This window comes from Lethenteron reissneri, chromosome 33 (genome assembly GCF_015708825.2).
Source record: "Lethenteron reissneri isolate LAM-NWPU_2019-01 chromosome 33, ASM1570882v1, whole genome shotgun sequence".
Lineage (NCBI taxonomy): Eukaryota > Metazoa > Chordata > Hyperoartia > Petromyzontiformes > Petromyzontidae > Lethenteron > Lethenteron reissneri.
In genome coordinates this window covers 3,689,155-3,801,312 of record NC_083811.1, presented here as the reverse complement: position 1 = coordinate 3,801,312, position 112,158 = coordinate 3,689,155, and the positions used below count along the sequence as shown (strand labels likewise).

At 46.0% G+C, this 112,158-nt stretch overlaps 5 protein-coding genes across 7 annotated transcripts; 1 reads left to right on the top strand and 4 right to left on the bottom strand.

The window, feature by feature from the left end:
• Positions 1-3,102: 3,102 nt before the first annotated feature.
• LOC133350218 (T-complex protein 11-like protein 1) lies at positions 3,103-15,232 on the bottom strand. Of its 2 annotated transcripts, XM_061564324.1 has the most exons (11): positions 15,090-15,232; positions 14,430-14,510; positions 11,896-12,084; positions 10,155-10,290; positions 9,337-9,457; positions 8,256-8,476; positions 7,609-7,745; positions 6,916-7,175; positions 6,379-6,560; positions 5,643-5,815; positions 3,103-5,374 (listed from the first exon to the last, which is right to left on the bottom strand). In XM_061564324.1, exons 3-11 carry the CDS (start codon positions 12,062-12,064, stop codon positions 5,133-5,135), a joined length of 1,641 nt encoding a protein of 546 aa, XP_061420308.1. In that variant the 5' UTR covers positions 12,065-12,084; positions 14,430-14,510; positions 15,090-15,232; the 3' UTR covers positions 3,103-5,132. The 2 variants fall into 2 exon arrangements, with proteins under 2 accessions (XP_061420308.1, XP_061420307.1); XM_061564323.1 differs by lacking the exon at positions 14,430-14,510 and having other exon boundaries at positions 3,105-5,374.
• A 3,136-nt stretch (positions 15,233-18,368) lies between these two features.
• Positions 18,369-27,433, top strand: ACTR6 (actin related protein 6). The gene is made up of 11 exons (XM_061564320.1): positions 18,369-18,613; positions 19,753-19,870; positions 20,767-20,835; positions 20,956-21,079; positions 21,699-21,834; positions 22,620-22,676; positions 22,858-22,956; positions 23,055-23,133; positions 23,377-23,548; positions 24,595-24,733; positions 25,792-27,433. The coding sequence occupies exons 1-11, from the start codon at positions 18,546-18,548 to the stop codon at positions 25,922-25,924; spliced, it is 1,194 nt and encodes a 397-aa protein (XP_061420304.1). The 5' UTR covers positions 18,369-18,545; the 3' UTR covers positions 25,925-27,433.
• Positions 27,434-29,623: 2,190 nt separating this feature from the next.
• On the bottom strand, positions 29,624-40,468 carry LOC133350403 (DEP domain-containing protein 7-like). The gene is made up of 9 exons (XM_061564739.1): positions 40,336-40,468; positions 36,262-36,659; positions 35,505-35,695; positions 34,846-35,000; positions 33,969-34,194; positions 31,888-32,156; positions 31,112-31,254; positions 30,426-30,551; positions 29,624-29,902 (listed from the first exon to the last, which is right to left on the bottom strand). Exons 1-9 carry the CDS (start codon positions 40,466-40,468, stop codon positions 29,624-29,626), a joined length of 1,920 nt encoding a protein of 639 aa, XP_061420723.1.
• Positions 40,469-42,742: 2,274 nt separating this feature from the next.
• EFCAB6 (EF-hand calcium binding domain 6) lies at positions 42,743-77,474 on the bottom strand. The gene is made up of 31 exons (XM_061564319.1): positions 77,232-77,474; positions 71,987-72,216; positions 70,553-70,779; positions 69,932-70,023; positions 69,366-69,432; positions 68,278-68,414; positions 67,546-67,664; positions 66,416-66,573; positions 64,329-64,477; positions 62,686-62,796; positions 62,435-62,555; positions 61,435-61,605; positions 60,675-60,749; positions 59,616-59,776; positions 58,969-59,136; positions 58,085-58,256; positions 56,895-57,009; positions 56,358-56,491; positions 55,036-55,274; positions 54,600-54,693; positions 53,632-53,750; positions 52,878-53,111; positions 51,403-51,558; positions 49,967-50,162; positions 48,434-48,625; positions 47,583-47,825; positions 46,822-47,103; positions 46,007-46,217; positions 45,384-45,568; positions 44,473-44,622; positions 42,743-43,457 (listed from the first exon to the last, which is right to left on the bottom strand). The coding sequence occupies exons 2-31, from the start codon at positions 72,210-72,212 to the stop codon at positions 43,335-43,337; spliced, it is 4,827 nt and encodes a 1,608-aa protein (XP_061420303.1). The 5' UTR covers positions 72,213-72,216; positions 77,232-77,474; the 3' UTR covers positions 42,743-43,334.
• Positions 77,475-78,150: 676 nt separating this feature from the next.
• NUP205 (nucleoporin 205) lies at positions 78,151-111,370 on the bottom strand. 2 transcript variants are annotated; one of them, XM_061564317.1, is made up of 43 exons: positions 111,265-111,370; positions 110,537-110,679; positions 110,067-110,238; positions 109,057-109,201; positions 108,746-108,905; positions 107,983-108,211; positions 106,954-107,115; positions 106,289-106,464; positions 105,248-105,361; positions 104,560-104,697; positions 103,485-103,635; positions 102,397-102,623; positions 101,540-101,722; positions 100,219-100,269; positions 97,985-98,194; positions 97,549-97,648; positions 96,779-96,916; positions 95,757-95,946; positions 95,323-95,443; positions 94,813-94,894; positions 93,801-93,962; positions 93,035-93,150; positions 92,739-92,853; positions 92,290-92,442; positions 92,091-92,165; positions 91,808-91,965; positions 91,510-91,590; positions 90,885-91,076; positions 89,991-90,258; positions 89,493-89,591; positions 88,923-89,071; positions 88,609-88,800; positions 85,461-85,582; positions 85,169-85,307; positions 84,902-85,028; positions 84,233-84,309; positions 83,971-84,099; positions 83,719-83,848; positions 82,941-83,107; positions 80,790-80,913; positions 80,090-80,221; positions 79,753-79,832; positions 78,151-79,412 (listed from the first exon to the last, which is right to left on the bottom strand). In XM_061564317.1, the coding sequence occupies exons 1-43, from the start codon at positions 111,290-111,292 to the stop codon at positions 79,260-79,262; spliced, it is 6,060 nt and encodes a 2,019-aa protein (XP_061420301.1). In that variant the 5' UTR covers positions 111,293-111,370; the 3' UTR covers positions 78,151-79,259. The 2 variants fall into 2 exon arrangements, with proteins under 2 accessions (XP_061420301.1, XP_061420302.1); XM_061564318.1 differs by having other exon boundaries at positions 102,397-102,620.
• Positions 111,371-112,158: the final 788 nt, after the last annotated feature.

Below are 112,158 nucleotides of genomic sequence, written 5' to 3'. Positions count from 1 at the left end.
TGTACAGGACTCGTATTTGTGCGCTTATAAAAGAATACAGTACAATACTCGTCGTTACCACATTGATAAGAGCAGTGTTGTATAGTCAGGGATTGAGCAATATTATTGTTTCCGTGTTATTTATTATATTTATTATTATAATAACGACATTGATATATCGGAATGGGAAATGTATTGCTCCTTAAGTGTTTATACACGAGTCATAATGCATGTGGGAAAACAAAAATGTCTTCACAACAATCATCTTTCCATGATATATTGACATTTTGACTTAACTTTCATGACTGCAGGAATTCATATTCTTGGTTCTTTCGGTAAAGTCACGTAGGTAGAAAAATAAAATTAAAAATAATATAAGCAAAAAAATCACGACGTTTCGATCGCAACACAAGCGGTCTTCATAAGGCGGAGAGAAGAGATGAAGATCGCTTGTGTTGCGATCGAAACGTCGTGGGTTTATTGCTTATATTATTTTAAATTTTATTTACATTTTCTATCTATGTGGCTTACCGAAAGAACCAAGAATATATATTGACAGTCGCGTGCAACAGGCATCCTACGACACTACAAAAGTTACGTAAAAATACTTAGCAAATTCTTGTTGCTAATTTTGTTGCTAATTTCACATCTAGAAAAATGCCTATTTAACTTTTCCTTAAAAATTGACATACTTTAAATTTACTTTTATACATACTATTTTTCGTTTAATGGCGGTGTTTTCAGCAGTAGTCGACACATTTCGTTCAAGAGTTGAGAAAAGTTCAGAGGGCTGCTTCAGGAAACCACGCGCTTGGCATAATTACGCAGCCCTAGTTCTGCACTGTGCTGCTTTTCTTCATGAAATGTGAGGTCATGTTAAACAGTTATTATGGATTTGTAATATTTTTTGTGCAGTTTATCCAAATTTGTACACTCATTTACAGAAGGGCTAAAATGTGTGTCCAAATTATAAAAGTTTGCAGAATATCTGCAAATAATAATACTGCATATTCTGGACAATTTATAATGACAATTTTCCACGCAGGTTTATATTACACCAATACATCTGTGATAACATTAACGTTGGATACCAAAGGGTGGAATGTAATTTTGTCTGCAGATTTAATGCATATTAGGAAATTACCTACAGCGTTTTCATGAAAAAAAACCTGATTCTCGAACTCCAAATGGTTCCCAATGACGAGAGCAATTAATGACTTATTTTTGGAAAGAGCTGCAGGTCTGCAATATTAGTACGGGTAGGGGGGGGCCTCTTCAGTCTTTCACGGTTTTCTGCTTGGCTGTCTATTTGCCGTTTCCCTCCGCGGTTGTCTCTTGCCCATAGTGCGATTCATGCAATGTTCACGTGCTTTTTATGTGTGGGCTCTTGTGTATCTCACACACGGCAGGCCTTGGTCAAGTGTACAGGGAATAATGATGATGACTGCTATACCCCAGCAGACCTGAAGGGTTTATTGAAAATACTATTCCAGTGGATCCCAACATCCATTGAGGTTTTTTTTACCATACCAAGAATTATCATCATTCCCAGACTGAGGAATGGATGCTTACATTAGGGTGGTGAAATATATTGAGAATACTTTGTAACGTGTACCGACAATGTATTATTTTCTATGAACCCAAATGGCACTTATTCTGTTGTATGACGAACATGCTATATTGGCAGTTTTAAGTAAGCCATATAGTTTTCTTGTTGACACTTAAACAAGTTTGTGTTCTCGTTTGTGTATTTTGCTTTGGGTAAAAAAAAAAAAACTGAATTGCAGCTTGTACTGAACTGTAAAGGTGAGATTCCTCCTAAGTATACATTTTATTTTTGTCCGTGTACATCGGTTACAGAATGGATAATGTATACATTTGCTCACACTGCATTCTAATTACAATCTGCTGTATCTGGCGTGACAACGTGACACGAAGTGGACAGACCTTGGGATTTGCATTGGCAGTTAATGGCTGCAGCATGTGCACTACGACATGCTGGTCGTTTCTTGTGATGTAAGCACTTTACTTGGGCTTTGTACTTAAAACGCTGTACTGGGGGTAGGGGGGGTCAGGAACGAGTGTTCGACTGCTCCATCAGTCCCCCTGTATTGTTGAATCGGGCGAAAACTGGGGGACTTATAACATATTTTCTACCATTTTCCATACTCTTGATTCAAATAAAAAAAACGCTACGTAATGCATAGCTTACATTTTTTTCTGGATAAAATAGTTGTATAGTTGTACAGATTTTGTGAAAAACTTTTGAGAAACCAAGGAATGTAAACCTAGTTTTCTATATCGCATACATATTGTAGTACAAAGTTTGTTTAATTTTGCTATTACATATTTTTAATTAAAACTTGTTTAAACGTAATTATATTAGAGCTGACAGAGCACGATCCAAGTGATGACCTTGTGTAAATGCGGGATGTATCGTTCCTGGCCACTGGAGCTTTTTATTCGTATGCGTTTGACACCATACGTGATGTAACCCTGTAATTAGCCTCTCTCTACATATGCTCAACAGGGGTCTCTGCTCGTGGCTTGGATATTCGTTCAACGTTCGGTAAATAAACATTGCAGTCATGGTTATTTTGTACCACTTTGTCAGTTATTGATGTGAAACTGGGTTTTTTTTAAACGTTTTTTTAACACACTTGGCAATGCTACAGCAGCATTACAAATGTGAGTATTTGCTTTGCAGACCTGTGGGCGATTATAATTACAAATGCAGCAGCTGAAATTAAAGTTACATTATGAGTTTATGAATTTCACTTCGACAAACTTAATTCATTCCAGGTGCGGTGCAATCAATTGAACATGACAAGCTGATAAACTGTTCAGGCTCAAATGGGGTTATTCCGATTGCCGTTCATTTGCAATTTAGATTCATGAAACATCTAAATGTGACCTGATGAAAATGTGCTACATGAACAGTGAACAATTGTCAGTGGTCCTGTTATTAGCAGATACAATTGTTGAACCTGGCCTTGGGACAAGGTCAGAACGTCAACAGCATGAATGCTGGGGGGGGGGGGATATTCACACCAATGTTGCAGCAGAGTGACCTCTGGGGGCTTTGATAGAAAGCCTTGGTTGCTGGGAGCAGCTCGAGTGTGGAGGAAAGTATAGCGAGATTATAGGGGAGAGTTATGCAGGGTCAAGTCCTTAAGAGGCCCTTGAAGATGGTGAGCGCGATTTTGAAATTGATCTTGGATTGTGAGCCGCTGGGAGGTTAGTGGAGTATCATGGCAATGTGGTCTCATTTACAGGTACGGGTGAGAAGTCTTAAGTGGCATTTCGATCATCTGGAGTTGAGACGAGAGGGATAAGGGGAGCCTGGAGGGAATTATAACAGTCGAGCAGGGAAGTGATGAAGGCATGGATGAGAGCCTTCGCAGCAGTTGATGGTAAGGAAATGGATGCGCAGTAAATGGAGTGCAGATGAAGGTGCAAGGCCTTGCTGAGTCGAGATGTTGGAAGAGAATGAGAGTTTGCTATCAATGAACACTTACTTTGAGGTATCCGATACACTGCAATCTATGCTGTGGACTTTTTGCGGATGAGTACTTATATTTTGACAACATTCATGCAGGCAGAGGGGCATTATTTGAAATGGTGCACGTTTATTGACAACTACTTAGCATAGATGTTTGAGCACTTGTATTGTTTCAGTGTTATCGTTGGGTCAGGTTTGGCCTCATTTGACAGCAAATGAAATACAATACTGCATTGCAAAAATGCCTGGAAATGTCTGTTGAACCTTTATGGCATTTGTAACATTGATACATTCATACTCTTTGGTTCTTTCGGTAAAGTCACGTACTTAGAAATAAACTAACTACGTGACTTTACCGAAAGAACCAAAGAGTATGGATTCCTGCAGTCGCAAAAGCTTCAAATCAAGATTGATAAATTCATTATTGCAAGCATCGGAAACGATTGAAGAAGGTTGTGGACATCTTTACTACAACCATGGTCAACAAGATAATCAGATATAGGTTTTGGCTCCGAAAGCAATTCACACTGGTTGCCATACATGGGCAATTCTGCCAATACACATGGTGTTGCGATGTTCCAGATTGTACCTTGACTGGTTCTGTTTTAATACATCATTCCACGAACTCTTATGGTTTACGGTGCGTGTGTATATATATTATTATTTCATCAGTAAATATTGTCTAATAAGCAAAGGGCTGGTGCTACCCTGATGTCACACCCAGCCGGTTGCATGCAGGCTTTGTCATGCGTTGTTTTTCTGTTATATGGAATTAGGATACAGTAAAACCTTGGATTGCGAGCAAAATTCGTTCCGGAAACGTGTTTGTAATCCAAAGCACTCGTATACCAGTTGTGATCACGTGACGCTCGGCAGACAAAGCGTACACACGTACTACTCGTTTTGCAAGACCTCGCTCGTTTATCAAATTAATAATTATTTTAAAATTTTGCTCGTCTTGCAAAACACTCGCAGACCAAGGTTTTACTGTAGATTGATTAGTCTCATGAGTTAAACTTCACTCTTTTCATTAGCAATCCCTTATAAATCGTGTAAATATACTCTATGTCCCTTCCATAGAGTTCCAAAATCTAGTTTGTGTTAATCTTCATATTGTTTCAAACAAATTTAAATTAATAACATTATCTACATTCATAATGCTTGCCATTGTTTCAATCTGTATCCCTTTTGTTAAAATATAAAAAAAAACATGTTTTTAAATTAATAAACATAACTCTTAAATTTAGATATATTATATGGAAACAATCACTCCTGCAAATCCCTTACAATCCCACCCTCTTGGACAAACGTGAGAGATGCCTCCAATGAACAAAGGCCAAAAACAATTAAATAACAGTTGTACAAGACAATCCTACACCAACTTAACAAACGCCAGTATAAGTTAATCATCGCTTCAACTATATGCCGAATGCGGGGTGTAACGATATTAAAGACAAAACACAAAAGCAGCAGGGTGCCTCACTGCAAACTCGCTGTCCTTCAGTATGAGATTAGCAGTAGCGCCGTCGGTCTGTCCTCAGACCCGCCTCGGGATCTCCGCGTTGCAGGCAGTAATGGGGGTGGCTGCGGGGGATGCGGCGGCGGCGGCGGCGGCGAAGATGATGGCAGCAGCGGTGGCCCCAGATCCTGATCACTCCTTCGAGGAAGAAGGACCTGTGCCCGTGCTGCCTTCGCCGTGATGAACCCTGCGCAGCACGTCCGAGTAGACGGGGGCGAAGACGGCACGGTTGAAGGCCATGAGGCGCGCGAACGTGGCCTGCAGCGGCTCCAGCTCGGCCCGGATCGGGGACAGACCCCCTGGGAGGGGCTGGGGCCCCCGCTGAGGGCTGTTCACCACCAGGGCCCCGAGCATGACTGCTCGCACCCGCGACTCTAATCACAGAAACAGACAGAACAGCTTTTGTTTCACTGTGTTTTTTTTCGGACTTAGTTATCAAATCACGTCCGCATGGTAAGAACACAACTTTTTTTAGCTGCAGGATCAACAACAAGAGTAAGGCTTGCCAGACAGGGTTTGTGTGAAGCCGTCTAGCAATGGCCAGTTTGGAGTTTGAGCTCTTAATTATTTTAAATCGCTGGCTCACTGTGTGGTCGAGTGTCCGTAATTCTGTGTGTGTGTGCGCACACTGCGTGTGCATACCAATGAGCTTGATGACGGCATTTTCCTCGGAGTTCAAGCTGCAAATCTGCCCGATGAGGAAGCTCTCTGCTTCGGAGGACAGGGGCGGAAAGCCGTGTTCACTCAAGCAGCTCTGCAGCTCCCGCGCCATTTGCTCGCTCACCGATACCAGGGTGTCGCCGATGCCTGGTGACCTGCCCGGCGCCCGTGACGATAGGTTACGGTGAGAACAAAAACATAGCCAATTTAGTCGTCGCGTGAATTCACAATCCCTTCTGATTAAAAAGGCGTCTCGATTCCAACATCATCAATCTGCTATTTTGTTTTTTAAAGGTGGGATTTTCACTCAGGAAAGAGGGACATCAGAAAAGCAGTCAGGAAAAATTCATTATTTCGTAGGTTTTGTTAAAGCCCTCTAGCAATTCTGTACAAAGCAAGCAGCATGATATGGTGAATTGTGGTCGGCCCGACATCACAGAGTCGAAACAAAAAAAACCCTGTGCATGTTGTCTGAGCAATGGAGGATGGCATGGCAACAAAAAGGAGTGGAACTTCCACATTCAAATCGCTACCTCCCATTTTCCTCCAAAAACACGTTTCCAGCCGAGTGGCTTTCCCCTGCCCTTCCGCATACCTTCTTGTCTTCCGCACCTCCGATTAGCGCGATTGGCAACGTACGGTGCGAAAGAAGTTCAACATATGTAAATACACCGGCACCACGACCCCAGCACCCTTGGGGGGCTGCCCCTCGCCTCACCTGATGTGCTTTCCCTCGAGCAAGGCCACAGCAGTGGACTTGAGCCGCCCGGCAAAGGCCGAGAGGCCCGAGACGGCGGTGCCGCCGGCGCCCACGGTGACGAGCAGCACGGCGGCCAGCAGCTCCAGTCCCCAGAGGCGCAGCTGCATGTCCTCCAGCCGCGCCTGGTCCATGAGCACCGTCTGTACGCGGAGAATGCACCCGCACCGCTGGTCGCTATCACTCCGTGCGTTCGTTAGGGTGGAAGGTGGCTGCATTGGGCTTCAGGCTACGGGAGGTGACGGAGGGATCGCTGCGATTTCCAGTCTTGAGTTGGGCTCCTAGGCCGAGGCAATTTGGCCGAATCTTGAAAAAAACACCACACTGCCTCCATAGGACATTGTGGAACAGACTTGAGCCCCATAGTGTGCGAGTTAACATCTCGCCAGGTTTGTTGTCGAACAGCTCAAACATCATCTCAAAAGCCTCCATCACCTACCCCTGGCACGACACCCCCTCCAGACCACGAGAGATCGATCTGCGTCCTCTAAAGCTCACCTCGGGGAAGGACCTGCTGCTGTGGTCCCAACGAAGAAGCGTTGCGTACGCGTGGTTCAGCACGGCGATCGCACTGGGAGGGGCCGGGGTCGTGATCGCCTCCTGGCCTGGCACAGCCGACGTTGCCCCCCTTTCGCCTGTGGTGGCGGCGGTGGCGGCGGTGGCGGCGGTGGTGGCGGCTGCCACTGTTTTCTCGCTGCCCACACCCCTGAGTTCTTGTGCGGCCTCCGTTAGCCACCGAGTGGTAAATTCCAGCGCGTCTGCTTGCAGTCGCGCAGGAATATAACACGCACACAGTTCAAGTGTACTGCCGCGCGCGTGTGCACGCTTGTTGCTGTGTGTGTGCGTGCGTGCGACCGCGTGGTGGGGCAGTGCGCAGAGTGGTGGCGCAGTGGATTGCACGCCAGGCTATGAAACCGGCGGTCTTCGTTATATTCCCGCTCACGACTAACATTGGTGGTTGATATCTAAACCCCCTCATCACCAACCCGCATTGACCAGGGTGGCGAAGTACGATCAAATAAAGCCCACAACAATCCACATGCCGTGGTGAGGCCCTCGTCCAGTATTGGATCGACAAAGCGCTAAAGGTTTCCTTTTGAGTGATGCGTTTTACCCCCTGCGGTCTATAAGACTAAACGGGAATATTTATTGCTGTCACCTGTCATTAAAGGACTGTGCATGTGATCGTACTGGGCTGCTTGTTGAGGAACTCCTGGAACTTCTTGCGCTCGTACTCGATGGCCTGCTCCTGCAAGTGAGGCCGCATGCTCTGGATGGTGAAGTTGGCCATGTCCATCTTCATCAGCTCCAGCACCTGGAATATCTCCCTGGAAGCCCGACCCGTTGTGCAGAATGGTGTGAGCTTGCCATGCAGTTGCAACATAAGTGCTATTTCACAAAAAGTGTTTGATTATGTAACGTTTCCTGCATCTAACCTAGACTGTTTATACCGAGCTGCCGAGTATACCTTGTGAGGTTGTTAAATAAGAGCAACGGCTTTAAGAAGTAACAGCAAGTTGAGCGGTTGTAGTTTGTCTCTTAGAAGTCAATGTGATCTCACCGTGATGTCGCTTCCAAGCATTTTATTTCAACATCAATCCGAGCGCTAGGGCAGCACCCTTGACTGTAACTTTTCAGTTCAATTTACCTCACGAGCAAAGCATTAAACTGACCTCTCAAAGCCCAAGACACAGCCTAAGCAACAAATCTCTTTTTATGGATAAAGTCTTCCTTTTTAGTAAGGCAGCTTTACGAACAACCATTCTTTGGTAAAAACTCGCTTCCATTCGCCCCGCACGCTTTTCACCGTACATCTGACCACCCTCCCGCCCCCCGACCTGAACAGCGGCACGACCCCGGAGGCGGTGCGGAGGCGTGCGATGTCGTCGTCGCGCGCGGGTGCACACAGCGATCCCATCGTGTCGAGGATGAAGGTGGCGAGGCGCGCGAAGTCGAGCGCCCCGTTCTGCGCCTCCTGTGCGATCAGCTGCAGGTCCAGTGCCTCCTCGATCACGGACCGCAACCGCGTGTGCCCCGGCAGCAGGAGCAGCAGCAGCGACTGCGATCGCAGCAGGGAAAGGTTGGCCGTAGAGCCGAGCGATCCGGTTATTATGAGTTATCTCAATTGATTTATCAGTTTGATTACGCGACCGATTGGTGACATCATCGGCATCATCAGCCACATCATGCTGGGATTGGCTTATAGATGGCTTTGAAAGTGGTTGTGAGTTCTAAAGAGCCCAGTAATCAACCAAAAGTAGTTGGATACTATTCTTATTCGATTGAGCGACTTAAATGACGAATCGTCTCAGCTCTATTTGCGTACTTGTCACTCTCTGCACGTTTACCAGGAGGTGTTATGAAATGTGTTTTTCACAGCCAACTATCAATTCATCGTTGGATCAGCCACCCCCCTCCCCCCCCCACGCTTTACCGAACCATGGCAGCTGTTGGACCACACTTCACCACATTGATCAATGCGGGTTGGTGAACGGGGGCTCTCCCAAGACTTGTTCAGATATCACTCGCCACTGATGTTAGCCTTGGCCGAGAATGGAACTCGGGATGCCGGGTTCGACAGGTTTTTTTTGTCTGCTGAATTTAATATTGCTTGCCATTATTAACTATTACCCATTATTTATATTTTATAGGAGAGTGTTATTTTTCGAATCTCTCTTGCAATAGAGATCTTGTTACTTTCCTTCACACTATCACCACCAAGCCTTCGTTTTTTCATAACTATGCTGAAGTATTGGGAACCTTTAGAGTAATTTACGTTTGCATTCATTTCCCAAATTACTTGAATTTAAGCCGAACAGGAAAGTATTTATTAGCATACCTGAAGGTCATACAGAGAAAGAAAGATAATTGATGACATCATCGTCATCATCTCTCCCTTGCAACCGCCGTAGTGGCTACCTCCTTGATCTCTCCGAGGAGCACGATGGCATGGTTGTAAGTCGGGGGATCCTCATCCAGCTGGGTCTGCAGGCAATCCCAGAAAGCTTTGCGTACGATGTCGGACACATGTTTCTCGAGGCTGTGGAAACCGCAGGAGGGTGGGTCACAAAGGCATCCTTGGGGGGGGAAGGGGGGCGGCCGGAAAACGTTGTCAACTCACAGACTTGCGTCAACGCAACCCCAAGAACAAACTGGTATTTCTCTTCGAGATTACCAAAGTAACGTTGGTCCATGGTGGTGGTCTTGTCCTTCTTGTTCATTGTGTGCATTAAAATTGCTGTACCAACGGTAATCCCTATTGAAGTATGGTGCCCTGTATAGGCATGCATTTAAACAATGTATTATTTGACGATTCGCTTCCACGCAGCACTAAGTCGGTAGCTATCCGAACAGGTCAAATTGTATTTATTTATTTAAATTTCGATACATTCTCTAATTAGACTTGGCCAGTAGCAGCTAGTTTTGCACAGAACTTCAACATTATCAAAATCAATTGAGTGTCCGTGTTCTGCTACTGCTGACACTATACGTTGCGCCTGGCACGGCTGTCTGGCTTTACCACCTGAATGTGAAATTGTCGTTGTTGCTCTACATCTACATCAGCAGCCATACGAAAGAAGTAGTGGGCAGAGGAATCCACACAATAACTCAAGTCTTTGTTTGCGTTGCGTCTATCTTTACACGGCGCGTGTATGTACGCGTGTATGTTGAGCTTCTCTCGCACCGTACGTAGCCAACCGTGCTAATCGGAGGCGGGGTGGCCCGCCGTGCCGTACCTGTGCTCGGGCGGAGGCTTCTTCTGCAGCTGGAAGTCGCCGTTGAGCACGATCTCGTGAGCCAGCGCCATGTTGGTCATGCTGTGGGCCGTCTCCATCAGCTCGTCCACCGACACCAGCCGGGGCGGGCTCGACGCTGTGGCCGTGCACACACATGCACGCGCGTGTGCGCAAGCGAAGATGCGTCATTGCGTGCGTCAGCAATTGCGGTGCCAAGCGCGAGCAGTGAAGGACACCAGCATTGCTTTTGGCGTGCCAGGCTGATGACTAGTTTGGCTCCACGATATAGTCATGGTTTTTCAGGTAATGTACAATCAATGTGCTTGTATAAGTAGTAATCACTCTCAGGAAGACTTAAAGGTTTTTTTTTGGCGATGTAGAACACTGCGTCTGTGAACATGGAAAGAATGAGATTTTAAACTATGGCCCTTTAGTCAATCCACTGTTGGATGAGGGCACTCCCGACACCACGCCGGTTGTTATTTCACCAAACTTTACCATGCGGGTTAGGGGGGGGATAGACAGGGGAGCACAGAAAGTAGATTTGAAAAATGTATTGTGCTGGACTGCCATCCGCTGTTCACCACACAGCCTCGCAGCTGCCTATTACAACCGTGCGTGGTGGTCACCCATCCAAGCACAATCCAGACTCAATCCTGCTTAGCTACTGAGCGCTAATGAGATCAGGCATTTTCCAGATGATTATTTGACCGAGTGGATGTAATGCCCAGGATTAAATCGGTCAACGGGTTCAAATGAAGCACCATGTGAGATTGGCAGCTTCATTAATTATTAAAATAAACTAGTACTCTATTTTAACAAGCTAATGTTTAAATGTGGGTCGATTAACTCTGCTGCAAGACACCAGGGTTATATTTAACAAAGGCCTGTTTGTTTTCTATAATGGTTTACACTTCAACGACAACACTTACTGTCAATGGTGCCACCGTTCCGCAATGGCTCGCTTTGCGACACCGTTGTCATTCAGTTTGCACAGCACCGTCGAGCTCGCACGTGGCCATTCACCCACAAGTGCAACATTATCGATCTCGTGCATTATCCGTATCGATTACGTGTACTCTCAGCGGAAGCCGATATTAATTTCACCATTTCCATGAATTCCCTTCATTTGCAAAACTTTTAGACTAACGATCACTCCTTCAGCCAATTCAATTTTTTCCTACGGCTTCATCTCCACCGAGCTGACCCCACCGAATGTGATTCAAGTTCAACTTGCCACTGCCACGATGGCAGTGACTCTGGGCTAATGCTTTAGTTTCCAGCTGGAATGAAAACCCAAAATAAATTCCGCACCGCACAGCTGTTCAGTGGCAGCCATGATAAGCCATGAAAATGAATTAAAAATATTAAGTGCTTTGAAACGAAGCTCTCTTCTCCCCGGTGATGACCACGAGGCTTGCCACAATTCACCATGCCACGGTGTGAAGAAGTGTCTTAGAATGCAACACAAGCAATCACCATGAGGTAATCATTTTATTGTTTTATTTATATTATATTATTTCCCTTCTACGTGACTTTACCGAAAGAACCAAGAATACGAATCCCCGCAGTCACGAAAGCTTTAAATCGAAGTGTCTTAGCTCGGGATTACAATGCTAATCAATGAATTACACGTTGTATATTTTTTGTTGGTCTTCTTCATTCTGCCTGTCAAATAGTCTTCCCCCTGGGGCATACAAATATTTGGGGAAAACAAGATTCGTTCACGCCAGCCCCCCACCTATGGAGGAGAGCGAGTTCTGGGGGCTGGGTGTGTTCTGCCGGACGCGCTTCCTCACGCTGCCCTCCACCTCCACGGCGGATCCCGAGCTGTCCGCCCTTTCGCGCAGGTTCTCCTCCTTGTCTTCTTCCTCAGCAGGGCCGCGTCTTTCGCCGCCGTCCCGAGACATAATGGCCCCGTCGCTCCACCCTGCCAAGCGGTGGGCATGCCGTTCAAAAATTGGCCACGTGACGTTAAACGCAAAAGTGTGAAAAAAATCCCGTAATGGGTGTAATCGTTTCATCCCCGATCACAGATATGTTAAGCTGGCCATGTGACACAATGCCTCATTATGTTCAGTATCATAATAACTTTTGCCAAACGGTAATGATGCATGATTCACAGGCAATTTTACTGACCAAAAAGCGGAACGCTCAATATCCACTAGCAGGAATAATCACACTTGTGATTACACAGTTAAATAGCACGCTGACAGCAGAACACATTACTACAGGGAAAAAAGGCAGCAAATGCTAATGCCCAACACTGAGATGCAATGTCCACCACGCAAACAGTGGGAGCAACCTTCATTCATTTCTGTCGTGCTGCCAAGACTTTTTTGATTTACTGCCAGGGGCCGGCAGAAACACTGCAATGTCCTACTGCTAGCACGCAGTTACCACGAGCTACAGCTCATTGTATGCATGTGCTTTGAGAATGCTTTTCACGAGGCACCAATTCCTAATGAAATGGTACAATGGAAAAGAAAAAGAAAATTCAGGGTCGTTATTGAAATATATATCAGCAGAAAGTGAATGCATCAGGGGCAAAAAAACGTTTGAACAATGTTTTAGCAACAGAGCACCACAATGAATATTCTGGAGAGAATCTCATCAGTGCGGTTTTGTGACTGGTATAGTGTGACAGTATATAACAATGGTGTCCTTGACTGTATGAAGGTTTTTTTTAATTCATGTCTGTAGTTGTTTGGCTCCAAAGAAACGAACGCAAGTAAATTCTTACCATCTTTCTGTACGTTTGAGAGCTGAATTATATGAACACCACCCATTGATGCACTAAACCCGAACCATCACCAAAACATTCGAACGTCACTGGTAGGAAATTATTTTCTCTGTGGTGAATTCCCAACCCCTTTAATAATGTAATGCATATCCCTTTATCAGTCCACCGTTAACTGAAGGCCTCTCCGTACCTTTCAGTCATAAGGTTTTCCTTGACTATACTTCATCACACTGGTCACTGCAGAGTGGCTAAGGAGGATGAGATGTTAGTCATGGCCAGAACTCGAACTCGGCTCATCGGGTTCATAGCGCAATGCGCTAACCATTCCACCACGATGCACAACTGTTCTCCTACGTGCCTCAAAAATAATACCATTATCTAGCAAATGTTCACAAAACATGAAGACTATTCAATAGATAATTCACGATACCTCCTTCAGGTGGCAACATTTTGATGGTACCAGCGCCTCTAAGCTAAATTTCCTTAACCTTTTCCAGTGAGTGGGTTATGAGAAAGTTGCCTTTCATTGAATCCATACATTTTCCATTCATACACCAGGACAGCGTCACCCGAGTGTAGGTCCCTGTGTTGGGAGTGTTCTGCTTATACATTAAGGGCCATTCCCCAAAACGTCACTTATTACATGGTGCACAAGTGAAACTAAGAAATAAAACTCTACACATTCGTCAATAATACTGCCTTTTACTAAAAAAAACTGACAAAATGTGACGTTTCAGGCAATAGCCCCGATTGGATTGTGCCGGTAGGGCCTAACGGCTGGCGTCACCCATCCGGTGTGTGGGTTCGTGGTGGGCAAGCCTTGGTCCGCTCCTGATGAATGGTTGGTTATTTCACTTTTTTAATCATTTTCAAATGAACATTTCAAAATAAGATATGGCCAAACATCTCAATATAGGCCCCACAGAGCTTGGGTAAATTGTTGTAAGGCAGGGGTGGGGAACGTCCGGCCCGCGGGCCGTACAAGGCCCGCAAAATCATTTGGTGTGGCCCTGCCAAGGCAACCGCAGGTGGGACTCGAAATTAAATAAATCTAGGAGCAAACCTTGAAAAGCAGTTGCGAGTAGCAACATCATCAATAGCCAGCTAACATCACACGCCTCACCAAAGAGAAGCAGTTTCAGCCATAACATTAGGGGCGAGTTAATTAAATTACCAAATAGAACAGGCTAATTTTTAAGTTGATAATTTTGTATGGCCCGCGAATGATGTTATAAATATCCAAATGGCCCTTGGCAGAAAAAAGGTTCCCCACCCCTTAATTTAAGGGGTACGATCACGAATTCTACAAATGACAATGACCAAACTCACGACGGATGAGACTCGAACTCAATTATGAGTTGAGATTATTGAGATTATTTTGATGCTATAAATGTCCAAATGATGGGCCACTTTGTTGAGCTATCATTTGTGGCCAGGTTGCTTCTGAAAAATAAGTTAATACCCAAGTAGGCGTTTCCTCGTAGGATGGGGGCATGGTTCAGTTTGTATTTGTCAAAGGTTGATTTCATTACCTTTCTTGCACTTTGTACTGCTATCGAGTTTTTGTACCGTTTGTTGTTGGAACGTTCTTACCCAGTGTCCCTCCTGGACATCTGCGAAGTAGATAATCAGATTCCTCCAGTATAAATACATATTCTGATAAATATTCTGATTTTGATAAATATTCAGATTCTGACTCTTAGGTTTTTCGGTAAAGTCACGTAGGTAACAAATAAATAATAAAAATAATATAAATAATATTTTTTTTTACCTACGTATTTATTTGTTACCTACGTGACCTTACCGAAAAACCTAAGAGTACGAATCCTTGCAGTCACGAAAGCTTCAAATCTAGAATTCAGATTCTGAATTAACGAAGGCCACCACGTGATCCTCCCACCCATTGGAAACCACAACACCGCGCGGGGCATTGTGGGTCACGCGAAGAAGCACCGCAACAGCAGCAGCCGCAACCCAAACGGCGCCTTTCAAATAAAAAAAATCTCTTTTAGAAAACGAAGTCGATTTACGACCAAAAAAAAACATTGACGCGTTACGACACGAATTCCAATTAATGGGAGGGGTAATATAAAAACACAAAAAACCTCGGGCCTAACAAAAACAAACTCCACCACGACCACGAACTGCTCCGTCACTGCCCGATGCAATAACTCACACGAGACGGGACTCACCGCGAGGAAAAGCGCCGTCTCCCCCCGCGAAACGTCGCCGCTGTTCGATTCGCCCTTTGGGCAGACGACGAGACGCGGCTGCCTGCCGACTGACCGCCTCCCCCTGCGCGCGTGTCGGACACTCACGCTCACCACCACCACCCACCCACCCACGCTCACAACTTTTACAATCGACACTTGCCCCCAGGGCAGACCGTCAAGGCTGTCCCCGCCTCCATCGACTCCGCCTATAGCGCCGAAGTGCCCGCGAGGCGTTTGCTTAATTCGAAACGTGGAAGTCAACGGTCGCCGTGGGGTTTCTATGCCCCCAATGTACCGAGTTTAAGCGAATTTTGCTTCTTGGTACTTGGAGTCATGAGCATTGAAATTACTCCTTCGTTACGGACACAATCGTACGCTTTAATGTAATTAAGGGAAGCCTATTTCCACGAAACACGAGATTCACCTTTATTAAACGAACTTAACCTGCCAATCAACTCAAATTATTCAACTGGCTGATGTCCATGGCACTTGCTGATGAAGGACCCAAATCAGGGGCCTCTTTCACGCAAGAGCTGCGCTTCTAATTCTGTTCTTTCCCTTAGGCAACACCTTCAGGAGCTAAATGTCAACGTCGAGGTTCTATCGGCCACTAGAGGGCTTCAGGAACGAGAGAGTCCGTGTAGTGTTTAAGGCTCCTACAGGACACACTGCTTTACTATAGGGCCAGGTTAAAGTAAATAAATGAAAAAACTAAATTAAATCACGACGTCTTGGCTGTAACGGTTCCACCTGAAGACGGAAGCTTGTGTTGCTTCCGAAACGTGATTTAATTTAGTTGTTTTTTTCATTTATTTACTTTTACCTACGTGACTTTACCGAAAAAAAAAACAAAGTATGAATCCTTGCAGTCACGAAAACTTCAAATCTAGAATATAGGGTCATGGGATGGATTTCATGGCCACAGAACTGCCACTTTGTCTTTTAATTTTCCATTCACGAAGTACGCATCGATCTGTTCATGTTCTGATGCGGGGTTTTTTCCCACCGCCACATTTTAAATCAACATGCGTTTAGAGTGTTGGGATTCATATTCATGAATCATTGCAGTCACGAAAGCTTAAAATCTAGAATTAATGCGTTTAGAGTGTTTGTTTGGCTGCTATAAACTTCCACATGATGATGACGATAAGCCCACTTTGTTGAGCTATCATTTTGTGTGGCCAGGTCGCTTCTGAAAAAGAGCGATATCGATCAGTGTGGGCCTTACCTGATAAAAAAAGTGGTTTTTAGTTATTTAGCTGTACTACCCTCTCGATGTTCCAGCTTATTATTGTATCAATGTTATTCTTATATCTAGGTGTAATTTACAATTATAATGTTAAAATGGAAAATCAACCTTAAATAAAAGAGCTATATGGCTCAGTGGCCCTTACCTATTAAAATAAAAACTACTTTTGGCTGTGTCGGGTGGTGGTGGGTAAACGACACGTTTATAATTATGGGATATAACCCCCAAAACTCCCCCTTAATTATGAATAATATCGGTCGCGAAAGCCTACGCGTTAAACTAACAGTGCACATTTCGATTTAAAGCTTTCGTGACTGCAGGGATTCATATTCTTGGTTCTTTCGGTAAAGTCACGTAGAAGGGAAGTAATAAAATAATGAAAATAAAACAATAACATCGAAACGTCCTGAGACTTTTATTGAAAATAAAACAATAAAATTGAAACGTCGTGAGACTTTTATTGAAAATAAAACAATAAAATTGAAACGTCGTGAGACTTTTATTGAAAATAAAACAATAAAATCAAAACGTCGTGAGAATTGTATTGTTTTATTATTTTATTATTTCCCTTCTACGTGACTTTACCGAAAGAACCAAGAATATAAGTGCACAATTGTGCGGTGCGTCTTACTTTCAGGAGCGTCTTCTACTCTGGTGAATACGGTAAAAAAAAAGTCTACGGTGTGATTGGTCGACAGAAATGCACAACTCAGCCAATCGCTGCGCTCGCTCGTGTTAATCAACGGCGGGTGTGAACCAATGGGAGCACGCTCGCTAAGGGCAACGCAACGGTCGGCGTCTAAGCCAATCGGCGCGCTCGCCAATGTTAAGCAACGGGAGGCGTCTGAGCCAATCAGCGCGCTCGCCAATGTTAAGCAATGGGGGGCGTCTAAGCCAATCGGCGCGCTCGCCAATGTTAAGCAACGGTCGGCGTCTGAGCCAATCGGCGCGCTCGCCAATGTTAAGCAACGGGAGGCGTCTGAGCCAATCAGGCGCGCTCGCCAATGTTAAGCAACGGGGGGGCGTCTAAGCCAATCGGCGCGCTCGCCAATGTTAAGCAACGGGGGGGCGTCTGAGCCAATCAGCGCGCTCGCCAATGTTAAGCAACGGGGGGGCGTCTGAGCCAATCAGCGCGCTCGCCAATGTTAAGCAACGGGGGGGCGTCTGAGCCAATCAGCGCGCTCGCCAATGTTAAGCAACGGGGGGGCGTCTGAGCCAATCGGCGCGCTCGCCAATGTTAAGCAACGGGGGGCGTCTGAGCCAATCAGCGCGCTCGCCAATGTTAAGCAACGGGGGGGCGTCTGAGCCAATCAGCGCGCTCGCCAATGTTAAGCAACGGGGGGGCGTCTGAGCCAATCAGCGCGCTCGCCAATGTTAAGCAACGGGGGGGGCGTCTAAGCCAATCGGCGCGCTCGCCAATGTTAAGCAACGGGAGGGCGTCTGAGCCAATCGACGCGCTCGCCAATGTTAAGCAACAGGGGGGCGTCTGAGCCAATCGGCGCGCTCGCCAATGTTAAGCAACGGGGGGGCGTCTGAGCCAATCAGCGCTCGCCAATGTTAAGCAACGGAAAACGTCTGAGCCAATCGGCGCGCTCGCCAATGTTAAGCAACGGGAGGGCGTCTAAGCCAATCGGTGCGCTCGCCAATGTTAAGCAACGGGGGGGCGTCTGAGCCAATCAGCGCTCGCCAATGTTAAGCAACGGAAAACGTCTGAGCCAATCGGCGCGCTCGCCAATGTTAAGCAACGGGGGGGCGTCTGAGCCAATCGGCGCGCTCGCCAATGTTAAGCAACGGGAGGGCGTCTAAGCCAATCGGTGCGCTCGCCAATGTTAAGCAACGGGAGGGCGTCTAAGCCAATCGGCGCGCTCGCCAATGTTAAGCAACGGGAGGGCGTCTAAGCCAATCGGCGCGCTCGCCAATGTTAAGCAACGGGAGGGCGTCTGAGCCAATCGGCGCGCTCGCCAATGTTAAGCAACGGGAGGGCGTCTAAGCCAATCGGCGCGCTCGCCAATGTTAAGCAACGGGAGGGCGTCTAAGCCAATCGGTGCGCTCGCCAATGTTAAGCAACGGGGGGCGTCTGAGCCAATCGGAGTCGTGGACGCGGCTTGTCCGCCGATGGTGGAGGAGTAACTTGGAGCTTCGCTCTCAGCGAGACGGCGAAGCGAAGGAGTCGTCAACTGCTCGCCATGGTGGTGCTTGTGCTGGACAACGGCGCCTACACGGCCAAGATCGGATACGCGGGGGACTCGGTCAGGTGAGCGGCTGCGTTCTTCCACGACTCCATCCTCACCACCCACCACCCCCCCCACGACTTCCCGCTCCACCGCTCTTGCCTAGCGGGGCGGCCGCGAGCCTAGAGGAGGCCGCAGGCTGGGTCCGCGTTCTGGCTCGGGGTGAGGTGGTGGTGGTGGACGGCTGACCAAGGGGACTGGTGCTTCGGGTCTTTGGTTGAAGTTGTTAAAAGTTGTCGGGTTTTTAAACCTCAAGTGTGCGTGGCCAGCAGATGGCAGTACAGCAAATAGCTTGTGTTATTCGCGAAGTGAGAGATGTAATGTTTGGAATTTCATTTAGAGACACACAGATTCGATAACTCGTCTTAAAATGAAAGTAAATAGGCCTGGGTAGCACACGTCATGAAGAGAATGGTGAATGCAGCGATGGACGAGACTGGTGACTCGCAGCTAAAGGAGGGAACGCGTCAAATACTGCCTCATGCCGCTCTGGCAGCTGCCCGATGATGCCGATTGTAACTACCAGTGAAGGGTCGTACCCAATTTAATGTTGCGAGATTACTGCACACGGGTGCGTGCAGTTATTCATGCATTGGTACGTTTGTTCAACACGTGACAACTTTGTTAGTCGGCTTTGTCGGGTGGAGGAGGGTTTACGACACGCATTTTATTTACGCGAATCTGACCCAAAAGCATCGATGATTAATCAAACCACCCACATAGATGGAGCATTGAGATCAGCTGGTGTAGAGGAATGCGATTGGAACGTGAGGGATGGCGCCGGTAGGTCTTCATCCAGCAGTAGATAGACATTGGCTGATAGTGAAGTTGTATGCCGAACATTTTTGTACCATTTGTAGCCAAACTTGCTAATCGGAGGTGCGTTAAAAGTTCGAGGAAATGCCATTGGAGATGTTTTGTGCAAGCGGTTGCACAGTCGTGACACACAGATGGTCTGTTGAGTAAGAGCAGCATGACCAAAACTCACTCTGTAGTTGATTTACATAAACTCAATCTCTTCTCCTGTGTAGTTCTACATTGTTGCGTACACCGTGCATATTGTAGTAGCTGTCGGTTTTCAGCTTTTGCGAAGGGGATCGAATGTATATTTTTGTGATTTGTTTTTAACAAACTTTTTTCCCCCCCACTTTTTCCTTAACAGCATTATACCGAACTGTCAGTTCCGCTCGAAGACGGCTCGACTGAAGACGTTCACGGCTAGCCAGCTCGATGAGATTAAAGATCCATCAGGGCTCTACTTCATTTTACCTTTTCAGAAGGTAACTGTGCAAAGTGGACACCTGCTTCGCATGCAGCTTTTTAGATATATGTAATGAGCGACTTCCATGGCACATCTTGTTGAGGGTACTTTTATTTCTCACACTGAGCACAACACAGGCCAACCTTATTCTTAATAATAATAGGGTTTTTTTTACTTTTTTTCTGGCAACAAAACTGAAACCGTTTTACGAGGATTCATATCTGCATTAACCACGATACTTGAAGTCAAAATGCAAACAAAAAACACACTATGATAATATATGCATTGTCCTTGAAACTGATTGGTCCACACCAAGGGACGGCTTTCTTTTTTCGATGGTTATCCAAAAGCTGCTGCTGTAAAGATTAGAAAAAAACACATCACCATCATTGTTTGCCATATTACAGAAACATATATAAATGAGGATAAGTTTCAGGCACTGACCTTTCTGTTTTGAAGAGAGGCCATTGCTGTTGTGATGAAGGGCCATTTAGCAAAACGTAATTTCTATATTTTGCAATTAAAAAGAGGTTTAGTGCCGCCTGAATGTGAACGGTCCGCTACCCATTTCACAACCTCGCACAGACTAGAGTGGTGATCACATTGTTTGGCACCCAGTAGTTGTTGGAGCCTGGACTGTGGTCCTCATTCACCTGGAAGACGGTCTTGTTGCATCGAGGGACAGTAAGAGATGTTGACGGCTTGGGGGGGAAGCCTTCATCCATCAGCAGTAGATAGATCATGGTCAATGATGTTTAAGGTACTATTAATGATTAATGTGTTTACATATTTTTTATAGAGATGTTTGTTGTGCACAACTGCAAATTTATTCACTTCAAATTTTGACAAATAGCACTACATTGTGTTACAGTTCCTTGACAGGTGCTTGCTGTTCTGTATTTTTTTCTTCTGCAGGGGTATTTGGTCAACTGGGATGTACAGAGGCAAGTCTGGGACCATTTATTCGGAAAGGAAATGTACAAGGTAAAGTATGGTTTAATAATATTTCGCTGTCTTCGTGTGCACAGTCAAAACACTTGCCATTTGTATTTGCTCCATACAGTGTCCCTGATTGCAACGTGTGCCTGGTGTTTTGATGGACAGGTGGACTTCCCTGAAACAGATATCATCATGACCGAGCCCTATTTCAACTTCCACTCCATTCAGGAGTCCATGAATGAGATCCTCTTTGAAGAATATCAGTTCCGCTCCATACTGCGCACGAACGGTACACCATGCTGCTGCCACCCTAGCTGGAACAGTAGATCATATTGTCATCTGGTTGTAATGAATAAGCGCTGAATTCGCCATTAAATCCAACTGACATCCATACAATGCCTAGCCCAACTTTATAAGACAGTGGTTGACCACTGTTGACAATAGAAGGTCGCTAGGAATATCATGGCAGATTAGGGTAAGCGACTTGGAGGTTCACCGCTGGATAAAGGCCTCCCTTTCATGGGTGTTTTGATCGGTGGTGGTCGGTCAAGGGTTCGGAGCCCACAACCATTTCAGATATCACCACTGATTTTAGTTGTAGCCAGCGATCAAACTCTAGTTGCTGAGTTCACAGGGCAGTGCGCTATTACATCACTGCTCCACTTCAGACCCTGCTACAGGCAGACCTGGAGTTAATTATAATTACAAAAGTAGTGTTCACTGTCATTGCATTTGCAATGATAATTTAAGTTGACCCTAGGTCTTCTGGCTATCTGAACTTTAGACTTTCCACCAGGGCTGCCATGGAGAAAAGTGCCCACTAACCCTTGACCATTTTTAATGCCCCATTGCTCGCAATGCCATAACATGGATCGTCCGGTCCATTCTTTTCTCTGTGTCATTTGTAGCGGCGACCCTAAGCGCCTACAGCTACCAGCAGCAGAAACCCTCGGAGCTGTGCTGCCTGATCATCGAGTCCGGCTTCTCCTTCACACACATTGTCCCCTTCTACAGGGGCAAGAAGATCAAGGAAGGAATCCGCAGGTAGCCTCACCGCGTGCAGATAAAACAACAACAGAGGCTTAAAAGGGCGCCATTGATGTAATGCACGGGGTGATCACAAAGACTGGCTTGATAAGAGGAAGCGATGGTGGACTGCTAGGACTGTAGTAACACATCATCGATTGAAATCTGTTCTTTAACTCACAATACACACCTCCTGATTAGCATGTTCGGCTATGGTACTAAATAAGTTGAATATACGTACATACGAGAAGGGATCATATGTTGCACTTCTAATGTCGCTGTCAATGACTGACGAAAGCGTGTCTTGTCAGACTTCTTTAATATGTACTTGGTTACTTTGTCCATGCAATCTCACTTGCTGTTATAATTTTGAAATTGGTTAATTAGTTGACTTAACCCCCATGCAACTTTGTAAGGCGCCACAATTCACCATGATGTGAAGAAAAAAAAAGACCAGATTTCTTGCATCGTGACCCCGAATCATTGAATCGCGAGGGTTCAAATCGATAGTTACTAATGATTGTGCCTCCTGTCATGCCATGGATTTATTGATCACCCCCTTGTAGTTTTTTCCTTGAATTTTCTATCGTGCATTAATTACTTGAATTTAACCTCAGGTTGCATTGGTAAATTGTGAGTTGCAGTTCCTGCGAAAGATATCCATACAGACTGAATGTAATACAAATGTTCTCCGGTTTGAACTTTGCGAACACCCAATAGTGTTTTTAAAAATACATCCCTAATGAAAATAAAAACCAAGTTGTTACCCATTTCACTAAACACATTTGCCTCTTTTTTTCTAGGATCAATGTTGGGGGCAAGCTGCTGACAAACCATTTAAAAGAGATCATATCGTACAGGTGAGCATTGTCCAAGACCACACGCCTCGCCAACAACATAATTTGACTCAATTCAAGTCCAGTTTATTAAACCAACTGAAGGGATAAGGATAAAAACCTGAAATAATAATAATTGACATTTATAAGGTAAACGTGTAACCTGAAACTACTGACAGTGGCGGCACTGACACTACTTGTGCAGGCAGCTACATGTGATGGACGAGACCTACGTCATCAACCAGGTGAAGGAGGACGTCTGTTACGTGTCGCAGCAGTTCTACAAGGACATGGCCATAGCGCAGTGAGTGGAGTTAAATCGCTGCAGCACATGCCCAGCGTCTGTGTGTCTACGTTGCTCTCACTGTGTCCGATGTGTGTCGTTCTCTGAAACCCGGATAGATTGAAAGGTGAGGATAACACCATCCTCAGAGATTACGTACTGCCCGACTTCAGCAGCATCAGAAAGGGCTACTGTAAGGTAAGGCACCCGATGAATCCCCAAGCGGCGATTCCATTAATTTTCATGATTCCGTGAAACGTCGCAATTTTTGAGTTCGCAATTGGTCACATATCCCCTACCACCCGTGCGGCATTTGAGGGAGGCACTAATCGAGCAGTAAATTGACAAAAGGGGCTGTACGCGTGAAATCCTTTGCAAGCTTTAGGCACGGTGACACCCGGCCCACTTGATGATGCAGTTGCGTGTGTTTCCACTGGCCAGCCACCCTCGGACGCGGCGCAAAGTGGGAAGTACACGGGCGGGGAGCAGATCCTGCGCCTGACCAACGAGCGCTTCGCCGTCCCCGAGATCCTCTTCCACCCGTCCGACATCGGCGTGCAGGAGATGGGCATCCCCGAGGCGGTTACGCACGCCGTGCAGAGCCTGCCCCAAGGTGAGGGAGTCAGCCACGTTAGGCGTGCGTCGATTAATGGATTCCATCGATTTTTTTCCTTTTTATTTCATGTTTTAGCTCGCAATGCGCGTGTACAATTCGGACATGGGCAGGCGGCAGCGGAGGAGAAATACTTCTTCTGACAGAAAGCCCTGATCGCTAGAATGGAGTGCATGGTAAGCGGTGTAGAGAGATGAGAATTGGGAGGCAGTGGAGGGATTGGAGTGTCCGGGTGATGTGGTCTTGTTCACAAGTGCGGGTGGGCAGTCTGGTGGAGGCATTTCTTATCAGGGTCATAGGGAGATTTTTAGGGATTTGGGGATGCTGTGTAGAGTAGTGTCGCAATGGTTGAGTTGGGATGAGCTGATGAGGGTGCAAGACATGTAGTGTGGATGGGCATGAGGTCCTCCAAAGTTTTGAGATTTTCTGGGAGAAGAGCCGTTGCTCTGGATTCAATAAGAATCTGAATGAATGGCACTTGCATACCGTCCGTAATTAAGTTTTATCATTAACAGTAAATACAATATTTTTTAAGCATATGCGAATTATATTTTACACAAATTACGACATCAGCAAGCATGCCAAGTTACAACGTTTTTTCTTAGGCACAAGTCCAAATGATGGCCTGGCCCTATGTGTAGTCCAGTCAAATCCTGAAACAAAGATTAAAATAAAATCAGACAACTATCAAGCTTCTATGCTATAACCAAGATGTGGCGTTGAGAGGACAGGCCGAGGGAATTGACAACTCCTAATTGTATTCTTGGTTCTTTCGGTAAAGTCACATAGAAGGGAAATAATAAAATAATATTAATATAAAACAGTCGACGTTTTGACTGGATTGGATTTCACACCTAATGATTGCTTGTGTTGCAGTCGAAACGTCGTGAGAATTTTTATTGTTTTATATTAATATTACTTTATTATTTCCTTTCTACGTGACTTTACCGAAAGAACCAAGAATATGAATCCCTGCAGTCACGAAAGCTTTAAATCAAGACTTAACTCCTAATTGTTCTGTATACATTTGTGATGGTCGCCAACAGAGATGCACCCGCACATGTACAACAACATCCTGCTGACGGGAGGAGGCTCCCTGCTTCCTGGATACCGGGACCGGGTCCTCGCGGATGTGCGCAGCCTTACACCGGACGAGTATGAGGTGGCCGTCGTGCAACCGGATAAGTACGCAACGTGTTTTTCTTTGTTTTATTACATTTCAATTTGTTTAATAGCGAGAGAGTTCAAGAGAGCGATCCTTAGTTCCCCATGGAAAAGGCACTTGTGTCTTAAATGGGGTCTTACCTGGTCATAAAGGTGATGCAGTTAAATTTCAATTCAAAGCTTTCGTGACTGCAGGGATTCATCGTCTTGGTTCTTTCGGTAAACTTTACCGAAAGCTTTAACTTTAAACTTTACCGAAAGCTTTAAATCGAAATTTAACCTCCGCTACGGGGTGGGTTTCCACAAAACTTTATACGTGACTTTACCGAAAGAACCAAGACGGTGATGCAGTTATGTAGTCAATCCTGGTGGGGGGGGGGGGGGTCCTTGGAAGATGATGAGCAACCCCCCCCCTCATCTTCTACATGTATCCATGTTGCAGGGTGCAGAGCAACATTTACAAAGTTCATATTCTTGGTTCTTTCGGTAAAGTCACGTAGAAGGGAAATAATTAAAATAAAACAAAATTCTCACGTTTCGGCCACAACGCAAGACAGCGTCTTTCCGACAGCTCTGTTCTTCACCTGAGGACGGCTGCTTGCGTTGCGGCCGAAACGTCGTGAGAATTGTATTGTTTTATTTTTATTATTTTATTATTGCCCTTCTACGTGACTTTACCGAAAGAACCAAGAATATGAATCCCTGCAGTCCCGAAAGCTTTAAATCGAAATTTACAAAGTTGCAGTTGATATGGTTACTCTTTTGATTTCATTGCTGAACATTTGCAGATTTAACGTTGGCCAAAGTCAGCTCAACACTGACGATTTTGGTTGTCGCAAACCGTAAAAAAAATTACCATTAATAATAGTTCAATGGTTATGTGAGGAGGGGCATTACTCTCACATCCAGGGTGGGTGGAAACGTGCTCAGAGGGATCTCTGTAAAGGGTTGTGCTGCACTAGGAGATCCGAATGGATACTCAGTCTCGTGCCGTGAGACGCCATCAGCACAATTGGGGGATAAAATTTAAGGAGAATAAAAATTGCCGTCCTTGTCGTGATGTGCGCATCTCCCCGTAGCCCGATAACGCACGCGTGGGAAGGAGGCGTGACGCTGTCCGGCACCGCCGAATTCTCCAACTCGCTCGTGGTGACACGGCAGGAGTACGAGGAGCGGGGCCACGAGGCGTGCGACGAGAAGTTCGACGTTTGATGGCGTGACTGGTCACGTGCGACTCTTGGGGATGGTGAGAGAGAGGAGAGGGGGTCCTGAGCAGTCGCCATCACAAGCGGGGCAGTGATGTTCGCCGGCTCACAGGAAACCCAAGCGGTTTTTTTTTTTATGTCGAGCATTTGAGCTGTGTTGTGCCGGCAAGCGAACATTTCCTCCACTGGAAACAAATGAGTACCCCAGGCCGTTTCGCTCAAAAAGAAAATAACGTGGCGAGATACTGTGAACTGGGACACGTGGTTTAAATGGACCCTGAAGCTTGTGGCGTTGAAGAGTGTCGTTTGGTTGAACGGCTTTCTGCACAAAAACTTTGTTATCGAATTTAGTTTTGTACACATCGTGGGCGGTACAGCAAAGTCCTTTGTTTTACTGTATTCCTATGTGCCCAAGTCCATGCTCCTACAATGCCCTGACTAGCATGGTGAAGTATTTCCTGCTCGTACTCGATTTCAGATATTCTCGCATTCCATATTTCGTCTTCGAGTCATTACTTGAATGCAACATATCCCATCACACATTTACAGTGCGTATTAAATATTAACAATGCCTATCCTTCTTCTGGGCAAAGGTATCTGCTAATGTTTTCCACTCTTCTTTTGCCAATTCCATCCAATGCACTCCAAATCCCTTAATCTCATACTTTCATCTCATTTTCAGGCTATACCCCCTCTATTTCCTTCCATCAATCGGCTTCCAATTTGTTAATTTTTCCATGTCATCAGCTGGTCATGATCATCTAGCTAGATGTGTTCATGTCAATACAAAACTGGAAGTTTCTTCATGGTCTTTGTTTTAAAAAAAGTAACATTCACAACTTAAAACGTAATATTTCTCATATTCCTTTAGAAATGCAAGGTTAATGAATGTGGCGGTGTGTGCCAAAACTACCACTCCCAATGCCATTCATTATCAAAATTGTCCAATATATTGGTGAAAGAAAAGCACTAGCCTGTGGAGAGGTGCAAGCAACTGGGCAGGTGAACAGCTCTTTTGATGCATGTCTTGGAGGCTTGTTGATGCTTGCGGTGGCCAAAGATTTTGCATCTCCTGTGTTGTTTCTGGCGGTGGTGGTCGGTACACCAAGCAATGTCTATTTTGGTGAATGTCAAATGGCTCTGCGATGCGCCTAAGAGCTGTGACCAACAATTGCCCACATTTAACTCTGTAATGCCCAAGCATTTTTTTAGTGAGGAATGCTACTTTATGCAAGTAGATTTCGTTTCTTGTACAAAAAACTTTTTCTCCTGCCCTGCCACAATGTACTGCATAGGTAATGAATGTGCAATTAAAGCATTTGAATTGAAATAAAAACTTGCCATCGTTTTTGACAAGTTGTACATTTTACTAAATTGTTTAAACTCCTTAACAATCTTCTTTAGAAATAAACTCGTTCAAGTAAACAAGTGTTTTCCTGCACTCATTGAAGATCGATTTTTATCATGGCAATGGATGTATTCACTTTTTATTGAAAAATAAAGCTATGAAAATGTGGCAATTTTTTTGCGAAAGATGACAGGTTAGTATGTCGATTTTTCCATGTGAAAAAAATCGTGAAAACTTGCCCTTTTTACATCATGTACAGCATAATAAGTTTCAAGCCAATCCAGGAATTCACCTTTCATTGAAAATTTTAGCTATAAAAAATTGGCCATTTTTTGCAAAAAAATGAGAGATGTCGATTTTTTTACGTGAAAATGCCCACCGTTTATGGCACAGAGCATAATACGCCTAAGGGCAATGCAGGAAATCACTTTTCATAAAAAAATAAAGCTATGAAAAATTGGCCATTTTTGGCAAAAAATGACATAGGTTAGTATGTCGATTTTTCCATTTGAATTTTTTTTTTTAATTTGCACTTTTTCCATTATGTACAGTATAATAAGCCTAAAGTCAATCCAGAAATTCACTTTTCCTTAGAAAATAAAGCTATGAAAATTTGGCCATTTTTCATAAAATAGGTTAGTTCGTCGATTTTTCCATGAGAAAGACAATAGAAAAAAAAAATCACACATTCATGTTATATGGAACATAAGCCTAAAGGCAATGCAGGAATTCAATATAAATTATAAAAAAAGAAAGTTCTAAAAAAAAATTGCCATTTGTAAAAATGTTGCAATCCACCCTCACCTCCAAGGTGCTGGATTACACGTATGCAATTACAAATCATAACAAAAACTTTATTAGAATTCAGAAAAAAGTACATTATGCAATGGTTAATCTTTTTAATCCAGGACAGGACACATTCAACAGCTTTTAAAGCGCTACGCACAAACTGACATCTGACAAATCCCAGACGTGCGCGTCGTCTTTTCAGTGCAAATTGAGTTTAAGCCTCAGTCCTTTTGATATTTAATTCCAAACCCAATTAAAACAATCAGTGCAGAACATTCACCAGCTACTAATTACAAACGTGTGCCAAATGCACACACCCACAGCTCATACCAATGAAATAAAGAGAACATTCACTTTCAGGACATTTTCATCACAAACAACATTCAACAACACTTTGGCGCTACAGAGAGGGGAGTTGCAACCAAGAACGGATAAAAAGCAATCATTACCGCAGAAGGCATCACAGCAATTCCAATCCTCGAGTCAAAATGCGTGGGCTTTTGCACATGGCTGAATAAGCGCCTTCCGGGAACATGCACAGATGCCACTTAAGCACCAGTCAAAAAGTGTCACAGCTGAGCAGCGGCATGAAAACCACCAGGTGGACAAAACTACGGCTTCATCGTGAATACCAGTGGGACCGCTTGTGGCAGTTTTTTCCAATCTCCTACGATGCAGGTCGATTACAGTAATTATTGATGGTCGGGACGAGGTGAAGATGCCAAAAATTCGGATTTTTCAGTGCTCCAGATCCCACCAGATCGGCGATTCTCCAGCGAAGGTGCAAGGGCTACGCGTATCCCATCCGGTTGAAATAAATCTCCGATGATGCCGAAGCCACCGCCATCGCATTCCAGTTTCTCAATACACCTGCTGCACGCATCACCTGACACGAAAACAGCATTGTAGTCTCCTCGACACGTGAGACAGGCACCGGTCACTGTTAAAGACCCTAAAGACCCTGAGTGAGATGGCTGCAGTAATGCAAATCACTCTTGTACCAACAACGATTTGTCATGCAGTTTAGATTAAAAGCGATTTGTCTCATCTATAACTTTTCCTGGATACGGCTTCTTTGTTCATCGTTTCGGTTTTGTTTACAACCTTAGCAGATCATTTATTTACAGTTTATGAAACTCCTACACTGGTCAATTCCCAAAAGCGCATTAAACTCAGGAGCAATGTCTTGCTCAAATGAACATTGAGGTAATGCTAATCTTACAGCCCTGAGCCACTGGGTATGAAAATCCACTTTCGTACGTTGGGGGGACAATTCCCTCCACAAGGCAATTAGTGTCGACGTCCCCACAAAAGTAACGAGCGACTCACTTTTTGATCGACCCCCGACGGGACGATGCTCCCCGCTAACAACGCCCAACCAAGATTGAAACTTTGCGATGATCCGGCCGAGAACTTTCTCCGCTCTACCACCATGATACGATCGAACCACATTCTTGTCGGTCACGATTCACTTGCGCCCAAGCACATCGAGTGGAACAGGTTGGGGATGGAATGAGGTGGGGGCTGGTGGGGGTGTGAAGGGGTCGGGGGGAGTTACGACCTCCAACCTCACAGCATGGTGGAAAAGTGTTGCGAGAAGGCCTGCGGGTGATGCCTCTGCAGCTCCTTGAGCAGCCGCCGCTTGTGCTTGGCGGAGTGCGCCGTGTCCTCGCTCACGCTGGCGACGAGCTGGCGCAGCGCCTCCTCCGTGGCGCTTGCGCCCTCCGCGGCGTACTCGGCGCGCGACTGCCGCACGCAGTACGTGAAGCCCGGCGGCCGGTTGGGGTCGCCGCCCTCTTGCAGGCTCGACAGCCGCTCGCTCACCATGACGTGCAGCGACACCGGCACCTGGCGGCGGTGGAACAGGGTGCCCCCCATGAGGGCAATGACAATTGTGGGGGGGTGGGGGGGGTGGTTGAGAAACGGGGTGGGTATAAGTGGTGAGATGTTAATTAGCTCGCCTGGTAATGAGAAGGTCGTGGGTTCGATATATTGCACAATTCACTTCCTAACACGACGAGCCCCGTATCGTCTTAAGAAAGTCTTGGGGCAAGTAACTCTTAGCAAACACCCATGAAGGATGGGACGGCGCAATGAGGGGAGGTGGCTGGCCAGCACTGCTCGAAGCCTCCGTCTCCCGAGTGGTGATGTTTACTCATCCCCGTGTTGGGAAACCATTCTGCCTCCCCTCCACAATGTTCAGCTGGGTGCTACCGCTCTATGAATGCACAGCAGGTATGTTCAACTTCCTTTCGCACCGCACAGCCAACCGTGCAAATTCAGACCCGCGACATCCTGGGCAACCCATCAGATGGCTCGCAAACAAAGCGGGGCGTTCACTTCTGGCATCGTGACAGACGTGTCCGGCCACCTTGAAGATCTCCGCGTGGTTGTCCATCAGGAAGGAGATGAGCAGCTCGGCATGGCTCTTGGAGAGGGCCTTGTTCTGCACGATCGCCTTGCCGAACGTCCGTCGCACCACGGCGAGATTGTCGGCCTGTGTGGAGAGAACGACCGTGCGGGAGGGGGGGGGGGGGCACGGTTAGGCAAGGGGGGTGGGGGGCGCGAACGAAGCTCTGCACTTCGCCGCGCTCGTGTCCAAGGTCGTGAGAAAGTCCAGGCCCCCCGTGGGAGTTGAAATCGGCCACGATTGACAAAAACCGCAGACCATCGACAGGTAGCACGCAATGCAAAACCTGAAACGTGAGCGACAGGAAGCACGGGGAGGCGCACGCTTGGTATTCCGCCGAGGGACGGGAGAATGAACAGATTAGAGAACACGCACATAAGTAAAAGAGATTCATACCAATTTAAGAAAAGGTGGGGGGGGGGGGAAGGGTAGGACATCTCCCTAGAAGGGATGGATGGGGGCCGTGTGCTGTTGATGTGGCAGCCAAAGAAGAGGGAAGCAAACCGGAGCGGACGTGGAGATGGCACATAAAAAAATCAACCCATGGAGCTTGCGAAAAACGGTGGCTCAAGGCAGACTTTCGTGCGGTAGCGGGTGGTCGGGCGGGGGGCGAGATCACGACCGCCGACGAATGGTTGCGCTCGTGCCTGCTTGTGCAGCCGGTAGGAGCTCGCGAGCGCCGCCACGTGCATGAGCCGGAGCAGCGCCCGCAGCTCCTCGCGGACGCTCGCCTCCAGCAGCCGCAGGCAGAGCTGCGTGGCCTCCAGGGCCACCGCCGTGCTGTCCTTCACTGCGCGCGGCGGCACAGAAGAAGAGAGAGAGGGCGTCAAAGCAGACCGGCGGCGTGAGAGGGCGGACGATGGGCTGGTATCGTCCCGACCGAGGGGGCTAATCCGTGACCCCCCCCCTCCCCCCCCCCCCCCGAACCAAATGAAATGAAAGTTTTTATATTATTTTCTGTGCACTCATTTTAGTGACCGGGCTAAGACCATCAACAACTCTGTCTTGCGACCCTTCCCTCCTCCCCGCCCCCACCCCTGCCCCCCTCTCTCCTCAATATGAGAAAAACAAAAAAGTAATCAACGTTCAGTCACATCTCTAACCATGCCACACAAGGAGTCTACTTTAGCCAGGTCCGTCAGCGATCAGCAAATAAATTATGCCCCCCCCAACCAGCACACCACATCCAGTATACCCGTCGCTATGATTACTATGAGTAGTCACTCACCAACTACTCCAGTCAACTACAAGTGACAACCCGTAATATATTCGGAAGGAAATTTAAGCCCTACGTCTGCACAAATCTCACACGTATTGACCCACCTCCTTACCCCCATCTGCCCCCCTCCCCCATCTGCCCCCCTCCCCCATCTGCCCCCCTCCCCCATCTGCCCCCCTCCCCCATCTGCCCCCCCCCACTGACGTATGAGTTCCAGGATTGCCGTGTGGACGTCGAAGAGGCGGTTCTCGAGCAGCGGCCGCTTCGCCTGCCCGTAGTGGCGGCCGACGACCTCAAAGAGGACGCGCTTGGCGGCGTCGCCGCCGTCACCGCCGTCGGGGTGGTCTGCGGCGCCGGCGGGGCCGCCGTGCGCCCCGCCCCAGCCCCGCGGCAGCCTCTGCGTCACCTCCACCACGAGCGCGTCGGGGAGGTGGTCCAGGCAGTCCAGCGCGGCCGCCAGCCACTCGTCCAAGCTGGTGGCGCGGAGACACGCGGGCGGGCAGGCGATTAGCGCGGTTAGAGTACGTATGGGTTTCTAAAGAAATTCAACGTGCGGAAGAGGTCGGGGTGGGTGCGTGGAAGTTAACTCATTTACTTTTGTAAAACATGTGTAAAGACAAAGATCTATCCCCTCCCCATATAGCCTCAACACACTGTTAGGGCAAGTGCTGTTCGCGAGTAGCACCTACGAAGGCCGGAACGGCACACGAAGGAGTGGGTGGCCGACACAGCACACGGCACCAGGTACTCATTTGAGGCCGAGTCAACCTCGGGGAGGGGCCCTTCACTGGTTCAGATAATTATGGTCACTGGTGTTGGCCGCGAGTGGGAATCGAACTCGGGTCGTTGGGTTTGTAGTGCAGCGCGCTAACCGCTCCCCACTATATACACACACGCACACACACGGGTAGAGGAGCAGTAGTTCTGCAATGGAAAAAACAAGAGACAGCTGCCCTGTTCACACTCTGCTCACGATCCTCCTGTACTGCTCAGCTTTTTTCACGGAACAATAAAATGTCATGACAATATGTATCGCGAGGTTTTTGTTTTAGAGTCTCTAAGATTTAAATTATATTCTGGTAAAATTAATTGCATTAATTGGAGCGCGAATTGAAAAGTTAGATACTCTATCTTTGGTTCTTTCGGTAAAGTCACGTAGGTATAAAATAAATTAAATCACGACGTTTCGGGCGCAACACAAGCGTCCGTCATCAGGTGGGACAACCACAGCACGCGCGCGAAGACGACTCCATTGGGAACTCTCCACTCACAGGATCCACCCACGACTCACTCAGCCCCCCCCCCCGCCCTTTGTACACAGCATCCGAGTCAAGCAAGAAGCCAGAACACGGATTAAACTGGCGACAAAATCGATTATAAATGAACCGTGATCAGTATTCGGCATTTGTTGCTCCCACCTCTTCAGCGTCACTATTCATGAGAACTTGACACCTTTTTAATTCGCTAGTTTTGGTGGCAACGGCCCCACAGGCCGACACCACCAATGGAGCAATTGTTGGGGTAGAGAGGAGCTCAGCTAGCAGCCAGCCAGAAATCTGTAAAATAATCTACACCATGTTATTTTCCCTCAATTTCCCACCTCGATTAGACGCTCAGCGTCGCGAGGCGAAGAAGACTCCATTGGGAACTCTGCACTCACAGGGCCCACCCACGACTCACACAGCATCCGAGTTGAGCACGAAGCCAGAACACGGATTAAACTGGGGACAAAATCTACATTTTATACAGTTTGGGTTCAGAACACACGATTGGGAAGTGTCCCGGACAAAACTAGGACGACGTTTGGTAGCTTTAATAATAATTCAAATGTATTAACGCGCATTCCATCCGAGGATCCCAATGCGCGATGCATGAAAAGCAGAAAACAAAAACAGAACCAGGGGGCAACCGACCAAACTAAAGAGGGAAGGCCACTTTAAAGAGATGGGGTTTCAAAGCATCAGTAGTAGGCCATGCTTTACCACCTGATGACGGACGCCTGTGTTGCGCCCGAAACGTCGTGATTTAATTTATTTGTTTTCATTTATTAAATTTTTTACCTTCGTGACTTTACCGAAAAAACCAAAGAGTATGACTCCGATTGCTTGATTTCAAGTGGCAAGGCGTCATTCCATCGTTTGGGTGCCACGCTAACAAAAGCCCGCAACCTCGACCCGGTCGTGCCGAGCAGTTGCAGATCAGAAGACCTTCAGGCCTCGAGAAATAAAACACGTTCCTACACGGCCGTGTCCCGACTTCGACCGAATGCGCACGCACGCACGCACACAGGCAGGCCGAGGCCGGCGTCCGTCAGCTCCAGGTAGGGGTTGTGGACGATGAGGTCGTCGTCATCGTCGGTGGCGGTGGGCGGCGCGGGCGACGGCGCCGGCGGCCGCTTCTTGCCGCGCTTGGGCGAGGAGGGCGGCGACTCCAGCACCGAGTCGAGCACGGTGAGGTCTATGAGCTGGAGCAGTCGCAGCAGTGTCTGGTGCCTCCACACCTCCGCCACGGCTGCTCGCGCATGCACGCACATGCAGAAATCCGGCCGGTGAAAGCATTTACAGTCGCTCCGTCACGATCGCACGCGCGCGTTCAATCTAGAGCTGCCCACCCCACCGTCATATTGATCAATTAAGTAGATTTCGAGACGACTTTTTTCAATCGATTTACTCGAAGGTGGGAAACCCCCTTCGAGCATCGCCCAGTGCGACGCGGATGACGAAGCCGATGACGTCACCAAGCACCAACCGTTGCCTTCTGTCCAGCGACACACGTGTGGGACTTGTTTCCCCCAACTGTAATTTCGTGTCATCAGCTTTGTTGAGTTACACAAAGCAATAAAAACCGGGCAATTCATCGATTACAAAGGCCAACTCGAGATCAATTATTCAACATTTAAAGTTTTTTTTTACATTCAAATGACATTTAGTATCAATTGCTATACAATTTTTTTAATTGCGCTTTCTGCGTTGTTAACGCATTTGCCGCACTAAAAAAAAAGTTTATTTTGGAAGTCTCACGGTCAAAAGAGCCCTCTCCATGAGAACATGGAATTTCCACCACTGCCTAAGCACCCCCAGCGGACACGAGTGGCGTGCCGCCCACCACCCACCACCTCATCGCTCACAGAAAGACGCGTCGACCTTTGAACCGTGCGGGTACCCTTTTTGGAGAGCAGGCAGCCCCGCTCCGGGGCGTTGTCGGCAGTGGCCGGGAGCGAGGGCCCCAGGAGGTTCACGCTGCTGAACATCTTCTCCAGGGCCTGGTCGCTCGACTCGACCGCAGTGCGGTTGGACATCAGGCCGGAGTCTTCTGCCCTAGGAGCGAGAGAGCGAGCGGCAGACTTTTATGTTTTTTTTAACCACAAAAAACGTGGCCGATTCCCAAAACTCACTCCCAAATGTGCTCTGAGCACCTCGGAGCCATCCATGGCAACGAGACAAAATTAAGAGATGAATCAAAATGTATTATTAATTCATTTATATTTCATGCTCGTTTACCCAACAGAGCCTCACTCCGAGTCCTCCTCCTCCTCAGGGAGGGTCCTGCCAAGATTTTGTTGGGGATCGGGGGGGGGTGAGCGGTGATGCCGTATGCAATCCTAATCTGGTACCTTGCAGGCATTTATTCAGGTTTACATTTTTTTCATTGCCACATTGAATCGTGACAGTTCATCGTAATCACTGTGGATGAGTGGGGGGTTGGGGAGGTGGCGGGGTGTGCGGGCGAATCGTAACAACCCCGGACATCCAGATTTGCCAACATCAAGCGAGGAAGTCGGACGAGGTGTGCGACAGACACGGTTACCGCCGCGCACTGACCTGTCCCCCGCCTCCTTCGAACCGATGGCCGACCGCGCCATTCCGCCGCCCTCGAGCGGGAAGCGGTAGAAGCTGGAGCTGCCGTCCTCGAACGTGGGAGCGCGCTTCTCCCCGAAGAAGCCGAAGCGTCGCGCGCTGCCCACCGGCTCCAGCTCCCCGCAGTCCACAAACGACTGGCACAGCCGCGTCACCTGCAGCCGCGGTGAAATGGTCGTGGGAAAAAACGCGACTGCCATTTGCTAGAAAGATGAATTAAAACAGACTTGAAGATTTAAATATATACATACATAACCTTGATTTGAAGCTTTCGTGACTGCAGGAATCCATACCCTCTGGTTCTGTCGGTAAAGTCAAGTAGGTATAAAATATGATTAAAATAAATCACGTTTCGAAACGTCGCGATTTATTTTAATTTTACTTTATACCTACGTGACTTTACCAAAAGAACCAGAGAGTATATATAACCTTATATCGTGCCCAGTGAGACCACATTGTTTTTCGCTACAACCACGGACGGGTGAAAAGCAGTGGGACCTAGCGATTGTGTGTGCAGGTGGTGCAACTGCCCAGGCGCCGGGCTACAAAGAGGGCGGGGGAAATTGGGCAGTGGGAGGCGACCTTTCATCAATCCTGTCCTTGCACTAGCGCCCATTGGTGACCGACCACACTACGCCATTGAGACTGCAAGTGGGGAGGGGTGTGGCAGAGGGAAGAGGGACGGCCGAGGGGAACGTCCCGCACGACGACCGTACTTCACCTGGATCCTGGACAGCTCGCAGGAGGCGTTGAAGCGCGGCGTCCTCGCGAGGTGCGTGATCAGCACGTCCACCACGTCGGCGCCCGTGAAGCAGTCGTCGTGGTAGCGGAGCTGCACCCTCCTCCTCCTCGCGTCCACGTGGCCCCGCAGCGTCGCCAGCAGCTCGCTCCACACCTGCGTGGCGCGAAACGCGTGGTGGCCCGGCGGCGCTGCCGGGTCGTCCTCGGCACCAGCCACGGACGACGACGACGACGACGACGCTGACAATGACGCCGACGAGGATGACGTTGCCTTCGAAGGTGGTGCCGGTGGTGGTGGTGTCGGTGGTGGCAACGGCACCATGCCCGGGCAGGGAATGCGCGTCAACGTTGGGACATTCATGCAGTGGTGCGGAAGACCTGTTGGCGGTGGATACAGCAGGTGGACAGGGAAGCCAGGAATTTCATTTAAATACAATTTCAGAAGCCAAGTATGGTTTGAGCCTCTATAGTACTTGACAGATGTCAGCTCGTTTAACGGCAGGCTGCGCTGGAAATGCATCGTGTGCAGCGGAGGGATATGCGGCAATATCCATTGTTGTACTGAACTTTTGCGCTCCGTCTTGGCTCCCCACATTCAACGACCGGCGTGGCGTCACGCGGTCAAACAATCCTCACGACCTATGCAGTGATAATTGTTTTTTTACCCTTTTATCTAGCAACAAAACTGACACCTTTCTTACAAGGAGTCATGTTTGCATAGACCACAATACCTGCAGTCATAATGCAAACAAAAAACAACTCTGATAATGTATGCACTGTCCTTGAAGTTGATTGGTCCACACCCGAGACAGCTTTCCTTAGAGCCTAGTCTCACATGGTGTTGGACCAGATGACACCAAAAGCCGCACAACTCAAAAAAGGTGTCAGTTTTGTTGCCAGATAAAATGGTAAAAAAACTATTATCATATTTTTTACTGGCAAATGAGGTTCCAATGGTGTAAATGATTACCCCGAGCTCTCATACTCTGATGGTGCATTGTTATTGAGTTGTGCGCCTTTATGACTGCAGGTATTGTGGTCTATGCAAACATGACTCCTTTTAAAAAAAGGTGTCAGTTTTGTTGTCAGGTAAAAGGGTAAAAAAACAATTATCATATTTTTTAGTGGCAAATGAGGTTCCAATGGTGACCTACGTAGTGTTGGCGAGGCCCGCATCCAGTAATAAGAGCCAGACGTGTACATACGTCATGTCTAGCTAGCTCTCGTCAGTCCATTGCTGGACGTTGTTGAGCCATCAATGGACCATCACATCAGTGTGCATTATGTTTTCTGCTTAACAGTGCCCTATATATTGGTAGAAAACATTTCTGGGAGGCTCAACCAGGCCACATGATGAGCCTGCAAGCAGCCCCTCTCACTCTGGCATAGCTCCGCCCACTACGCAGGTAGCCCCGCCCACCACGCAGGTAGCCCCGCCCACAACGCAGGTAGCCCCGCCCACAATGCAGGTAGCCCCGCCCACCACGCATGTAGCCCCGCCCACCACGCAGGTAGCCCCGCCCACCACGCATGTAGCCCCGCCCACCACGCATGTAGCCCCGCCCACCACGCATGTAGCCCCGCCCACCACGCATGTAGCCACGCCCACCACGCATGTAGCCCCGCCCACCACGCATGTAGCCCCGCCCACCACGCATGTAGCCCCAGCCCACCACGCAGGTAGCCCCACCCACCACGCAGGTAGCCCCACCCACCACGCAGGTAGCCCCACCCACCACGCAGGTAGCCCCGCCCACACACGCAGGTAGCCCCGCCCACCACGCAGGTAGCCCCGCCCACCACGCAGGTAGCCCGGCCCACCACGCAGGTAGCCCCACCCACACACGCAGGTAGCCCCACCCACACACGCAGGTAGCCCCGCCCACACACGCAGGTAGCCCCGCCCACCACGCAGGTAGCCCCGCCCACCACGCAGGTAGCTCCACCCACCACGCATCATGAGTAGAGCAACGAGCCAGAATACTTTTTAAACGGTTGGGGGGGGGGGTCCCAATTATCCTAAAGTTTCTGGACTGCGGGACAAGCTTCCTTCAACCACAGGGGACTGTCCCCACCAAACCAGGACGTTTGGGACCTTTACTGTAGTTTCCATTGTACAAACACGTGGTCGTGCTGTGATCACGCACTGTAAACACGTGGTCGTGCTGTGATCACGCACTGTAAACACGTGGTCGTGCTGTGATCACGCACTGTAAACACGTGGTCGTGTTGTTGTCACGCACTGTAAACACGTGGCGATTAGAACACGTGGTCGTGTTGTTGTCACGTGTTCACACTTATGCACGTGGCCGCAACCACGGTCGACGCTGCATTCGCCGATACTCGACGCGGCTCTTCGTGGTTTGTCTCCAGACAGCACGGGAGGCGGCTCACACGCACGCGATCGTTTTAAAGACGAGGGTTGGTAGATCACGATGAGATCTGTTAAATCTCTCAGACCGTGGTGAAGACATGACTGACGGCACAGCGAAATGAACGAGTCAACCCCATCTGAGCGGATTGTTAAAGCCGACTCGGAATTGTAAACGTGGGTTCACTCTCCCAACACGCAACCGGTGTGCCGAGCGAGTAACGAATTGGCATGTTTTGTTTAAGTGACAACCTTACTAATTGGCCGTGTCGGTTGGTGGCGGGTTTAACGACACATTTACGTGATCTAACAAAAAAACCCTGAATATTGGTAGCGAAAGGCCTACGTGTTAAACTGTTGAGCGTTATTTCCGCTTATGCAGAGTGTCGTTATCTTCGGTCATCTGATATCCTTACACAAGTAATATAATTGGCAATACCATGCAGTAACCAGCATGAAAACAAGAGTTGAGTGAGCCTACTCTGGGCGGATTCGAGAATTGCCATCCCTGTATAATGAACTCGCTCTCTCGGAGGCCCTCTTTGTTGCAAGCAGTCTGCGAGATTGGCATTTAAAGTCTACACGTGTTCGTACATACGCAAAACCAGAACAATCTTCCCCCCAGTGAAATGAACGGGATAGAATTCGGAACCAAACTAATGTCCATACGCAGTGATTGGTCCCTGTGATAATTGATGGGGGGGTATATGCGCCCCAAAGACAAAGATCCCCCGTATAGCCTTCGCATCCCGTTGGGGCAAGTGCTGTTAGCGAGCACCTATGAAGGCCGACACGGTACACGAGGGGTGTGGGGGTGGCCAACACCACGCCCGGCCGTCTTCGTCTCCCCAGCTACTCATTGCGAGGCCGAGTCGACCTAGGGGAGGCCCAGGACCGGCGAGTGGGAATCGAACTCGGGTGGTCGGGTTCGTAGCCGCAACGCGAGAAATCGCGACACGAACCTGCCCGCCCCTTTTCTTTATTATTTTATTATTTGTTTACACGCTTTCTATTAACTCACTCTATTGTTCATACTCTTAGGTTTTTTGGTAAAGTCATGTAAAAAATATATTATTTTTGTAAATAATAAAAACATTCTTTTTTTAATAAAAAATAGTATTATTCTTTATTATTATTTTTTATCTACGTGACTTTACCGAAAAAACCTAAGAGTATGAATCCTTGCAGTCACGAAAGCTTCAAATCTAGAATTCACTCTATTGTTGTTGTATCCTCAAATCTTGTAACTCAATTTTAACCCACTTCCCAATGTGATATCGACTGCAAACTTGGTATACTTATGTCATACTGATGACAATACTATATTCTATCATAAAAACATTAAAACTTATTCTTAAATATTATTTTGTATATGTTACGTTTCGGCTTGGGTCTAATTGTCCACGCTCAACAAACGTTGGCTGTAATTGCCCACGTTCCCTTCCGTGGCAAGCTTCGGGGCCACTTCCTGGAGTCGTGAAGTTCTTCCATTACTAGTACGGTACATTGAATGAAAGCGTGTTTAAAAAAAAGATTTAAAAATATTACTTATCTAACCACTGCACACTCGCTGCACTCCCCACTTCTGTCGCAAAGTTTTCGTGAACCGGACGTATGAGTGGCAGTAACACCGTGGCCCATGAGACACCGCCACGCTCATCTCTCTCGTTCTCTCTCTCTCACCGGTCGAGTTGGGATCGCTTTCATCCTCGGCTCCTGCCGCCGACGCCGTCGACGCCACGAGGCCAGGGCCAGGCGCGGCTCGGAGCACATCACTGAATCTCGCCGCCATCTCTCGCACGGAGCAGCCCTGCATCTCTGCCGTGCAAGAACCAATTCGCTCTTCCCAACTCCTTTGGCTATTGCTCTCCGTGTTGGGGTGGGGGGGTGACAAAACAGATGGATTGTTGGCGATTTAGAAGCGTTTGCTCGGATGTTTTTAAAATGAAAATAAACCCCACACACGAGTTTGTCGTGACAATGGAAGGTGGCACGGATGGATGGCGAGAGAGATACAACGACCTATAAGTTCAGCAAAACTTGTAATTCAACGAACGTATTTGGGGTGGGGGAGGAAACGAATCTCGGTTCTTTTAAGCGGTGTGATCGGGGGGGGGGCAATAAACCATCTGCACATCGTCTTTGGCCACCGCTGTGGAGTCACGTGTGCACGCCCACCCCAAGCCCCCCCTATTTATAGCCATGGACACGCGCACCTTGGAGGCATGGCGTTGATTGCAATTATCGCAGCCAATGGCGCTGCTGCTGTTCATTCTCTCGCCTTGCCCGGGAAACTCCGTGTGCACCGCGTGCCATCTCGATCGAGTTCTGGTTTCCCGTTTCGCGGCCAAACACCAGTGATGAACATCTGAACAATCACCAATAGGGGAGACAAAGGCGGCCGGGCGTAGTGCCCCCCCCCCCCCGCTGCTCCCGCCATCCTGCGTCGTGACGGATTTTATTATTTTAAGGCTACACGTGGGGGGGGGGGGGGTCTGTGTTGCATCGCAGGGCACTGCGTGAGAGATGGCAAAGAGACACGTTCAAAGTTTGTGTTTATAACGTACCTCTCACGCATCACGTGTGCCTGCTTACACGGAGTTGCCTGTACATCTATGGGTCTACTTCCACGGGTCTACTTAGGTGTATATAGTTCGATGAAAGTCGATGCACGTTTGTTTGTGGGTGTCCCCGTGTGTCCACGCAACTTCTTTGTCCAGGACAGACAAATCCTCCCCAATGTGTGCAGATGCTGCTGACTATTGTATGTAGGATGTGTAGGCATATATAATAACTAGCCTTTTGCCCATCCTAGGACGGAAGCTGTAATATTTTCGAAAAAATTGAGCAGAGTATAATTGTATCTTGTGTGAATTTAATGACAGTGAATCTTGCACAAAAGTTATAAAACACCTCACTTCATGTCACTGTAGCACTGTATATAACTGACCTTGAATTTGTTCAAATTCACTGCTCTGATATTTTATTCTCTTCTGCTTTCGATCGCTGGGGTTGAAATAAATTGGAAATCGATACAATATCTGGAAAATCACCAATAAATGTCTATTTTACCATAATGTAGAAGCATACATTAGACTTACCTTTTGTCTCAAGTGCTGAAGAAATCATTAAATAAACCAAATCCATTTTGTTGCTGCGTGTAATTATTTATTAGATTCACGTTCAATAAAGAAACGTCAAACTTAAAGCGAATTTGCGAAGGAGACGCCTCGGTCCCCCATGTGGAGTGACGTCAGCCGATAATTATTATGAGTCGGGGGGGGGGGTCCATTTAGGGGATATCACCTTATAATGATTATTAATGAGGGGGGCTGTTCGATGTGGAGTGACGTCACCTGCTCATGATTATTAGTGAGGGGGGAGGGTGCTCCATGTGGAGTGACGTCACCTGCTCATGAGTGACGTCATCTGTTATTAATAAAGGGGGTGCATGTGGAGTACTTAATCTGTTCATGATTATTGAGGGGGGCTGGTCGACGTGGAGTGACGTCACGAGCATTGCACACAGACATTCTTGGCTCAGTAGGTAATAATGGGGGGTGGGGGGTGTCCATTTGGAGGACGTCACCTACTCATGAATTCCTGGGTGATCATATTTCTCTTCTTGGTTCTTTCGGTAAAGTCACGTAGAAGGGAAGTTTATTATTATTATTTTATTACTTCCCTTCTACGTGACTTTACCGAAATAACCAAGAAGATGAATCCCTGCAGTCACGAAAGCTTTAAATCGAAAAAAAAGATCATATTTCTAATATGCCTCCACACCATACTTTCTTTTTGGGGGGGAGAGGGGTCGACAATTTTTGGAAACTTGTTGCATCAACTTTTTACCTCCACATCTGGGGGGTCCACTTTCTATAACTTATTGATTCAGGCCTTCTGAAAGGCTCTTATCATTTAGAACGCCGGGCTTTTACAATATATAAAAACAAGGCAATTATTTAGGTTTTTCACATTTTTGGGGAGTGTGGTTAATTTACCTATTTGCAAGTGTGTGTACATAGATGAATAATGTTCGTATGTGCATACCTTTTACGGTTAAAATATCAATTAATGAACTCTCAATATGTAAATTAAAATCTGTTTATTAAATAAAAACAATCTGTAATTCCATATATTATTTTAAAGACATATCAAACAATTTTGCATTTTCAAATAAATGTATTAACATCTTTCAAACAAAGCAGACATTTTCAAGACTGAATTAAGTCACTTTCACACATAAACATAAATGATTTCCAAACTGCTGACTAGATTACCATATCACCCTTAGCATTTCACAGCATACGGTATCTAGAAACGTTACTTTCCAATGTAATCATAAATTACATTGTTACAAAAAACATTGTAGCACTCTTATTCTGAATTCGAGAAATTATAGGCTTTTTTTTCTTCGCTTTTCCCCTCTCTAAGTGAACGGCAAAAAATCAGGGCATATTTTTATTGCAACAAAATTAACGGATGAACCTGCGGATGGAAATTAAACGCATCAAGCACGACTGGACAATAGCTCCTCGTGTCCAGTGGCCTTATGGATGTAAGCTCGAATCGACCTCTCACGTGCGACTGGGCCACTTCAGCTTCTCACTCGCACGATCGTCTGCCCACCAAGTCCGCCACCGTGGTGGGGGGCGAGCGATGGGTCCCCGTGGGGGGCCCAGCTAGACGAGGAAGGTCCGCAGGAAGGCGTTGTACGGCACGCGGTTGTGCAACTGCCCATCGTAATAGTTGAGAATCTGAAAGAACTCCTCCTCCGTGAGGTTGATGGCGAATTGTTTCAGCACCTGCCACAACAACGGCGCACAACATTCACACGTATAACGGATGCGTGACACACACATTCACGTATATTGTCATCAACTAAACAGTATGGACAAATTATAATTTAAAAATATTGTTGATACAACCCTGTCTTATTTCACAGCATAAATACCTCGGCACGCCATGTCCGTCATGGGAAATTGTTTGACCAAACCTCACCACACTGGTTAGTGCGGGTTGGTGTGGTGGAAGTCCGAGACCAATTCAGAAATAGTTGGCCACTGACGTTACCAATGGCTGGGATACGAACTCGAGCACTCACCACTGCTGCACTGCTGCACCCCATTATATCCAGCCAGTAGAGGCGCTATCTTCAAAACCCATTACAATAATAATATTTTTAAAAACTTTTTAAAAAAGACAATGAAATGTACTAATAATGGCAGAACTCCACGACTCTCGGAAGTGGCCTCGAAGCTTGCCATAACGTAAGGGACCGTGGCCAATTACAGCCAACGTCAGTTGACTGTGGACAATTAGACCCAAGCTGAAACATAACATATAAAAAATAATGTTAAAAATAAATATATTTTTTATGATAGAATATAGTGTTGTCATCAGTATGACATGAGTATACCAAGTTTGCAGTCGATACCACATTGGGAAGTCGGTTAAAATTGAGTTACAAAATTTGAGGATACGACAACGACGACAACAACAACAGAGTGAGTTAAAAGCGTGTAAAAATGACAAAATTCAAGTTCTTCCAAACAGAATATTGGTCTAATAAACTTTACTTTCTTATTTTCAAAAGAAATTACAAAACGAAAATATTAACGTAATTAAAATGAAAAAATTTTTTTTTACAAAAACATTACATTCCTAAAACTAAGAAGGGCTGTGTTCGCTGATCCTTATCGGGAAAATGAAACACAATTTTGCACTATTGTCAATGCGATAATTTTATTCTCTATCTGCCATCGTGCGACTGGCCCTCCCTCTGAGCACCAGTCGCTCAGGTGAGCAGTTCGACCATACCTGGCGGAAGTCGGGGGCGCAGAGGAAGCCGCTGGCGCTAGGATCTCCAGCACGGAAGGCGCGTCGCATCGGCCTCCAGTTGGGCAGCACCTGGTCGCGGAGGTGCAGCATGGCCTCCAGGAACGCATCGTTGGGCGCCGTGCCACCGGGCTGGGCGCACACATTCGTAACGTGCACAGTTAGTATGTACGTGTGTATGTATGCTCAACTTCTTTCGCACCATATGCAGAGGCTTTTGGCTAGCCATCGAACAAAGTTGGTCACCGCATCACGCGCTTGCAGATGTGCTTCGGCGGCCATTTAGAATGCTCTTCCTTCCAATATTAGGAAGTCACAAGAGCTATACACCTTTACATCATTTAGATTGAAAATAAATTTCTTCAGAACTGCTCTTTGTGTTTAGTTTGTTGTTCTTCCCCGCACCTCCGACTAGCACGGGTGGCTACGTACGGTGTGAAATAAGTTCAACATACATACACACGTACAACCGTTCTATTCGTTGGGTGCAGAGGTGTGGGAAAATGCACCTTCCTGTACTCGCTCAGATCGATAGCTTTCTAGTAACTGCAATTAAAATTGCAAAAAAAATTATCTCGCCGTTCAGTTGGTGGCTCACGGTGTTTTAAGTTAAATAATAATAGCAGCCTGGTTGGGCACTGGAACAACAGTGTCCCGGATAGTAAGAAGACAATTGATGAGATTTGAAGTTTAACATTTTTTTCATTTTAATTCTTTATAATAACTCCCTCGCCTGGTATGCAGGCATCTCGCTACCAGGACATAAAAAAAATTATCTCGCCACAGCGGCGCTCCTTTGCAGGAGGAGACGCGTTGTCATCGTTGCTGTTGGCCCTGGGTCTGTGTGCGGTGGAGGCGCCGCGGCCGTGCCAAGCGCACGGCCAGAGCCCCACCGTGAACGACGGCTGCTGCAGACGCTGGCGCTGCAGGAGGCCATGCTGGCGCGGACGCAGCGTCAGCACCAGGTGGCGAAGGAATGTGCGGTACGCTACGTGGCCCGTGCTGTGTGCCGCAAACTTGGAGGCGAGTTCCGCAAGCTCGTCCTCGCTCACCGACACGTCGAAGGTGCGCAGCACGCCTGCACGTCACCGAGCGCAGCATTACAAATAAAGGCACAACGCAAATAACAAATATCTCCTGCCCCTAGCACGGCTTGGACCTGGGCCAGATTCAAATGTTTTATGAGGCCAGCATAGCACAGTTCGGTTTTGGCAAAGCTCAATAAACTGCCAGTGGAAAACCACCTGTGCTGTGTTGGCCCCATGCTGGCACAGCTCAGATGTCCAAAAGAGGTATAACATTCTCCGTGTTTGTTCGTTGTGTAATAGTACACAACTCCAGAACAATGCATTTACATGCAATTCTCCTGTCTTACCATATCGCAAGATATCCTTCTTCCCATGATGTTCTTTGTGCCCTCAACGTGACAACGCGAGCACACGAGCCAGCCACACCCGCGCAACGTGGGAGTCGCCCCTGTGACCAACACGATCTGCCGGGCAAGGCGGAAACCTACCCTGGAGGTCGTTGGTGCCGATTTCCCCGCTCGCCGTGGGATCCTTGAGACGGCACTCACGCAGGATCTCCTGCCAGCGGCGGCTTACTCGCTCGCGCAGCCTGCTCTCGAGGGCCTCGCAATCCACGAGCGGAGTCGAACGGACCGCGCGCGCCATGCCACCGCGCACGCTCCCCGCCACGGTGGCCGGCCGGTGGCCCGTGTTCAGCGACTGCGGTGGGAAACGTCGCGAGCGCGTGCATGCGCCCGATGACAGGCGAGTCAACAGTCGCTCTTAGGCTCGGGTGTGTGCTTTGCGCGTGTCCGTGCGTGTGTTCAGGAAGAAGGCAAAGAGGGGTTGACCCATATCAGACGACCTGAATGGAAGTCACCTCGGGCGGCCGGGAGATGTCGTGAAGCAGAGAAAAGAACCACATCGGAGGAAAGGCGATGAACGCGGAAGCGTCAGGGTGGAGACGGAGAGGCAGGCATAGAAAGAGGTGGATCAAAGTGGTTTACCGGGATGCGAGGGATTGGATGTGGAGATGATGGCCCAGGACAGGAATGAGTTGAGTGAGAGAACCAGGAAGGCAGACCCCCATGTGAGTGGGAAAAATGCCAGAAGAAATTTTTTTCCATTTTATAGTATCAATTGTAATTAACTTGTGAATGCCTAAAGCTTTTCATATGAAAGCTGTTCATGAGTCGACAAGGGGATGTTGGACCCTGTTTTTGTTCAGATAATCGTCACTTTTATTGGTCGTGAGTGGGAATCGCAGCGCACTGCGCTAACTGCTACACTACCGCTCCCCATCGAATGCACGGCACACACGCACCTGGGATCGTGTCAGAAGGCAGGACGCAGTCGTTTTAGGTCTGCTCTTCGTTGCGGTTGCGCCGTTGTGGGCTACTCCTGCTGCTGCTGCTGGAGCTGCTGCTGGGGCAGTACACCCATTCTGGCCTATGGCCCCGACACTCTGCCTCAGCATTCCAGTGGGAGCTGATGAGGTGAACGCGGCCGCCGGCAAAGCGGTACCGTCGCAGAACCTCTTCAGAAACTCGCGGTAGTCCAGCTTGTCGCACTCATCCACCGGCAGCTGCGCCCACAGCTCTTCGAACTGTAACAAGGAGCAATGGTACCTTTCGTTGTTGGACGAGGCATTTGAGCGTGAATTAACAGAACAAGCAGACTGGTCTAACATCACCCAATAAGTTAATCTACAGAGACTGCAGTTGATGGATGTCCAAAAGGAGGTTGGAGAAATGTACACAACTGAATAATATTTATTTTAATACATTTAGTTCTAAGTCCATTTACTTGCAAAAAATGATGTGTAAATGCATCGATATCCTTTCCTTTAGTTGGACATATATAGTGGGTATTATATAGACGTGATTTAACAATGCAACAGAATTTATTGATGGGCGATGCACGTATTGTTTTGGCCAAGGATCAATTTTCATCGCTGCTTCAATCATCGTTCCGGACCTAGCTAGCGACACCTTCATGGGTTCTCAAAGTCCACGGTTTCAGTTCTGCAGCGGGGCACACTGACTCTTTCACGAGACGCACAACTCCGGGCACTTTTGTGAGCACCTGCTTGTCGGAGAGGCGCAGGAAGTGGCGATGCACGACCTGACGGAACTGCTCCCGTGTGAGCTTGCCAATCCCTGGGAGGTCGGCGCACACCAGCGCGCGCGCCACTGCGTAGAAGCGCGCCGACACCACGTCCCGCAGCCGTCGGAGCACCCCACCCGCGGACAGCGCACAATCACCGGCGCCGCGGTGCCCGGCTAGGGCCGCCCGCGCGACCTCGCATTGCCAGTCCGCGCTCTCCGTCTGTCGGGGGAAGGGGGCAGGGAACGGTGCGAACAGCGGCCGCGTTAGGCGATGAATGCGAACGTGACGCCGGAGTGGTTTAGCGTCGTGCCACCTCCCCCCGCCTCCCCCCACCACATCCGAATTGAGAGAGACCAATTCTATTCCAAATGTGCTATCAGCATCATGAGATTAACTGATTGCCATTTAGAATTATCACAGCAAGCAGTGCACCAATCTGTTAGATATTGGCCCCAGAAGTTAATGTCACAAGATACAGTAACTTCAGGAATTAAGTTCAAATATATTTATCCACAGCAGGGGGCACACATTTAATATACCCTGAAAAACGTTTAAATTAATGTCAATTTAACTTAAATAATTCATTATCAGAACTGGAATTTTAGCAAAATTAAGTAACAATTAAAATTGTCGTTGGTGACGAGGCTGAGACCATCCACTCACTATACTCACGACTTTCATTTAATCATCATTTGAACCCAGAGCCTCAGTGGGCCTGGGCTCAATACTCTTATCACCAGGGCTCCTCTATCTGCCCTTATATGAATCACGTCAATGTTTTTCCTCAATTGGGCAAATCGCAGAGAGATGGTGTTATGACCGCTCGCCTTGTCGGACAGGAGACTGAAAGCCTCCAGAAAATCCTGCCAGTCGACGGTGCCATCGCCGCCACGCTTGAGCCTCTTGAGCAGGTGCTGGAACTGCGGCTCGTCGAGCTTCAGGCAGAAGTTGTCCAGGACTCGGCGGAACTCCTCCTCCTTCACCAGGCCTCTCTGGGATTTGTCGAAGGCGCCGAAGGCCTGCGTTGGTGCACGGTGACATCCGCGTATCGCGTCCGTCCTCAAATTACTCAACCTCCGGTCGCTCGCGGTCTTTTTTTTGTTTCAGTTTATGAAATAGCATTAGAATAGGTTCCAATTGTGTGTACAGTACTTTAATGTTCATTTACATGATGTAGCCAACCATGCTAATTGGACGTGCGGGGGAAGGACAACAAACTGAACACAAAAAGCAGTTCTAAAGAAATTCGTTTTCAATTTAGAAGTGAGTTTTCAATTCAGTTGTGAATGTTAAGTGAGCTACTATTGTACGTGCTAAGGCCATAATTTTTTTAAAGAAAACTGAACTAAACGATTTTAATTTTACCAGGTATGGCCCACTGAGCTATATAGCTATTTTTCAACCTGACCACAAATGATAGCTCAATGAAGTGGCTTATCACGTGGACATTTATAGCAGCAAAATACTCTAAACGCACGTTTCTAAATGTGGAGGGAAAAACCGACGGACCCGGAGAAAAATCCACGTGACCACGGGGAGAACATGCAAACTCCAAATATACAGCAGGGGTCAGGGTCGGGATAGAACCCACGAACTGCTGTGTACCAGGCGAGGTAGTTAATATCTTGCCACTGTGTCGCCCCAAGTCAATGTCCCACTGAAGCAAGCATTTGTGGGAGAATGCCGAGGTGCCTAACTCCTGTTTACGGCTCTGGGCCAGTGTGGGAAATTCCTGATTCATATACCGTATGTGGGGAGTCTATCCGGAGGGCAACCACTTTAAAATTTCGTCATACTCATAATCAGAATCTTTATTTATCCTGGAGAAATCCGATGAGCTATGAAGCTCTTTTGCACAGGTGTCCAGTAGGGGTGGGTCAGAATGTTACAACGAAAATACAACCCACACTGACCAGCGTGGTAAAGTATGGTCAAATAACCCCCATCGCCTGCATGCCGTGGGGAGTCCCTCATCCAGAAGTGGATTGACAAATAGCATCGCATGTACACGTATATATCAAAGACCCCCTTATAGCCTTAACAGACTGTTGGAGCAAGTGCTGTTAGCGAGCACCTATGAAGGCCGACACAGCACATGAGGGGGTGAGTGGCCAGCACCACGCCCGGCCACCTTTGTATCCCTAGTGCCAATGTTTCCACATCGCACCAGGCATTCATTTGAGGTTGAGTCGATATAGGGGAGGCACAGGACCGGTTCAGATAATCGTCACTGGTGTTGGCCGTGAGCGGGAATCGAACTTGGGTTTCCGGGTTCGTGGCGCAGCGCGCTAACCGCTACTCTAACGCACCACCACAAGCAAATCCCCAAATAAACACTGCCTTGCATTTGTAAGCCACACCTTCTGCAGGACCGCAAGCAGCGACGGGACCTTCTCCCGCAGGAAGGCCAGAGCACCCTCGGGGCTCAGCCTCTGGGTCGCATTCACACCGCACGGCTGGGAGGGCCGCGCTCCGTACCGAGAAGCCCTCCCGTCGTCCACGGCTCGCACGAAGTCGGCATAAGAGAGGCGACTCCCCTCCGTTGGTATCCCCAGCCTTGGGAGAGTGAAACAGGCAGCGGTTTAGCCGTGGCAGCTCGGGGGTTATGTTGTACTAGGCCCCATCAATGAAGATCCCTCCACGGGGTTTAGTGGCATGGGGATTTGTCCGGGGACTAATTCTGACTGGATATTTTGTGGGTCGCTAGAAGAGTGGATTAGGCATGTGACTCGTAGCCACAGCCATAGCGAGAGTCAAGCTTGAATGTGGTGTGCCGGGTGCAGACAATTCTGGCTGAAGTTAAGCTCTGGTTTTATTGATCAATTTGTTTCCGACAAGTTACATCCGACGCTTGTTGGATGGGCCGGGGAAGTTGGCATTGGCACGCAGCACGTTTTGATTGCTGTGATGTTTGTCTTGTTGCCAAGGAACACACGGTGTGATCGCACCAACCTTGCTTTCGTCCTCTCAAAATGCCCCAGTTGGCCTCGCACCCACCCGCTAAGTGGCTATCGGCGGTCAGTCACAATCTACCGTAAACTGGCCCCGCATCGAGTGTTTCCGCGGGAGGGAATTTTGGGAATGCTGCCAACTTGCACCAATCAATTGTACTCCCTCCAACCCCTTCGCAAATTACCTGCGTGTAATTCACTTGTTTTAGCGGTGGCAGCAGGAAAGTTGCACATTTAGGGGAGGTGTAGGATGCCACTCGGAGGCTGTAGCCTATAGGCCAATAGCTGGCTACTGAAATAACAAGAGATTGATAATATAATACACTGCAAATTAAGGGGAATAGTTGACGGCCATGGCCCTTAAAATCAAGTTGGGGATCATGCTTGGTTATTAACGTACATTCCTCTACGACTGCTTGTCAGGGTTAAGAAGTACAGGACGAGATGTGGCTCTGCGGCTCAGGGGTCAGGGTACTGAACCGGAACAGCGGAATACTGGCTTGATGAATGAACATGAATGAACCATTACATAAGGTTTAGTTTTTTTAGTTTTACTTAAATTAGCTACATATATGCAGCAGTGAGAATTTCATGAATATAAATGTTACTGTCATGTGATGAACATTATATATATAATTCATATCCCATGTGAAAAAGTGTGCCTGCCAATGTGTGGATATGAAAAGATCTATCTTCATTATAAATTTATCACCGCTCTGCGAGGGTTCTGAATGGATACCCTTTCTCATGACATCGTGCCGAGAGCACAATCACAATCAAATTGGGGGGGGGGGCACGGGGGGAATTTTTAAAAATAAAAATGTACCAATAGCTGGTGAACGTACTTTCCTAGGAGCTGCTCAAACTGCTCGTGGTCCAGAGAGTAGTTGTGTTCACACAGCATGTGCCGCAAATCGTCTGCCGTCACGAAGCCATCCTTGTTCCGGTCGGCCCGGGCAAACGCCGCCCCGAAGTCTGAGTATTTGTCGCGAAACTTGTCTCTGTGGAAAGAAGACGAGAGAGAGAGAAAGACATTTTCTCTATGCGCCCCATGATTAGAGGGCACTGTTTTTTGTGCAGCTTTACAATAAATGTAATCCCACCGTGAGAAATATTTTCCGGATGGTTATTCACTATTTTTAAAAAATGCAATACTTTAATTTGAATGTCTGAGCCACCACAGGTATTTCTCTGCTAAATATATATATTTTAAATGCCTTAAATTTGTGCCTTTTTGTATGCGACACATCGATGAGTGTCAAAAGCAAAGAGTGCATGCCCGCTGGCCCGATGGCGTCTGAGAGTTTTTTTTTTTAAGCGTGGGATGAGGGTGGATGCAACAAGCGATGGCAGGGCCAAAAGGGATCCAGTGCAATTAGAGTCTTAACTTGGGAACAATTTAATTATGGCTGCCGCCATAATAGCCAATTCAGTTTTCACTCGTGTGGTCGGCGTTCCGCACGTGTGCACTGGATTTCGTTTATCTCAGCCCTCAAGTTCGACAAAAGCGTCTGCGCGTCAGTTACTTCTGACCACCGCGCACATACGTGGGTGTGCGTGACAGTGCCTAAGTGTGGGAGCGCGCATCTATAGGCGTGATTGTGGGTATATGCGTTGAACTTATTTTGCGCCGTACGTAGCCAACCGTGCTAATCGGTCAGTGCAGCTTGGTGAAGGTGAAGAGCACAGACAATGGGAGCTTACAAGTAGAGTGCTACAATGGATTTTGCAGCACTGCCATTTGCTGTACTGCAGCAGCCTATAACACCTGTTTTACTAAACATGCTCAAATCTGCTTAGCCTCTGAAATATGTGATCAGGTACATTCTTGGTGGTTTGGTCATAGGCGCAGCTTTCATTACATTGCAGTAGGTTACATTACATTGTAATAAATATGCGGAGGACTGCTGCTTAAAGGCGAACTACTCCAGTCGTGGGAAGGCCCGAACTGGCCGTACGGCAGTCTGGGCAAATGCCCAGTGGGCCGGTCCATTCCGAGGGCCAGTAAGCTGGTCTGTGTGGGCAAATTGCAAATGTGTTGGAAACAATTGCTTATTTACATTCTCAGTTGGCATTAAGTCCCATATTTGGCAGCCGCAAAGACTTCTCCTCACCGGGCCATTCATTTTTTGGAGCAGCCCAAATGGGCCAATGAGATCGCACGGCAATTTGGGCCGCTGTTTTTACAAATGCCTGTATCGATTTTCAGTCCCAGTCCATTACTGGTCGTTTGTGCCGTCGGCCCCGTGCCAACGCATCGCTGGTAGACCGCCGCAATGACGGTGGTGGCGAGGATCGTCTGCGTCGTTGCTCATCTCACTTGATCTCCTGCGCGAGTTGCTCCAGGTTGTAGAAGGCGCCCCGGCGTGCCTGCTGGCCCACCAGCTCGCACCGCCGCTCGCGCTGACCCTCGGCCAGCGTCGCCAGCGTCGCTTGGTTCTGCTCGGCGATGCGCGCGCTCGGGCCCTTGTCCACGCCGGTGGGCGGTCTCACCACATCCAGGAGCCGTGCCAGCTCCTGCTCCGAGATGACCCCGTGTCCGTCTGGGTCGTACCTTCTCCGAAGACACACGATTGCCTCCGTTATAGTCTTCAACTGACTGTTGGGGCAAGTGCTGCTAGGGAGTAGCAACTATTGAGGCTGGGCACGGCGCACAGGGTGTCTTTGTGTCCCCAGTGCTGATGCATACATAACCCACCATGTACTCATTTAAGGCTCAGTCGACATAGGGTAGGCCCAGGACCTGTTCAGGTAGTCTCGACTGACGTTAGCCATGGATGAAAATTAAACTCTGATTGCTGGGCTCGCAGGGCAGTGCACTTACAACCACTACAAGCACAAACACCATTCCAAACATCATAATCATCAGCAGCATGAGTATCAGCAAAATCGTAATCATATCTGTCATCAGCACTTCTGTTATAATTCAGCAGTGGATTGACAAAGGGCAATTCAACCTATGCTGTGTGCACAATAACTGTTTTAGTTCCCATTCATCAATTAATTAATTCTTCTTATTATTGTAGTTATCAGACGAGGAGTATTTTCCCAAGCCTCACTGAGTGCCATCGCACCTGGCCCAAAGGCTGTCGAAGTCGTGGCTGGTGAGCGGCAGCATGTAGCGGAACAGCAGGGTCCGGAGCTCGCTCTTCTGCACCACGCGGTCACCGTTCTCATCGTAGTCACGAAACGCCTGCATCCGTTCACACCGGCCACAATGTGGACACGTTCATTCGTCAATGTGTGAGTGGCACGTTTAACTGGCCTTTTCCTGGTTCATTTTTTAATTTATATTTTTTATTGTGATTTGATTACCTTTTCTATAATCTGCACTCCTATCATGTTTTTGTAATTTGTGTTGTTATAACTTTGACTCACCCCCACTGGACATCTGTGAAAAAAAGCTTTATAGCTCCTCGGATTCCACCAGTATAAATAAAGATTCTGATTCTGAGCTAGGCGTGCACTGATTCAACCGCTACGCCTATAGATTCGATGAGTTGTTACAAGTTGAGGTCATGAATCGATTAAATTATACATTATTATGTTTGTCCCGTATTCACCGTCTCGTTTGTATTTTACTCATTTGTTTCGTCTCACTTTTACAGGTTTGCAAATGCACACCTGTAAACCCATACGGTTTACCCGTATTCTTGTCAGGGAAATTGAGTTTTCATGTCCATACGGCGTACAGCCGTTTGAATACGGACAAAAAAAGTGTCTATTTGTTTGTGTTTGTGTAATATGTACATATAATTTGTACACATTATAAATCATAAATTCTCACACGCATGCTTCATTGCATGTATTTTGAGCAAAACAGTTGACTTCTAATTGAGGAATGGACACATCGTTTCGTGGCCTGCTTTTGATGAATGCAACCAAAGCACAAATACATTATCTTGCTAAGCATATGGCACTTTCCGTAAATGTATGACCAGCATGGATCACTTTGATTAGTTTCCATATGTCTGAATGTGGAAGATGATGACGTGTTGATTATCTCCGAGTGGCTGCATTGATGAATGGGTGAGCCACTTGCCTGTGAGACATCCTTCCAGCTCTTGCGAGCACGGCTGACAAGATACTGATGAGCCTGTTCACAAGCCATCTCCGAAGGGTCTTTAATCTCCATGCTGTTGATGAAAAGAGACGGGTGGAAACGAGGGTTTCGTGGATGCTTTGTTCAATTAAAAACTTAGCGGGAGTAATACGAGCAGTCATAGTCCTAATGAAACAAATTTACGTAAAGTAATGATGATGTCTTCATTTTCTCTCAACGTATAATTATGCCTCTGTATCTCAAGCAGTTTTTAGAAAACATCTTTCAACGTCACTCTGAATAGCTTTGGGGAAAGCGCATCATGTAACCTCAATGTGACACTTTCATAGTTGTCATCTGCTTTTGTTCGATGACGATGATAACAATGCCCTGTTGTTTCTACCCACAATGCCGCAAACGGAAACGCAACACGTACATTCTTGCGCCCGCGTCGAGCCAGCGTGTTCCGCCGTCTTGTGTGGGCGGGTCGAACTTCTGCAGGAAGTCGCCGTAGCTGAGCCGCGAGCGCTCGTTCAACCCCAGCATACCGAGCAGCCGGCCAAACTCTCCGTCCGTGAGGGAGAAGTGCAGAGTCTCCAGGAGGCGGCGGAGGTCGCCGGCCGTCACCGCCCCGTCCCTGTCGCTGTCCGCCTTGTTGAACGCCGAGCGCAGGTCCTGCGAAGTGAAAGCCACTCGTGTGCCCGTGCCGCTAGAGGCAGCAGGGCCGCGCAAGCGTGCAGCCAGGTGTGGTGGTCCAGGCAAAGGGTCGTGGAAAACGTCGTTTTGAATTATGCGTTTTTTGCGAGGTCTAATATATAAATATAACTATTTTGCTGTTGTCTCGTACAGTGTTGTCCGATGCAGCTTTGCATGAATACTATATCAAATTTTATTTTTATTATAAACCCACAAACCCGCTGGGCTGTGATAGTTCAATTTTCACGTGCAGTTTTATGGAGGGACTGTGTGTTGTCTTGGTGTGGTCTGGGACTGTTTTTGCTGTTGTTTTGCTGCCTTATCCAACATTGGGACTTTGTGTGCTTATGCAATTTGAACTTATATACTTGATCTATTTTACGTATTTATTTTAAGTGATTTCCTTACCTTTCCTATACTTTGCACCCCTTTCGTTTTGTTGTATTGTCTGTTACTGTAACCTTCTGACCTGCCCCTACCAGACATTTGTAAAAAGAGCTTCATAGCTCATTGGATTTCTCCTGTCACACAATTCCGCAATCGCTCCACCTCTGTGCGATCAACCACCATGGCCAGCACAGTGAAGTCCATTGGCCAGCAGTGACACCCACTGGACAGCTTGAGAACAATGAATGCGAGCCCTTGACTGACTGCACTTGTCCCATCACAGTCAACCTTCACAACATGACAATGTTACAGCCCTTTGTCAATGTGCTGCCGGATGAGGGCCTCCGCATGCCGTGTCGTGTCACGATGCTTTGTTCGACCATAATTCACCACGCCGGACCAGTGTGGGTTCAGACTTATATAGTTAATTAATTTACTTATATTTAGTGACTTGCTGACCATTTTCTTTATTTTGCATTCCTATTGTGTTTTTGTATTGTTTGCAGTTGTAACTTGCCGACCTGCCCATACTGGACATTTGTGAAAAAAAGTTTCACAGCTCATCGGATTCCACCGGTCTAAATACAGATTCTGATTCTGGATTTCAGTTTGTTTGACTGCGCTGCCAAACAAACTGAAATCTGCCGGGACACCAGAAGGAAGGAATGGCCGTACCGTGTAGACCTGCCGTAGCTTGTCAGGCAGTGCCGCGTGGCAATCCTCGGCACGACAGTGCTGTCTGGAGACCTCGGCAACGCGGTGATTGGGCGAGAGCAGCAGCTGCTCGCCCGGCCCGTAGATGCGACGGTCTGCAATGAACAGATGATGATTTTTTTTTTATAAACAATAATGCTCAGCTCCAACTGCTACCATGACACTTACGAATATGTGAATACCTAGGAGAGAACATGGACGTACGCAGCTGTACTAAGTGTGGAATTATGTAATGGCAAATAAATAATACTTTCCAAAGATATAGATTTGAAGATTGATATGTTTAAGACCAGTTTTGTTAAATCAACTGATGAGTAGCTTCCAAGGCAGTACAAACCTTCATCCCTCCAGAGTCAATTCAATTAGTACCACCTTAAAGTAAGTGAACAGTGGCAGCCCTATATACAGACTTGACCCTGCCATAAGAATGTTGAATTGTCACCACTGGTCATGCTTGTTTAAGTGTGTGCATTTTATGACAAAGACAAGACGACTCACCTTCAAAGCATGCAAGAAAGTCCGAGTAGGTTATGCTGCCGTTGGTAAATCCCAGTCTCTGCAGTAGTGCATTAAATTGGTCATCTTCCATTATCATGCCACATTCCTGCAGGATCTGCACACCACTCAGAATGAAGCAAACGATAAACCCACAATGATTCCTTGCTATTTAACGTACTAACATTACCGAAAAGGTGAGTCTCCTAAACTAAATCTAATTTTCAACCACTTTTTGAATACACAAATATTATTCGCGATTATAGTAAAGTTTGTTTGTTCGTTCCTCAATCTGCTTGTCCTGGCGAGGGTCGCGGCGGCAGCGTGTTGAGTAGGACTGTCCAGACCTCCCTTTCCCTGGCGACAGACTCTAGCTCTTCCTGGGGAATTCCCGGGCGTTCCCAGGCCAGCCGAGTGACATAATTCTGCCAGCGTGTCCTGGACCGGCCCCGGGGTCTTTGCCGAGTGTTATTTATATATATAGGACAGCCTCAGAGTCCTGCATTTGTCCGTTAGAACAATTCAATTATCGAGAATGTTTTGCATATGGGAGTAAGCCAGAGCACCTGAACATAAATCATTTATATGAAGTGGTTAACAAACAATGGTTTAAAAGATGCATTGAATCTTGAACCCAATTTGCTGTACTGCTATCAACTGGGCACCTTGCAGCCCAGCAGTATGAGCATTTCACAAATGTCTGTGACACACCAACCCCTGTCGCCAAAGTGCATTATGACAAGCATTCACAGCATTCACAAATCAAAAGGCTGGTTTAATTAACATTACTGTTTGTAAACACGTGAAATTTACCAATACAGAAATGTCTCCTGAACATTTGCATATAACATATAATTTACACTGAATAAAATGTGCATGTATGCGGTGCGTCTAGATTCAACCAGACGTCAAGACTCTGGTGTTAATATATTTACGTTGTAAACAAAGATCCAGTCAGTCATAGACAGAGGAAGAATGACAGGTGTTAAGTCTGGACTTGAACGAGGGGCAGGGAATCGTGAGAAAAGAAAGCTTAACATTTTCCTCTACCGCGCTGTTGGTGGACAAATTTAGTGGGCCTCAAGACGGGCCGGCGAGAGGGAATCGTGAGAAAAGAAAGCTTAACATTTTCCTCTACCGCGCTGTTGGTGGACAAATTTAGTGGGCCTCATGACGGGCCGGCGAGATGGCACCTGGCGGAAGTCGAAATTGGACACGCGGCCTTCTCCCCGCCGGTCGTGGCGTGCGAAGCTCTGGTGCAGCGTGGTGTCGCGCTGCGCCACGTGGTCCCTGAGCCGGACGAGCACCTCCCGCAGGGGTAGCGCGCCCGTCAGCTTCCTCGCCTCGCCCTCGATCAGCTCCAGTCTGAGCAACGCGCGCAGCCAGTACGTCCATGGGATGCGCAATTCCATAATGTACGTAGCCAACCGTGCCAATCGGAGGTGCCAAAATAAGACCTCCATAAGCCACAGAAATGCTTACAAAGTGCTGCCCAGCTTAGTTTGACAACGTAAAATGATGGCCAAGCCCCTTTTCATCAAAACAAGTGCTTTGCCCCAATTTTATCCCGCTTGTGCTATTGGCATCATGTCATGAGATGACGCATCTATTCGTATCTCTAACAGAGCATTGCAACACTCCATATTAGGGAGCGGGCCACAGAAAGAAGATATCACAGAGCCACCTCTCAGGTCCCATGAAGTGACTTCTGGTCCGTGCTTTCCCACTCGCTCTGCATATGAGAGTAACGTTTGTTATCTGACAGCCAATGCTCAGAGCTGAAATGGTGTCAAAGTACAAAACCAATGTTTCAATGCGGTGGATTTTTTTTGTGCAGTCATTGGTAACCAGGCTGAGGCCAGCAGATTTGAGAACCTGGATTAATCACAGGCAGTAGCATGGATTCAAACACAGAATCTCAGCGGTGCCAGCTCAGCACTCTGACCTCTGAACCACCATACCACCATCGCTATCTTATTGCGTCTCCACTGTCCAGCCTAGCATAAAAAAAAAACCACGATGAAATAACACAGTGACGAATTATTCCTAGCAAGTCCGTGCAATTGTAACTTCCAACCTCGCAGACAGGTCGGCCTGCCTCTTGACCTCGCGCGCGTTGCTTTCGCTGTGTAGACGCGAGCTGACCCCGGCAAAGTCGCCGGGCCGGGGGTCCACGCCCAGACGCATCAGGAACTCGGAGAACCGGATCCGGAAACCTGGGCCCTGCTCGCAGCCTTTGCACAGCCTGCCCGCAACGTGGCACGTGCGGATACAGACACATAGACGCAAATGGGGTCAATGTACATTAGGAGCAGCACCATTGGCATAACAATTGTTTTGTTTATAATGGTAATATCATATATTTATGAAGGGAAAGCCCAACTTGAGTTTCATGATATTTTAATAGAGTGTTCTGCACTGGTATGTGTAGCCAATTCCTTTGTCAGTAGTTTTTTTTTCTGTGTGAGGATATTGCATAAAACCCATACATATGAAGGAATAACACTCAAGGGTTCTGCATATAGCTCCTGGCTCTGTCATAGCCCAGCAGGTATTGGAGTTGCACAGATCTCTCTCTACATAATCGAGCAACGCTGGCATCCAAAGTGCTGAGACTACAGGCAAACGCCACCCTGCTGGGTTAATCAAAGCGCTTGCTGGTGCTAAAAAGAACCTACTTCACAATCATCAATTTTTTCAGGAGATAACACAAATTCATCGTACTTGTTAAAGTGTTCGTCGGACAGCGAAGGTCCGAATCTGCGGAGGATGGCACGCAGGTTATCCTGGGTGATGAAGCCATCGGCATCCTGGTCACAGGAGTCAAAAGCCTCGCACACGTCCTTCCAGCGCTCCGTCAGCTTGTCACGGAGAATTTCCTCCGCCTGCCAGCAGGAGCCAGACACATGCTCTTTTCAGAATTTGAGACAAATTCATTAACAATGTACAGGGTGCTTAAAAAATGTTTTTACATTTATATGGGACTATCGTTTTTAATGGAAAAAGAACAGATAAAACACTGTAACATGATAAGAAATGTATGTTAAGAGCTTAAAAAAGTCAGGGTCTCCACTTGTTCGCCATCATTGTCAACACGTTGCCTGGAATAGTCTCCAGGTGGTCTCCAGTGCCCAGAGGCACATTTCTTGTGGTATTGTTGCAAATTCTTAGAAGTGTTAACATTTGTTTTTATCCTACTCAATTATATTCCGACTGTGTCATCGGTGGCACGTTTCCATCCGGAACACACAATTTAGAATAAAAGTTTTGCACAGCGAGCAGTGTGAGATCTTGAGTCAGAGAATGGTCCCGGAATTGGACATCACAGACGACTTTTGAAGTCTCTTCACAATACACCTTTTAATATTACTCGAGGCAAAACATTTCACACCCAGAAAAGAGTGTTAATTGCATGTCAACCAAATTTAATTTTCTAATTCTAAGAGCTGGAATTAGCCTAATTACAAATTAATTAACAAGCCAAATTTAACATGATGGGCTTTTTTAATATTCAACGGTGACTGGGCAGACACCATCAAACTCACTCAACTTGAGACTACAGTCTAATCATGGACGATCGAATCTTTAATTCGGACCGAGAATCAATAGCAGTGTGAGCTCAGTGCTATGATATGGTGTTAATCCCCGAAACCGTCTGGCCAGTTCTACATTTGGGACACTTAACAGGACATAGTGAGGTTAAACAAAAGGAAGGCATGGGTTTTTTCGGACGTCGCAAAACTGACAGGCACCAAGTGCTCTCCACAACATCTCAGAACTCACCGCCTTCCAGGTCAGAATGTCAGTTGTCTTATGTCCATTAACTCGGTGAGTGCTATTTAACCACTTGTGAGCATCCTGCACAACACACAACACACAACAAAAGCAACTTCAATCGAAAGCCCAAAATATTGACGAAGATCGTGTTGCTTATGGAGATGGGTTCACCTATCCTATCGGTGAGCTCAGACGCGTGTGTGGTGTGGGGAGCGGTGGTGTAGCGGTTAGCACACTGCATTATGAACGTGGCAACCCAGGTTCAATTACCACTCACGGCCAACACCAGTGATGATTATCTGAACTGGTTCTAGGCCTCCCCTAGGGAGGCCTTCAGCTTTCGGACACCTGGTGTAATAGACGCATGCATCAGGCAGTTGGAGAGAGGACCTTTATACTCAGGGGGTTGCTTTGATGCTCTGTTAATCTGTGTATGCCAGTTGCTCTGTGTGTGGTTCGTATAGCGAGTAGTAGTGTAGTGGTTATCGCGTTGCGCTACAAAACCAGCGACCCGGGTTCGATTTCCACTCACGGCCACCACCAGTAACGATTATTGAACTGGTCGACTTAGCCTCAAATGAATACCTGGTGCTGTGTGTAAACATCGCCACTGGGGAGACAAAGGTGGTCGGGCGTGGTGCTGGCCACCCACCCCATCGTGTGCCGATCCGGCCTTCATAGGTGCTTGCTAACAGCACTTGCCCCGATAGTCAGTTAAGGCTACACGGGGGATCTTTGTCTTTGGTGTGTGGATACACAGACCCACCAGGGTCTCTCGAGGCTCGAACAGACACAAGAAGTCCGTGTAGTCCACGAACCCCGAGTGGCCTGGGTCCAGCAGCAGCATGAGCTCCCGGAAGTGACTGTCGCCCATGCGGAACCCAAACCCCTCAACCAGTCGGCGCAACTCCTGACGTGTCACCCGTCCTTGCCGGTTCTGTTTACACAAGTTTACATTCGTGTGTATAATGAATTAGTGCTGGAATTCGTGTTAAATTATAATCGCATTTTTTACATTAGCAGAAGCAGTGAGACAGTTGTGGAGTTTTTGAATACATTGGCAATTCAGTACTGTCTTAAAGGACACCAGACTGACAGATGTAAAGCAAGTTTAAATCTCAGCTCCTCATTAACAAAAATACGTTGACTGCTGCTGCCTTAGCATTGTTATTTCGCCATTTATAATTTTCAATGACTCATAATGAATGACCCTGAAAGTGGCTCAGGTCCCTATCAGTTTTATAATACATTTTATAAAAAAGAAGCAAATTGCAATGGAAGTCACATAAGTGGATAAGTGCTTTTATGTAATTGCCCTATGTAATTTTACAGTCGTGCACATTGGTGAATGCTTTAATAGAACTGTACGCATCGCAGCTATTACTTGCTATTGTTAGAACATTGTGTTCTGTACTACTCAACTATTTATTAAACCATTTTTTTTTACCAGGTAAGGCCCACTGAGCTATATATAGATTTTTTTCAGAAGCAACCTAGCCACGCATGATAGCTCAACAAAGTGGCTTATCGCGTGGAAATTATAGTAGCCAAATACTCTAAACGCATGTTGATTCTAAATATGGAGGGAAACATCAAAGGACCCGGAGAAAAACCCACGAGAGCACAGGAAGAACATGCAAACTCCAAATTTACTGTACAGGCGTCAGGGTTGGGATCGAACCCATGTAGTTAACATCTCGCCACCGCGGCACCAATGCAGGTGGCAGTGAAGGAAAGGTTCAGATCGGGCAGGCACAAGGACATACAATGTCCAGGGCAAGGAAGGCCTCCTTGAGAGATGGGTAGCACTCCAGAATATGCTTCCGCAGTCTCGCCAGGACCTCACTGGCAGAGGTAGACTCGTCGGCGCCACGAAAAGGGTTCACCCTGCCAACACACAGACGCTTGTTAAAACTCCAGTGCCGTGCAGTTGAATGCATTACTAACGACATGAAGCTATATTTTTAATATATATAAAAGCAAGCGATAAACGAAATGCCAAACAATGTGGCCTCACCTGTGGCTGGACCTCATGGGCAGTGTCTGGCCATTGCCGATCGATTGAGGATTCGGAAATTTGGCCAAAAACAGCTCCCAGGGTACCTTTCCAGTGGCCTTGATGCCAAGCCTGAGAGAGGGGGTAAATTAATATGCAGTCGGTGTGCACAAAACACACGTAGAATCTCAGCCGATGATCAAAAATCACCCAGAACGCACATGGTTTCATTCGATTTCAGAAGTTAAGCAGGGTTGAGCTTAGTGATTGAATAGGCGGCCACCGTGCATTACACAGGTGTTATAGGCTGCTGTGGGTCTACGTGGTCGGCATTAAAGGGCAGTGACGCAAATATAATTTCTGAAGAGTACTTCCATACTCCCAAATCTATGCTCCCCACCTTCACCATCCACCACTACCCAGCACAATAAAGTATGGCCAAATCACCTCTATCACTTGTATGTCATTGCAAGTTCCTCGTCCAGCAGTGGAGTGACAATAGGGTTATTTTACATGGACATAGCATCTAAATGCAACTGCAGCTGCATCCGAAGATAAGTAACTTTTTCAGAGTCTGAAAAGTTGTCATTTTACAATGAACATTAAATAAAGCCAAGCAAATGTATTGAAAGACATGTCAAGCTAAGCACAGTGAAGATCTTGACTGATGACTCAGGTATAAAGTTGCCCTTTCAAGCAATAACACAAAGACTCTGCCATGCAGCTATGTACAAGCTCACAGTATCTCAACATTAGCAACTGCTTGACTACAATGACATTGCTGAGTGGGTGGTAGAAGGGAACACTTCATTGATGAGTGCCAAGTCTGGGCAGGCAGCGAGTTCACTTTAGTTGTCTCTATTTTAAGCAACTGAGAACCCTTTGAGACTGCAAATCCCTTTCACAAGGGTGACCTAGGTCAACATGTCACAACAGAACAAACTTTACATCGCACAGGGGGCCAGAGCTAACATCGAAGAGCTAAAAGAAGAGGTGAATAGGGAATAGGCCGATGACCAATTCAACCTAGGCAATGCATCCACTCACGAAACCACTCGGAATATACGCAGATTATTATAGACCACTGCGGGGTTACTTGGTGAGCAGCAGAGGACAGTGCAGACAAATCCATTGATGTACTGAAGAATACTTTCTCTGCTGTATGTTGAACTTCTTCCACACTGTACATAGCCAACCATGCGAATCGGAGGTGCAGGGGAAGGACAACAAACTAAACACAAAAAGCAGTTCTAAAGAAATGAGTTTTCAATCTAGATGTAAAAGTGCAAGCTTCAGGAGCTTCCTAATATACGAAGAGTATTTCAAACGGCTGCAGAAGCGCATCTGCTCCCACATCTATGCTCCCCGCCTTCACAAACACCACACCAACCAACATGGTGGGGTATTGTGAAATAACCTGTCCACCACGTAGCCCTGCAGTGGCCTCGCATGGGTCGGCCCTTACCCAGCCGTGGATTGACAATGGGCCGTACGTTGTCATTGTCATACTGTGATGAGAATGGGGTGGAGGGAGGCCTTCCACCCGCACCCAACTCTGACCATACTCACATTGCTGATTAAGTGTCAGCGCCGTGCAGCCATTAATTTCCGGCAGGTTCAAAGTTCAGAGTTTTGAATTACCACCAGCGGCGGTGGTCACTTACTGGTCGAGGACACACAGCATGGCCTCCGGTGCCAGCGGGAGCGTAAAGCTGCGCAGCACCGACACAAAGTCCTCCACCGCCAGGGTGCCGGCACCCGAGCTGTCGAATGCACGGAACGCCCGCTGGAGGTTGCTGTAGTTTTCGCACACCTGCACCACGAAACGTACATAGCCAATGTTCAGCGAGGCTCACTTTGGGCCTAAGGTCGCTCGTCCACATGAGTGCGAGATGAGTGGTGCATTCCTTCCTATGTAGATGAGCACTTTAGAAGAATGCCATCTCACGGATGGGGGGGCTAGAAGGGAAGGTCCAAGTGAAGAACCTCCACAGGGGCTACAGCCAACATCGGCCGTAGCCCCTGTGGAGGTTTTTCACATGGACCTTCCCTTCTAGCCCCCCCCCACCCTCCCAGTCCCTGACTGCCACATTTAGATAAGCTCCTCCCCCCTCCCCTTAACCAGTATTTAAGATATTTTCTCTTGGATTTCTCTTCACTCGATACAGTAAATTTAGCTGTGACGGTCCCACCTGAAGATGGAGACTTGTGTTGCCTCCGAAACGTCGTGATTTAATTGAGTTATTTTCATTTATTATTATTATTATTTTTACCTACGTGACTTTACCGAAAAAACCTAAGAGTATAGCACATGTAGTGATATTACTGATTGCAGTGCTTGAAAAAAATGACACACTATCCTTTGGACAGCAGACTCAGTAGATACTATATTTAGACTAGAATCTATCTAATGCACTTGTAAAACAGTGCTGTTTTGGTTTTAAAATGCATTTACTCATGTGATGTATGCTGACTTTGTGTTGCTTCTTAATAAATATCTACGATTGGAGACCCAAACGAGTGCCATCTTTTACATTAATTATACAATCCAAATCACAACATTATAAAGTACGATCTCCCACATACAACAGATTGCTTGTCTTCTTCTTCTGCTCAGAACTTTCGCTTGATATCTATCATATGGACAGAGGTTGAGACTTACAATAGGAAAGACCACCAAAGGAGGGAACTCGCCCATGATTAAGCAATGAAATCAGCCGATGTACAGGTGCTTGATGGGTTTTCTGCATTGCGAGACCGTGAGAGATGACAAAAACCTGGGGAGGCTTTCATCCAGTAGTAGATTGATCACGGAAAAGATTTGTAGCCTACACAAATGAACATTATATATATATATGTATTTTATAGATTAAACTCTCCTTAGCGAACCTATTTATAGTTCTCCTATTTATAGTAGTAAGCCTGTAACGGACATCAGAAAGGCTTTCATCCTGATTAGTCTCTTATCCTGGCCTATTTATCAAGTACAGTATTACACAACGGCAGTGGTGCAGTGATCAGCAGCATCATCATAGGCTATCCCTTGCAATCGAAGATAGACAAGTTGTTTTATCTGTGGGTCCGAAGATACTGATCTTGGATGACAGATTTGGCCGCAGCTCGGACACATGTGTCCAGAAAGAGTGGTGGTGTGGAACTGGATTAGGAAGTTGGGCTGCAGCGTGCTGTTTCTGCCGTTTCCGATTTTCCTGTTTCCACCCTTGAATTTCAAAATGTTTGGATCCTTGAAATATACTCTGTCTCCATCTGAAGTGATGCTGGGCAAGGATCTCCCATGAGTTGGTGTCAATGGTGCACTTCTTCACGTTGGCCTTGAGGACATCCTTGAAGTGCCTTCTCTGCCCTCCTCAGCAGCAACACTGCACTACGAAAGCAGTGACCTGGGTTTGACTGTCGGCAATCGCTAGCAGCAATACCGAGCAATTTTGTAACCAGTCCTGAGCAACCCCCTTCAACAAACCAGCATTATGAAGCATGGTCAAACATCCCGCATAACCAAAATGGCATAGGCAGATGTTCATCCACCAGTGGGTTGACCAAGGACTGCATTATTATTATTATTACTACGCAATGGCTCAGCAGGCTCCCGCCCAGTGGTGCAGGATTCTCTCAAAGAGCAAAATCGACGCCCATTCTGACGTGAACCTCTGTGACTCTTGAGCACACAGGTTAAGTGAAGGGAGGGGGGGAAACTAAATAGAACGAAAATAAAAAACCCATTTACACCCACCTTCTTCCGGAAAGCTGCCTGCAGCTCCTCCGGGCTGGCTTCTGGCTCAGTCTCCTTGGCATCGCCCGCCTGCCCCATGTATCCCCGTTCATCGCACCGGCTCTCCAGCTGCTTCCTCTCCTCCGCAGCGTCCCTCCGCACCGCTTCCCAGTTGAGTACTGCCGACAGCAGGGGTCAAACGTGTTCAAGTCACGCTGCCTGGGCCTCGTCTCTATGCACATTAACATGCGCCAGCAGTTTAGCTGTTGACTGGCAACAATAGTTTTACTTCATTGGTATCACCTACATATAAACGGTAGTATTACATGCACAAAATATAGACATGTACAGCCCTTGTGTCAATACACTTCTAGATGAGGGCCTCTCCATGCTAAGTGGTTGATGGGGGTTATTTGACCATACTTCACCATGCTGGTCAGTGTAGGTTGGTGAATGCAGGGAGCAGAGCCGTTGGATCCATGCCATGGTAGAATGGATGTTGCGGTACTGCCCTCTTCTGACAATGTAGCTCTGCAGTAGCCTTTGACACTTGTTTCGTATATTTCATCTGTTCATCAGAACTGCTTTTTGTGTTTAGTTTTTTGTCCTTTCTCCGCATCTCCAATTAGCACGGCTGGCTATGTACGGTGCAAAAGAAGTTAAACATATATACATACAGAAGATACAACTTTTGAATGCACATAAACATATGTAACATTTGAACTCAACCATGCTGCTGACAAGCCCCTAGCAATGTATCTCCAGGTCGACGCTCACGTGAGCAATTCACAACGCGTCGTCTACAACACGTTTTTCCAGCTCACTTGAATGCAAGTTGGTGAATATACACATGTATGTACGTTGAACTTCTTTCGCATCGTACATAGCCAACCATGCTAATGGGAAGTGCGGGGAAGGACAACAAGCTCAACACAAAAAGCAGTTCTAAAGAAATTAGTATTCAATCTAGATTTAAAAGTGCATAGCTCCAGTGGCTTCCTAATATTGGAAGGAAGGGCATTCAAGACGGCCACGCGCGATGTAGTAACCGTCTTTGTTCGATGGCTAGCCAAAAGCCGCTGCGAGGATGACCGGAGTTTGCGTGCCAAACGGCTGCGTGTGTTCCCATCGGTGCCGTGCATGAAACATACACAACTGGACGGTGTCCGGCTCCGGGTGCCACTGACTCTCCTGCGAAAGCCCCAGGGACTCCAGGAACTCCTGGTACGCCACCGTGCCACCCTTGTGCACATCGTGGCGAGCCCACAGCCTGAACACAAAGAAAATCACCTCGTCCCATTGAACGTGTACATATAACATGCAAAGCCACATTTTTTTAAATAATTTGTACATTCCATTAATTTATATTTTGGTATAACTGACATCTATAAATTATACAAATTGTGTAGTTAATTCTAGATTTGAAGTTTTCGTGACTGCAAGGGTCCATACTCTTTGGTTTTTTCGGTAAAGTCACGTAGGTAAAAAAGAAAATAAATAAATTAAATCACGATATTTCGGGGGCAACGCAAGCTTCCGTCTTCAGGTGGAACCGTCACAGCAAAATTACTGTATCAAGTGATTGACACACGAGGGTTTTTGAGAATTGTGTCAAGAGGTTGCACTCACTACTGTATCAAGTGATTGATACAGTAATTTTGTCACTTGATACAGTAATTTTGCTGTGACGGTTCCACCTGAAGATGGAAGCTTGTGTTGCCTCCGAAACGTCGTGATTGAATTTATTTATTTTTTACCTTGTGTCGTTAAGTCAGTGGAATAAAAAAACTGTCGGCAGTGAATTAAAAGGAGCCACCCCCTCATATCACGTATATGAGAGGGTGAAGTGACCAGCACGTGATGCACCCCCAGTGCCTCCCTACTTGCTGAACTGGCTTTCTGAGAGACGAGCTCCGTGGCTCTCGAGGACGGCCCGGAGCTCGTGGCGCTGCACGCGCCCATCGCCGTTGTAGTCGAAGAGGCGGAAGGTACGCACCACGCCCTTCAGGTCCCTGCCCAGCTGAGTGATGACGACGACCAGCAGCAGCAGAAGCAGCCACACGAGGGTTTTTGAGAATTGTGTCAAGAGGTTGCACTCACGACGAGAAAAAAAGGTCTCCGTGCAGACAAGTTTTCACTTCAAAAACATGTTTTAAAAATGTTTTATTTGTATTAAAACGATGGCATATTGCGAGAATTCTGACGGGACATTTATAAAATAAACTAGACTGATGAACTACAGACAAGCTGAACCTCGTTGTTGTCATGCCCACTTCAAAGTCTCCCCTCTGAGCTTGTGCAGAAGGGCTTTTGAGATGTTTATTTTGCAAAGGCAAATAAAGATAACAGCAGTCAAGTTTTATATTCATACAATGCTTAACCTTTCGTGGACTAGGCACATGAACATCATCTATACTTTCCAAGGCTCCCACTTATACCACACCCACAATCAGGCTGTTGCTATTAGAAGCCTGCAAACACTACTTTTGTAAATGCTTCATCCACAACCAATACGTTTCTAATGTTTGCTTCGGAGAGTTAATCCGCCTCTCGTGAGCCTATAGCAACTAGGGTCAGTTGCCAAAACAAATCTCAAAGCAGCTGCAGTAAATGTAGAATGGCGACGAATCGAATGTTGTTGGTAAGAACGTACACCAGCCTCATCAGCTCTTTTCAGTTGCCAAGCGCTGTGAATTTACTTGCTGTAACATTGATTAGCAATGCTTACTGGTAGCAATGTTTTGCACAATAGTTTCTTTTAAAGTTGTGCTTTTTTACTTTCAAAAGGTCAGTGTTCCAGCGCAAAGGCTTTTATTCCAGGCAAAATCACTGAGGCAGCGAGATCATTTTTATTTAGGGCCGTGTCCAGGAGTGAGCATTGTTTTGTCTTGTCTGTGTAATTTATTTTGACAGTAATGGTGCACGCCATTTGTGTCCATGGTAGCGTGAAATCGGATAGCTGTGACCTTACCTTTTTCCGCAGCAACAGGTCAGTTTCCTCATTTATCCCACGGCCTGCCGGTGGCGTTGATTTTTGCCTAATAAAAAAACAAAATCACTTGAAGATATATTTTTAAAAAATCAATTGCACGCACACATGCAGTCAAACGTCAAGCAGTGCACTTCAATTGTGAACATCATCTTCTTTAAGTTCATGAAACAAACTGAGCGGAAAAGTTGTTTACCCAGAAATGACAGTCAAATGCAAAAAAGTAACATTTTATTACTGAATACCATTTTACGAATCAGCTTTGGATGTGACACCGGCTCACAACAGCCGACCAGTACAATCGTCAAATGAATTGTTTGTTAAAAACCAGACGTAATAGTGGGCCAAATGTGCCCTCCCAGCGCAACAGACTTGTTGACAGTGTAGCATGCCTCATCGTAATAGGGCTGAGATGGATTCTCAAAATTGTATACTTTGATCTAAAATGTAATGAGATGTCAAAGGAACTGGAATCATCTTTCATTTACTTTATGGTTTTTATGTATTAAGAGTTACTCTGTGATCACAGGGAGCCGGTAGAGACTCACCGAGATGATGCTGTGCTGGGCCTTGTAGGCTGACCGAGAAAGTGTTCTAAAAACTGCAGGTATGGTATATTCCCATTCCTCCCTGCTGGTACCTGAGTAACACACAAACACAAATCTCACCACTTCATCAAAGACTAAAACCTCTATGCCAACAAGAGATGCATTTCAAATAAAGGTCCGTGAACCTGCTTATATTTTAATGCTTTTTATCAGGTCTTTTTTATCATCAGAAAGGAAAGTTTATCACTTAATAAGGCAAAAATTCCAACTAGAAATATTAGATTACTGTTCTGAATTGTTTTTGTCTCTAGCAGGGCATGTGTAAAATTTACCCCTATTGTGTGTGAATAAAATAGGCAACTGGAAGGTATCCGAGAAGTTCTGTGAAATCTTCTTCCATGCGCCACTCCCTAACACACAGGTTTGCATTGGTCTATCAGAGTGCCAATTCTGATACTTCATCTGATGACACCATGCCATAGAAAATATAGGAAAAAAAACACAAGCAAGGCAAGGCTGCTTCGGAAGCTACATCAAAATCAGAATCTTTTTTTATCTTGGAAAAATCCGACGAGGTATGAAGCTATTTTCATCAATGTCCAGTAAGGAAGAGATGCATACCATCACAAGCAGCGCGCCAAACTGAGGGTCGGTCAGTGGCAGGACAAAGAGATCCAGCACGCGACGGAGCTCTCCGTGGCTCACTGTGCCAGCCCGGCCCGGGTCCAGCGCCCGAAACGCACGCACCAGCTGCTCTGTCCTCTCCGCCACGCCGCGCCGCACAAAGTCCGCCACCTCGCTCGCCGAAAGCGCGGGCTTTGGTGACAAGGCCACGGATGGCGTCAGGGCTGTGAAAGTGCCGAAAGCTGGGTTTATAAAATGCTTCCAAGATTATGCAGTGAAATAAGAGCGCTGCTAAGTACGATTAGCACGGTTGGCTACGTACGGTGCGAAAGTAGTTCAACATATATACATGTAAAGCACTTTTGTAAATCCACTGCTGGATTTAGAGCCTCACCACACTGTGGCGAGGCCATCATACTTTACCACACTGGTCAATATAGGTTGGTAAAGACAGGAAGCATGCACAGTCGCGCAATGGATTTTACTGTGCTGCTCCCATCTTACCCAAAACGTAACCCCGTAAGCCCAATGAGAACGGGTTTGTGCATGGTGGTCACCCATCTTAACAGTATCCAGGCTCAAATCTACTGAGCTTCCAAGATTTGACAAGTTGAAGAACATTCTGGGTGATTTGGTCATGGGACAAGTGTGCATAACTTTTGCAAATTAATATACCGCACGTAAAAACAAAATGAAGACGTGCATTTTTATCTGCCGCCACAAACATAGTAAATGACAGTGATCTCTTATCATGAAATTATTATTTCATGCTTGTCATGCACTGATTCAGAAACGTTGACATCTGAATTCCCTCATCATCTGTGGCTATATTTTAAAATAAATTTTCAATGTGATAATTATTAGACATCACTTCTGGTAGGCGGTGGGGAGATAAGAAAAATTACCCTTACAAAACAACAAATAAAAATTTGATTCGCTGTATACATATGCCATACACAACATATACACTCTCGTAAGGTCTTACAGTATACTACATTGAAGAGAATATAGGTCAGATGAGAAAAAGGAGATCAATTACTTGCTTCAATAAAGCCAGTTGTTATTTTTAAAAGACATTTTCCTTGACGAAGGTTAGATAATTGTAGTTTTATATATCCATACTATTTCAGATTAAAGATGTTTGAAAATTTTTCAGGAATATTTCAAGTATGCTGCCCATATTCAAATAATCGTTACGTTACGTTGGTGTCGAACCTGGCCACGGCTAACATCAGCGGCAAGCGAGGTTTCAACTAATCCTGGATGCCCCCATCACCAACCTGTACTGGACCAGCATGGTGAAGTACGATCAAACAACCCCTACGACCTACAGCCACGTGGGGAGGCCTTAATCCAGCAGCAGATTGGCAAAGGGCTGTGCATTGTTATTGTCACACTATGAAGGTGACCTGCCGACGGTCAAGGGCTCACATTCTTTGGAGGCTACGGGCGATGTGACTCGGGCATCCAGGCCATTGATGCGACACGGTGCCCCCTCGTTGGCCGGGTACAGCTGCTCCATGTGCACTGTGGACGAGCTGCTCCGTCCCGGCCGGGCATCCCTGCGCGACCCGGGGCGCGCGGAGAAGACGACGCCCCGGGACACGGGCCGGAGCGTCGCCAGGCTGCTGTCTTGTCGGGGCATGGATGTCGGCATCGTTCTGTGGGTTCACACACACACGTGGGTTGTTCATCAGTATGATTCAAATACATTTGGAATATGTTCTTTCTAACATGATGCTCTACGTGTACATGTGCAGCCCTCTTGTCAACCTACCGCTGGATGAGGCCTTCCCCAATGCCTTGTGGGTCAGGGGGGTAATTTGACCATACATCGTCCTGCCGGTCATTGATGGATTTATTACAGCACAATGGATTTTGTTGCACTGCCCTCTGCTGCCACCATGCAGCTCCGCAACGTTACAATATCAGGTAAGCCACAGCTATTGCAGATTAGATGCTGGCCACTTCACTTTGTTTAAAATATACACACTTATGGAGAACCCATTGCTTTGCAATAGAAAATAAAATACATTATTTTCATATTCTTCTCTCAATCTTGTACTCGGAGCATGAAACTTAATCTACTTTTAAAATGTAATAAAATGCCAAGACATGTATTTTAATGTTTGTATCGATGAATAACCATTGACGGTCCTTCTGTCTAAGTTTCCGGGTCGTGCTGTTGGGGTTTGCAGTGTGTGTGTGTGCGTTGGGAGGTGGGGGAGCACAGCGTGGCGTCGCGGTTACAAACCCGGCGACCCAAGTTCGATTCCCTCTCGTGGCCAAAACAAGTAACGATTATCTAAACCGGTCCTGGGCCTCCTCTAGGTCGACTCGGCCTGAAATGAGTACCCGGTGCGGTGTGTAGTAAACATCGCTACTGGGGAGACAAAGGCGGTCGGGCGTGGTGCTGGCCACCCACCCCCTCGTGTACAGCAGCACTTTCCCCAACAGGTCTGTTAAGGCTATACGGGGGATCTTTGTCTTCACAGGGTAACGCCCGCCCCCCCAGGCGTTCTTTGAATTGGGGTCATTATCCCCCTCCTGCTGTATGAAGAACGTTGTTTGCCCACCCAGGGGACTGCCAAGGCAACAACTCTGTTGGTAACTTGACGCCACGCACTCCGCGGAGTGCCAAGCAGGTAACGGAAGCATTGGTCGTGTTTCCATTGGCATTCTGTGCTGGTAAACAAAAACAGCGCCACAAGGCGCAATGGAACCAGCAGCATTCATTCGCGTGAATGTTTATGTGGGATAATCTGACGTGGTGTATAAGAAGATACCCTGATATGGGGGATAATACGAATTTTAGAAAAAAAATTACGTACTTAAGTTTATGTTGGTTCTATTTTCAATTCTAGACCTACTGGACATACGTGGAAAAATAGCTGTATACTGTAGTTCATCGGATTCATCCAGTATACATAAACATTCCCATTCTGATAAATTGGTGTATCTATTATTTATAGCCTTTGTTGTCAATCCACTGCTCGATGAGAGCCTCCCCCTCACATTGTGTCGGTCAGGCGGGTTGGTGGAGCAGAGGGTGACACCACTCGCCACTGATGTTTAGTCGTGGCCGGGAATTGAACTCGAGACTGGAGGTTAACAACTGCGCCACCGCTCCACCCACACACGTTAGTCATTATCCGCATACATATTTAATGGTAACAGGTTTGATGAGGCATATAAAATCACCCATCCGTTGCATAGTCGTTGTCAATAACGTTTGTTGAATTGTCTGCGTGCTCATATAACAGCTGCAGTATTTCAATGCGACATTTCATTATAACATAGCCATTGATAACGGGAAATTAGAAATGTGTCAGTGGCAGAAAACGAAGCGTGCTGAGAATTGAGTACTGCCCATAACAGAATCACTCATCACATTTCATTTCGTCCATTTCTTTCATCATTTACAACAAAAAGTCAAGCCGAAATGTGCCCCTGTTCAGATGAGCTCCGGGGAGCGGTGCTCAACTCACATTCGTGGGCAGATCGGAGCCAGTGGTGGAAATTCCACATTTCTAAGACGGGCGCCAGTATATCCATTATATTCATTCTTATGACTACACTATTACAAACTGTTGTGTTTAAAATAATGGGTTGAAGGTAAGTTGTATTTTTAAACGATTAAAACGTAACAGGAAATCAAATGCCCTGAACATTTTCTCTCTTTATAAAGTCATTTGTGGGGCGTCCTTGTGATAACAAACACATTCCATTTCAGCGTCTGACAATATGAAACGCTACATTAAAATAAGTACCATAAACCAACATTTAAAAATATCAACACGAGTTAAAAAGTGATGGAAACTCGATTCGAGATAAGACACTCAAATTTATTTTAACAAGTATTTCCTACTCAAAGGCAATAACTGGATAGAACAAAATTGATTTGAAGCTTTCGTGACTGCAGGAATCCATACTCTTTGGTCGTTTCGGTAAAGTCACGTAGGTAGAAGAATAATAATAATTTTTAATTGTATTTAGTTTTATTTTTATTATTTCATTATTTCCCTTCTACGTGACTTTACCGAAAGAACCAAGAAGATGAATCCCTGCAGTCACGAAAGCTTTAAATCTAAAATTATTATTTTATTTGTATTATATATTTTTCTACCTACGTGACTTTACCGAAAGAACCAAAGAGTATGAATAGAACACCTCGATTCCCACAACCTTTTGTATGGGAGCTGGAGCGGTGGAGTTAGTGGTTAGCGCACTATGCTCTTATAACCCTTCGACATAAGTTCGATTCCCTTGCCACGGCTCACATCAGTGGCGAGCGATATCACAACACAATCCCTGGACTGGACAATCATTCTCTCCTTCCCCTTGCCCAAAAACCTTTCACCGCACCCGCACTGACCAGCGTGGTGAAGTATGGTCAGACAACCCACAATGACCAGCGTGGTGAAGTATGGTCAGACAGCCCACACTGACCGGCGTGAAGTATGGTCAGACAACCCGCACTGACCAGCGTGGTGAAGTAAGGTCAGACAGCCACACTGACCAGCGTGGTGAAGTATGGTCAGACAACCCCACACTGATCAGCGTGGTGAAGTATGGTCAGACAACCCACACTGACCGGCGTGGTGAAGTACGGTCAGACAACCCACACTGACCAGCGTGGTGAAGTATGGTCAGACAACCCACACTGACCAGCGTGGTGAAGTACGGTCAGACAACCCACACTGACCAGCGTGGTGAAGTATGGTCAGACAACCCACACTGACCAGCGTGGTGAAGTATGGTCAGACAACCCACACAGTGACCAGCGTGGTGAAGTATGGTCAGACAACCCACACTGACCGGCGTGGTGAAGTATGGTCAGACAACCCACACACTGACCAGCGTGGTGAAGTACGGTCAGACAACCCACACTGACCAGCGTGGTGAAGTATGGTCAGACAACCCACACTGACCAGCGTGGTGAAGTATGGTCAGACAACCCACACTGACCAGCGTGGTGAAGTATGGTCAGACAACACACACTGACCAGCGTGGTGAAGTATGGTCAGACAACCCCACACTGACCAGCGTGGTGAAGTATGGTCAGACAACCCACACTGACCAGAGTGGTGAAGTATGGTCAAACAACCCCACACTGACCAGCGTGGTGAAGTATGGTCAGACAACCCACACTGACCAGAGTGGTGAAGTATGGTCAGACAACCCACACTGACCGGCGTGGTGAAGTATGGTCAGACAACCCACACTGACCAGAGTGGTGAAGTATGGTCAGACAACCCACACTGACCAGCGTGGTGAAGTACTGGTCAGACAACCCACACTGACCAGCGTGGTGAAGTATGGTCAGACAACCCACACTGACCAGGCGTGGTGAAGTATGGTCAGACAACCCACACTGACCAGCGTGGTGAAGTACGGTCAGACAACCCACACTGACCAGCGTGGTGAAGTACTGGTCAGACAACCCACACTGACCAGCGTGGTGAGTATGGTCAGACAACCTGGTGAAGTATGGTCAACAACCCACACGTGACCAGCGTGGTGAAGTATGGTCAAACAACCCACACTGACCGGCGTGGTGAAGTATGGTCAGACAACCCACACACTGACCAGGCGTGGTGAAGTACTGGTCAGACAACCCCACACTGACCAGCGTGGTGAAGTATGGTAGACAACCCACACTGACCAGCGTGGTGAAGTATGGTCAGACAACCCACACTGACCAGCGTGGTGAAGTATGGTCAGAACAACCCACACAGTGACCAGCGTGGTGAAGTATGGTCAAACAACCCACACTGACCAGCGTGGTGAAGTATGGTCAGACAACCCACACTGACCAGCGTGGTGAAGTATGGTCAGACAACCCACACTGACCAGCGTGGTGAAGTATGGTTAGACAACCCACACTGACCGGCGTGGTGAAGTATGGTCAGACAACCCACACTGACCAGCGTGGTGAAGTATGGTCAGACAACCCACACGAGATCTTTTTAAAAGCAAGAATTTAATTTAGTTGTACTGTACTGTTGAACTTAGTTTGCTTTCGATAACTTTTGTTCGATCCACTGCTGGATGAAGGCCTCCACATTTGCTAATTTAATGTTAATTTTATTAACCGTTTTTTTTAAACGAAGCAGTTGGGACGTTGCCAATAAAATATTATTTTATGAAAGATTTACTTTAATCATAACATCTGTCGTTATACATTCATAATATGTACGGTATGTTGAACTTCTTTCGCACCGTACGTACAATATTAAAACAAAAGCTACTAACCCTGTGGTGTCTACAGAGCAACACAAACCCCGCTCTTTAACTTAAAATACTTCACAACTAGTTTAACACGTAAGGAGGCTTTCGCAACCAATATTATCCATAACAAATGTGTTTTTTGTGTCGTTAAACCCGCCACCACCCGACACAGCCAACTGGTAATGTTTGTCACGTCAACAAAACGTGACAATTCGTTACGAACACAGCACACCGGATTATGTTGGGAGAGTAAAAACCACAACGTTAGACAATCGGGAGTACGACGTTTCGCCAGCAATTGCAACCAGCTTCCTCAGGCGACAGCCAGTCTTGTGGAAAAAAAACTTTCTATTACGTTCCTTAAACAGACAGGGGGGTGGGGGTGTGTGACAAATGTAATATCGTGTCACTTGATGAGTCTCCTCAGGTATTAAGCGCTACTAACCTTTTACAAGTAGTAGCGATAAGATCAGCTGCTGCTGCTACTTTCTGCAGCACAACACACGAGAAGACCGGCAGACGCTCTCACCCCGGCGTGAGAGACGATGGATATGAGAGAAATGTATATACACAGAACTCAGTTTGTCATTTACAACGCGGTTAATTGAAAGTTAAAGTTTAGTCAACTATCGCTGGGGGTCGTATCGGCGTCTCCTCCACTCCCGCGCAGACTGCGAACTGAGCAGGGGGGGGGAAGGGGGGCGGGGCGTTACCAGGGGCAACGGGGGACGCAGCCCCCCCCCCCCTCAGCCCCCGCCCGCCTCGCTATTGGTCGGCGAGCAAGAAGGGCGCGCGCCCAGTGACGTGACGCGTCATTGGATACAGGGGGGGTGGAGGCTGTAACTGGACACGTGTTTTGGTTATAACGACACGTGTTTCTCACGAACAAGCCCTCCTGCACCTTCCTTGTAAATCCACGGCTGGATGAATGACAGTCGCCACTACCCACACGATGTGCAGGTCGGAAGGTTAAATCGGACTTAGGAAAGCGGGGAGCTTAGAAGAAAATTAAAATAATGGTCTACACAGTGTTGTAAAAAAACTCATTCGTAAAAAAACGCCCCTTTAAAAATGAATATCTTTTAATATATTCGGCATATTGAGTTTTGTTACTGCTTGTGCTTCACGGCCGAAGAATGATTAAATTATTTCTCAGTCTTGTTTGACTTCACTTAGGTCTACATGCATTACACCTTTTGTCAATGCATTGAAATGTATTGATTTAAACATATGAATGGTTGCAATACACGCACAACTTGAGATTGTGGCTTGAATATGTCCCCGAGATCGTTTTCAATGCCCAATTCACGAATGAGTGAAATGTGTCGCATATGCTTATGAAAATAATCAAAAGACAGTCGTCACATGTTTAACGAAACAACTTTATTACATTACGAAAACGTTCCCTTAATATCAGACAAACATGCTGCATGTTCAAATAAAAGGACTGTTAGCTTTGCTTACAATAAACAGCCCGACGGTAAATATCAAAAGGCCACACTTTTGCAATCAAAAGATGCAATTGAAACTTTTTATATATACATACACAATGCCAGAATGTGGCCAACAGGTTTTTAATTGTTGAATTATATAAAATATATATTAAAAACCTCATTAACACACATTTGTATTCAATACCAACATATATGCAAAAAAACGTAATGGATTGTACTGAAGTGTGTTGCAAATGACACTTTTACAAGAATCAATTGTCTATGTTGCCATGTCACCACGATTCCATACAGGATATCAAAGTAAAGCGGAGAACACACGTACCCTTGAAAAAGACACCACTTCAAACTCAACTTGTCAAGAGGGTGGAGACAAGATGGTTGGGTGTAGCATTATCCATACAAATACATTTTCCACTTGAGTGGCCTTTTAAAGCATCGTTCAGTGGCTGGCTAAACACTTGACCTGCACTTTGCAATTTGACCAGAAGTGCAGAAAAAAATGTTGGTACATACTAATTAATTAGGAAAGTTTTGCAATAGCTTCAGATCACCCTTTTAGAAAAAAGTATTAGAAACGGTGTTAGGAAAAATAATAACATTTACAATTTACGACTCAGTCTGCCATCTATAACAAACTACTACAGCAATGCATTGTTCAAGAGATTTTGCACTCCACAAATCATTGTTTCCCATCTGTGTTCACAAGTGAATGTAAAGTTACAACGATGCGCGAGACATTTGTAGGACTCATTCGATTCAAAACAACTTGTCACGCATTTAGCAGTTAGGATACACGTTTAAAATACAGCCTTACATTTAGCCGTGGGCAAACATATCAGCAAACGGTGTCCATCCCTTCAGTACAGTAATACACGAGCAGACTTGACGCAACACAAAAGAGACAGAAGCTGTGTTAAACTTAGATGTAATGTTTTAAACTTTCTCCTGTGTCTAGCCACATCATGCCATGCAAGGTCATGGTTGTGTATTGCAATCAGCGGAGCTGCGCAGTGTCGTCCTCAGGCCCTCTTGAGGCTGAGCAGGCCGCGGATACGGCGGGCCAGCACTTGCACGAAGGCATATCGCGAGCGCATCTTTCCGTACGTGCTCTCAATGTCCTGCAGCTTCTTGTGCAAAGCATCCCCGAAACAGATGGACGCGTCGCTCAGCAGCTTCGAGGCCACGAGACGGGAGGAAGTAAAATGTTGTGAAAATTAGACAACATTATTTGTGCGCCACAGGCTTATGGACCTAATTGTAATTTTATTCATTTTTGCTGGTGACAGACCTTGCCCTGATTACATTTTTTATAGTTTGATAAAAATAAAACTTTATATCACGCACTATTAAGTGCAATAAAACTGGACAAATTCTAAATTATTGCATTTTTAAACCAGTAATTTGTTTTAGGAAATGTAAGAAGTACTATCATTCATTATTGAACTGAGACTCTGCAAGTACAGCACGAAACAAAAATGTAAAGAAACATTGATATGCTCAAAAACAACATACCTGGTCTACATCCTGTCGAGTGATTCTTGATAAAGGCACAGAGGATGGCTGGTCATTCTTCGCTACATGGCCAAATGGGTCTGAAAGGCAATTGTGTACACGTTATGCAATCCGCAAATAAAACAAGATTAGTTACATACATAATATAATTCCAAACCCTTTAAGTTAAAGTTTGAATTGTCCATTAACAAATGAAAACACCAGCGCCAAAAATTAAGTGGGGAAAAAGTAAATTACATAATGATCGCACGATCATTAACCATTGAAACTTGTGTTCACAGACTCCTCATTTTCAGGAGGGTTCTTTGCACAACAGCAAGTTATTAAGAATTCTCACCCTGTAGGTGTCGTGGGCGCAATTGGACGGTAGAGGCGCCCAGGTAAGAGTCACAGGGGTCGACTGGAACGCAGTGCTGGCAGTAGAACTCCAGGTGGCGCCACAGCACAAACAGGCTGTTCTCCAGTGTGTCTGCAGAGCTGTCAAGGCAGTTCTAAAGAGCCATTGCTTGAAGCATTAGCTCATATACATTTCAGTGAATGTTTTATTATATCATTTGTATCGCTCAGTGGTTATTTTCTGTCTTGATTGTACAGTGTCCTCTCATTTAGTCTAAATGTAACAGCACACAGCAGGTACATGTGTGGATCTACAGCTATTTGTTTATCCACTGCCGAATGAGGGTGGGCTATGGGAGAAATTTGCCAATACTTTGGCCACACTGGTCAGTGCAGGTTGCTTACAGACAGAGAGCATAGATGTGGGAGCATAGATGTATAAGTAAAACAAAGTCATTTGCTTCACTTCTCTCTGCTGCCACCACGTAATCTCACGACATTAGCACGTCACTTTGCATAATATTTGCATCCACTGTAAATAATACATTCTTACACACGCGATTCGACACGTGTAATGTGATGGGTGAGAACCATTTCACTCGACGGATGAATGCATCATTACGCAAGCAGAGTCGTATATGCCTGTGCAAATCACTATGTTCCAAACAGACTCCAGCGTGTGCTCTGTGCAGATAGGATACAGTTGTGAAGGGCGAGCAGCTCTGCATGGTGGTTGATGATGCGAGTGAGGCGGCGCTTTGCCAGCTCCTGCCTTTGGCTGGTTGATAGCTTCTCCACGCCCGCCGGTAGCATTGGCTGGGACAGCTGTTGCAGCAGGGCACAAAAGCAGATGCAATCACGATATCCAACAATTGCATGAATCATGGAGGAGCAAAACACCAACGGCTGTGATGAATGTCCAATGCCAGGCAGGCAGACAAAAAAAAGTGACTTAACGTTTTTTTTTGTGACTACACAAAAGAAATCATGAAAATAAATCTGTACCCGCATCTAAATGTTATTCTGAACAATAACACGTGTTATTTATTCCATTGTTATAAAAATGGTGAAATTGAAATCTCATAAAAGCAATACATGTCAAAGATTTTTCTTAAACTTTAACCAGTGCTCGAAATCGGCCAAAACGATCCATTCCCCTGGGAATTTGATGCATCAGAATGACAATGCGTGGCGATTCCAATTATTAAACTCAAATGTATGTTCTTGCATTAGACAAACTATTTGAATGTTTTAATGCATTAAATAAATGATGCTATTAATCATGGCGATGAATACCAAATAAACTCATTCTCCTTGAACGTGTTAACAGGAATTGTTTTTGTGAAGCTCTCGCTTACAATTCGTTCAAAAGTATTCCCCCTTCAATCCAATTGTCTCCTTCCCATGAGCCCGTTTGGACTGAGGTGAGTACAGCCTAAATGTGTGCCAAACCTTCGTCTCATTAGCTCCTTCTTGTTCTGTAATTCGTCTCATCTGTTGCATTCTCTGTAATTTTACACCATCTTGTGCACTGCCAAGATTATGTTATAGCCTCCTCTTTGGTAAGTATGATATAGATTTGAAGCTTTCGTGGCTGCAAAGATTCATACTCTTAGTTTTTTCGGTAAAGTCACGTAGGTAAAAAAATTATATTAAAATTTATTTTATTTTTATTAATTTTTATTTCATTTTTTTACCTACGTGACTTTACCGAAAAAACTAAGAGTATAAGTATGATATATATATCATTGATGCTTCATTATGGCCCTATTATTTCACTATTTTTTTTTACTATTTCTACTTTACCAGGAAAGGCCCGCTGAGCTATGTAGCTCTTTTTCAGAAGCAACCTGGCCACAAATGATATCTCAAGCAAGTGGCTTATCATGTGGAAATTTATAGCAGCCAAATACTCTTAACGCATGTTCCTAAATGTGGAGGGAAAAAACAGAGGACCCGGTTTATACCAAGGACCGCATTTGGAGAAACAGCAGCATCCTTCAGACTGCTACAGCAAATCGTTACCTCAACAGTATTAGCCATTTACACTAACCCTTGGGCACAGTATATGTATGAAGCCTAATAGATAACCTTTTGCAAGAACATAAAGATCAAGAGCAAAAATCATTAAGTAGCTTTGCGCATTAATTTCCACCAGTGTTCCTCAAAACCTCTCATCCGAATCCAGTTTTGATTGTTCTATTTACCAAATGTATGCCTAAAGGAAACACCCTGTGGAATCAAAATTAAGTGGAATGGCTTGAGATACTTCGAGTTATGCATTCGGAATGTAACGATTCACCCCACCACCGAAATTTGAAGAATTATCACAATTGGCTATCATGATTCAATTCAAGAATCGATTATGTTCTGTAAAATCGAGTCTCAATCTCATTTCATCCCTCTACCCTAAATGTTACATTTGCATGCCCATATGCACGTAAGAATTTATTTTAATTGATGAAAACATACATGTATATTGACTACACAAGGGTTGTTCAACTGGTGGCTCGAGTGACATTTGGCCCGTGAAGCCTTCTGGAGAAACCTACTGAGAGATTATGGTCTGCTTAAAGATAAGGCTAGCAGAGACTTAAATAGATACGAATCAGTGAGATCAAAGAAACAAACCAAAGATATGAGGGCGATGCAGACAAATAAAGACATATAATTAATATTAGTCAGATGAAAGCAAGCTAACAAAAGAGAAAAATCTGGAGACGATTGTCTGGATTAGTAGTCACATAAGCAGGTCATGACGCCACCATGCCACATGATGTAATTTTACTAAGAGACTTGCTGAAAGACCCTGGTTTCCACCATAGTGCAAAACCTTGCTTATCGCGATATACCTCTCGCAAGTCGTCGGCTGAGAGTTGTTCAAGGCCCTGCAGCTTGCGCAGGCTCTGCTGGTGCATGTTGTGGACGTGCGTAAAGTCCTCGGCCGCCTGCCGCACCAGGCAGAACAGGACGCCGAGGCTAGGCAGCTGCCAGGCCGGCGTCACCGACAATGGGTTCTCTGTATGTCAGGTATAAACATGCTCAGATCAGCACTGCCAACCTTTTTGCACTGGTCTGACAAGCAATTGAAATTCGTGGATTTTCTTAAAAATAATACTGGGTACACATCAACATGTCCAGCCCTTTTGTAAATTAATTGTTTAATGCCTCACTCTATACAGGTCGCAGGGATTATATTTATTTGAGCATAATTCACGGCAGGTTGGGGGAGCACAGTTCAACAATGATGGATTTTGATCAACTGCTGTTGCTGACAATGCAGACCCACAAGCAGCCTACATCACCTGCTTTATGACTAATGCTCCCCCTCCTCAAGCACCATCAAGATTCAAGCCTGCTAAGCTTTCGAGATCGGAGGGTACATTCCAGGCGATTTCGGCATGGGCTACACTCATACCGGGTATTCATAGTTATTTCAGGTAATATGTTGATGACAATTATTTATATATACAGCAACATATTCAACTGGACAACAGATTTAATATATTCAGGAAAAAACACAAGCCAAAGACTTGAGAGTTCAAGATCGGTCATGTAAATCCATATCTGGTTACTATCAGTTATTCCATGAGTGAATCACAGTGAACATGGCATGCATGCTTCTCTCACCATCCCTGCGAGACCCATCCTTCTGCAGGGCCTCGGCCAGACTTGGCGTAAAGAGACAGACCATCTGCTGCGGAGCGGTGCCGGACTGCGTGAGAATTGTTCGGCAATAATCCACGACGTTGGCACAGATCTGCACAAGCGAGACGGACAACCGAGAGCAAGCGCACGCTGATGCACTGCCTTGGGTACAGCCACCCACGGCTAACATATTTCAATGAAAATGTCCACGCAAGCTCCCGCGGCTTCCTTTACCTGCTGTATGGCCAGGGTGGCCTCGTCCCTCTTGCTCAGGCCGTTTGATTGAGCACCGTCATCCAGGGTTTTGAGCTGACGCAGCCAGTCCGAGCCGCAGAACTTGAGCAGAAGGCCGAGCGTCTGCCGCTATTATAAAATCGTGGCATAAGAACATTGTAGGGAATAAACCATCTGTGCTAATTATAAGGTTTGAAAATAAACTGAAAAGCGTTTTGCGAGTGTGACACAACAACTTCGTAATATGGCTTTCGCTGCTTACTTGGATGCGAGATAGGTGTCCCTTCAGCTCTAACAGTGCCACCTCGTTACCTTGGAAGTCCAGCACAGACAAGAACTCTAGTGTGCAAAAAGAAACATGGTAATTGCACACTTGCAATTAGCACAAAACAATGCTCAATTAATTATTGAGTTTTTAACTATATATTCTCTATATTGTCTGGTTAGTTGCGCGTAAGAACCATTTGTAGGCGCAGCTTTCTTGTACCAGAAAATAAGCTACGCCTTAACTTGTGGGAGCAATAAGTCTGACGCGTGTTTGAGGTGTCTTAACACAACGTGTTTCTTTATTTCTTAGTAGCACAAAAACGAGCGTTTTCTAAAGTTATATCTTCGCCTGTTCACGTACTGTATCACCCTGTCGCACGGTAAAAGACTGTATCCACTCGCTCCCCGCTCGGCACTTCTCATAGCTTCCCATTTATACTGTAAAACCGGAAGTGACGTCATGGGTTCAACCAACAGAGCGTCTAACCACAGTGGGGTTTCTAAACTGTTCGAATATTCCAAATCAACTATAACCAGTCTGTCAACAAATGTATGACAGATGTACATCAAATGTATACACAGAAATAATGCATTCACTTTTGTCTTATGGCTCGTACACCATTCTTTCCAAAAAACTAAAATTGCAAGTGTGGCAGTGGCTTACCGTGCAATGCAGTTTTGCAGATAATGCTTACAAGCAGAGCAAGCTCCTGCAGGGCTCCCAGGCTGAACTCCTGGCACCGCAGGATGGACTGCACTGCATCGCCGTGAACCACCAGGAACTGAATAACCTGCAATTGTGTCAATGGGTTATCACCGACCGTCCGTTGCCTCTGTAGCCCTGTTGTAAAAGTTTAGCGTAGGTGGTTGTGCCTCTCGAAAAGTCAAAACCAAGTGTGGGTGTTTCCCAGCATAGGGATGGATGTCTCACCTGGCTGGCGGCCTGCTGCTGCTGTTGAGACAGCGACGTGAGGATGGTGGAACACAGTTGCAAGGCGGAAAAAAGTATCTGCCGGTATCGGTCCAACATCGAAGGGATGAAACTCTCCCGGTCTTTACCGCCATACAAGCTGCGGATTGACATTTTATTTTCGTAAATACCAGGCATACTTTTTTTTAAATCAATGCCCACCATTGCTACAATGCAAGAGTAGTGACACAATTACAACGCATTATTTGGTGGCACTTGCAGTAGAGGGGCTATGACGTATATTGAACATTACCTGTAGGGGTCGAGCTCAGGACGGAGGCTGAACACGCGGCATTGTGCCAGGCAGGCGATGACACCGGCTCTCAGCAGCTCTGTGGCTCCCTGGGGACTCCGGGCAACGCGAGTCAAGAAGGCCTGGACAGCAGAAAAACAAAGGTCATGTCGAGCAGGCAGATCATTTATATACTCTAATGAAAGCATCAACCCTGTACAGCCCGATTGTCAATCGACTGCTGGATGAGGGCCTCTTCATGCCTGTGCAGCTTATGGCGGTTATTCAGTCATACTTTGCTCAGTACAGGTTGGTGTCGGAGGGGGGGCATAGACAGAGAGCACGGAAGTACACCATGACAATGAATAGTGCGGCACTGCCCACCAAGGAACCCCAGTCGATAACAACCTGTTGCGCATGGGGGTCTCGCCCATCGAAGGGAGTCCACAGGTCTCTGCGCAAGTCTATTTATACTTATGTATTGGGGAAAGCCACACGGAGTCACGGGAATTTATTTCAGGAGGGTCCTGCCACATTGGTTTTTAATTTAAGTTTTCACCAACTAAACAGTGTTTCATCTTCTTGGTTCTTTCGGTAAAGTCACGTAGAAGGGAAGTAATAAAATAATAAAAATAAAACATAATAAAACAATTCTCACGACGTTTCGGCCACAACGCAAGCAGCCGTCCTCAGGTGAAAACCAGGTCCGTCGAGGCGACAGAGTCTGAATGAAACAGCACACGAGCTTGGAGCATATAAATAAGCTGGGCGCATTGACAAAGGAATTTGCATATCAAAATGAATTTAGCATATTTATGGGAAATGCAGGAATGTGATTAGTACTGCATATGCATGTGCATTATGCAGGATTAACAGCATCAAAGGGAGCTGCAGTTACTGCTGCTGCTGCAATTGCTGCTGCTGCAGTTGCTGCTGCTGCAGTTGCTGCTGCTGCAGTTTCTGCTGCTGCTGCAGTTGCTGCTGCTGCTGCAGTTGCTGCTGCTGCTGCAGTTGCTGCTGCTGCTGCACTTGCTGCTGCTGCTGCAGTTGCTGCCTTATCCATTTTAATATAACACTATGTATTATTCTACCCACCCTAATGTGTATCACACTGCTATATGTTTACTATACAATTACGACACCATACATTACTCTGCACACTGCACCATGCCAGTGAGTGGAACGCGGTCTGAAAGTCACCGTAAACGTGAACACAATCAGTTAAGATCCGAAATGGTTTATTACGTCCTTCCAATGATTGCTAAGCCAGAATCCATCTTCTCGGTTGAAATTGTCTCTGTGTTTGTATATGTGGATCGCCTCATGAACGAATCTCTCATGATAGCCAGATGGCTTGCAGAGAACCTCTGTCTTGGAGAAGTCAATGTCATGTGAGCCCACTGAATTGTAACAGTGATCTGCCACGGCTGAGGTGTTTGTCCTACCGTGTTTCAGGTCTGCCGTTTACGGTGACTTTCAGACCGCGTTCCACTCACTGGCATGGTGCAGTGTGCAGAGTAATGTATGGTGTCGTAATTGTATAGTAAACATATAGCAGTGTGATACACATTAGGGTGGGTAGAATAATACATAGTGTTATATTAAAATGGATAAGGCAGCAACTGCAGCAGCAGCAGCAGCAAGTGCAGCAGCAGCAGCAAGTGCAGCAGCAGCAGCAACTGCAGCAGCAGCAGCAACTGCAGCAGCAGCAGAAACTGCAGCAGCAGCAACTGCAGCAGCAGCAACTGCAGCAGCAGCAACTGCAGCAGCAGCAATTGCAGCAGCAGCAGTAACTGCAGCTCCCTTTGATGCTGTTAATCCTGCATAATGCACATGCATATGCAGTACTAATCACATTCCTGCATTTCCCATAAATATGCTAAATTCCTTTTGATATGCAAATTCCTTTGTCAATGCGCCCAGCTTATATATATGCTCCAAGCTCGTGTGCTGTTTCATTCAGACTCTGTCGCCTCGACGGACCTGGTTTTCACCTGAGGACGGCTGCTTGCGTTGTGGCCGAAACGTCGTGAGAATTGTTTTATTATGTTTTATTTTTATTATTTTATTACTTCCCTTCTACGTGACTTTACCGAAAGAACCAAGAAGATGAATCCCTGCAGTCACGAAAGCTTTAAATCGAAATTTAAACAGTGTTTATGTGGGAGCAAACCGGAGCACCGGGAGACAACCCACACGTGCGAGGGGGCAACAATATCTCCGTACAGTTGGAACAGATGGAGACTAGTCCACACTTTGCCGACTCGCCTTCTAATGGCGAGCCAGGGTACGGCTTCTCGATTGCCCACCGACGGGAACGGAGTTTCACAACATTTGTGTGCAATCCATCAATCCTCGCTGCTACCTCCACATTGCCGATTACAGGCTGCCACGTGCATATCCACCATCACTGCGAATGGGAACCAGAGACTAGCAGAGACCAGTGGCGTAGTGTGGTTGACAAGATAAGGAGAAGAAAGAGGTGGTATATTTGGGACAGAGGAAGATTAAATAAGGAGGTAGAGGAAGTGGAGAAGGTGGATGAGTAGAAGGAAGTTGAGGAGTAGGAGGTTGAGGAAAGGGGAGAAGGAAGGAGGTGAAGGAGATGGAGCACTATCCAGGCTCAACCCTGCTTTGTTTCTAGGCTCTGACAAGATCGGGCACATTGTGGCTGTTTTGGCTATAGGCCTAGGGAGGCATCTTTCTGAAAACCAGGCTCCTATACAATAAGCATGTTACCAGAGACAACCCCAATATATTGGTACAGGGCTGCCCATTTGTTATAAAAGACATGTCTAGAAATGTAACACAGTTGGACAACCTTTACTTGGACCTGTGACATTGGCAAAATAAAAAAGCTATCAACAATAACAAACGAACAACCCCTTCCCACAGATGCGCATATATTCTACAAGATGACAATGACTACATGTTCACATCAACAAATCAGTTGTCGTTATGCTACCAAGATAAATGTATCTTCGAGGCAATCCACCAAAAACATGAATGCCTTTGTCCAGAGATTTTTCAAAACAACTACAAGCAGACCCATGTAACGAGATCCAATGCGACCTCATTGTGCGTCACTGCCCCAGTATGACGTGTTGTTGTTTTTTCACACGTGTTGTTGTTTTTTCACGCGTGCTGCTCAATGGTGGGGGGGGCGTACCATCTTTGACTCGTAGACATAGAGCGCCTTTAGCACGGGCGGCTCAGGCACGAGCATGCCCATCAGCGTGGCATCATCCTGCGCCAAGCTCTCCACCAACACCTGCAGGTAGCCGCTGGTCATGAGGAACGTCAGCCACTGCTGCTGCCGGTCAATTGCCACCACTTGGTCCAGGAGGGCCATTGCGAGCATCTGCGGATGGCAAGTACAGCTCTGTCATGCAGCCGCACGGGAAAAACAAAAACATGGGGAGGGAACATGACCTTTAAAAAAGGAGCGTGTGCTGCGTTAGCTCCCCGTCCCACCCGACGCACCCTGCCGATCTCCAGGCCGTCGCAGGCGTCACGGTAGACCACCTCCATGAGAGGCGTGCCGTAGCCATTTATGATGTGCGCGTTCTCTCGCCGCAGTCGGCTGTAGTCGTCCTCGGGTGCCATCAACGTGTTCCACATAGAGCCCTTGCCTGAGGGTCATGTCACCATCAAACAGAGATGTGACTTTGTGGACTCTCGCCACATTGCAATGAATTTCGCTTACATTGTTTTCTGTCATGCAAAGACAATCCAGCCCCCACACTATGCAGCATGGCAATGGGAAAGCACTCACGACAAAAAAACGCAATTTTTAGTTTACAAAAGGGATTAATTTGTTTCGTATGAATTTTCTTACTTCTTTTGCAATGTACATTACCAACTGCGTAAATCGGAGGTTACCCTCCATACCTTGGTATTTTGTGAGAATACAGTAGTGGCGTACAGTGGAATGTGTCATGCTATGATTACACAGCACGACCTCCGATTCGCACGGTTGGCTACGTACGGTGCTAAAGAAATTCAACATATATGAATACATGCGTGCGGTGGCGCCTACTAGCATGTACCCACCAGTCTGCAGTGTGTCGGGTTCCATTGGGCTCTGGGCCACCTGCAAGTAGTAGAGAAGGGCCCCATACAAGGACGAGCGCACACGCTGCATCCCGCCACCTTCGCAAGCAAGGGCACGACGATTGAGACGCAATTACATGGGGCCAATTAAGGCAACAAATCTCGACAGTGCAGTTGACATCCCTGCAGTCGTCTTTGCCACGCTCTGGATTTAAACTGTTATCATCATCACAACACCAACTGCTGCCATCATCTCTAATACCAAAACCTGTTGAATTCTCAAATTTCAAATGAGTGGCACGCACGCAATTAAAATTCCAACATTATAAATATATGCATATTCAAGCATCTTTAGAGAACGCCACTTATTTGTCAACTTCATGAAAATCAACATTGAATGTCAAAACACTTTGCATTCGCCGCTTTCAATAAATGCACGGCACCACATTTTACACCAATAAAGAAAACGCGAATGGTGATCAAAAGCGCCATCCTCACTTGTCTTCATGATGAAGTTGAGCAGGCTCCTCAGGATGTCCTGCAGCGACACCACGCCGATGGAAGCCAGGCCTGCGAGCCCCGACGTCCCGTTCAGCATGGACACAAACGCCGAGCGCTCGTCCGCGGGGCCTTGCGAGGCCGGCTGCACTGGCAGAGGTCTCCCCGCCTGCTCCGTGCGCAACGACTGGCTGAGGTGCGTGCACAGCGTAAACACCATGCTCGCCACCACCGGCGTCAATTCTGGCACCGCCTCTTCGGCCAGGCTCTGTGGAGACAAACAATATATGTATACACACGTTTCACAGTGACGGGCTAGACAAAATTCAAGGTTCGGTGACACAAGTTCACAATCGTGCGCTTTGAAGGTGCGCGGTGGTGTAGAACGTGCAGAGGTCATTTACGTGAGATGCCAGTGAGGGAGCTGAATTGCAATTAGGCTGCAGATCTAGACATTTAAAGTGTTATCCCCTCATATGTAGGTTTTTTTCTAGGCACTCCAGTTTTTGAGAAAACAAAACCACTTTAAATAGTTGAGGAAACATCAAGTTAAACCACATTTTTGTTCACCGTCTTGTGGTCAATATTGGACATTAGTAATTCCGACGGCTGATTTTTCTCATTGTGTACAATTCTCTTCTAAATTTTTTCAGTTTTTCCCGGTCAGTTTTTTAACTCCTTGCAGTGAGAGTTTTAAGCAGACCCCAAGCTCGTATCCTTCAATTATTCCTCGAATGAACAATTTCTCCTTCAGAAATAATCAAAGATATACCAGATGGTTTATTTTTGAACCTCAAACTACAAACTAATGTACAAGGCATTTTCCTGCGACAGTCTACGTCGCGCGCCTGTGAACGGTACGCCCCGCCCGTGTTTTTTAGTTCAAAGTGTGACCTTGCGGAAGAGGTCATTGAGGAGGTCCGTGATGAGGCCGAGCCGGACGTCTCCCTGCAGGAGCTCGGTGGGACAAGAGGCGAGGATGGTGTCCACGACCTGGCGCCAGGCCTCCAGCGCGTCGCGCTTGGCGTGCAGGCTTTCACGCACCGCATTCCTCTCCACCACGTGCTCCAGCACGGAGCGAAGCTCCTGCAGAGCGGTCAATAAGAGGGACAAATGAGCGAGCCATCAGCCCAACCTGCATTGGCAACGCCGCAACAGTAGCAATATTATCCCCACCCCCCCCCCCCCCGTGAATAAAATAAAAGCCAGGTACAAATACAGAGTAAACCTAGGTTTGATTTGACCTGGAAAATGCACGGCTTGTATGTGACACGTAATACAGCTGTAGATGGACACAATAAAAGCCAGGTTGTAGATGGATTAGCTCCTGCTCACTGCAATAACTTTGGCAGCAAAGGCATACGCGCTAGAAGGTCACTGCACACTGTTTTTGAAATTGTTATTTTTTTTTTGGTCAAACCACTCTTTCAGTCTTGGTAAGCCCTTTCGAGTTTGCAGCCGCGAAGCATAATGATAACGCGCTGTGCAGATGCTGTGATGAATGGCCATGAGCACTTACCGCAAGCAGCAGGGCTCGCTGCCCAAGGGCTCCCATGCCTTGCAACGTGTTCACCTCGGTCATCAGGATTCTGTGCAGCATCTGATCGTGGTCGAGAAAACACCCAAGTGCAAGCACTTCAGTGAGTTCACAGCAGAAGCCACGTCCAATCACTTCACAGTTTAAAATTAAACTAGTTTCAAGTACACAATCGTCCAGGAACCCATCTGACTCGGCACAATTTATCACAAAAACAAACAGCGTACAAACTTGCTCATGATACAATAATGCATTTAGGCAACAGAGGGCACGCACACACCTTGATGTTGCAAACTGTGAGCCCCTGTGGGCCACGCTGCTCGCAGGACATGATGACTTGCTCCATCTGGGCCATATCAAAGAAGTCCAGCTGCATTGGTTCGGGGAACTTCTGGCTGAAGTCTATGGCATCCAGCATGCTCACAATCTTCCTGCGCACTGCAGCAGACAGAGTAAGCAAAAACATTATTAACCGACAGCAAGCCAGTATTTATTTTTCTTCACGCGGACACCCTTATACTGCGCAAGATGGCAATACAAGTGGATATATATTTCTTGCAAACCTTTGGCAGATGAATCTCCGCTTGTAAAAAAGCTGCTCAGAAATCTGGATTCCTCCTCCTGGCTTGCCTCTGGGTCTGAAACAAAATAAGGCGGTCAAACTTGGCCCCATCACAATTTAGTCACGTAAAAATAAATTCACATATGAATGGGGCGGAATGAGATGGATCATGACGTGGAACGGATGTGCCGATAATATACCGGCGCCGGGACGGAAAGGCGACTCGTCAAGCAGAAGCCGGAGGAGGCGCTGAGTGTACGAGCGCTGCCGATTGAGTGACGTCACGCGCAACTCCACCGCCACTGTCCGCAGCAACCACGACATCTGCGTGAGGACCAGTATCCTGTTCCCATCTTCCGAAAGATAAAATATAACATTTAAAACTAAGAACAGTAACAACAACATAGCCATTTTATGCGTATACATTTATAGCGAAGATTAATGTTTAATTTTAGGACACAGACATTAGGCATGGGAAAATCTATGACTAATAAAATGCATAAAAGGAACAGCAACTAAATAGTGCTGCAAACCGTTAATGAAAAACTACAAAACCCACTGAAATGCAAGAAGGCTAGGTGATGGCAGTACTATATTTGCAGGACCCTCTTAAATCTCAATGGACGAAGTGTTTATAGCTTGAGCACACCTGCAGCCTGGAAAGGCAGGTGCTGCAGATGTCTGTACAAGAAGTCCTGTCCAGTGCGCAAGTAACGCATGGTGGGTCCTGAGGTGTCGGAGTTGGCACACAACCGGTAGACCACCTGCACAGCGTAGAACCAGAAACATTATCTCCAAACTTTTCTTGTTGTTGCTGGAATTAATAATTACAAAAATACACGTTGCATTTAAAGCATTTAATGTAGGAGCTATAAGTTGACGGATGTGTACAGTATGTTACCTGAGTCTGTAATTTAAAGACGAGTTCAGCATCGCAGCTATGACCTGGTAGCAGAGCTCAGTGAGGTGCGGAGAGGCGGAGGGGATGGCGTTCTTCTCCACGCTGCGATTCAGTATCGCCAGGATGGAGTGCAGGCACGTGCGTGGGAAACCCAACACTCCTGATGTACACATAGAACATGAGAAAAAAAACAAAAGACAGCTTCATCATCATAAGTCACGATCAATTCACTACTGGATGAAGGCCTCCACGTGATGAAATAAGCTCTTGAGAGGGTGCTTTATGGATTGTTGCCTGGCGTAACTATGAGAGATGGCAATGACTTGAGTCCTTTATAATGTAAAATACTATATTAAATTGCTTAATGTTTTGGTCAAAGGCCCTTCTGCAGGGTAGGGCGAGCAGAAAGATTGACTGCTTTCTGTTCACTCTGAAGGAAGGCCACCGCCCAAATTCTGAGTGTTTTTTTTTGCTTATTGTAAGGCAATGTTTAAGATGAACGTGGTGGGTTTTATTTGTGCTTTTATACCGCAGTTAACGTGGTATCTTACATTTTTTAAATATATATAAAACAATTGAGAGATGACCTTCAAAATTTTTACAAAAAAGCAAAGTAACTCACTCTTTGGTTCTTTCGGTAAAGTCACGTGGACAGAAAATTTATAGATCACGACGTTTCGATCGCAACACAAGCAACCGTAATTCAGTTGCAAAAAATTCATGACCACGATTGTAGTTATAAAGAAATCAGACAAGTATTAAATGTTTTTAAAGTGCCATTTTGTTTTTGAACGGTGGATTAAATTTTACCAGGATCCTGTAGGGTGGTGGTGCTAACGGGCTTGCGTAGCTCGTAGCCCAGCAGGAAGAGTGCCAGGTTGGGTGGCTTTTGCTCCAGAGAGTACAGCATCAGGTTGAGGATGTGGATGCGGGTGCCACTCCTTTTAGAAACGATGCCCTCCAGGTCGCTCTCTGCAAAGCACAAAACAGTTGGGAGCAAATGCCACACCGACCCTCTCTCCAGTTATAAAGAGACACACTAAAAAAACAAATCGGTTATTATTTCAGAAATGTACCCTGAAGAAAAGTAATAATTCACGCCTCCTTCAAGATGAAAATTGTGTCACAATTTGAATTGAGATTTAATTATAGAATTGAGTTGCATTAAAAAATTCCCGAATCAGAATCAAAATCCATCTACAAAATAAGAGCTGTCTGCATTTTGGAAAGCATTCTCCCTTCGATTACTTAATTTTACAAGGTCAAAACGGCAAAATAATAGTTTTAAGTAATAAAACTCTAAATCGTTAGTGGACGAACTTTCTCAATCGCATCCCCTACAATCTGGAATATCCTCCCACTCATCATCGGACAAATTGACTCCATCACATCACTCTAATCCAAACGAAAGGCTTTTTTATTCAGCCGGGCACACACTGGTGAATAAAAAAAAAAAATCACATTTTCGACATTTAACCGATTGGTCTAAATTAGTTAAACTTTTTGGTACTCCTCCTGTGAAGGTTTCCTGGCTTGTGTGAGAAGTTGAGATTGTGTGAGAAATTAAGAGCTAGAACATTGTACTATACACAATTTTCTATTCCCCTGTTGTGATAACTTAATTGGTTGTTTAAACCTTATGTTTTGTATACCCTTTCTTGATATTTTTATTCACCGAGGGTTTTCACTTCGTAATTGTTATAAACAAGATCATGCGCCTCATGCGATTATGCATGCAATTATTGTACAGCGTTGTGAAATGCAATTAGCACGGATGGCACTTTAGAGAACTGAAATGATTATTATGCAAACTACACGTTACCTTCTTCCACCAAGGCAACCTCTTCCAAATCTTCATTGTCCAAACACTCAACGAAGCCAGCCAGCAACTTCTGACTGGTGCTCTGCAAAACAATACATTTTGAATGCGACGTCAGTAAAGTACATGGGTAGTTCAGCACACCTAGTGCACATTCAAATCGTTTTATGGTGGTGGCGAGATATTAACTCCCTAGCCTGGTATGAAGGAGGTTGTGGGCTCGATTCAGAACCTGACGCCTGCATATTTGGAGTTTACATGTTCTTCCCGTGGCCGCGTGGATTTTTTCCAGGTTCTCCGATTTTTCCAAACCACATTTAGAAACATACATTTTACAGTAGTTGGCTGGGAAATATATTCACACAAGTCACTTTCTTGAGCTATCATTAGTGGCCAGGTCGTTTCTGAAAAAGAGCTATATAGCTCAGTGGGCCTTACCTGGTAAAATAAAAAAAATTGTTTAAAGAACTGAAGTAACCAAATGAGGTGACAGTACTGAAAGGGGATTGCTACCTTGTCGTGTGTGAAGTCTCCAACAAGCTTGCTTTGGATGTTCGGGTATTGGCAAACCTGGCACAGGATCTTTGCACCCTCGGCCACAAGGGGCGAGTTTGTTGCACTGTGGCACAGATACCTGTAAACGCGAATGCATCACAGAATGTGATTATACATTGTGAATATAATTTATTATACTCGCACAAACTATCAATATTTACATCTACTGAGTCCCAAGTGCACCTCAGGCCAAATCATTCTTCAGTAGCTCCTGTGTTTGCATACGATGCTGCTGGTGGGCCTGGTGGCTATAGTAATGGTGTTTTTTAAAAATGATCTAACAATTCTTCAATTAAAATTGATTCTTCCGCTCATAAGCCTGAACGGCCGCCGGCTCACAAGTTCAAGAGTTAATGGTGCAGTGGGAACGTAACGATCACGGGCGGCCGAACCTGGCGATGGTGGCGATGTGGTCGGGCTTCTTGGAGCGCGGATTGATGCCCTGCAGCAGCTGCTCGAGCGGCGTGACGATCACGCTCGAGTGGCTCTCGCGCAGCAGGTCCATGAAGAGGCCTTCCTTGCGCAGTGCGGCGTGCAGCATGGACAAGCACGACAGCAGGGCGCCCTCCAGGGAGGCCTTGCCTGCAGCCCACACGCACGCACGCGCGCACACGGCACGTTAAGAGAAAAGCATTCATAGGTGTGTTCCTCTACACCAGGGGCCGGCAACCAACAAGAGCCATTTTTTTTCGAATTCGGTACAAAACTCATTATTTCAAGAGCTGCAATGCATGTGAATACATACATCCAATATGTCACAAAGCAGTCCGTAAAGAACTGCAGAGGTTGCCGACCTCTGTCCTACACGAAAGACTATTGACAAAGTCCCAACACGCTTTAGAGTACAAGACTACATTGACACTTAGAAACGCACCGTTTGTGATGCTCTTTACATGTTTCACATGAACCATGTTGCACTAAACGAAACGGTAATTTGCCGGGCCAACTGACGGAATACAGACATCAGAGACGTAGAACTAGAATTTTGTCTAAGGAGGTAAAAATGTTACTGCGTATTGATAACCAGGCTGAGACCATGATCTCTACACTTCCCAAATTATAGCCAAGGTTCTCAGCAATTTTATGCCACCACTCGGACGCAGTATTACCTCCCTGAGCCACCTGGCCACTGGTCCTCTGTAATCTTAGATAAAATCTTAGATAAGATTACATAGGACCGATGTAAAGAGAAATAACAATAGAATAATAAGCGTTTCATTTTGGGCCGTTGACATCTGAACATAGTACACCTAAGTCTTACCCAAGCTGACTGTCTAAATCAGTGGTGCAACCAACAATATCACGTACAAGACAAAAGCAGTTGCCGCTGGCGGATATGAAAAGGTGCTTGCTAACAGCACTTGGCCCAGCAGTCTGGAAAGGGAAAGGTCTGCATACGGTGAAGAGAACACACCAGGGAAGGGCACGTGGATGTCGAGCAGCCGGACCCCTTCCTCCAAGATGCTGAGGCACAGGTTCAGCATGGGCGACTCGTTCAGCAGGTGATACATGAGGTTGTATCCCGGAAGCTTGTTGGCAAGAACCAGTTCACCTGCACGCATTGGAAAGTGTTGTATCGCAAACACATCTGCGGTCAACACCGGCGTTTATGATATGCATTACGGTTTATGATGTGCATTACAATGTCGAACATCCAACGGTCATGTATCCTCCCTGGCCAATTAACTGCAAACACCCGGTGCAGTAATTGGGGCATTGTGTATCTGTCATTTTCTGTAGATGTTCACAAATCTGACCCTTTTGCATACATTAATGTATTATTAATCTCGAATAGCATTCACTTTCTTATAAAGCACGGTAAATTATTTACCATGTTTAAAGTAGCTAGTGCTCTATTTTTATCCAGTAACCTGTGTAATTATCATTTTATATAGAAGTTCACACAATCGAATTTTTATCACATATTGCCAATACCCAGTCCCCAACAAGGAAATATACGACGCCGTACCGTACTCTTCAAATGTGTTATCATTTGCACATAAAATCTGTTTATATGCTGCATATTGTCATGAATCGACACAACACAAAAGTAAAGCACGTAAGTAAAAATTCTTACGAGCTGAAATAATATGCATAACAGTTTGACTCCGCTTCTATAAATAATACCGTTTCCTAACAGGACCCCGTTCCAGAGAAGTTGCACTGATAAAAGTCAGCACTTGCCTTGTACATCCACTGGCTGCTCAACAAAGTCATCGGGACGTGGGTCGTAGTCACGCAGAAGCTTGTGAAATATCTGCAGCACCAATTCAGCCACCTGCCACTGCACGACAAAAGCACACCGACACGAGTGATCAATCTTAACAGCAAGGAACATGGCTATGTCGCATTACAACAGGTTTTAGCAACAAAGCACATTATTTTTTTACAAACAAAGATTTTCAGCCCAAAATCACAGACTACTTAGTTCTCCATGACTGTCTTTTATACGTTCGTTTCCTAATAGTTTTGCTGGTAACACATGCGTCTCGTTTTTCTTACAGCATATGTTAAATATAATATTTACTACATTTCCAACAGTTTGGTACCCACAGATAATTGTGAGACCTACAATCATGGTGATTATCAATTGTTATTATTCACCTCCACTGTTAATTACCTTCTCTGCCGGATCACGGTATGCACGAGTGGGGAACTTCAGAAAGACGGTTTCACGCAGGAACGTGAGGTAGGGGTCAAAGCCGGGTGAGCGCAGCCCCGTGCCGAGGCTGGCCGGCACAGAGTCGTCCAGCAGAGCACTGAGCAGCGTGCAGAACGCACGTGTCAGGGGGTACTCCTCGCACCGAGCCTCAATTTCCGTCAGCTCCATCTGCAGGAGGAACGGCACAGCAACCGCATCGGTCGATCCGTCTCTTACGTCGGAGTCTGAACGTCCTCAACGCTTCCTTAGTCTGCTTCAATGTGAATTCAAGGAAGCCGTACCGAGGATGGCTTGGGATAATTCTCCCGTCACTCTGTAGATCTTGGATAAGTTGAATTAGTTTGGTTGATTCAATGTAAATCCCTTTACAATTCGACATTACCACTGCACTGACTCTTGATGATTTTTAAACGGCATCTGTTATGACTTTGGGGAACTTGCAGCAAACGACCCGAGTTCTGTTTCTTGGCCGTGCATCAGTGATAAGTGATATTTAAACTAATTCTGGCCACCCACTGCACCAAAGCCAAAGGGCATTCATCCAGCAGTGGAATGCCAAAGGGCTGTAAATTATTACTATTATACATATTCTACTCAATGTCCTCAGCAAACTCTACAAAGGAAGTAACCACAGGACAGTGCAATGTAATTTATATTTCAACATTACTGAGAAGAGGGAAAAGCTAATTTATAGGCAAGAACAAGATAGTTAGCATCAATAATAAAGTTTAGAAATGCAAGGGAATTTAGCCTTATTCTAAGCAACAAATACAAATTTCTCATTCCGAAAAATGACAAAATGGATGTCAACTTTAAATTGAGATAACTGATAATGTAATTGACAGTGCATTTCAAATGTGAGAAAAACATTCAGAAACATTAGACAAGTTATAAGACCACAAACAACATATGGAAGAGAAATATAAAAATGGATGAAAATGACAAATAAATATAGAATAGATACTACTGTATATAACATATTTGTGAAAACGAGGAAATAAAATGAAAAAAGCAACCGAAATTGTGTTTTCGATATCACAACAAGCAATGGGAGCGTGAAAGCAGCAAAACGGCGATTCTAAAATCGAAAACAATATCCTTGGAAAGAAAAGTTAAAGAATAACATTTTGGGGCCTTTTCCAAAAAATGTAATAGTCATTTGGTTAGCTCAAGGTTGCCGATAATAGTACTTGACTAGAAAGGAAAATGACTATTAGCCATGCTGAACCTAGTTTACATGATATATTTTACATGTTAAATAAAGCTAGGTAACCAAATGCTAAGGTCGTGTTTCATGACCACAATTACATTACTACAAACTACACACCTGTATCTTGTAGAACTTTTTTTATGAAACAATAAAATGAAATTATTTGTAAGGGAAAGGATCAACGAATAAGGCAGAATATAAAAAAAAATTCAATTTGAGCCTTCAGTCTCTTCTATAATTGGTACATGGAAGCAAACAACCAATTATCTTTACCATCAGGAGACCAAGTGTACAGCAATCGAGTTCAGTAGTCCTACATGTTTGGCGATACATTAAAAAAATCATTAAAACCTGTTAAGAGACATGATATACCGATAACAAGCACAGTTAGCACATATTAATTTACTCAGTGAGCACAAAAATCCTGGGAGCATTAAAAAAACACAAATCGCTGTAATTCTCTTTTCAAAGTTCATTACCGGGAAAGTTAACTGTGCTGAAATTCAATTAGACTGGGGTCAGGAGGAATCTGGAAGCACGTTGAAATTCCTTCCCACATCCGTTCGTCAAACAGGAAAGAATAGTGGGGGACCACTCAGCCTCTTGAGAGAAAATTAATTTTCTCCCATTCCCTCTGCGAGCGATCATCCAAGCGTGAAATACCAATACATCTTGGCTGCAGGCAGAGAGGTGGCAAAACCATAAATCTCATTCCTTTTTCGAAATTTGTTTCGCCACAAGAACGATCAGAAATTAAAATAAGCCAATTAACGTGTATTTTGCGTTCACGCACTTGACTCTCTTTGAGTTTGCTTTTTACTAGAGATTATCCAATATTATAACCCAAGTTCTAAATATACAAAAAAAATGTGTTTGGTCAGAAAAATTATCAAACCTAATTGAATAAGAAATACCAAGTGTGTTGTGATAAAAGATGAATGTATGATTAAACACATGGGAAAATAACATAAGGAGAACTTACCTCAATTCCAGAAACCTGTCTCTGACTTGGTAATTTCACTGTCTGAAGGATCTGCAGATGAATAAATACAAAGTATTAATTTATTGCAGAAAAACCTGTCAGGAGTAAAACATTATGAAAGTTTTCTGAATGTATGAAGTAGACTGAAATAAATTTAATCTAATATCAGTCCTCCAGGAAAAATGGATGACTCTGTAAAAATGAGTAACTGCTACATTTGAAGATACTGCACTGAAAGCATTTTAGCAATATTGCTAAGACATTACAACATTTTAAAATACTAGAATGAAGCTCAGTCTCCCGCTCATGATCACCATTAACCCCACCACTCCTTACTGCCTGTATTACATTATCACCTTAAATTCGTTGCCACAAGCATGTGCAATAGACCGTCAACAACACAATCAATCAGCCATAGGTCTTCCAGAGTTACCACCTTATTTGCAGACCAAGCACTCAAACACCATGAGGAAGTCAAGGCTCGCTGGGCCAGAATGGGTGGTTCCTAAGCCGATTCAGCACTGTACTATAGTGCCGATGAAAGCAGACAGTCTCAAAAAGTCACTGAAGAACAGACTTTGAATTCAGCAACACAGGAAAATACACGTACTCTCGTGCATTTTTTTAATAAAATTTTAAACAGGGCAATCTGCAGATTATCTCTTTATGATAGGATGTGATATAGTACATGTGTCATAAACTGAGAAAAAAGATTATGCTGTAGTAATGTAATGCCCAAGAAAAAGAAACTCCAAAGCCCCGATTGCTGGCTTGGTGGAAATGTAGCTTCCACAGATTTTCATTTTAAAAGTAACCAGATTAGTTTTTGCAAAAATATTGCCATGAATAACTTGAATGCCAACACATACATAAGGTTTGTAGACAAAATATTAGGGCTGCGAACGTTCAAATTATCTCTGTCAACTAACCCTTTTTGAAATTTGATGAATCGTCACAATTTAAGACCAAATTATATATATATTTTTTACAGTGTGATAGCGCTCCTTGTGCCTACAGGGGCCACATTAACTAATTAGATGGAACATACAATTTTGGCCTTTATGAGAACAATGAAAGCTTGTATACAAGTGCTATAGTGAATTATTACATTGCAAAACCGTACGAGACGGCGAAGAGCTTGAGGAAATCTTCATGCAGAAGTGCACCAATTAAAGCTGATGACGGCAAACCTAGAATAATTCTCACGTGCGCATATTTTAATTGACAAATCAATGCCTCGTTACAGCCCTATTAAAAAAACTACGATCCCGCTCAAAAGCTGCGGAGACAGCTGGACACAATGAGCCACAAAAACATTTACCTGTGCCAGCTCAATGGCCTGCCAGAGGGTGGCGGCGATTTCGGGCGAGCGTGCGAAGGCGGCCACTGTGTTGAGCAATTCAGCCTTGAGCACGGGCGGCAAAGCGCACTGCACCAGCCCCAGCATCGTCACGAGCGGCGCCCACTGGGGATGCTCGTACAGCGAAAGCCGAGCGCTCTCGTTCTGCAGCGACAACGACAATTTACAACTCCACTCATGTAGACGCGTTACAAAACAAGCAACTGCCAACTCCATTACCGTTACTACATTGAGCCAAAACTTTCGAAGCACCATTCAGTCCACATAAATTCCCACACTCTTAACATGTTTATATCCTTACAAGTAACTTTTCCCTTTTGCATTTGTGGTCAAAACAAAAAAGGCAAAAATCATGCAACAAAGTGCAGCCTAGAACTTAACGGTCACATTAAGAGCAGCCCGACAGCTGGCTGCAATAAACATAGTGTAGATGGCAGCCACGTATATAATTAATCATCCTGATCTGCGCTGTATGAATACATTTTCACGATTCAGGATCATGATGAAATTCAAGCATAAACACTTTCTCCATTTTGAAGGGCATAATATTAATTTTCTTATCCGTCTTATCAGTCTATTTTGTACCATCTCAACTGTTTCATGTGCCAACAGAAATAACACGAATGATATTTGCACGAATTTAAAATGATACTTTTCACCCACGTATGTAGAGAGCATAAAAAATCTATTTCAATCCATTCATACATTTACATGCCTGAACGCAGCATTTGTGTTAATGAACGACCGGGTAACCAATCGCACGGCAGTCAAAGGGGCTGCAAATCCACACGGCGTGGCAAACGCCAGTGCGCGCCCACCTGCTGGGCGATGGTCGCGGTCAGACGGAGCACGGCACGCAGGCCATCCTGCTCGCGCGGCGTGACGCTCTTGAGCGACAGCGCGGGAGCGTAGGGCCGTGCGCCGGGCTGGGCGTCAACGCCGGATGCCTCCCTCTTCAGGTGCTCGCGGTACGCCATCAGCGAGTGGAAGAAGTGCTCCCAGGAGATGGCACTGCTGTTCACTCCCTGGATGGTGTTCTCCACTGCTTTTCAGTGCAGGTTTTTGTGTTTGTGTATTCGGACCAGACCACAGCAGTGTTCGTTTAAAATCAAAATGGACAGAACATCAGATTGCAGGGAATGTGGCGTTATATGAAGCGCACAAGCTACTGGGTTGAGCAAGGTAATGGAATAAAATTAAATAGTAAATGATTAAGGTAAATATAAATATACGTTAAAACAATTTTCAGACATTTCAATCCACTGCTGGGTGAACCATGTCAGTCATGGGGGTTGTTTGACCACACTTGACCAAGGTAGTGAGTATGGTCTCACCACTGATGTTGGACAATGCTTGGCATCAAACTCAGGAGGGCCAGAATCATAGTACATTGCATAAACTACTGCACCAACAATTCCCCCCAATGTTAAAAAGGTACAATATATTGCTATTTTTCACGTAATATTTTGAATACTCAATAATGACAAACAGCGATATTATTATTTCTTTAAAAAAACATTCAAGTTTCCTATTCACAAATGCGAAAGTCTCAGGAGTAGCTATTCTTTTGTACACACAAAAAACTGGTAAATAAGAAAGCGCCGCAGGGCAGTAGGCTGTACGCAGAAGGTGATCTAATTTTCACGTGACATTAACCTTAAGTCTTATCCTCACTGCGAACATTACAGGTCCCATGGCACCCACCGATAGAAACCACAGGCGTTAATGTCAGGTTTCTGGCTTGGCTCACTTCACAAACATTAGTACAAGACAATAACGCCATTTTTATCGGTGAAAAGTCCCACTGCAGGTGTGCACATCTCTGGGATGCTACGCAGCGTACACAATCCCAAAGTGAATTACATCGCTCAGCCAGCTAGCTATACAACTTGAGAGCAAAGCGAACCTTGGCCCGTGCCATTGGTCTTGAGTAGGTTGAAGCAGTAGAGCGAGCAGTTAGGGCCCGTAGAGAGGCCCTGAAGCATGCGTAGGTACGGGACGTAGAGGGACGAGGGCAGCAGGTCACCGGTTTGACGCACAAACCTGGACAGTGACACCTGTCGCAAAACACATGTAAAAAACTTGGAGTAAAAATCTAAGTCAAGTCACAGTGGTTTCCCATTCAAATGAGCATGGGGAGGTGCTCATTCTACCCCGCTTCCCCCCTGGTCTGGAAATCCTTCCCCCTGCCATCCATGCCGTCATGTCCCTGTGCAAATTCTGGTTCAAGGCTTTCCATGTTCTCTGGCCTACAACCGACTGCTACTTCCTAAAAAATAATGAATTTGTCTAATATTTATGCACAAGGCTTGAGATGCCATTGAATCTGAATGCAACGTAAATCAAAATTGTCTTGTATGGTAGGCCCTCCGATGAGCACGATTTTGCTGCGAATGGTGCGAAAAAAGTTCAACATAAATACAAACGTAAAGCCAAAGACAATGGTGTAAATTAAAAAATTCATATAGCCAGGAAAAGTGTTATCCAAACTACAACTTAATACAAATGTATCATTTTATGGACCCTGCAGAAGTGATTAGTTGGGCTGAACTCCCAAAGAGTTTTCAATTTGAAAACTTTAGATTGAGCATTCTAACCAGTGCCATTCACTGCAGTATTCAGTGCATTTTATATACACGCAATTACTGACAACCATACACATACTAAAAGCAGATGTTTGGTTTTTCGGAAATTATTATAAATCATGCACTGCATAACACATTTGTTATAGATGGACAAAGTGTTTAAAAATTGCAATATTTATCTCAGGATGGCACAAAGGCACCACATTTTAGTAACCATTGGACAGTGTTGCATTAAACACATGTCTATAACACAGATATGCATAATCTTACAATGGAAGAGCAACTAGACTATTTCAATACCATTTTCACAAAAACGGCAGTTGTATACAATGGTACAACCTGTCACTATGCTAACAGCTAATGCTAATGTCATGTGTATACACAGACACACAATACCTGTCTGGGCGGGGGCCTTTGTTGATACATGCCCAGAAAGGAGCCCGTCTCGTTGAGTCCTTGCAAGGGTTCCGATGGACACCAAAACTCCAAAGCAAGCTCCAGACTGAACGGGTCTTTGCTATAAAACTCTCCAATCTGTTTGCAAAAAAAAAAACCATTGTGGGGTTATATTAACACGTACAAATATAAAAATCTAAACTTGTCAATACGCTATTTGATACCAGTTGTAATTGTGCCAAGTACACATGTAATGGATAGCTCATCTGTCAATCCACTGTTGGATGAGGGCATTCCCACGTCTGTGTGGGTCGTGGGGATTATTTGACCATGTTTCGCCATACTGGTCAGTGTAGTATGGTCAAGGTGGGGAGCATAGATGCAGTACAACAATGGATTTTGCCATGCTGCTCTCTGTTAAGCACCACGTAAGCACAACCTTGCAGCCGCTAATGACACCCTGGCATCCACGGTGTTCACCCATCCAACAACTATCCACGCTGAATCCTGCTCAACTTTCCGAGATCTGAAGAGATCAGCCGTATTCCGGGCGATTCGGTCACAAACGTACTTGTGTCATTCGCGACAAACTGCAATCACGAGATAATTATCACGTCAGCTAGTAACGCCGCTGCTGTAAATGCAATTATAATGGACCCCAGCTTTGCACTGCAGTGCGAGCGCCCACCAGCAGCATGAGGTGCTCCAGCTCGGAGCGCGTCGCGGGCGGCTCGCCGCCCAGCTGCAGGTTCATGAGCACGATGCGCGCCTCCTCGTCCGCACGGTTCCGCAGCTGCTTCACCTGCACACGGCAGCACACAAAGTGTAGGCAACCTCAGCGAAGCAGACGGGAAATTATGGAAATCAGACTAAGCTTAAACCACCTGCAATTTGACAAATTTTAATATTTAAAACATATTTTGGAACATTACACTATACTGTGATCGTTTCCTGTGTTGAATATGTTATCGACAGAGTCGTCCGACAACCTAGCAGAGATCTTCATTCACCTGTGGGATTTCCATGGCTGATAATTATACATGAGCAACCAAAAACACATTTGAGACTTACATCAACACATCACCTTCCCATTTACTACTATAATGAGCCAAGAATGTCTGTGTGTCCCACGTGTGATGTAACTCCACGTCGACCAGCCGCCCTCATGAATAATCATGAAGAGGTTACGTCCTCCACATGGACCCCACCCTCATTAATAATCACGAGCAGGTGACGTCACTCCACATGGGGGGGGGCGAGGCGCCTCCTCCCTCCCACCTCAGCATCAACTTATAACCCTCACTACAAAGGTAGAACCCTCACGTCACGCGATCTCCGTAACGCTATTGAGACATACAAGTAAAAAGGACGTCATGACGAACAAGGGATTATAACCTTTAAATGAAATAAGCCTGTCACCGCGGCCTTACGAAATGCACACAAATGGATGCAATGAATATCCTGTTGCGCGGTCTGCTTTTCGCTTGCAAGTTTCAGATTTATTGAAATACACCTGTCCTTGGACGGGCAAAAGGCTAGTTAACACATGGATGGAAGCAAGCGTCGAACATAAACTTACTACATGGGATTTGCATATTGGCAGCGGGAGAGTTTAGCCTAAGCACTGTTTTTTTTATATTCGGTCCCCACTAAGACAGGATACAACTCGGTGCATTGATCTGCTTACGTTAAAAAGCGTGAATCGCATTGTTCTTGTTCAATCGCAAACCTTGAGCGGCATGAGCACGATGAAGTCTGCGAGCAGGGTGTGCAAGCGGCGGATGTAGAACTCCTCCTGGTAGAACGTCTCGGCCCCCACCGCGGCTTCGCGCAGGAACAGGAATACGCCGCTCGCGAGCGCCATGTCCACTAGCGTCTCATCCGCTTCGATGTACTCTCCCAAAGCTGGCAAGAACCATGGCAGAGGAGCGGAGTAATGGGGAAGCGGGGGGTGGGGGGGCATGACAGGAGAGGAGTGTAAAAATACATATTTTAAATAACATTAAATAAAACATTGTCATTGCTATCAGCACAGCTGTCAAACTGCCCCAGTCATGATAGGAGAAAATATATATTATGCTATCAGCAAAAAGTATGATTAATTTAATGTATTAGTTTTACTGCCAAAAAGTTTTTCTAGTGAAAGATTTCCGATGTTCAAGGACATTTATTTTTCTCAGTCAAGAGAGATAAGTGCTTTAGCAGGTAAAGCACTCATCTCGATTACAATTCACATTACATGACTTTCCCTAATACATGCATCACCACATGGACCATGAAAAATAAAGGAACCAACCATCACTGACATAAAAAAACACTAGCTCTTCAACAACTTAATGTGACAGCTAATAAAGCGAACAGATGAAGTAAAACAAAACACTCATAGAGGAGCACCTGCAGACTCCGGCAGTTGTGAGACCCCACGCAGGCCTGCGGCCCAGGCCAGCCGGACGGTGGCTTGCAGGCCTGGCACCTTCCACTCGTGTTGGTCCATGATGCGCGTGTGCACCACGTGCACGTACTCACGGTCCATGAGGGGCAGCTGGCGCCGCAGCTCTGTTGGGATACAGGTAAGGGCGGGTGTGGGTTTCCGGTAATGGGCACAGAACTGACAGCACATCAGCACTGGGAAGATCCGACACTTTGGACAAGACGACAGTGAAACACACACGGCCTGCATCAACCAGCACTGGCCAGCATGATAAAAAACAGTCAAATAACCTCCAAGAACCACACAATGTGGGGAGGCCATCGTCCGGGAGTGAACCAATAAAAGGGCTGTACATGTACTGAATTAATCAGGTTCCAGAGGATATCAGAAACAATACTACTGAAGCCATCACACTTTGCTTTTGTTTATTTCTTTCTGCTAGACTGTTACCATCACTTTATTATTTTTGCCAGAAGACACTCATTATACAATAGCCTGCTGTCACTTTATACCACCTTCTGGCTTTGTGTGTATTGTGCGTGTGTGCACGTGTGTGCGTGAGAGCGGCGAAGCAGTGGCTAGCAAACTGAACAAATCTGGTAAGCTGAATGATTCCCAGGTTATGCTAACATCAGAAGCGAATATCTCAACTGCTAAGTGGCCTACTCTAGATCGACTCAGCCTTAGATCGAGTCCCTGGTACAGTTTGTAAAAACAGCAGGACAAGGCATGGTGTTGGTAACACCACCCTTTCACGCACTCTGCCAGGCTTAATAGGTGTTAGCGAACAGCACTTTCCACAACAGTCTATAGGGAGATATTTTGGGCACGTTAGTGACTCATGCGCGTATGTTTGTACGTGTTTTCCAATAATAAAAAAAGCAACGACTAAATGTGTAAAAAATGCACACGCTGCCAAGTAAGTGGCAAATGCATGACGTGCATAAATAATACGTGTGTGAGAGAAAGACCAACGATCCTTCTGTTACTACCTTCTGCATCCTCCAGCGGCTGTTCCAGCACACTGACATCGAAGCAGTAGAGCAGGGCGACGAGCAGCGTCAGCGTGACCGAGTCGAGCCGACCGTCCCCATCGAGGCTGGTCCTCTCCAAGTGTTCCAGCAGCAGCAGTGTATCCTCTCGGGCCAATGGCGTTTGACATGACCACGCGTACAGGCACTCCGCCAGGGACTGCCGGGACTCCTTAATCATTTGCCCCACCTGTGAAAGCCGATGCAATTTGTCACGTGACACGATGTGGCCGAATTACATCTTTCGCATAATTGCATCTGAATAAAAAAATATATATGTTGTCACTTACACTGAAGGTATATGAAAGTTTAGTAGTTAGAATTCTGAATGCTTCTCTCCTATTGACCTCACTATGGACTCCTGTTAAAATCTTCACTTTAACCTCCACTTAGCTGCCCCAAATATCTGTAATTTCCCCCGCTGGCTGTCCGCACTGTAAAACTCTTAATCTGTTCCAAGTCTGGGCTCATTCTTCTACTGCTTCGGACCAGAATTCTCTATATTATATATATAAAAAAAACCTTGTTCTCTTCCAAGTCCCTTCAAATTGAAAAACTCTACTTCTACGCCAAAGAGATGGTCACATTTAGAATGTTTATAAAATTTAAATGCAGCTTTAGAAAAGTGAATTTGTGCATACATGAAGCAACACAACTTGTTTAAATGGAACCAAAAGCTGTTGCGATGAAAAAACAAATGACATGGCAGCGTTGACCAACAGACCTCCTTTCGGTGACGCTCATTTCCTAGGCCACGCTCCTTCCGCAGTTTTTCAAACTCATCATTGAAGCTGATGGTGTCGAGTAGCTCAAGGATTCTCCTTGTCAAACCCTCCTCCATCAATTCATTGGTGAATTTGGTTGTTAAAGAAACCAGCTCATCGCTACAAAATGAGAGAACAGCAAAATAAAGTAGTTAAGCGCAGTAATTACCTCCCGCTTTAAAAATGTTTTGATGAGAAAATTACACCCCGCATTAATAAATTATAGGCAGTGAAGTTCTTCATACACATAACAGTCTACCAAAACTCATACCTGAGTTCTAGTGTCCAAGTCTTTCCACGGCGAGACTGTATGAGCGAGCGGAGAGAATTGGCAATGCAGCGCTTGCCATCCCAGTAAAGCATGACAGCGACAAGCCCCCTGGTGTATGTTGGGAAGTCTGGCTGCTGTACCTCACCTTTGGAAAAATAAGAAAGCAGTTTTTCACCTTGCAGGCAGATACGAAGCATAAACTCTCAGCCAAGCACATTTCATTACCTGTACAATTATTGAGCTACAACACAAGAGAAACTCTACATAATCCTAAACACAAGGCATGCACGGACACATTGATTTAACAACACAAAATATTACATTCAGGAAAAATGCATCAATTGCATATGTAAGAATATATTTTGTACGACTTATGCGAAGTATACACTGATACGAAGTTTATGCTAAGAGAGAAAAGAATACAATTGAGAAAAAAGATAAATATAAACACCACAGGAAAATTACACAAATTATACATTATTGAATTGAACATTCCTGAATCATGACCATTCAACAAATCGTTGTGGGGATAACATATCATTAAATACCTACGAACACAAGTTACTTTTTAAACATGAATAACAATGACATATAATAAAGTCCGTTAAATCTTTCCAGGAATATTAAACAAAGAACAATCTGTTTTAAAAACCTGTTCCAGCATGTCTATTTAGAAAATTACAGCAATAATAAATACATTCACATTACCCGATTGTCTGATATCAGAGGGTAAGTACAATCGAGCCTGAATAGAGCTTAGATGGGTGGTCAGCATACACAAACAGGTTGTCGTCAGAGCTGTTGAGTTACGTGGTGGTCAGTAAAACAAAATCCATTATACTGTACTTTTATGCTTCCACATCTATGCTTCCTGCCTTCACGAACTTACACTGACCAGCATGGTAAAATATAGTCTAACAACTCCTATAACCCTCAGGTGTGGGGAGGCTATCATATGACAGTGCATTTCCACAGGGGCTGTGCATGTTCATGTACACATTTTCACTTACCTGCAAGCAAGAGCTCTAGGGCACTCAGTTCATTCATATTGAAGAGGTCACTAAGAATGAGAGCCTCTTCGATGAGGTCCGAGTTAATGATGCGTGTGCCCTGCTGGCCCTCCACTGCCAGGCCATCTGTGTTTGCCCGGCATACACGTTCCCTGTGCAGTGGGTTTTTTGCCTGTAGTTAAACGCAGGGTGATAAAAAACACATTAAACACGTATTTATAAAAGGAATGCAAATGTGTTGTGAAAAAATTCGTCAAGAAAACACTTTTTTTAAATGGTTTCGTGACTTCATTTAAATGTTAACATATTATTTCCTAAACTCAAAACAGACAAGCCTGTATGTTACCAGATTTCGCAGTCAAATAGGTACAGTATATGGCTTTAAACGCAACAGACAGACATCTGTTGTGCTCATCTCGTAGATATACTGAATGGAAGTAAACGTGGAAGTAAACGTGTCGGTTACTTACGGGGTTTTTGAAGAGCGAAATAAAGTCGGATTTGTGCTTTTTGAGGACAGCATCGAGCTGATAGAAGGAGTTTGGTAGTTTCTTCCATATCGCATTCTCTACCGCCTGGTACACAGCCTTATAGGGGCCCCACAGGTTGTTAACTGCACACACACACACAACAGATTGTACACAAGTGTTGCTTACAGCACATCGCTACTTTTGATATCACTCGGACCCGACTCTCAATTTAACTCCACCCGAAAATATCCTCATCACTCGCAGCAGTCATGCCCGCGACGCTCCCCGTCACTCAGATGACTCTATACATCAGCACTCCCATGCCTCTCTCCCATCACTCAGGCCCCACTCCATCTCCAAAGCCTCTCCCCCATCACACACGCCCCACTATCTCTACCCCTCCGCTCCCATAACCCCATGACTCTACACCCATCGCACACGTCGTCTGAACCCCACTTACTTTCCCCAATAACTCTGATCACACTCTACAAACCCACCACCTGCAATCACTCAAGACCCCCCCCCCACCTCTCCCCGGGCCGCCGATCTAGGACACAAGCAAGGCTTCTAGGCCTAACTGACGGAAACCCGCGCCTGCAGAACACATCGCTGTACCGCTAAACACGGGTGCATCGTGTTCGTATAAAACTCATCGGCAGCTTCGCTCGTGGGCTACAAAAAACCGTGAAGGAGACGAAAAACCCGGACTAGCCTCCCAGATGGCGAACCTGAGCTTCCCGCGGATGAACCGGCCATGCTGAAATCTGCTCGACTGCCGGAGCTTTTTGTTTATAATTCGCAGCGCGGATAGGGCAATCGCGTGGGCTCGCGCCCCTATAACGCGACGTGATTGGTCCGCGTCCGGCCGGCGTTAGCCAATGGGAGCACTCGAACACGGGTTCTCCGCTTATCCGTGCTACGCAATGTAAAACCGCGTGACCTCAGCTCTCGAGGGCCCCCCCCCCGGCCGTGACCCGGAAGGACTCCCCGTAGCGGCTTCCCGCCAAAATGTTTAATTTGATTAAATAAAACAGGTGTTAAGATATATATTCTTAGTTCTTTCGGTAAAGTCACGTAGAAGGGAAATAATAAAATAATAAAAATATTAAACAATAAAAATGATGACGTTTCGACTACAACACAAGCAATCATCATCAGGTGTGAAATCCACAGCAAGAAAATTTTCATGCTGTGGATTTCACACCTGATGATTTTATTGTTTAATATTTTTATTATTTTATTATTTCCCTTCTACGTGACTTTACAGAAAGAACCAATAATATGAATCCCTGCAGTCACGAAAGCTTTAAATCACATTTCAACGACAGTACTTTATTGTACTCCATGCACAAATATATGATGTATTTGCATTGTAATTAATACATAAATGAATGTACTTCCAAATTAAAATACAATGCAATAAACCCGCAAAAAAATGACGATGAACTGTTTCAAGTGCCTTCAGGGAAATTTTACCTCAATTTACATTCATTTATACTGGAATCTAATGCGATATACATTTTCATTTAAGTTGCTGAATACAACCGACCCCTTAAGCATATTTCCCCATCATTTTTAATCTGCACTGATTTCAAATGGCCAATAAAACTGGAGTAACAGCG

Bases quoted from the DNA above. Each gene is read 5' to 3' on its own strand.
- LOC133350218 (XM_061564324.1), bottom strand. From the start codon at position 12,064: ATGTCTCGGGACGGCGGCGAAAGACGCGGCCCTGCTGAGGAAGAAGAC. The intron at 7,176-7,608 runs GTACGATCACAT...GACTGCAAGCAG, and splicing joins GTTCCTCAACAAGCAGCCCA to ACGCGCTGGAATTTACCACT. The intron at 6,561-6,915 runs GTGAGCTTTAGA...CTCCGCGTACAG, and splicing joins GCAGCAGGTCCTTCCCCGAG to ACGGTGCTCATGGACCAGGC.
- ACTR6 (XM_061564320.1), top strand. From the start codon at position 18,546: ATGGTGGTGCTTGTGCTGGACAACGGCGCCTACACGGCCAAGATCGGA. The intron at 18,614-19,752 runs GTGAGCGGCTGC...TTTCCTTAACAG, and splicing joins TACGCGGGGGACTCGGTCAG to CATTATACCGAACTGTCAGT. The intron at 19,871-20,766 runs GTAACTGTGCAA...TTTCTTCTGCAG, and splicing joins TCATTTTACCTTTTCAGAAG to GGGTATTTGGTCAACTGGGA.
- LOC133350403 (XM_061564739.1), bottom strand. From the start codon at position 40,468: ATGCAGGGCTGCTCCGTGCGAGAGATGGCGGCGAGATTCAGTGATGTG. The intron at 34,195-34,845 runs GTACCCGCACGG...ATGCGCGAGCAG, and splicing joins CTGCCTGCTCTCCAAAAAGG to CCGTGGCGGAGGTGTGGAGG. The intron at 29,903-30,425 runs GTGGCCGGACAC...CACCGCCGCCAG, and splicing joins ACCACGCGGAGATCTTCAAG to GTGCCGGTGTCGCTGCACGT.
- EFCAB6 (XM_061564319.1), bottom strand. From the start codon at position 72,212: ATGCCGACATCCATGCCCCGACAAGACAGCAGCCTGGCGACGCTCCGG. The intron at 64,478-66,415 runs GTGGGTGTAAAT...TTCGTGGTGCAG, and splicing joins AGGCAGCTTTCCGGAAGAAG to GTGTGCGAAAACTACAGCAA. The intron at 43,458-44,472 runs GTATGGTCGAAC...TTGTTGTGGCAG, and splicing joins GCGCCCCCGACTTCCGCCAG to GTGCTGAAACAATTCGCCAT.
- NUP205 (XM_061564317.1), bottom strand. From the start codon at position 111,292: ATGGCCGGTTCATCCGCGGGAAGCTCAG. The intron at 91,591-91,807 runs GTGTGTGCGTGC...GACCACGATCAG, and splicing joins TCACAGTTTGCAACATCAAG to ATGCTGCACAGAATCCTGAT. The intron at 83,849-83,970 runs GTAAAGGAAGCC...TCGCTTGTGCAG, and splicing joins CCACCCTGGCCATACAGCAG to ATCTGTGCCAACGTCGTGGA.